The sequence below is a fragment of the Pelophylax lessonae genome (assembly GCF_965119305.1).
Source record: "Pelophylax lessonae genome assembly, chromosome: 12".
Lineage (NCBI taxonomy): Eukaryota > Metazoa > Chordata > Amphibia > Anura > Ranidae > Pelophylax > Pelophylax lessonae.
Window position 1 is genome coordinate 36,635,588 of NC_138779.1, and position 144,179 is coordinate 36,779,766.

Consider the following 144,179-nt stretch of genomic DNA (forward strand, 5'->3'; position numbering starts at 1 on the left):
CTCCTCCTCCTCCTCATCCTGTGCCACATCCTCTTCCATCATCGCCCGAATTGTTTTTTCAAGGAGGCATAGAAGTGGGATAGTTAAGCTGAGAACGGCGTCATTGCCACTGGCCATGTTGGTGGAGTACTCAAAACAGCGCAACAAGGCACACAGGTCTCGCATGGAGGCCCAGTTATTGGTGGTGAAGTGGTGCTGTTCCGCAGAGCGACTCACGCGTGCGTGCTGCAGCTGAAACTCCACTATGGCCTGCTGCTGCTCGCACAGTCTTTCCAGCATGTGCAAGGTGGAGTTCCACCTTGTGGGCACGTCACATATGAGGCGGTGAGCGGGAAGGCCGAAGTTACGCTGCAGCGCTGCCAGGCGAGCAGCAGCAGGGTGAGAACGCCGAAAGTGCGCACAAACGGCCCGCACTTTCTGCAGCAGCTCTGACATATCGGGGTAGTTTTTAAGGAACCTCTGCACCACCAAATTCAGCACATGCGCCAGGCAAGGGATGTGCGTCAAACCGGCTAGGCCCAGAGCTGCTATGAGATTTCGCCCGTTATCGCACACCACCAGGCCGGGCTTGAGGCTCGCTGGCAGCAACCACTCATTTGTCTGCTGTTCCATGCTCCTCCACAACTCCTGCGCGGTGTGTGGTTTGTCCCCCAAACAGGCAAGTTGTAAAACTGCCTGCTGTCGTTTACCCCTGGCCGTGCTGAAGTTGGTGGTGAAGGTGTTACGCTGTCCGGATGAGGAGGCGGTAGAGGATGAGGAAGCGGAGTAGGAGGAGTTAGGAGCAGGAGGCAAACTGAAGCGCCCTGCAATCCTCGGTGGTGGAAGGACATGCGCCAAATTGCTATCCGCCTCAGGCCCATCCGCCACTGCATTTACCCAGTGTGCCGTTAGGGAGATATAACGCCCCTGACCGTGCTTACTGGTCCACGTATCCGTAGTTAGGTGGACCTTGGCACAGATGGCGTTGCGCAGTGCACACCTGATTTTTTCCCCCACTTGGTTGTGCAGGGAAGGGATGGCTTGCCTGGAAAAGTAGTGGCGGCTGGGCACGACGTACTGTGGGACAGCCACCGACATAAGGTTTTTAAAACTGTGCGTCTCCACCAGACGGAATGACAGCATTTCAAAGGCCAATAATTTTGAAATGCTGGCATTCAGGGCCAGGGATCGCGGGTGGGTAGGGGGGTACTTCCTCTTCCTCTCAAGTGTTTGGGAGATGGAAAGCTGAACGCTTCCACGGGACATTGTGGAGATGGTTGTTGGTGACCCAGGTGGTGGTGTTGCTGACAGATCGTCTGTTTGCGGGGTGGCAGGTGCCGGTATCACTACAGATGTGGCTGGAGCGGCCGAGACTGCAGCAGAAGAGGAAGCAGGATGAGCCAGAGACGTTTCTTGGTTTTGAAGGTGTGTACTCCACTGCAGCTCGTGCTTTGCACTTAGATGCCTGATCATGCAGGTTGTGCTCAGGTTGAGAAGGTTCATGCCTCGCTTCAAGCTCTGATTGCACAGGGTGCAAACCACTCGTGTCCTGTCATCAGCACATTTTCTAAAGAACTTCCACGCTAGAGAACTCCTTTGAGCTGACTTTGGTGCGCTCGTTCCCTTGCTGCGTTGGGCAGTAGCGGGCGTAGTGTCTAGGGCACGGCCGCTCCGCTTCTGCACCCTGCTCCCTCTTCTGCTGTGCTGGTGGCTCTGTGCGACCACCGCCTCTTCCTCCAAACTACTCAGTTCACCTGCATGACGTTCATTCCATGTGGGGTCGAGGACCTCATCGTCCTCCACATCATCTTCCACCCAGTCTTCACCCCTGCCCTCCTTGTCGGTCTCCACAATGCTGAACGCCGCAGCAGTTGGCACCTGCGTTTCGTCATCATCGGAGACGTGCTGCGATGATCCTTGCATGTACTCATCTTGAGGAATAAGTGGTTGGGCATCGCTGCACTCAATCTCTTCCACTTCTGGGGCAGGGCTAGGTGGATGGCCCTGGGAAACCCTGCTGACAGAGTCCTCAAAAAGAATAAGAGACTGCTGTATGGCTTGGGGCTCAGACTGCTGGCCTGATTTGCAAGGGGGTGAGGTGAAAGACGGTTGGACATTGGCTGCAGGTGCCAACTCTGACCTTTCTGCAGTAGACTGGGTGGGAGACAATGTGAAGGAACTGGAGGCACTGTCAGCAGCAAACCAATCTACTATCGCCTCAACTTGTTCTGGCCTCATCACTTCTAGGGGCGTTTGATGCCCTACCAAATACTGATGCAGGTTCTGTCGCCTACTCACACTTGAGGAAGGTGTTTCACTTGTGCGTGTAGCTGGCACAGATCGACCATGTCCTCTCCTTGCAACAGGAGCTCTACCAGCAGCACCACGACCCAGGCCACGGCCCTTATTTGACGGTCTCCTCATATTTCTGTAATTTAAGATCTTGCCCTAGAAAGGTTTTTATTGAATAGCGGAATAGAAAATATGATCCAAAAAAAGTGTATGTATATCACACGTACACAACCACACTAGGCCCCAATTACTATTGTTTGTACCCCTAAAAGGCTAGATGAGGAGTAGGGGGAGTATGGAACAGGCAGCACCCTCAAACCTTCAGAAGTATGAGATGAACCCCAACAACTTGGAAAGGTGGATCTCTCTCACACGTACCGACACAGACTATCCCGCAATTCAATTGATCCTCAAAGGTTTTTATTGAATAGCGGAATAGGAAATATGATCAAAAAAAGTGTATGTATCTCGCACGTACACAACCACACTAGGCCCCAATTACTATTGTTTGTACCCCTAAAAGGCTAGATGAGGAGTAGGGGGGGTATGGAACAGGCAGCACCCTCAAACCTTCAGAAGTATGAGATGAACCCCAACAACTTGGAAAGGTGGATCTCTCTCACACGTACCGACACAGACTATCCCGCAATTCAATTGATCCTCAAAGGTTTTTATTGAATAGCGGAATAGGAAATATGATCAAAAAAAGTGTATGTATCTCGCACGTACACAACCACACTAGGCCCCAATTACTATTGTTTGTACCCCTAAAAGGCTAGATGAGGAGTAGGGGGGGTATGGAACAGGCAGCACCCTCAAACCTTCAGAAGTATGAGATGAACCCCAACAACTTGGAAAGGTGGATCTCTCTCACACGTACCGACACAGACTATCCCGCAATTCAATTGATCCCCAAAGGTTTTTATTGAATAGCGGAATAGGAAATATGATCAAAAAAAGTGTATGTATCTCACACGTACAGAAACACAGTAGGCCCCAATTACTATTGTTTGTACACCTAAAAGGATGGATGAGGAGGAGGAGGAGTATGGAACAGGCAGCACCCTCAAAGCTTCAGAAGTATGAGATGAACCCCAAAAACTTGGAAAGGTGGATCTCACACGTACCGACACAGACTATTCCGCAATTTAATTGATCCCCAAAGGTTTTTATTGAATAGCGGAATAGGAAATATGATCAAAAAATGTGTATGTATCTCACACGTACAGAAGCACACTAGGCCCCAATTACTATTGTTTGTACACCTAAAAGGATGGATGAGGAGGAGGAGGAGTATGGAACAGGCAGCACCCTCAAAGCTTCAGAAGTATGAGATGAACCCCAAAAACTTGGAAAGGTGGATCTCACACGTACCGACACAGACTATCCCGCAATTTAATTGATCCCCAAAGGTTTTTATTGAATAGCGGAATAGGAAATATGATCAAAAAATGTGTATGTATCTCACACGTACAGAAGCACACTAGGCCCCAATTACTATTGTTTGTACACCTAAAAGGATGGATGAGGAGGAGGAGGAGTATGGAACAGGCAGCACCCTCAAAGCTTCAGAAGTATGAGATGAACCCCAAAAACTTGGAAAGGTGGATCTCACACGTACCGACACAGACTATCCCGCAATTTAATTGATCCCCAAAGGTTTTTATTGAATAGCGGAATAGGAAATATGATCAAAAAATGTGTATGTATCTCACACGTACAGAAGCACACTAGGCCCCAATTACTATTGTTTGTACACCTAAAAGGATGGATGAGGAGGAGGAGGAGTATGGAACAGGCAGCACCCTCAAAGCTTCAGAAGTATGAGATGAACCCCAAAAACTTGGAAAGGTGGATCTCACACGTACCGACACAGACTATCCCGCAATTTAATTGATCCCCAAAGGTTTTTATTGAATAGCGGAATAGGAAATATGATCAAAAAAAGTGTATGTATCTCGCACGTACAGAAACACACTAGGCCCCAATTACTATTGTTTGTACACCTAAAAGGATGGATGAGGAGGAGGAGGAGTATGGAACAGGCAGCACCCTCAAAGCTTCAGAAGTATGAGATGAACCCCAAAAACTTGGAAAGGTGGATCTCACACGTACCGACACAGACTATTCCGCAATTTAATTGATCCCCAAAGGTTTTTATTGAATAGCGGAATAGGAAATATGATCAAAAAATGTGTATGTATCTCACACGTACAGAAGCACACTAGGCCCCAATTACTATTGTTTGTACACCTAAAAGGATGGATGAGGAGGAGGAGGAGTATGGAACAGGCAGCACCCTCAAAGCTTCAGAAGTATGAGATGAACCCCAAAAACTTGGAAAGGTGGATCTCACACGTACCGACACAGACTATCCCGCAATTTAATTGATCCCCAAAGGTTTTTATTGAATAGCGGAATAGGAAATATGATCAAAAAAAGTGTATGTATCTCGCACGTACACAACCACACTAGGCCCCAATTACTATTGTTTGTACCCCTAAAAGGCTAGATGAGGAGTAGGGGGGGTATGGAACAGGCAGCACCCTCAAACCTTCAGAAGTATGAGATGAACCCCAACAACTTGGAAAGGTGGATCTCTCTCACACGTACCGACACAGACTATCCCGCAATTCAATTGATCCTCAAAGGTTTTTATTGAATAGCGGAATAGGAAATATGATCAAAAAAAGTGTATGTATCTCGCACGTACACAACCACACTAGGCCCCAATTACTATTGTTTGTACCCCTAAAAGGCTAGATGAGGAGTAGGGGGAGTATGGAACAGGCAGCACCCTCAAACCTTCAGAAGTATGAGATGAACCCCAACAACTTGGAAAGGTGGATCTCTCTCACACGTACCGACACAGACTATCCCGCAATTCAATTGATCCTCAAAGGTTTTTATTGAATAGCGGAATAGGAAATATGATCAAAAAAAGTGTATGTATCTCGCACGTACACAACCACACTAGGCCCCAATTACTATTGTTTGTACCCCTAAAAGGCTAGATGAGGAGTAGGGGGGGGTATGGAACAGGCAGCACCCTCAAACCTTCAGAAGTATGAGATGAACCCCAACAACTTGGAAAGGTGGATCTCTCTCACACGTACCGACACAGACTATCCCGCAATTCAATTGATCCCCAAAGGTTTTTATTGAATAGCGGAATAGGAAATATGATCAAAAAATGTGTATGTATCTCACACGTACAGAAGCACACTAGGCCCCAATTACTATTGTTTGTACACCTAAAAGGATGGATGAGGAGGAGGAGGAGTATGGAACAGGCAGCACCCTCAAAGCTTCAGAAGTATGAGATGAACCCCAAAAACTTGGAAAGGTGGATCTCACACGTACCAACACAGACTATCCCCCAATTTAACTGATCCCCAGAGGTTTTTGATTAAATAGCGGAATAGAAAATATGATCCCAAAAAAGTGTATGTATATCACACGTACACAACCACACTAGGCCCCAATTACTATTGTTTGTACCCCTAAAAGGCTAGGAGTAGGGGGAGTATGGAACAGGCAGCACCCTCAAACCTTCAGAAGTATGAGATGAACCCCAACAACTTGGAAAGGTGGATCTCTCTCACACGTACCAACACAGACTATCCCCCAATTTAACTGATCCCCAAAGGTTTTTGATTAAATAGCGGAATAGAAAATATGATCCCAAAAAAGTGTATGTATATCACACGTACACAACCACACTAGGCCCCAATTACTATTGTTTGTACCCCTAAAAGGCTAGGAGTAGGGGGAGTATGGAACAGGCAGCACCCTCAAACCTTCAGAAGTATGAGATGAACCCCAACAACTTGGAAAGGTGGATCTCTCTCACACGTACCAACACAGACTATCCCCCAATTTAACTGATCCCCAGAGGTTTTTGATTAAATAGCGGAATAGAAAATATGATCCCAAAAAAGTGTATGTATATCACACGTACACAACCACACTAGGCCCCAATTACTATTGTTTGTACCCCTAAAAGGCTAGGAGTAGGGGGAGTATGGAACAGGCAGCACCCTCAAACCTTCAGAAGTATGAGATGAACCCCAACAACTTGGAAAGGTGGATCTCTCTCACACGTACCAACACAGACTATCCCCCAATTTAACTGATCCCCAGAGGTTTTTGATTAAATAGCGGAATAGAAAATATGATCCCAAAAAAGTGTATGTATATCACACGTACACAACCACACTAGGCCCCAATTACTATTGTTTGTACCCCTAAAAGGCTAGGAGTAGGGGGAGTATGGAACAGGCAGCACCCTCAAACCTTCAGAAGTATGAGATGAACCCCAACAACTTGGAAAGGTGGATCTCTCTCACACGTACCAACACAGACTATCCCCCAATTTAACTGATCCCCAGAGGTTTTTGATTAAATAGCGGAATAGAAAATATGATCCCAAAAAAGTGTATGTATATCACACGTACACAACCACACTAGGCCCCAATTACTATTGTTTGTACCCCTAAAAGGCTAGGAGTAGGGGGGAGTATGGAACAGGCAGCACCCTCAAACCTTCAGAAGTATGAGATGAACCCCAACAACTTGGAAAGGTGGATCTCTCTCACACGTACCAACACAGACTATCCCCCAATTTAACTGATCCCCAGAGGTTTTTGATTAAATAGCGGAATAGAAAATATGATCCCAAAAAAGTGTATGTATATCACACGTACACAACCACACTAGGCCCCAATTACTATTGTTTGTACCCCTAAAAGGCTAGGAGTAGGGGGGAGTATGGAACAGGCAGCACCCTCAAACCTTCAGAAGTATGAGATGAACCCCAACAACTTGGAAAGGTGGATCTCTCTCACACGTACCAACACAGACTATCCCCCAATTTAACTGATCCCCAGAGGTTTTTGATTAAATAGCGGAATAGAAAATATGATCCCAAAAAAGTGTATGTATATCACACGTACACAACCACACTAGGCCCCAATTACTATTGTTTGTACCCCTAAAAGGCTAGGAGTAGGGGGAGTATGGAACAGGCAGCACCCTCAAACCTTCAGAAGTATGAGATGAACCCCAACAACTTGGAAAGGTGGATCTCTCTCACACGTACCAACACAGACTATCCCCCAATTTAACTGATCCCCAGAGGTTTTTGATTAAATAGCGGAATAGAAAATATGATCCCAAAAAAGTGTATGTATATCACACGTACACAACCACACTAGGCCCCAATTACTATTGTTTGTACCCCTAAAAGGCTAGGAGTAGGGGGAGTATGGAACAGGCAGCACCCTCAAACCTTCAGAAGTATGAGATGAACCCCAACAACTTGGAAAGGTGGATCTCTCTCACACGTACCAACACAGACTATCCCCCAATTTAACTGATCCCCAGAGGTTTTTGATTAAATAGCGGAATAGAAAATATGATCCCAAAAAAGTGTATGTATATCACACGTACACAACCACACTAGGCCCCAATTACTATTGTTTGTACCCCTAAAAGGCTAGGAGTAGGGGGAGTATGGAACAGGCAGCACCCTCAAACCTTCAGAAGTATGAGATGAACCCCAACAACTTGGAAAGGTGGATCTCTCTCACACGTACCAACACAGACTATCCCCCAATTTAACTGATCCCCAGAGGTTTTTGATTAAATAGCGGAATAGAAAATATGATCCCAAAAAAGTGTATGTATATCACACGTACACAACCACACTAGGCCCCAATTACTATTGTTTGTACCCCTAAAAGGCTAGGAGTAGGGGGGAGTATGGAACAGGCAGCACCCTCAAACCTTCAGAAGTATGAGATGAACCCCAACAACTTGGAAAGGTGGATCTCTCTCACACGTACCAACACAGACTATCCCCCAATTTAACTGATCCCCAGAGGTTTTTGATTAAATAGCGGAATAGAAAATATGATCCCAAAAAAGTGTATGTATATCACACGTACACAACCACACTAGGCCCCAATTACTATTGTTTGTACCCCTAAAAGGCTAGGAGTAGGGGGGAGTATGGAACAGGCAGCACCCTCAAACCTTCAGAAGTATGAGATGAACCCCAACAACTTGGAAAGGTGGATCTCTCTCACACGTACCAACACAGACTATCCCCCAATTTAACTGATCCCCAGAGGTTTTTGATTAAATAGCGGAATAGAAAATATGATCCCAAAAAAGTGTATGTATATCACACGTACACAACCACACTAGGCCCCAATTACTATTGTTTGTACCCCTAAAAGGCTAGGAGTAGGGGGAGTATGGAACAGGCAGCACCCTCAAACCTTCAGAAGTATGAGATGAACCCCAACAACTTGGAAAGGTGGATCTCTCTCACACGTACCAACACAGACTATCCCCCAATTTAACTGATCCCCAAAGGTTTTTGATTAAATAGCGGAATAGAAAATATGATCCCAAAAAAGTGTATGTATATCACACGTACACAACCACACTAGGCCCCAATTACTATTGTTTGTACCCCTAAAAGGCTAGGAGTAGGGGGAGTATGGAACAGGCAGCACCCTCAAACCTTCAGAAGTATGAGATGAACCCCAACAACTTGGAAAGGTGGATCTCTCTCACACGTACCAACACAGACTATCCCCCAATTTAACTGATCCCCAGAGGTTTTTGATTAAATAGCGGAATAGAAAATATGATCCCAAAAAAGTGTATGTATATCACACGTACACAACCACACTAGGCCCCAATTACTATTGTTTGTACCCCTAAAAGGCTAGGAGTAGGGGGAGTATGGAACAGGCAGCACCCTCAAACCTTCAGAAGTATGAGATGAACCCCAACAACTTGGAAAGGTGGATCTCTCTCACACGTACCAACACAGACTATCCCCCAATTTAACTGATCCCCAGAGGTTTTTGATTAAATAGCGGAATAGAAAATATGATCCCAAAAAAGTGTATGTATATCACACGTACACAACCACACTAGGCCCCAATTACTATTGTTTGTACCCCTAAAAGGCTAGGAGTAGGGGGAGTATGGAACAGGCAGCACCCTCAAACCTTCAGAAGTATGAGATGAACCCCAACAACTTGGAAAGGTGGATCTCTCTCACACGTACCAACACAGACTATCCCCCAATTTAACTGATCCCCAGAGGTTTTTGATTAAATAGCGGAATAGAAAATATGATCCCAAAAAAGTGTATGTATATCACACGTACACAACCACACTAGGCCCCAATTACTATTGTTTGTACCCCTAAAAGGCTAGGAGTAGGGGGGAGTATGGAACAGGCAGCACCCTCAAACCTTCAGAAGTATGAGATGAACCCCAACAACTTGGAAAGGTGGATCTCTCTCACACGTACCAACACAGACTATCCCCCAATTTAACTGATCCCCAAAGGTTTTTGATTAAATAGCGGAATAGAAAATATGATCCCAAAAAAGTGTATGTATATCACACGTACACAACCACACTAGGCCCCAATTACTATTGTTTGTACCCCTAAAAGGCTAGATGAGGAGTAGGGGGAGTATGGAACAGGCAGCACCCTCAAACCTTCAGTATGAGATTGTGTTCACTGTACCCCACAAAGATTGAGTTCACTGCACCCCACAATGATTGTGTTCACTGCACCCCACAAAGATTGTGTTCACTGCACCTCACAAAGATTGTGTTCACTGTACCCCCCAAAGATTGTGTTCACTGCACCCCACAAAGATTCTGTTCACTGTACCCCACAAAGATTGTGTTCACTGCACCCCAAAAAGATTGTGTTCACTGCACCCCAAAAAGGATGTTGTTCACTGCACCCCAAAAAGGATGTTGTTCACTCCACCCCAAAAAGATTGTGTTCACTGCACCCCACAAAGATTGTGTTCACTGCACCCCAAAAAGATTGTGTTCACTGCACCCCAAAAATGATTTTGTTCACTGCACCCCAAAAAGGATTTTGTTCACTGCACCCCAAAAAGGATGTTGTTCACTCCACCCCAAAAAGATTGTGTTCACTGCACCCCAAAAAGATTGTGTTCACTGCACCCCACAAAGGATTTTGTTCACTGCACCCCAAAAAGATTGTGTTCACTGCACCCCAAAAAGGATGTTGTTCACTGCACCCCAAAAAGGATTTTGTTCACTGCACCCCAAAAAGATTGTGTTCACTGCACCCCACAAAGGATTTTGTTCACTGCACCCCACAAAGATTGTGTTCACTGCACACCAAAAAGGATTGTGTTCACTGCACCCCAAAAAGATTTTGTTCACTGCACCCCAAAAAGATTGTGTTCACTGCAGCCCAAAAAGATTGTGTTCACTGCAGCCCAAAAAGATTGTGTTCACTGCAGCCCAAAAAGATTGTGTTCACTGCAGCCCAAAAAGATTGTGTTCACTGCAGCCCAAAAAGATTGTGTTCACTGCAGCTCACACACAGAAAAATGGATGTGGATCACTGACACCTGCCTATCTCCAATCCCACACCACACAGCAATATCGATTGTAGTTTGTAGAACACAGTTTCCCTAAAATTCAGCAGACTCTGTCCCTAACAGGATTGAGAAGAGATCGTAGATCAGGATTGAGTGCAGATTCACCCCACCCCCCACACAGCAATATCGATTGTAGTTTGTAGAACACAGTTTCCCTAAAATTCAGCAGACTCTGTCCCTAACAGGATTGAGAAGAGATCGTAGATCAGGATTGAGTGCAGATTCACCCCACCCCCCACACAGCAATATCGATTGTAGTTTGTAGAACACAGTTTCCCTAAAATTCAGCAGACTCTGTCCCTAACAGGATTGAGAAGAGATCGTAGATCAGGATTGAGTGCAGATTCACCCCACCCCCCACACAGCAATATCGATTGTAGTTTGTAGAAGACACTGACCCTATATAATTCAGCAGACTCTATCCCTAAAATGCCTACAACTCGCCCTGCCTAAACACTCCGACCTGTCCCTCAATTCTATCCGGACACAAATGTTTTTTTCCTGCCTATCTTTCCCTAATCAGCAGCCAGCACGTTGATGTGTGCTCTGTCCCTGAATCTAAGCAGCATAATGACGCCGCTGCGGCTGCCTCGAACTTATAAAGACTTGGTCACATGCTTCAGACGGCCAATCACAGCTACTGAGACATTTGCAGGCATGGCTGGGATGGCTTAAGGCACACCAGTTAAACGATTGTTGATTGGCTGTTGAAAGCCCGCCATGAAAAGAGCGCCAAAGCATGCAAAACCCGGAAATAAAACGACCGAACACGGATTTTTACCCGAACATACAGTAAAGTGTCCGTGTCCGTGTTCGGGTACAAAAAATCCAATTATTCGGTACGAACACGAATAATACAGTCCGTGTTCGCTCAACACTAGTGCAGACCCCACCCCCCACACAGCAATATCGATTGTAGTTTGTAGAAGACACTGACCCTATAATTCAGCAGACTCTATCCCTAAAATGCCTACAACTCGCCCTGCCTAAACACTCCGACCTGTCCCTCAATTCTATCCGGACACAAATGGTTTTTTCCTGCCTATCTTTCCCTAATCAGCAGCCAGCACGTTGATGTGTGCTCTGTCCCTGAATCTAAGCAGCATAATGACGCCGCTGCGGCTGCCTCGAACTTATAAAGACTTGGTCAAATGCTTCAGACGGCCAATCACAGCTACTGAGACATTTGCAGGCATGGCTGGGATGGCTTAAGGCACACCAGTTAAACGATTGTTGATTGGCTGTTGAAAGCCCGCCATGAAAAGAGCGCCAAAGCATGCAAAACCCGGAAATAAAACGACCGAACACGGATTTTTACCCGAACATACAGTAAAGTGTCCGTGTCCGTGTTCGGGTACAAAAAATCCAATTATTCGGTACGAACACGAATAATACAGTCCGTGTTCGCTCAACACTACTCATGAGGAATAATAAAAAGCCATCCATGGTGAAGTATGTATGTATAAAAGGATTTATTGCTAAGGAAACTTACTTACAAAAATAAAGAGATAACAAGGCAGATAGAGCACGGCTCGGTGGTACGCTGCTCCCGCAGCGTGCGCTTCACCGGCCGGAAGTGACGTCAAGGTACGCTCAGCCAATCGCTATTTATTTATATAATCGCTAGTTATTTTTATTTATTTAATTTTATGAATTCACTGAATAGGTTGTTGTTTTGATTGCAATATTTGCACATGAGTTTATTTTGCACAATTTTGGCTTATTTTGCACTATTTCAGCTTATTATTGCAACAGGTTGCACATTGATATTATTTGCACAATTTAGCGTATTATTGAGAGGAGCGCTACAACACTATGTTCTAATCACTTTAAAGGCACCAGCACTTTAATTTGCAGCAAGCAGCTATTGATTGCACATTTAATTTTAAACTAATTTAATTATTTAATTAATTATTTAATTAATATACGCACATTACTTACCATAAGCGCGAGGTTGCACCTTTACATAAGTTCTTTAAGGACTCTCAGGTGTAATCCACCTGGCCCTGGTGATTTGTTCACATTAGGTTTTTCAAGTATTTTAAGAACACTGGCTTATGTTAGCCACAATGGTACACTCATTGCTTTTTTGCTAACAATATCATCTTGTCTATTATACCCCTTCTTTTCATCAGTGAATACTGAGGAAAAGAATGTATTTATTACATTTGCTTTCTCCCTATCACTTAAAGCAACCTTATTCTGACCATCCTTCATGGAGCTAATATGCTCTTACTTTGCATTTTTATTATTTATATATTTGAAAAACGTTTGGGATTCTTTTCACTCCCTTTAGCTACTATGTGTCTCTCGTGGTCTATTTTTGCTGCCCTGATCTTACATTTCTTGTTGCATACTTTGAAGTGTTGGAACACTGGCAATGTCCTCTCTGCCATATATTTTTTAAAGGACATTTTTTTTCTTTAATGTAACTTTTTACGTTAGAATTAACCACCCAGGTTTTTTTTTTCTTTAATGTGCCTTTTCACACTACAATTTAGCCACCCAGGTTTAACCTTAATTCTTTTATATTTGTTACCCAATGGAGTACACTGGCTAATGGAATTAATTCAAATGTTCTTAAAGCATTCCCATTTTTCCTCCATGTTTTTTTGTTTTTAGAAAATTCTCCCATTTAACGCAATAGAGTGTGGAGCACAGCTTGGTAAAGCTGGCTCTCTTTAAATTTGATGTACATGTCCTACTCTCATGTCTGCTTTTCCTATGATTTACAGTGAACGTAATTGCCTTGTGATCGCTGTTTCCTAAGGTATCCCTTACTTCCACATCCGCTATCAGTAGGTCAAGCAGAGCCTTGTTTTTAGTTGTGTCATCCACCAACTGAAACATAAAATTGTCCCAAAAGACATTTAGAAGAGTGAGCAGTTCCATCTGCCTTGTCAATATCTGGATAATTATATTCCCCTATGATAGTAACATTGCTCTACCATGCCACCATTTCTAACTGTGAAAGGAGATAGGTCTTCATCCTTCAGGATAGGGGCCTCCCTGGTTACACTGCGTCTTCTCCTCCTGTTCAGTATCATGAAGTTCCAGTTGTCCACTCCTCCTGCTCTCGCTTGGGGTGCCTTTATACAACCAGTGCCTCAGTACCAACAGTGCCCCAGTACTCAATGATACCTTCAAAGCCTCAGTTTTCACAGTGCCCCCAGATTACACACACTGCCTGAGTATTCCTAGTGCTTTGAGTACACACAATGCCCCAGTCACAATGCCTCTGTACTTGCAGTGCTCCGGGTACTTACAATTCCTCAGGTACTCACAATACTCCAGTTACTCTCAGTGCCCCAGTTACTCACAATGGCCCAGTTTCACACAGTGCTCCAAATTACTCACAATGGCCCAGTTACACACAGTGCTCCAAGTTACTCACAATTTCCCATTTACACACAGTGCTCCAAGTTACTTGCACCGACTTGTGTGCCCCAAATTGCAGGTCTCAGGTTACAGAGACCCAAGTTAGTCTCAATACTCCAAGTTACTGGCAATGTCCCCACTATATACAGAATACTCTCTATACTTACAATATTGCAGATTACTCCAAATTGCTCACAGTACTCCAAGTACTCACAATTCTCCAAGTTACTCCCCAGTATTATTACCCACAGTACTCAAAGTTACTTGCAATGTTATGTGGAGGTCATAGAGGTTGGGTCTTGGATGGATGTTACATTGCACCAATATTTGGACCGTGGTCCCTGTAAGGGAAGTATGGGATCTCAGAAAGTCAACGGTTAAGCCCTCTCCCAGGGAGAACAGCTCTTAAAGACAGGAAGTTGTGTCAGTGGGGGTGGAGAGTAGGAGCTGGTGATACACCTGGGAGACTGAGCTGTGAGAAACAGGAGTGTGTTTGCATGCTGCATGGTGGCCGGATACAAGCTGCTGCTTGGGACGATATACCTGGGGTAAAACCCCTGCAAAGAGCTGGTATTGTTTTATAATTTCCATTTTATGCTGAAGTTAAGCGGACTTTTAAGTTATACCTATTTTCTGGACTGTTGGCTGCTGGAAGCTTTATTTCTGTTTTGAAGAGAATAAAACACTTCTTGATTACGTTTACCCGGCTTGTGCATGTGATCCCTTGGAGCTATCTCCCCCAAATATCACAACTGGTGTTTCGGATGCGGGCAGTGCATTTAAACCGAAAAAGCCGATTTGCAAAGTGATCTTAAAGAGACAGTGTACCCATTTGCATGTCGTGGGTGAAGTCTTTGCATACAGCAAAAAAAAGACATGGAGGAGGTTATCAAGGCGCTAATGCAAGCCACTGTGTCCCAGCAGCAAGCCTCCATAGAAGCGAACCGTCGCCATGAGGAGGCTATAGCAGCTCAGCAGGAGACTACCCGCTTGCTGGTCACCCATCTTACAGCCCAGCAGGAGGCTACACAAACGCAGGTGGCGGCCTTAAAGGAGGCAGTACAACAGCTAGCTCAAGGACGAGAGCAAGTAGCTGTTGGCCCTGGCAACCAAATAGCCGGGAGAGCCAGCCATGTTTTACAGAAACTGACTCCAAATGATGATGTAGAAGCCTTTCTGTTTACCTTTGAAAGGATAGCGGAGCGAGAGGGATGGCCCTGTGACCAATGGGCTGGCATCATCGCCCCCTTCCTTACTGGTGACCCGCAAAAGGCTTACTTTGATCTTCCAACGGAACACATCAAAGACTATGAGCGGCTGAAGGCTGAGATCCTGGCCCGCCTAGGGGTGACTACAGCCGTTAGGGCCCAAAGGGTGCACCGCTGGAGGTACCAACCTGACCGCCAACCGAGGTCTCAGATGCATGAACTGGTGCAGCTGGTCAAAAAATGGCTGCAGCCAGAAACGTTGTCTGGCCCACAAATGCTGGAACGAGTGGTGATGGACAGGTACCTGCGGTCCCTGCCGGATGACCTGCAACGCTGGGTAAGCCATGGAGACCCCGCAACAGTCGACCGGTTGGTGGAGTTGGTTGAAAGGTATACCGTGGTGGAGGATCTGCTCGGACCTGCCAGTCGACGGGAACCCACATCAAGGGCAGGACGGCCAGCTGCAGCATCCAGGAGGGGAGCCCTACCAGACCCGGGAACCTGCATCCCTACCTCAGTTTCGCTAGATCCGCGGAGATCAGCCCCTGGCAACCGAATGGGAGACCTACAATGTTGGCGTTGTCGATCCTGGGGCCATACCCGGGCGCAGTGCCCGCTTCAGGAGGAGCCCATGGAATGTGGGGTGGGCAGGAGAATCTCCTTCTATGCCCAACTAGCATGTACCACCCATCTCGATTTAACCGCAGGACAATTTGAATGCGAGATTTGGGTGAACCACCTTCCTGCCAAGGCGTTACTGGACTCCGGGAGTATGGTGACACTGGTCCACGCTAGAGTGATCGGGAGACTCGGCCCTGTGAGTAAGACTCTTCGGGTAGTTTGTATCCATGGGGACACCAGGGAGTACCCCTTGGTACCTGTGACTGTTTCTTATGGTTGCACCACAGTGACACAGGAAGTAGGGGTGGTAAACAGCTTAATCCACGATATCATAGTGGGGCGGGATTGTCCACTATTCCTTGAACTATGGAACCAGGTGCAGAGTGGACTACCTGGATGGCCCAGAGAACTAGAGACAGTGGGGCCTGAAGGGCTAAAGTCTCAGGGGTCCGGTCCAGAACTGCCCACAACACACCCCGTTTGCCTTGAAACACCTAAGGGTGGTACTGGTATAATAGAAAATGTTGATATGACTGATGACGTTCATGTTTCAGGTCTCAAACCTGAGTTGACCCCTGAGGGGGGGGAAGACTCTCCGTTACAGGTCATGTTGGGGGGAGATGAGGAGGAACTCTCCCCACTGCAGATTCCCCTTGGGGAGGCTGAAGGGGAGGTTTCCCCTAGACCAGTGCACCCAGACCTGGACATATCCAAGGGGGCATTTAGCTCCGCCCAGTTACAGGATCCCTCTTTAGTCAATGCCCGAGAACAGATTTCAGTGGTGAATGGAGTCCCACAAATACCAGGGGCAGAACAAAAGTTTCCGCACTTTGCGTTCATTGGGGATTTGCTCTATCGAGTGACTGAAAGCCGAGGGGAAATTATTGAACAGTTGCTGGTTCCCCAGTCGTATCGGCGAAAGCTCCTCGATTTAGCTCACAATGACGCATTAGGCGGACACCTGGGGGCGGAGAAAACAGAGGCGAGAATAACTGACCGATTTTACTGGCCAGGCGTGAAGGCAGAGGTAAAGAGGTACTGTGCTTCCTGCCCCACGTGTTAGTTAACAGCACCAGTGTCACACTATAGGAACCCCTTAGTTCCTTTGCCTATAATTGAGGTCCCGTTTGAGCGGATTGCTATGGACCTGGTGGGGCCCTTAGTAAAATCTGCAAGGGGACACCAATATATATTAGTAGTATTAGACTACGCAACCAGGTATCCGGAGGCAGTCCCATTACGGAAAACAACCTCCAAGGCTATTGCCCGAGAGTTGTTCCATATGTTTTCACGCACTGGGCTACCCAAGGAGATCCTGACGGATCAAGGTACCCCGTTTATGTCTAAGGTGATGGCGGACCTCTGCAAACTTTTCCAGATCAAACAGTTGCGAACGTCCGTCTATCACCCACAGACAGATGGCCTTGTTGAGAGGTTTAATAAGACCTTAAAATCCATGCTAAAAAGAGTGGTCCAGAGGGACGGCAAAGATTGGGACATGTTACTCCCGGCCTTGTTATTTGCCATCCGGGAGGTTCCGCAGACCTCCACGGGTTTTTCGCCATTTGAACTAATGTATGGGCGAAGACCCCGCGGATTGCTGGATATGGTGAAGGAAACGTGGGAAAGTGAGTCCTCACCACACAAAACTGTGGTGGAGCATATTTCCCAAATGAGAGAGAGGGTGGCAAAAGTAATGCCGTTGGTAAGGGAACACCTCCAAAAGGCACAGGATGCCCAGAGGAGGGTGTATAACCGGTCCGCCAGGATAAGACAGTTCCAGGTAGGAGACCGGGTAGCTGTGTTAATACCCACAGTAGAAAGCAAATTCTTGGCCAGGTGGCAGGGTCCATTTGAGGTGGTGGAAAAAGTTGGTGATGTGAATTACAGGGTACACCAACCTGGGAAGAGGAAACCCTACCAAATCTACCACGTGAATTTGCTAAAACCCTGGAGTGACCGAGATCAGGTATCCGCTGTGGTAGGGGTCACTGTAGAGGACCCTGCAGGAGTTGAGCTAGTGCAGGTCGCTGCCACCCTGACTAAGTCCCAAAGCCAACAAGTGAGAGAATTTCTGCAGAGAAATAAAGAGAAGTTTTCAGGATTGCCAGGTTTAACCAACATAATTGAGCATGACATTGTTACAGAGCCCAAGGTAAAAATCCGCTTAAAGCCCTATCGCATCCCGGAAGCATATAGGAAAGCGGTGTCTGAAGAGGTAAAGAGAATGTTGGAACTTGACGTCATTGAAGAATCGCAGAGTGAATGGTCAAGTCCTATCGTTCTGGTACCAAAACCCAACGGCACTCTGCGATTCTGCAATGACTTCAGAAAACTTAATGAAGTCTCAAAATTTGACGCATATCCGATGCCCCGGGTAGACAAATTGATTGAGAGGTTGGGTCCCGCCCGGTACATTACCACACTAGACCTTACCAAAGGGTATTGGCAGATTCCCCTTACCAGGGAAGCCAGGGAAAAAACAGCTTTTTCCACGCCAGAAGGCCACTGGCAATATAAAAGAATGCCGTTTGGTTTACACTCCGCCCCAGCCACGTTTCAAAGGTCTATGGACAAAACATTACGGCCCCATGGACGATACGCTTCAGTATATCTGGATGACATCGTCATTTTCAGCACTGATTGGGAGTCCCATCTACCTCGGGTCCAGGCTGTCCTAGACTTTTTGAAAAGAGCAGGGTTTACTGTAAATCCAGAGAAGTCAGCTGTGGGGATGGAGGAAGCGAAGTACCTGGGGTACATTGTGGATAGGGGACTAGTAAAGCCTCAGCTGAATAAGGTAGAAGCCATCCAGAACTGGCCCCGCCCCCTAACAAAAAAACAGGTCAGGGCCTTTCTGGGCATAGTTGGTTACTATCGAAGGTTCGTCCCCAACTTTGCTACTATTGCGGCCCCATTGACGGACTTAACAAAAGGGAGGAAGTCCGTGATGATAACGTGGAATGCAGAGGCCGAGGAAGCTTTTCAGAAACTTAAAACAGCATTGTGAACTTCCGGTTCTGGCGCCGTATGCACTAGCTGTGCCTTCTAGCTGCTCCCGCGGCCGGACTCACAAAGCTGCCTAAAAACTCCTGCCCTGCCTTCCTGGACGGCCGCACTCGGTCCCCACCGGCTCAGTACCATCCCGGTGCCCGGACGAACCGCTTCCTCCCATTCTATATGGAGCGGTTCTTGGAAAAGGCCGCGCCGCGCGTCCCGCCGGGTGCCTCTCAAATCGAGGCCGCGGTCTCGGCCTGCACGCCCGATCCCACGGATGCGGCGGCCATGGACACTTCTCACCAGCAGGCAGCGATCGCCCAGCAGGACCCTGCCAGTGTTCCCTCCATAGATGACCCTTCCACTGAACGGATAGCACTGGCAGTGGTCAAATTATTAAACCCCACAATTTCAGCTTCAGTGGAGAAGGCGGTCGCTGCTGGGATGGCCGGCATAAAGAAAGAATTGGAAGCCCATTCACGCAGATTGGTGGAGGTGGAAAGCCGCCTTTCTAGTGTGGAGGATGAACTGTACCAATCCCAGCATACAGAGCAGTCCAAGGACAAGCTGAACCGTATGATTATGGAAAAGTTAGAAGATTTGGAGAACAGGGCTAGAAGGAGCAACTTGAGATTCATTGGGGTCCCTGAAACCGTAGCTCCCTCCGCCATTCCTGACCTCTGCGCCAGAAAAATTCCCGCTGCCCTGGGTTTGCAGGGAGTGTGCGTGGTGGAGAGGGCTCACAGGATGGGTCTGTATTCGGATGACCGTAAGACCCCTCGTCCCATCATAGCCAAGTTTTTGAACTATGCGGATAAATCCGCTATTCTTCAAAAATTCCGCCAAACCCCTAACTTCCAGATTGAGGGCATAAAAATTTTAATCTTTGCAGATTACTCGATTGAAGTCGCAAAAAAGAGAAAAGCATTTCAAACCGTCTGTTCCCAACTGTTTCAGGAGCACATCAAGTTTACCCTGGCCTATCCGGCGACCTTACGCCTTCGAGCACCTGATGGCACTCAGCGTTCCTTCCAGGATCCAGAGGAAGTAGAGGCCTTTATCCGCTCCCTGCATCCCGGCGAGCAGGGTCCATCATCGACAACAACTAAGGCCCTCCCACTTTCCAGATCCATGGTCCCACGGAGCCCCAGGAAAGAGTCTCCTAAACGGCAGAGATACTCTGATGTGGTGAGCTCTGGTCGCAATGTCCCACCTTGTTGATCCTTCTCCACTTTGAAGGCCTTGGTTTATATTTTGTGCTATAGTTTGTCCCGGGGCTGCTACCCTCTGGACTTTTGGTCCAGGGGATCTCTGGTGGGCGACCTGTTACTACTATGTGCCTTTATGTACTGTTTAGTTGCTTACATGTATGCTGTTCGCTTCACATTTTATTTCCTCCACAGCTGTTGTATAATTGTAATCCTCTTCTTTCATACGTGCGTGTACTGTGGCCGCCATATCTCCTATCTCCTTTTTCAGGCCTGACACCCGTCATCCCTACTTGACGGATATTTCATATGGGTATCACCTGAATTTCCTCTTTTCTTGACGGAGTCCGCGCCTGGGGAGCGGCGTTCCACAGTATACGCATGCGGAAAAAAGTGAAGTTTCTATATTTTGTTGACAGTTCTTATTATTGTGCAGTTTCTCGTTGGTTCCATCCAGTTTTCCCGCCTTCATCCCTCCCCATCCATCCCTCACGGTGGTCGTTTTTACCTCTCAGCTTCCTTCCAACGATCGGTACCTATCGGTCGGCTGTTGAGCTCCATTCTGCTGGGTGCTGTCCCATCGCCTCACCGGTACTGGTAGGCACCATTTTTGTTTCTCCTGCCACATATCATCACCCCCCCTTTCTATGGTAGTCGTTACATGGAATGTAAAGGGTCTCCGATCCCCGAATAAGAGGATGAAAGTCTTGCGCCACCTCAAACGTCTCAGGGCAGACATCGCTCTTATTCAGGAATCACATCTTTCAGCGGACGATATGATACGTATGGAAAAGTTATGGGTAGGGAAAGTCATTGGCTCGGCCACCTCGGGCCGCAAGGCCGGAGTGCTGATTCTTCTCCATAAGCGTCTCCCAGTGGAGGTGTTATCCACTGATGCAGACTCTGATGGCCGGTATGTCTCGGCACACATACGCCTCTATAATAAGGAACTTGTTATATCTAATGTGTATGCCCCTAACGTGATTGATCACTCCTTTTATGCTGCTATTTCGGCACGCATCCTGACCCTTCCACATGTCCCTCGCATTCTTGGCGGTGATTTTAATGCTGTGCTGGATCCTGTTTTGGACAGATCCTCACCCAAATTGTCCCCCTGGTCTAATGCTCTTTCTAATCCCACTCCATTGGCGTCGGTAATTGAATCTCTGGCACTTACTGATGTATGGCGACACTTCCATCCTGCAGACCGAGAATACACCTTCTACTCCCATCCTCATAAACTTTTTACTAGAATAGATTATCTCTTTAGCACGGACTCTCTCTTACCAATACTTAAGGATGCCACCATCCACGATATAGCGATCTCGGACCATGCTCCAGTCGCTGTTTCCCGTGAACTTTCAGAAGCTCCATCCACCCCCCTCATCTGGCGGTTCCCGTCATACCTGAAAAATAATGCGGATTTTGTATCCTACTTAGAACGCGCCTGGGAGGACTATTCCTCGTCCAACTTGGCCCACAAGACCTCCCCGCAACTATTTTGGGAAACGGGTAAAGCCTTTTTGAGGGGCCGTATTATATCTTACGCGGCGGGCTTCAAAAGACATGCCAATAGCGGCTATAAAAAGGCAAGCGAATCATTGCAGGTAGCTCAGTGGACTTTACTGTTGGCAGATACACCTGCGGCTAGGAAAGCCTGGTTGGAGGCCAAGGCAAATTTTGATTCTTGGGCTGAAAAACGAGAACAAATTGATAGGGCTTATCTCTCTGCGACCTTGCACAAGTTCGGTAATAAAGCGGGCAAGCTGTTGGCGAGGTTGTGCAAGGGCCCAGTTTCATCGACGCATATTGGCTCCCTGAGAGATAATACGGGTTCGATTGACTCAACTCCGCAGGGCGTACAACGTATTATGCGGGCCTTCTATTCATCCCTGTATGCGCCTGAACCCGTGGACTCCTCAGTGGGAGATCTTTTTCTGGCGGGTACAGGGCTTCCTACTATATCCCAGGACCAACTTGCTAGGCTTAATGCCCCTATTTCTTCTGAGGAAGTTCTACTGACCATTAAACAGTTGGCTACAAACAAAGCCCCTGGCCCGGACGGACTCTCTGGAGAGTTCTACAAGGCCCTGTCTCCCTGCATAGTCTCTACCCTGGTCGACGTTTATTCCTCCATCTGGGACGGTGGTCCTTACCTTCCGACGGGCAATCAGGCTATTATTAAACTTTTAGCGAAAAAGGGGAAGGACCCCCTTGAGCCGGGGTCGTATCGTCCTATCTCATTATTGAACTTGGACGTGAAAATCCTTTCGAAAATCACTGCCTCCCGCCTCGCCCCTTATCATGCCTTCCCTGATTCACCCGGCTCAATCGGGCTTCACAAAAGGAAGATCGGCCGCAGCCAATATTAGAAAAGTTGTACTAACCCTAGACCAAGCCCGCCTCCATCCTGATCAGGACACTGCCATAGTTACCTTGGATGCCGAGAAGGCATTTGACAATGTCAATTTTGCCTGGCTGACGAAAGTACTATCTGTCATGGGTTTCCAGGGTTCTTTTGTCAACCTTCTCGGATCTATGTATGCTGCCCCTGTAGCTAGGCTCTGCGTAGGTAACTCCCTCACGGATGAATTCCGCCTATACAAGGGCACCCGTCAGGGGTGCCCCCTTTCCCCGCTGCTGTTCAACCTGGCGATTGAGCCCCTTTCCCGTTACCTACTGACCAAAGCTCCCCTTCACGGTATACAGATTGGGTCCCAAGAACTACGTATATCCCTATTTGCCGATGATATTTTGCTATTTACTTCAAATCCCACTGCGGATATACCTGTGATTATCTCCGTTTTCGATAGCTTCAAGCAATGCTCAGGTTTACGCATTAATTTTTCAAAGAGTGAAATTCTTTCATTAGGGGGAAACGGGAAACGAGCATGGGAAACTACATCCCCGTTTATGATAGCTTCTAGCCATATAACCTACTTGGGCATCAAAATAGGCAGAACTCCCTCTACGATATATACGTTGAACTACCCCCCCATGTTCTCCAAACTACAGAGAGAATTGGAAAACTGGATGGAATTGCCGCTGTCGCTTCTGGGTCGATGCCATTTGATCAAGATGGTCAGCTTTGCCCGCCTTTTATATTTGTTGCAGACCCTCCCCTTGCTGGTTAAGCACAAGGATGCTCAGGCCCTTGACCGTGCTTTCTCTCGCTTTCTCTGGAAGGGGAGGAGGCCCCGTATATCACTTCAAAAACTCTGTCTTCCCAGACGCGACACTGGCATCAACTTCCCTAATCTAAGGTTGTATAATCTGTCTTGCTTATGTAGAGTTGCCTTGGATTGGATCTCTCAGACCTCCCATTATTCTAATTTTGCACTGGAGTCTCAGATGTCCAGCCCCTTTTCGTTAACTGCTCTTCTCCATACTAAATGGGCACAAATGCGACCAGAGCTCAGACACAACCTGTTACTTAGGGACACGATCATTGCTTGGAGGGAAGTGCGTAAACTCCTCAAGTTGCCTCTGTACTTTTCTAAATTCCTCCCGATACGGGGGAATCCCAACTTCCCTCCAGGACTTACACATGCAGCATTTCGCTCCTGGGACGGAAAAGGTCTGCTGTGCTTTGCTGACCTATGTGATCTTCAGACTGGACTTCCTTACTCTCTTCAGGCCATCACGGCCAAATCTGCCCTCCAAGATGTGGATCACTTCTACCTGGCCCAATGCCTTCACTTTATCTGCTCTACACCGGGGAGGCCTGGAGACAGATTCAAGTCGTCCCTTATCGACCGTCTGGTGGAGTCCGGAAACTTCAGTATCTCGGGAATTTATAAGCCCCTCCTAGAGACTTGCCCTCCAGCGTTGTTCACCTCTACGGCTTCCAATTGGGTTAAGGACCTCCCAGGAGAAGATGGCTTGCCCAACATCGTCAGCGGTCTTCGCACTACCCTTGGGATCACACCTAACGAGGCCTGGAGGGAGACACAGTTGAAAATATTCCACCGCGCCCACATACCGTTTCTATCCGACAAAGACAATCCCACAGCTACTAAATGTCCTTGGTGTTCTGTCGTGAGACCGTCTCTCTTTCATAAGTTTTGGTCCTGCCCCCGGATTTCCTTGTTTTGGGACGGCATTCTGGCTTTCATCACGGATATCACCCGCTCTATTGCTCCTAAAGACCCTTTACTCCTCCTCTTCGGATATTGGGACAAGCGTCTGCAAAAATGGTCAGGGGCATCCCCCTCACCTCACCACTTGTGGATCCTTACATGCCTCCTAGTGGCGAGGAGGGCTATCCTGGCTCACTGGATCTCTGCTACACCACCCTCATTATCTCGGGTTCACTCGGAGCTTGCCACCCTTCTGTCTCTTGATCGTCTCAACACTGACTTTACGTCACAACCATCCCGGAAGTTCTTTTACCAGAAATGGTCTAGCTTTCTCACTACTACTCTCAAGGACTCGGACTTATCCACGGACACTATCTCCTTTAGCTATGGCAACCCGACCACAGTCACCACCTCGAGGACATCTCCCCTAGGTCACGGGTCGTTGAGTTCCGACTCGGGGACCCCCCTCCCCCTCCTGTGCCCCCTTCCCCCCCCTAGTTTCCCCACTGTATGTTAAATGAATAGTGTTTATTGATTTGTTGTATCACGCATTTCGTTTCCTGTTTGATGCAAAATTTTAAATAAAAAAAAAAAAAACAGCATTGTGTGAGCATCCGGTGCTAGTAGCGCCAGATTTTTCCAGGGAGTTTGTAGTACAGACGGATGCCTCGAATGCTGGACTGGGTGCTGTCTTGTCGCAAGTGGTCAATGGGGAAGAGCACCCCATAGTTTTTCTCAGTAGGAAACTGACAGCGGCAGAGAGAAACTATGCTGTGGTGGAGCGGGAGTGTCTTCCCATCAAGTGGGCACTAGACTCTCTGCGCTACTTCCTACTGGGTAGGAAGTTTCGCCTGGTGTCCGACCATGCCCCGTTGACTTGGATGCGACAAAACAAGCAGACCAATGCCAGGGTGACGAGGTGGTTCCTGTCCCTCCAGGAATTCAACTTTATGTTAGAGCATCGGCCCGGGAGACAGCATCAGAATGCCGATGCGCTCTCCCGAGTCCATTGTATGGTGTCTAATGGTGCCTCCAACACCTCTGCGTTGAGGCAGAGGGGGGGGGGGGGATATGTGGAGGTCATAGAGGTTGGGTCTTGGATGGATGTTACATTGCACCAATATTTGGACTGTGGTCCCTGTAAGGGAAGTATGGGATCTCAGAAAGGCAAGGGTTAAGCCCTCTCCCAGGGAGAACAGCTCTTAAAGACAGGAAGTTGTGTCAGTGGGGGTGGAGAGTAGGAGCTGGTGATACACCTGGGAGACTGAGCTGTGAGAAACAGGAGTGTGTTTGCATGCTGCATGGTGGCCGGATACAAGCTGCTGCTTGGGACGATATACCTGGGGTAAAACCCCTGCAAAGAGCTGGTATTGTTTTATAATTTCCATTTTATGCTGAAGTTAAGCGGACTTTTAAGTTATACCTATTTTCTGGACTGTTGGCTGCTGGAAGCTTTATTTCTGTTTTGAAGAGAATAAAACACTTCTTGATTACGTTTACCCGGCTTGTGCATGTGATCCCTTGGAGCTATCTCCCCCAAATATCACAGTTATAATTGACTAACTGTACTCCAAAGTACTCACAGTTCTCCAAGTTACCTGCAAAGCTTCAAGTTACTCACAATACTCCAAGTTACAGCCATCAGTACTCCAGTTCTCCCAGTTACTCCCAATGCCCTAGATACTCACAGACCTCAGTCCTTTCAATGCAACCAGGTTCAAACAACCCTTAGTACTCGGAATGCTTCCAGCAATTCACAATGCTTCCAGTTACTCACAGCCCTCGTTATGCACAGTGCTCCCAGATACTCACAGTCCACATTATTCACAATGACAGTAGAGCCCCCAACACACTCACAGTCCCAGCTCCAGTGATCCTCTCCCATAGCCACACACAGCCTCCGCTCTAACTCCTTTTGCTCCCATGCACCACCGCTCATCTCCCATTTCCTGTCCTCACACACAGCGCTCCGGCTACCTGGCCTCACACCAAAAGCAAACCAAACGCACCCATCTATAAATGCCTTCATGCTTTATTTTGTTGAGAAATCCTTTTGAAAAACACTCCCCTAGCAATTCTAGTCATGGCCATCTTGAGTAAGGCAGATGATTCGTGTAGCATTTACTTCTTGGATTTCATCTGCTCTTAGCTCAGGCATGCAGGCAGGAGGATGTGCTAAACTGAGAAAGCCCCTCCTTCCCTCCTCCAGATGAAAGACTCCTCCTGTGTCAGATGGGAAACCACATTAGCTCCCCTTCCCACTATATGAAGGGACAGGGCTGGGCAAACACAGAGGACACATCTTCTGAGGACAGTGGTCACACAGTAAAAGGGAACTCCTGCTTACATGGTGCTGCTGATCTCCTGCAGCCCATTTAAAGCCACTTCCTGTCTACACACACTTTGGCAATGGCTGCAAGTAAATATTACCATGAGAGGTGACTTGGATCTCTTGTGTTATTATATACTTATATTTTTTTAATTTTAAAATTCTTTTATAGGTAAAGAGTATGGAAAGCGAAGATTTTTTTTGGATAGAGATGGGTAAAACCCTTATCAAAGTATTTTTACTGTCTGGGTCTAGCTGGAGAGGTTTTTCTTCACTTCCTGATGTAACAAGAAAAGGAAATCTTTTGCGAATCTTAAAGAGTTGTCATAGGACCAGGTTTCCCCTTTTGAAGGATTTTCCTTCATCCATTGGCTGTCTCAGGGACAACGGTCACCAGGACGAATAGCCCCCTATTTATAAATATTCCCAGCAGGGGCACAGACAGCAATAAAAACTTCACAAAGGGCCTAACCCTTCCTTACTCTATCCAAACTTAAAAAAGTTTTTCATATTTTCATATATTTTATTACTGTATAATTAGTTATTACTAACTCTATCTGTAGCGTGATGATAAAGAAGGACACCGGTCTCCATTAAGTTTTTTTATTGCTTTACTGAGGTACTGTCTTTTGTTCTGAAATTTTGAACATGTTGAACAATTTACATAACATAGACTAAATAATAATACAAGTTACCTTCATATAGTCTAGAATAAAATAGATAATAATGAATAGTGAGTTGAATTACAAAGGTTTTTTTATTAAAAAAAAAAAAGGACTTGGTAATCATAGCTCACAGCTCTGTCAGCTGAATTCCCTGTGACCGGCCTGTGAGTTTAATAACAACGTTAAAATGAGTTTACCTAGCTGATCAAAAAATAAATATATACTGAATGATAAGTACTTAGTAAAGTTTAAACAAAAGAAGCGAAGCTCACCCTGTCAACATCACAAGATTGATTCTGTGCCAAAAATTCTACCACATCCATGGATTTGATGTTAAAAGTTCCTTTGAATTCTTCTTCTCTGACAAAAAAATAATGGTCTTTGGAGACAATTGTTTGAAGCTTCAAATATTCATTATACTTTATATCCAGCAGTTGTATGTATGAATTAATTAAAGCGGTAATAAATCCAAAATAAAAAATGTAATATATTGCAGCTTACCAGTCCTTAGATGTTATGGCTGCATTTGTTTTCTTTTTTTTAGGCATTTTCCCTCTGTTTTCACCTAGTGATCTGGCCAATAACACACCTCCTGTATTAAAGTTCCCCCACTCCGGATGAAGGCGCACAGGGGGCTCATTTGAACAGCAGCATTGTCAGTCTTGGGGGAAGGGAGTGTTTCATGTACTAGCAAATTTAGATCCATAACAAATCGAAGCCTAATTTCAGTTCATACTTTATAGTCAGTTACAGCAATTTTTGAACACTGTATTCTGTATGTAGCGCACTCCTGATCCCTACACTCTGTATGCACATACCCCCCAACTGTCCTGGATTTGCCGGGACTGTCTAGGGATTGCAAGTAAATCTGGCTTAAGTCCCGCAGCCAGTGCTGGAATGCACGGCTCCATTATTGCATGCATTTCACAGAGGTATGCTGATCACCAGGGAACCTCAATCGCATCTCCCGTGCCCTAGCCAATCACTAGGGAAGGTCTCCTGCACCTCCCCCTCCTGCAGGGAGCCCAGACATACCACACACTGCTTATGGAACAGAACTCACGAATGTGGGCTCTGGGCTGGCAAACATCAGAACAGATAGGGAAACTCCAAGCCACACCCACCTGCTACTGATTGAAGGTGAAGACTGGAGGTGGAGACTGGCCACTCAACGCAGGCAGCAAAACAAAATCCTGGCCCCGCCTACCTTTTGCTGATCAGAGAACTCTGAATTTCAGCTACTTGCCACTGAGTTTTGGGAGTGTGTGTAAGAGAATGCCTGTGTGTCTTTCTGTATGTGTTGCGCTGCCAAATTATTACTATAAATTCAATAAAACATATAATATAACTACTACCACAACCAAAAAATAAATATAAAGTACAATATTTATATAAAGTTAAGTGTAATATAATAATAAATAAGTGATTTGGAAAGTTCATAAAATATAAATAAATGTAAATACTGTGGGTGATTGAAGAAGTTTATGAGAATTCATAGATGATGAAAGAACAACCAAGTGCAGTACTGCATGAAACAAACATGCTCTAATTGTGCACCTAGCATTCTAGCAACAATCACAGCGATCATGTGCCTCTAACCCTCAATGTTGTGCACAGCACCAAAGGAGGCTATCAAAGGCTCTTACCGGAAGCATAGACCTCTGTAACAGAAGGTCTGACAGAGCTTTAGGGATAAATCCCTTCTGGGATGGATGAATGGATCACCCTTCAAATCAAGTTGTAGTCAGCCAACTAAGGATGGTAAATAACCACTCCTTGAAATCTACACCCACCCCACCTTCTAGCACAAATCCTCTTCCCTCCCAAAGAGCCCTCCTCGCATATCTGCCCACCCCCCACCTTCTAGCACAAGTCTATTTCCCTCAAAAAGCGCCTCCACCCCCCCCTGCCAGCACATATCTGACCCCTTCACCTCACATTCTAGCACAAGTCCTCTTTCCTCTCAAAGCAACCCCCCATTACATTTCCACCCTACCTCCTAGCACAAGTCCACTGCCCTCCCAAAGTGCCCACTCATCACATATTCCCTATCCCCCACCTTCTAGCACAAGTCCACATCCCAGCTAAATGACAACATTTATGCCCTGAAGAAGGGGGAGTCTCTGTTCCCCCGAAATGCGTTGTCGTTAACATGTTCTGCTACCAATAAAACGACGATCTTTTGATCTAAGTGGGATTCTTATTGCTGATTTTGGGCACTCCTTTAACCGACTACCACTAGAAACTTTGGTAACGACCACTAGGCTGTATCTTAAGGTAGCAGCCCAGACCCCTTAACAAAGGTCCACTGCCTTTTTTCATCCAGTCGGGCCAGATTAATTGGGAGTTAATTTCCCCAAGTGGCCCTCTCTCACCTACCATCAACTCACAGACCCTCTATCGAGCAAGTCAGTCCAGCGCAGCCATCCACTTTTCAAAAACACACCCCAGCTAAGGCACCCCCAGAATATATCCGCACAGGCTCTCCCCTTCCAAAATACCCCCACTCCCCACCCCATCTTCTAGCACAAGTCTTCTCTCTTCCCAAAGCTCCCCCCAGCACATATCCAAGCCTGGGGTTGGTTTAACTGTGCCCTTTAAGCCCCTCCCACTGTGAAGTTCAGCCACTCCAACTATTTGCTGCCCTCAAATGTCCCTCATTCTTAGGTATGAAAGTTGGGAGGTATGCATGCAGCTAACTCCTGATCTCTGCACTCTGTACATAGCACACTTCTGAACCCTGCACTTTATACATAGCACACTCATGCACTCTATAAGTAGCGCACTCCGGAGACCTTCACTCTGTACATAGTGCACTTCTGAACTCTGCACACTCCATGCAGCACACTCTTGATCTCTGTACTCTGTATATAGCACACTCCTGAACCTTGAACTCTGCATGCAGCACATTCCTGAACTCTGAGAACACACCTCTTCAGTACAAGTGACTCACTTGCTGATACAGCTACTCCACCAGCCGCACTCCTACAGCGTCATGCCACACTGTATCACCTTGGACCTGCCCCCTTTAACTGGCCCCCCTTTCCTTTTTGCAACATGTAAGCAGGTTTAAAAATAGCCAGTCAGGTGCTGTCCCAGACGAGAGGGTAGGAGTTAATGCCTTTCCTGGTTCTTTGGTCTTTTGTTGGGTTCTTTCTGGGCCCAGCCTACTAATCCCATGATATAAATAAGGCAAAGTGGTCCGGAACTGGGGATGGGTCGTGCGGTTTGGGATTTGGTTCTCCCTAACAGTATGTTCCTGAAAAAACCCTAGTAGAGAGCTAAGACCGATGCCTGTAAGGGAGTGAGACAAAGAATGACACCTTCGAGGAGCAGAAGAATGTCGCCTACTACTACCTGGATGTAAAGTCATTGGAACCCAGGGTTCGTCCCGAAGACCCCAGCCACTGGATGAATGCCTCTGATGGACTCTGTGTTACAGCCTGAATCTAGAGTTGGGGAATTAGGTAAGAATTATGCCTTTGAATTTTGGACTTTGTAATTGCCCTTTTTCACTTTCCTAAGTAAATATTTAAAAAATGTTGTCCTTGCTTGGTCTGAGGGTACTCAAAGAGGTGTAATGCAAGTAACTGGCAAACAAAGTCTACTGAGTGGGTTTTAAACGCATTGGGGTATGAAGACATTGGTGTGGACTGGAGTAGAATAGTGTGAAGACACTAGTGGTTACCTAGGGTAATAGAAGTTTTACAGCAGCCTGTCGGTAGCATTTATCTGTTAAATGTGGAATGACCTCTAGCAGTGAGGGAGATGTTGTCGGCAAATGCCATACTCGTTATCTTCAGATTGAAACCAAAGACAGAGAGGCAATTATTTTTTTTTTCTTTCAGTGACACCACTGACACAGAGACATTTTTTACTTCCAATGACACCACTGACACAGGGACATTTTTCACTTCCAGTGACACCACTGACACAGGGACATTTTTTTACTTCCAGTGACATCGCTGTCACAGGGACATTTTTCACTTGCAGTGACATCATTACAACCGAAACTTTTTTTCCTTCGATTGACATTACTGACACGGGGACATTTTTTCCCTTATGGTCACACTGCCAGGGATGATTTTTCCTTATTGTGACACCAGCAACAAGGAATTGTTTCCTTCCAGTGACACTACTGACATTTTTCCTCATACCAATTCCAGGGAATTGCTTCCTTTTGCCACTGTTATACTCTTTCAGAAAGAGTATTTGCAATTACTAAGTTGAGACAGGAAAGCACAGAAAGCAAAAAATTATAGGCTATAGGTCTTTATTGTTTTTAAAGCATTTTCTTTTTTGAAATTCCTTATTAACACATGTGAGGGGCTATACAAATACAATGTCCTGCCTTTAAATATGTGTTATGAACATAATGTTAACGCAACCTGCTGTTGAGCTGTTTCTATTATGTGTACATATTTATCTAAGTTTTTACTGAATAAAAATTTTATTTTTTAAATAAAATCTAATTTTTTTGAAAGGCCCCTTAGTGAGCCATGAGGATCTTTGCCTGCATTCTTTTATTCATTTATTTATTTATTAATTTAGCCGTTGTTGGGAATTCTGTGTTTGCTATGTTTTTTCCCACCCCTCATGTTGACACTACTTTGGGACATCCCACTGGTCTGAAGACTTGAAACTGTGTCTGTCAGTGAACCTCAGAGAAAAGGATTTTACGGTAGGACAAAAATCCAGTTTTTTTTACAGTATCCTCTTCTTCCAATCTACTGAATCTCTGTGGTACTCAGAGGTGGAGAACTCAGCTTGGAAGGAGAGAATGCCGTAAAGGTGGGATTTGAGGGGGGGCAGGTAAGACAAAGGTATAGAGCCGGGAGGGTGAAAACGAGTGAGCCCGGAAAAGGATCAGCCAGTCACCCAGGGCTCCCAGATTTTGTCAAAATTTTTGGGACATTTTCTAGACATATAGGTAATCTTATAGAGTGGTAGAACTGAGTCAACCAACTTTTTCCAGTGAGATACAGTAGGTGGATCGGCTGTCTTCCAATGGGTAAGTATAACTTTCCAAGCATAAAAGGTAGCATAAAATGTAAGAAGTTTAGCATATTTACCGGAGGGGAGAGCTTCATCGATACCTAGGAGAGGGACTTTAGGGTCTAGAGGGACAACTAGATTCGTAATTGAGGACAACTCTCCTGCAACCGCCCTCCAGAAATCTTGGATCAGAGGGCACGCCCAGACCACATGAATAAAGGAACCTAGGGCAGACTGGCATTTGGGGAACCTATCAGACCTAGTTGGATAAATCCGGGCCAATTTTTGCGGGGTGTAGTAGACCCTGTGGAGGAATCGGAGTTGGGTATATTGATCTCTAGCCGATATGACCAGCAGAATGTAGGACTTCAGGCCTTCCTCCCAGTCCTCCAACGTTAGAGAAGGAACATCCTCCTGCCAGGCGCTGAGGAGTCGGGTCAAGGTTGTTGGATCAGAGGTCGAGATCCTAAGGTAGAGGGGAGAGAGCAATCTATCTGCATTCTTAGAGATGAGAAAGCGTTCTACCGTATCGGGAATTGCTTGGAATAAGCGTGGCGGAGCTGCAGAAAGCGAAAGAACATTGAGGGGGGTAGATCAAAAGCTATTTTGAGTTCATCGAAAGAACTTAGTCTACCGTCAGGTATGATATGGTCAAGCTTCTTGATTCCATACCTGGCCCAAAGAGCCGGATCAGGCATGGAATGGAAGTGGGGCAGACGGGGGTTACCCCAGAGTGGAATGTGGGGAGAGATGTCACCGCGATCAGAGAACGCCTCCGACACCTGTCTCCAAACCATAACCGTGGTGCGCATCGGCGCTGTCATATCAGGGTGGGCCTTCAGCCCTCTAAATACCAGGTTACTCAGTGCTGAGTAGGAGCCCAGTATGGCTGCCTCAAGGGTAACTGCAGGGTTAGAGCGGGTTTGGGCAAACCACCATCTCACCGTCACCAAGACCACCGCCCAGTAGTAGTATCGGAACGATGGCAATGCCAGACCCCCTTGGGATAATGGTAGTTGAAGAGTAATTTTTGCAATACGGGGGATGGAACCCGACAAAATAAAGGACATCACCACTGTGTCAAACTTGCAGAAGAAGGACAAGGGAATGGGGACTGGGGTATTGCGAAAGACGTATAAAAACTTTGGGAGGAAGGTCATTTTAAAAAGAATGATTCTACCCACAGGGGAGATCGGGAGGGTCTTCCAAGCCTGACATCGGAGTGTAAGTTGGTGAAGTATGGGATATAAATTGTCCGTCAGGTAGGAAGAGAGGTCCTGTGACACTTCAATCCCCAGATACCTAAATTTCGGGACCCAGGACAATGGAAGGGAAGGTAAAGAGGGCGGCAGCCTTGAAGACAGCGAGAACAGCAGCAACTTATTCCAGTTAATCCTAACCCCAGAGAATCTACTAAACTGATCTATAGTCTCCACTCTCCAGTGCAGTTTTGAGGGAGTTCTCCGCATCCGGAAGGTAGAGTAGAGTATCGTCTGCATAAAGGAACATTTTTTCAAGGAGGGGACCTACCGGGATTCCCGCAATCAAGGGGAGAGCTCTAATTAGAATGGCAAGGACCTGCCTGGTCCCTCTCCCCAGTGCAAAGAGAGGGGAGAGGACACCATTTGTCCGCACCCTGGCAGTAGGGTTGCTGTAGAGGAGCTGGATCCACTAAATTAATTTGGAGCCCACACCAAAACAGCGTAGTGCCTGCCAGAGAAAGCCCCACTCCACGGAGTCAAAGGCCTTCTCTGTGTCCAGCGAGGCCACCAACCCCCCAGAATCAGAGGCACTAGCATGTGCTAGGTTGGTAAAGAGACAGCGGAGATTAATGTCCGTGCCCTTTGCCGGCATAAATCCAATTTGGTCGCCATGAACCAGAGAGAGAATCACCGAGTTCAGGCGATTAGCTAGGAGTTTGGCAAATATCTTGGCATCCACGTGGATTAAAGAAATCGGTCTGTAGGAGCCACACAATGCAGGGTCCTTACCGGGCTTAGGCACAACCACAATCACTGCCTCGGACATGGACTGGGGAAGAGAGCCCAGATCGGCCACCTCATTCACCAGGCCACGAAAGTGGGAGAGGAGAACGTCCTCGTTGGCTTAAAGAACTCAGATGGGAGTCCATCTGGGCCAGGAGTTTTGGATGTTTGTAGGGAGCCTATCACCTGTTGAATTTCTTTGCGTGTAAAAGGGGTCTCTAAACGTCTCGCAGTTCCGGAGGAAAAGTTCAGGGAAATCAATGAGGGATAGATAGGAGGTTAGATCATCCGAGGTATAGTCCACCCGGGAGGAGTAGAGGCTGGCATAGAATTCGGCAAAGCAGGTATTAATCTGAGCAGGGTCAGAACATAAAGAGCCCCCTAGATCTCTAACATGGGGTATATGCGTGTTCCCTAGACAACCACGCCAAGAGTCTACCCGCCCGCTCGCCTTGTTAGAAGATACGGTGGGACTGCGACAAGACTAATTTTTTACAGGAGATCGTGCGGAGAAGGGTGATTTCTTTATAGGTAGCAGTCAGGGCACTATAAATCCCTTTATCGCCGGTGGCCACATAATCTGCCTCCTGATGTTTCGCTGTAGACTCCAATTCCTCCAGCGCCAGAGAAGACTCCTTCCAGGTCCTCCCTATAGCCAATTGGTACTGACCCCTAGCATAGGCCTTGAAAGCATCCCAGGTCGTAGCCGAGTCTGCCATGCCCTTATTATGGATCCAAAAGTCTAGGAGATCAGATGTCACCCTCGGGGCCACCCTCTCATCCGTCACCCAGAACCGGGACAGCCGCCATAGGCAAGGCCCAAAGGGCGCGTCCGTTCCAAACTTGGATGGAGGCCTCAAGGATGAGTGCTAGAAGGGGATTGCTGACCCATATAAGATCTATGCGGGAGAGGGTGGCATGGGTGGCGGAGTGGCAGGTGAACTGCCTCTCTCGAGGGTGCTTCCACCTCCACACGTCCAAAAGGCCGTACACATCAGCCCAACGAGAGAGGGGGGAGTCCACCGCAGGGTCCATCCCCATCCTGTCTTCACTTCAATCTTCACTTTAAAATCGCCAGCCAGTAGCAGCTGAGCAGCAGGGTATTTGGCCAGGAGTGGGGTCAGCACACGAAGAAGAGTCATACTGGCCGGGGGGGGGGGGGATTGTATACACCAGCAATAACCAATTCAAGCCTATCACACATAGCATGAAGAACAACATATCTAGGTGGAGATCCAGGTGAGTAAACTGCAGGGACTTGTGAATGAGGATACTAACACCTCTCGAGTAGGAGGAGTAAGTGGAGTGGTAATGGGAGCCCACCTAGGGTTTCTTAAGTGCGAGCAATTTACTACCCACGAGGTGGGTTTCCTGTAGGATGCAAATATGCGGGTGGTATTTTTTAAAAAAGTCAAACATGAGAGACCTTTTAAATTTGGAGTTAAGACCCCGGACATTCCAGGAGACAATGGTTAGAGGAGCCATGACAACAAGAATGAAAATAACGAAAGGGCCCGGATCTCCACCCAGGTCCCCAGAGCAACATACAATCGTAGCCAACAGCACCAGAGATCAGTGGCGGCAATAGAGGGCAGCTCGCAGCACACGAGAGCGTCCCAGAAGCCATCTGTTGCCCCAGTGATGCATAATATAGCCAAAAGAACATAATAAACCCCAGCAGAAAAAAACATAGAAAACAAACCCCCCCACCCCACGCAACCCCAGAAACCTGGGTGTGCCTTACATCCCCAAAACAGGTTGGCAACTGCCATACGGAGGAGTGAACAGTGGCACCCCGAAGGGTGATGGAAGGCCAAGTTCTAGAGTCAAGGCCCACATGTGGATCGCCATGTAGGATGGGAAACACTGGGTAAGTGGTCCCTGCAGGAAAGTGTTTACCGAAGTATTCCGGGCGCACAAATCTTGGGTGCAGTTACAAACAGGTAGGAACAATGCTAGGTAAATCCAGATGTAAGAGAGCCGAAGCAGAACCGAAGGGATGCAAAGGAACCATACTGGAAAGTACCATCAGCAGGGCCTGTGGAGCAGGCCTCCGCTCACCAAAAGGAAGAAACCGGCCTGGGGTCCAAGAGCAACAGGCCGGACAATAGATCACAGGAGAAGGCCGCAGTAGAGATGTCAGGTCCTAGGTAGGTTTCAATCCAGTGCGAGGCGTCTTCCGGCGAGGTGAAAAACCGTACAGATTCCCCATCTTGCACCCGCAAGCTGGCAGGGAAGAGCATACTATATTTTATCTTCCTGTTCCTCAGATCCAGTTTAGCATGGTCAAAGGAGCGCCGGAGCAGCTGCGTGTCCACCGAGTAGTCGGGGAAGATCATGATCTTGGCAGCCTCAAAGTGGAGAGCATCCAATTTCTTAGCCTCCCTCAAGACCAGATCCCTGTCCCTGAAGTTGAGAAGCCGGAAAATGAACGTGCGCGGTGGGGAGCCCGGAGGTCCATGGGCTGCAGGCATTCTGTGGGCTCTCTCCACCACGAAAAAAGGTGAAAATTGGGCCTGCGGGAGGAGGGCACGCAGGAAACATTCTGTAAAGGACGTCGGGTCTGGGGCCTCGGCGCCCTTGGGAAGGCCCACGACCTGGAGGTTGTTCCTCCTGTTTCGATTTTCAGCATCTTCCGCCCTCGATTCCAGGCCCTTCACCTTGATCGTAAGGGTGTGGAGGGTGGCAGCGTGGTCATGCAGGATGTCCTCCGACTCCCCAACCCTGCGCTCCACCTCCGACATGCGGGTGCGGAACTTGTCCATGTCCCTCTGCAGGAGGCCAATGTCGGATTGCAGGGAATCGATCTTACCCATCAGGGTAGCTTGGCAGGTGGTAATCGCCAGCATGAGTGCGGCAAAGTTGTCCGTCTCCTGCTGGGCTGGGTGGGGGGAAGGGCCGTGTGCGCGCCAGAAGAGGAGGACTTTTTACCGGGCTTGGAGGAGTGAGAAGAGCGGGAACTGCGGCGCATCACCATCATGACTTCCCCCCGGGGCAGCAGAGCAGGTTAGCAGGGTTAATAAGTGCAGGGACCGGGTAAATAGCGGCGATCCTCACAGAGCTCCCTCACTTAGCAGCCGCTCCAGTGGCCACCTTGGACACGCCCCTAAACTCCAATTTGTAGTGAAGCAAATTCCAAATGGCAAAGATAAAGCTAAAATTGCCAAGCTATGGCTACAGGTGAGTTGGAGAATTTCTCCATATTGACTATTTTTGCCTCATTGCGCATTTTGAATCTTTTTTGCTTTAAATTGGCGTTTAGAGAATAAACCCCTGTTACGTGTTATTAAATAAGTGTTATAAAAAGTGTCTTAAATATTGCCTGACAGGCTGACAGAGTGTGGATTTTCTAAAATATAATTATTACCAAATTCCTCTTTGGTTTGATGCTAATATGAGTATTGGCTGTTGATTACTTTGTGTTAAGTATAATAAACATACAGCTGTGTATGCATATTTTTTTACTTGAGTCTGGCTTTTCTCTTCTGCCAGTGTGTTTTGATGTGTGCACAAAGGGGTGTGTGTGTGTGTGCGCAGATTTATATTCTATCCTGCTCCCTGCATTAGATTACTGCCGTCTTAAATATAGGTTTTAATGGTGGGGCATTGGGCAGGGGTGAGGGGGGGCATTGGGTGGAGCTTGGGCAGTACTTACTTTTAAATGTGGAAGGAGCTTGGGTGGGACTTACTTTAAAATGTGAGAGGGGTTATCAAATTTACCTTCGGGTTGAAGCCCCTGGTCTTTTTTCCCACCTAGCAACACCCCTGGACCAAAGAGTCAATATTTTGTGTGGTCACCATTATTTTCAAGCACTGCCTTAACTCTCTTGGGCATGGAGTTCACCCGTACACTAGAGCTTCACAGGTTGCCACTAGAGTCCTCTTCCATTCCTCCATGACGACATCCCGAAACTGGTGGATGTTAGAGACCTTGCGCTCCTCCACCTTCCACCAAGAAATTCTTTGGCAGTCCATTACCTTTACCCTCAGCTTTTTTAGCAAGGCAGTGGTCGTTTTAGAGGTGTGTTTGGGGTCATTATCCTGTTGGAATACTGCCCTGCTGCCCAGCCGAAGGGAGGATATCATGCTCTACTTCAGTATGTCACAGTACATGTTGGCATTCATGATTCCCTCAACTGTAGCTCCCCAGTGCCAGCAGTACTCATGTAGCCCCAGACCATGACACTCCCACCACCATGCTTGACTGTAGGCAAGATACACTTGTCTTTGTACTCCTCACCTGGTTGCCACCACACGCTTGACACCATCTGAACCAAATAAATTTATCTTGGTCTCTTCAGACCAGAGGACATGGTTCCAGTAATTCATGTCCTTAGTCTGCTTGTCTTTAGCAAACTGTTTGCCGGCTTTCTTGTGCATCATCTTTAGAAGAGGCTTCCTTCTGTAATGATAGCCATGCAGACTAATTTGATGCAGTGTGCGGCGTATGGTCTAAGCACTGACAGGCTGACCCCCCACCCATTCAACCTCTGCAGCAATGCTGGCAGCATTCATACGTCTTTTTCCCAAACACAACCTCTGGATATGAGGCTGATAACGTGCACTCAACCTCTTTGGTCGACCATGGCGAGGTCTGTTCTGAGTGGAACCTGTCCTGTTAAACCGCTGTATGGTCTTGGCCACCATGCTGCAGCTCAGTTTCAGGGTCATGGCAATCTTTTTATAGCCTAGGTCATCTTTATGTAGAGCAACAATTCTTTTTTTCAGATACTTAGAGAGTTCATTGCCATGAGATGCCATGTTGAACTTTCAGTGACCAGTATGAGAGAGTGAGAGCGATAACACCAAATTTAACACACCTGCTCCCCATTTACACCTTAGACCTTGTAGCACTAACGAGTCATGTGACACAGAGGAGGGAAAATGGCTAATTGGGCCCAATTTGAACATTTTTACTTAGGGGTGTACTCACTTGTGTTGCCAGCGGTTTAGACATTAATGGCTGTGTGTTGAGTTATTTCCAGGGGACAGCAAATTAACACTGTTATACAAGCTGTACACTCACTACTTTACATTGTAGCAAAGTGACATTTCTTCAGTGTTGTCACATGGAAAGATATATTAAAACATTTACAAAAATGTGAGGGGTGTACTCACTTTTGTGAGATACTGTATATAAGAAGATAAAAGGAAGAACAGAAGAAAGAAGATTTACCACCAATCCCCACACTCCAGACCACATACCCCCCCCCCCCCCAGATTGAAGGTATCTGATTCAGGGATTCCAGACCTTTTCAAAGAGATGTTGTTGGTCACGAAGGATGCTAGCCAATTTTTCATTTAATAGAATCAAAGAGATTTTGTTTTTCACTATTGCTAGGTTTAACGGAGGAGTTTTCCATACTCTCGCTATGATGATCTTAGCTGCTATGAAGATAAAGAAGATGAGAGTCCTAAGATTTTTTGGTAACTCACTCGATAGATCAAAAAAAACTACTGATGGGGTAATTTTACTTTTGGGCATGTCCACCAAATGTGGAGCATGCTTCCTTCCTGGCCGCAGCCCCTGAAACAGAGAGGTGATGCATCCGGGTAGATTTTTGCTAATCGTGTGGGTAATTCGCCTCCACCAGGGAAGAATTTAAAATTCCCTTGTGCACCACTGGAACCAGATGTCCTCATCTATAGTCTCCCCCAGATCTGCCACCCAAGCTAGTTGGTAAGAGAATTTAGAACTCTGATCCACAAACAGAGTGTACAACTCTGATATACTCCCGCTCTTCCCCGGGCCACTCAAACATTTATTTTCATAAAAAGCCTGTGTGGTAATATCACCCTGATCTCGACACAGTCTAAATGTCTCTGACTGGGGCATTTGTAAAGTCTCCAGAAAATAAGAGTATTTTCTAATTCCTCTATGATCTATAATATGAGCTATCCTGTAAAGGCGGTTGTTGATCCACCAAGTGACCATGTGTTGCAGATGTTGCCCAGGGGGGAATTGTGGAATGTGTACTTACATTTTGATGTTTTCTATTTCCAGGTCTTCAGAGGTATTGGTGAGAAAGCCAGGGCCTCACAGGTATCCCCTGGGAAGACTGTCAGCAGTGCCTTGCAGGGAGATCTTACTTCTAAACATTTAGATCTCGTATGATCTTGGGAAGGTAGGAGATTCCTTTTTTTTATGAGCAGATGAGTGTAATTATGTATAATTATGTATTGCATATATGCAAGATCGGGCAGATGATGTTTAAGCCTCATCTCGCTCATGTAGCGTACACCATTACATCCATTTATTGGGAAAAAATTTTTTTTCTGAGATTTCACAAAATATTGTGGGGGGTGGGGGGTTAGGCCAAACAGCCCCCAGTTTGGTACATACCAGAACCCCCGAACATGTAAATAGCTTGGACCAGAATCGCAAACCGTATTAAAGTCTATGGGACCCGTACTTGAAAAATCCAAGGTTTTGAAGACTTATATGCAAGTTATTGGCCATAAAAAGGAAATGGTGTCCCTGGTACCGCCCTGGAGGACATGTATCAATGCAAAAATGTTTGTTTTTTTTTAAATATAGTTTTTACAGGAGCAAGGATATGAAAAATTCCTTTAAATATAGTGCCGGGGGGGGGGGACCCTTAGTCTGTCTGTAAAGTGGAACATGAAAAATGTTATAATTTCATTTTGTTAAATGGGGCTTCCAGATTCTGATAAGCTCCCTGCCCGCAGATCCCCACAACAACAGCCCAGGTATATGGGGAAGAGGCCCTTGTCTTCATCAACATGGGGACAAGGTTCTTCGGGGTGTGAGGGGCACAGCCCCCCTGCCCCAAAGCACCCCCCATATTGTGAGGGCATGTATCCTGATATGGTTAAGGGGGGCGTTTGCTTGTCCCACCCCTTTCCTGCCTCGCCAGGCTGCATGCTCAGATTAGGGTCTGGTTTGGATTTTGGGGGGCCCCACGCTAATTGTTTTTTTATTTTTGGCGTGGGGATCCCCTTAAGTCCATAACAGATCCAACAGGCCTGGTATGGATTGGGGGGGCTCAACACCATTTTTATAAACATTTTTCTTTTGCCGGCGATGTTTTTTTTTTTTGCTGTCGGTGGGGAAGCCCATTGACAGCTGATCACTCATCAGTTGTTAAGGACGCCACGGCCGGCTTCCTGGCCTGCTCCTTAACAACCAGCTATTCACTGTGCTCTGATTGAGCAAAGCTTTGTCCAGTCAGGGCTTAGAATGCACTGTGCAGCACGCAGCAACTGTAGGGTGCTCGGCAGGTGAACATCCCACCAACCACCCTGCAAAATGGGTTTTCCCTGAACTTTTGCTCAGCTCGACTGTTTGCCCAACTCTATCAGTCAGCCAGCATAGAATAATAAAGAAGAATCTGGCTGTTGATGACATTTTTTCTTAAAGTGGAACTACACTCTCCTTCAGTCCAGTGATGTGACATCCCAGAGCTTCTCGCCGGCTGCTAACATCCTTGGGTGGCCAGGTTTCAGTTATCGATCGCTGGCCATTTTCACTGGCTGGGTGGAACTGGCAAGTAAGTAACTTTAATGCAGAAGAGACAAAGTATGTCTCTTCAGCATTAATAATCCTGACAGTTTGCCCATTTTATATTTTTAACATGAACTTCCACTTTAAATGTCTGCGCAGGTTTCAGACCTGTAGGGAGACAGAGTGCTGAGACTGTATAAACAGTGCAAAGATACAGGTAAGCACCACAAACCTTACCAGGTTTTCTTTTCTTTTCCTTTCTTTTCTTTTCTTTTCTTTTCTTTTCTGAAATAGCTTCTTCCTCCACTTTAAAAGAGAAGTAAGAGTTTTTTATTACCCGAAATAATACTTACCTAGGTGGATGCAGCATTTGTCCCCCGCCAGCTCTAACAGTGAGAACCAAGCGATCAAACACTGCCGATCACTCGGTTCTCAGGGCTCTCAGAGCAGAGAGCGGCTGACTGTTGGTCACCGCTCTCTTCTCTGCTTTTACCTCGCTCAGTGGAGTGCTGGGCTGTGAAGGGGAGGGGACCAGCCAGCTAGGTTTTCAGCAGTTCACTGGGAGGCTAAGCCGGGTGCCTGTCCAGGCATGTACGCAGATCTTGACTTCATTGTCACGATCTTGCCTGAGCCTGGACCGGCTCTATGACGTCAGCCAAAAGCGGGCTTCAGTCTGCTGTCTGCTGAAAGAGGGTCCCAGGAGTGCTGAACGAACTGCACTCCTCCTGTGATCCATAGAAGAAGTACAGCCGAACGAGCTTTGGCTGTAGTTCCTCTTGCCCAGCACATAACTGGGAATGTACGTCATTAATTTGATGTTAAATACCTGCTAGTTGCTCCCATAAGCCCGGTATCATTTTTTCCCTTAGGTGGCTGGCTTTCAGATAAAAGTACTCCTGGCAGTGAATTCGCCACTTGATCACTTTTATAGGTGACGAGAGAGGTGCCCCTTTACCAGAGCCGTCAGTAAGCCCGGAACCAATCTAATGCGGCCCATAGCTAAGCATAGGTATCCCCCCACTCTACTCAATGCCCTTGGAGCGACCTTCCGACGTCACTTCCAGTTCTCAGGCTTAAAGTAGACTTATAGGCAAAACTTTTTTCTTCATTTCGGATAGAACAATGGAGGGTTATAACCCCATCTAATTTATTTATTTTTTTGCTATCTATGTTCCATTGAGGAGATTTCCCTTCACTTCCTGTCCCATAGCCAAACATGAAGTGAGAGGAAATCCCTGCAAATTAAGGGAATTCCTTGGGGAACCCCAGGTCACCAGAACTAGTGTCCCTATTAGAAAATCTCCCCTCTATTACTTGACAACCCAAAATGTGGGTTTTTCTTTTACTTTTACTTTCAATGATAATGGTAAACAGGACAAATAGAGAGGGTAAATCTCTTTAAGGTCGGCACAGACTGCAATAAAAACTGCCAAGCATTGTAATCCCTCTGCGTTTTTTTTTTTAAGTCAAAGTGTCAAAAAAAATTTTTTTTCTTTTGCTTTTAAAGGTAAATGAAAGATCTTGATTCTTTTTGATCCCTGATCTCTTAATAAAGAGGACCTGTCATGCTTTTTTCTATTACAAGGAATGTTTACATTCCCTGTATAGGAATAAAAGTGATAAAAAAATAAAAAATAAATTAAGGGACAGTGCAAAAATCAAAAATAAAAAGTATAATAGGAAAAAAAAAATGTAGGTGCCCCATCCCTCCGTGCTCGTGCGCAGAAGGAAACACATATGTTAGTTGCGCCAGCATATGTAAGCGCTGTTCACACCACACATGTGAGGTATCGCCTCGATTGTTAGAGTGAGAGTAATTATTTTAGCACAGAGCTTCCTTTGTAACTCTTAACAGGTAACCTGTAAAAATTTTGAAAGCATTGCCTATAGAGATTTTCAAGTGCCACAGTTTGTCAGCATTCCACGAGCGTGTGAAATTTTACAGCGTGACATGTTATGTATCTATTTACTCGGCATAACATCATCTTTCACATTATATAAAAAAAAATTGGGATAAATTTACTGTTTTTATTTGTTTTTCTGAACTCATTAAAGATTATTTAAAAAAAAAATTGCATTTGAAAGACCGCAAATACAGTTTGACATAAAATTTTGAAATGACCGCCATTTTATCCTCTGGTGTCTCTGCTAAAAAAAACAATTTTATATATATATATATATATATATATATATATATATATATATATATATATATATATATATGTATATCAAATGTTTGGGGGTTCTGAGTAATTTTCTAGCATTAAACAACATGTGTCAGAAAAAAGGCCCGGTCCTAAAGTGGTTAAACATTTGCAAACTCGGGTGGCAATCAAAGCTCAGTCAGCTCTGTTCCCATGGCTGCTTTGTAAATATATTTACAATTATATTGAATTAAAATGTACCAACCTTCTTTCAACTGAATATAAATAGAACTCCAACATTAAAGTTTAGTTGAAAGCAGAAATCAATAAGGTGAAGTTCAGCATTGCAGGACAATGGATTCCACAACACATGAACTCTATCATGTACATGGAATGGATACCAGAAATTATCTGGATTCATATTTCTCTAATAAGGAGGACATGGTCTTTGCAGACGATTCATTAAAATTTCCAATGACGAATATTTACAATCAGCTCAGCAGCGGTATGTACAGAATATTTTGATATATTTAACAAAAAAGACTTCACAGCTTCCTATTGCTGGTAGCAGGAGAATACTTTATTTCTGGCTCAAAAATCAAGCTTTTTCTATAGAAAAAGTTATTCACGTCACTTTGAACTCTTCCACATTTTGTTGTGTTACAAATTGCAATTTAAATAGATTTTATTGAGATTTTATATATATGATGTATATTAAAATTAATGTATGAATAATTATATAAAATGTAATTCAATTTGTAATTAATTAACAACAATTAACACAAAAAATTGGGCTTCCTCTGGAGCAAACAATCGCCCTCTGATGTTGTATAATTGGTTGAATGAAGTCTACTTTTGGGTAATTAATGTTCCTGGTGTAAGCAAGTCCAGGATAAGGTTTTAGACAAGTACCAATCAAGGTTGGGTTCTAGAAATGATTTTTAAAAACTTCTCCAGTGGGCTTTTCAAAATTTTTAATTGTGAAAAGCTGTCTTGGGAGGCAAACAACAACTTCAAGATTAATCCTCTGTGCCATTTATTCCATCCAATGGCACAATGAAGGAATGGAGAGCTCCAACGTGAGGTGGAGAGGTCAACAGTGGCAGGCTGATCTAAAAAAAAAAATTTTAAAAGAGGATCATAAACTTATGGAAGAGCCCTGGGACCATCATAAAAAAATTTTCAAAGATTTCTGAGTTTAAAAATATATATATATATTTTTTTTTTTTTTACAGAATTCTGAGTTTGAAAGTCAGAATTCTGAGATTACAAGTTTGGACCATGCTAAAATTTATTAAACACAATTCTGAGATTAAAAGTCAGAAAGTCAGAATTCTGAGATTAAAAGTCAGAATTCTGAGTTTAAAAAGTCAGAATTTTAAGTTTAAAGTCAGAATTCTGACTTTTAATCTCAGAATTCTGACTTTCAAACTCAGAATTCTGTAAAAAAAAAATATATATATATACTGTATATATATATATATATATATATATATATATATATATATATATATATATATATATATATATATATATATATCTTGAAACTCAGAAATCTTTGAAATTTTTTGATCATGGCCCAGGGCTCTTCCATATAAACTGGTACCACATCATGATGAGACAATAACAAATAATAATGTATTTCCTATGACAGTTTTTTTTTTTTTACAAATATAAATTTATTGAAACACGGAAAGCGATACAGTAGAAGAGAACAGTAGTTAGGGGGGGAGAAGAGGAGGACAGTAGAAAGTAGAAGGTAGAAGGGGGGGGGGGGGGGTGAGGGGAAAGAAAAGAAGATTGCCGACGATGGAATCCAAATTATATGACTGTTTTTTTTTTTTTTTTTTTTGGTGAATGTGTCACTTCTAGTCATTATATTATCACTTTTTATGTATTTGCTTGCAAAAGGTTAATTTACAAACATTATCATACTTGTTTTTTTAACTTTAAGGCCCAGTTTACACTTGTACGAGTTGTCATGCAACTTTTCACCCCAAAGTCACATGACAAATTGCACCCCATGTTTTTTCAAAGAGTACCGTTCATATTTGTGTGATTTAACCACTTGCCGACCGCCGCACGACTATTTACGTCGGCGGTCAGCCCCTCACAGGCAAAGCGACGTAGGTCTACGTCGCTAGCCTGTGAGGGTCTAGGGAGCTCCCACGAGCCGACGGAGGCGCGCTCCCGCTCCCGCGTGGTCACGGACCCCCCCGCGCTCTGCGATCATCGGGGGAGAGGGAGAAAGTCAGGCGGCTTGTGTAAACAAGCTGCCTGTCATTCTCCCCTGTGTATGAAGGATGATCATACGGTTCTACTATGTAGAACCGTTGATCACTGTTCATACATCTGAAGCCACAGCCAATCACAGTTAGAATCACGCCCCTAGGGACACACATAGCCCCTCCCTTTCAAAAAAAGTTAACCCCTTCACTGCCAGTGTATTTTTACAGTAACAGTGCATATGTATAGCACTGATTACTGTAGAAATGTCACTGGTAACCCCAAAAGTGTCAAAAATGTCAGTCAAGGGTCCGATCTGTCCGCCGCAATGTCGCAGTACCGCAAATAAAATCGCAGATCGCCGCCATTACGCGTTAAAAAAAAAAAACAACAAAAATGACAAAAATCTTTCCCTTTGTTAGTAAACGCGATAACTTTTGCGCAAACCAATCAAAATACGCTTTTTGCAATTTTTTTATACCAAACATAGGTAGCTTAAAACATTTTGGCTGAAAATGTTAAAAAATTTTGATTTTTCAATTTTTTTGGGGGGGAATTTCATATAAAAAAATTTGAAAAATATTGCTATTTTTGCAAAATTTACGCTCTTTTTTTGTTTATTATAGCGCATGATCAAAAAATCGAACAGGTGATCAAATACCACCAAAAGAAAGCTCTGTTTGTGGGAAAAAAAGGACGCCAAATTCGTTTAGATACAGCGTCGCATGACTGCGCAATTGTCCGTTAAAGTCATGCAGTGCCGAATCGCAAAATACCCCCTGGTCAGGAAGGGGGTAAAATCTTCCGGGGCTTAAGTGGTTAAGCCTCGTGCATACAGGGAGTTTTTTCCGGCTGCTTTTAGGAAATAGAAGAGGGCAGAAAAACACTACTAAATGCTAACGTAATTAAATGCGGCAAAATGTGCATTAGCACCAATGCAAAATGCTACTAAAAGCGTGTTTTTACAGCTGCTTTTTCCTGGTGTCAGTACTGGTTTTGCAGCTTGTTTTTTTTTTTAATGTCCTTAAAGTCACAGCGACATTAAAGTAGTTCCTGCACTACTTTGATCTGACTTTCATGCGACATGAGGACTTTAATGTAAACCTTAAAAGTCGCATGAAAGCTGCACCTGAATTATATATATATATATATATATATATATATATATATATATATATATATATATATATATATATATATGTGTGTGACTTTGTAGAGCACACACAGTCACATGGTCAAAGCCAAAGTCGCACTTGCCCAAAGTAGCATGCCCAAAGTGGCATCAAAGTCCCATTAAGTCACACTGTAAAGTCACAATGGAAATTGCACAATTTTGAAATCACACAAGTGTGAATGGAGCATAACAAAAGATCATAACAAATGTAGAGCAAAGTGACTGTGTCCCCTGACCTCTTTATACTCCCCTTACCTGCACTACATCTCAGCACCTTGCTCATCTGGCAAGATAATGTGACATATAACGGAAGATAATGTGACATATAATGGAAGATAATGTGACATATAACGGAAGATAATGTGACATATAACGGAAGATAATGTGACATATAACGGAAGATAATGTGACATATAACGGAAGATAATGTGACATATAATGAAAGATAATGTGACACATATGGAAGATAATGTGACACATATGGAAAATAATGTGACATATAATGGTGGCTGGGCTTAGCAGGGCATGACCATATCAAATATTGGTGGGGAACAAGTTTTTAAAGCGATATTCACCTAGCAGTGTCATTAAATGCCAATTGTTGTGAAATCTCTTTATTGGCAGTAAAATGTTTCGGGAAAATAACATCTGAATCTGTATTATCCCTGCAGGTCATGTTAAGGGTACATTTATGATTGACATCAGCGTTGGTTCCATCATTCACCATCTTTATGCCTGCTCCGGTTTCTTCAAAAAAATAGTTATATTAAAATTCCAAGAGAAATGTATCATGGAACTGACAAGATGGCTACATGACCGTACCGGAGCATATGATTGGTCGCATACATCATCAGCCGCAGCTGAGTTAGAAGGAACGAGGTGACTTGTCCCCTAATCATTCCTCACTTTCTGATTTTTGCATTTTAGGTTGCAGAAGATTGTTTCTTTAAAATACACTTTTATTGGTTTTGAGTATATTTCATTTATTCAGTTGTTTAACCACTTCTGGACTGGAAGAATTTCCCACTTAATAAGCAGGCCATTATTTGCGATTTGGCACTGCGTTACTTTAACTGATAATTGCGCGGTCGTCCGACGCTTTACCCAAATAAAATTGATGTCCTTTTTACCCACAAATAGAGCTTTCTTTTGGTGGTATTTGATCACCTCTGCAATTTTAATTTTTTTGCACTATAAACAAAAAAGAGCGACAATTCTGAAAAAGAAAAAAAACAATATTTTTTACTTTTTGCTATATAACATTCCCAATGAAATAAAAATAAAATGTTTTCATAATTTTAGGCCAATTTGTATTCTGCTACAAATTTTTGGTAAAAAAAAATCGCAATAAGCGTATTTTAAATGGTTTGCGCAAAAGATATATCGCGTCTACAAACTAGGGGAAAGATTTATGTTATTTTTTTTTTTTTTTTTTACTAGTAATGACGGTGATCAGTGATTTTTAGCGAGACTGCGACATTGCGGCAGACAGACCAGACACCTAACTGACATTTTTGACATTGACATTACTACAGTAATCACTGCTAAATATATGCACTGTTACTGTACTAATGACACTGGCAGGGAAGGAGTTAACACCAGGTGTGATCATAGGGTTAAATGTGCTTTCTAACTGTGTGGGGGATGAGCTTGCTGCATGAACACAGAGACCTGTGTTCCTAAATAGGAGGAACACAGGATCCCTGTGTTCATAACTGACAGAACAGCGGTCTGCCAGGTTTACAATGGCAGACCGTCATTCTGTGTCCACGGGGAGCGATCGCGGGTTCCGGACCCACTGATTGGCTCCCTCTGTGGCTAATTGGCGCTCCCCTACTAGCGGTCCCACAAAACAACGTACATGTGCGTCGTTTCACGGGACAGAGCCGACCTGCCGGCGGCTGGTCGGCAAGTGGTTAAATACAATCTTTTTCATGTTTTTAGTCAGCTTTGAAATATTGTATTTGAAAATTTCAAATCTGTTTCCATCCAGCCGATGGAGCTCTCAGCTCTTTATAATTGTTTTTATTCGGGCTCTCCTTATCTACTGTGCTGAAAAAGCCAATTCCCATTGTTTAACCACTTCTGGACTGGAAGGTTTTACCCCCTTAATGACCACGCCATTTTTTTGCGATTCTGCACTGCGTTATTTTAGGCTCGGTTTCCACTAGTGCGACTTGCGGTGCGACTTGACACATGTCAAGTCGCACAGCAAGTCAAAACCCATTGTTTTCAATGGGGCCCGTTTCCACTGCCGCGGCTTCAGTTGCCGCGACCTCAAAAGTAAATCGTGTACTACTTTTGAGCGCGACTTCCCTCTATATATGAGGGACAAGTCTAACTGAAGCCGCGGTTTACTTTTGCTACGAAGTCGTGCTAGAAGTAGCACGACTTCGTAGCCGCACTAGTGGAAACCGAGGCTTAATGGACAATTGCGCGGTTGTGCAACGCTGTGCCTAAATAAATTGATGTCCTTTTTTTCCCCACAATTAGATCTTGCTTTTGGTGGTATTTATTCACCTGTGCAATTTTTTTTTTTGTGCTATAAACAAAAAAAAGAGCGACAATTCTGAAAAAATAAATATATATATATATATATATATATATATATATATATATATATTTTTTTTTTTTCACATTCCGCTATATAACATTCCCAATTAAAAAAAATGTAAAAATCTATTTTTTTTCATCATTTTAGGCCAATTTGTATTTGATTTTGATATTGCAGCGGACAGATCGGACCTCTAACTGACATTTTTTACTTTTTTGGGGGGGACCAGTGACATTACTACAGTAACCAGTGCTAAAAATATGCACTAATAGGAAAAGAGGAGAGGAAGATGAGAGAGCCTCACATAGTAGTGGGGTCTCTTCACCTCTCAAATATGTGGGACTTTGTGGGCATCTAGCATGCGCTGGTCTAGATGGAAATAAATATAGCCATCACTTCATAAAAAGTAACATTTATTTAGCACAAAAAGGTAAAAACATACAAAAGTGAACATACATTTGATAAAACATAGTGAATCATGCATATGAATGGTAGGACATACTCCTATATTACTGGAACCCTATTGCCTCATGCTAGAGAGCGATACATATACATGTATTGTGAATCATAATAAGACATTATACAGTAATAAAATATGGGGTTCACTTGTAATAGATGTGGAATCGCGACGCGTTTCACTTTGTCGCTTCCTCAGGCGATTCCTGAAAAGCTAGGAGATATAATATATTACATATGCAATCTGCCATTTAAAGATGTTGCTCTTACTATACATTTTATTTATTGAAACATAACTTAATGTACACCTTTAAATTTACACATTTGAATTTCATTAGTAGTGATGGTATTCCTTTTGAGTTCTTAGGTTTTATCTTTAAAAATATCTCATAAGAACAAACGTCAACATCAAGATCAGTTGTTCATTACATTAAACTTGTGGCCCAACGAAAAAAAAAAAAAAGGGGGAAGGGGAGGGGGGGAGATAAAAGGGAAGAAGAGGTAGGGGCTACTCAGGGTGCCTCCACCTCTTTCCTAGGCCAAATATAGATGGGGGGAAAGGGGAAATCCAGCCATAGCACGCCGAACCAGAAATGCGAGTTAAAGAACCAGAATATCTACAATAATGCTCATATAATATCTAAAAAAAACAAAAACTAGAATATGATGAATATCATCATTATCGTCCCTCCCTTCACACATTTATATTTATCCATCTACTGAGTTATTTACATATACATTCCTTTGTTTCATATGATAAAAATAAAAATATCTCATTGTATGAGATATACAACATATGATTTTCATACACAGGGTTACGTCCTTAAACAACACGGACAAGCCCACATCTTCGCTTCGGCCAATTTTTTGGTTCGATTCTTTTTGTCACATACCGTAATATATGCGATATATTGTATATGCCTTGGATGTAAAGAACAATGGCCGAGCAGAATGCAGTTAAACTCGCATTTCTGGTTCGGCGTGCTATGGCTGGATTTCCCCTTTCCCCCCATCTATATTTGGCCTAGGCAAGAGGTGGAGGCACCCTGAGTAGCCCCTACCTCTTCTTCCCTTTTATCTCCCCCCCCTCCCCTTCCCCTTTTTTTTTTTTTTTTTGCCCACAAAGTCCCACATATTTGAGAGGTGAAGAGACCCCACTACTATGTGAGGCTCTCTCATCTTCCTCTCCTCTTTTCCTATTTGTGTATCATAGGGATGTGGCAATAGCATGTTTAGAGTGTGTCTCATTCACTGTCTACCTAAAAATATGCACTGTTACTGTAATAATGACACTGGCAGGGAAGGGGTTAACCAAGGGGTGATCAAAGGGTTAAATGTATGCGTAGGAGGTGTTTTCTAACTCTGAGGGGGGTGGGCTTAAGGAATCAACACAGATACCTGTGATCCTAAATAGGAGGATCATAGGCGATCTGTACTGATTCCTGAGAGAACAACGCTCTGCTGTGTTTATAACAGCAGACCACTGTTCTCTGTTTACAACCCCTTTATTCAACCACATTACCTATATATGTAGAAAAAATAAGGTGAATATATATGCAGATAAAAAGAGAAAGATAATGATAATTTTCTATAACGAGATGTATTATATATATATATTAAAACTGAATTCTATGCAGATTAAAAGACTCAGATTAAGGCCTGGTTCACACCTATGTAGGTTGCAGTTTGCATATCCCAGGTGCATTTAGCATTTTTCAGTACACATTTTTGATTCATTGAAGTCTATGGAACCAAAAACCCCCAAAAAAATCCCTGGCCCTTTCCTTAAAATGCACAAATGTGAACGTGACCCATAGAAATCCATGTTAAATGGACTATAGTGTGTTTCTGCAAAACTGAAAATGCACTAAAAAATGCATGGGTGTGAACCAGGCCATATGTAATCATTTTAAATGCAAGCAGTGTAAGTACCCGGAATCTGACCTGTTATCCGCCTCTTGCAGTCTCTGTACTACAGAACTGGAGTGTGAGAGGAAAAACAGTACATGTATCAGTTCATGTGCTGACAGAAGGAGAGAGCAGAGTGACAGAGAGACGAGACCATCATTGTGCTGCTTCTCATATCACTGTCCATTCACAGATGGGGGAGGGTGCAGGACAACCTGGGCTTAGGGGAAATGAGTTGAATGATTCTGGCCATTAGGGATGATCGAACTTTTGAAAAGTTGGTTCGGCCAGAACATCCGAACTACCCGAAAGTTCGGCCCGGATTTCAGAACCCCATTGAAATCAATGGACCGAACTTCGGTAATCAAAAAACACAATTTTAAAGCCCTAAAACCCAATAAATGCCCCTAAAAAGTGCCTAGGGTTCTGGGTCATGCCCCAGGAACTATTAATCACACAAAAAAAGTTCTTAAAAATTGTCATTTTTCATAAAAAAGCCAATTATTCAAAAAATAAAAAAAATAAAAAAAAAAGAGATTTTTTGATTTTGACTTTGGATTTAAAAAGTGTACCTGTGAAGTTTCAGCTCTGTAGCATGTCCAGAACCAGAAACAAAGATAATTTTTCAGTAGAGCAGGGATGGTGGGACCCTACTTTTACACCTATATGATCTTTTTTTGGGGGGTTCTGGACATGCTACAGAGCTGAAACTTCACAGGTACACCTTTTAGACCCCCCCAGACACAAAATCACACAAAACAAAGTTATTAAAAATTTTCATTTTTGATAAAGAGCCAATTATTTAAAAAAATTAAAAAAAAATTAAAAAAAAAAGAAAATTCTTTGTATTTAGTATCCGGGGGGTCTAAAAAGCGTACCTGTGAAGTTTCAGCTCTGTAGCATGTCCAGAACCAGAAAAAAAAGATCATTTTTCAGTAGAGCAGGGATGGTGGGACCCCCCTTTTACACTTATATGATTTTTTTGGGGGGTTCTGGACATGCTACAGAGCTGAAACTTCACAGGTACACCTTTTAGACCCCCCAGACACAAAATCACATAAAAAAGTTCTTAAAAATCGTCATTTTTGATAGATTTTTGATAGAGAGCCAATTATTGAAAAAATTAAAAAAAAATAAAATAAAAAAAATTCTTTGGATTTAGTATCTGGGGGGTCTAAAAAGTGTACCTGTGAAGTTTCAGCTCTGTAGCATGTCCAGAACCATAAAAAAAAGATAGTTTGTATTAGTGCAATTATAGATCTGGAATATGGCTTCTCGCTTTTCACACCTTGCCAGCTTAATAGCAGGCGTTTTTTTGGGCATTTTTTTGTGTTCTGTGGAGTCAGGAAAAACATCTGAACTTGTGTATAGTGGTACTGTACACAAGTTCAGATGTTTTGCCTGCCTCCAAAAACCCCAAAAAAATGCCTGCAACAACACACCTGGGTGTTTTTTTTTTGGCGCTAGCGTTTTTTTGGGTATTTTTTTTGGTTCTTTGGAGGCAGGCAAAACATCTGAACTTGTGTATACGGGTTGTGACAGGAAGTCAGGTAAATCTGGGAATGTAGTCACAGGAAGGAGATACCTTGTCTGACACGATCTGCTGCACATAGCACCTAAGTGTGAGTCACTATTACTTCTTGAAACTCCAATTTATTTTCCACACTAAGAGGTTTCTCTTTCTCCCCTTTCACCCAGATTGGATCTATCGGTCCGTAAGGACCTTTTCTGGGGACAGGTTTGAGAATTATTTACCCTACATAAACATATGAGAAGTATTTTGAAGTGGGGTAAGTGCGACCTCTAGTGGTCATCTTTGGAGTTCTCTCACACAAAACCATCACTATTATCCCATTTATTTATTTATTTATTCATATATTTACACCACATTATATTCAATATTTATTGGGACATCATACCATACCTTGTCACAATTTTAGATATTTATTCACATCTGACCCATTATTTTAATCATTTTTTGGTTATATGTACAACACCCACACAAGACTACATGGGCACCGAGTTTATTGTGTGTAAATTGCACTGAGCACTTTATTTTCCTAAAAATCACACCCAATCTTTGTGTATTCGCATATACACTCTGGGTAGCGCCATTTCCAACCTTTCTCTCCCCCACACTACATTTCCACCTGATTTAGAATGTTCACTGATACTATAGGGTGTTGGCTGAAGAGAGAGCAAGCAGGAAGGTGAAAACCATTCAGCTGTTCAGAATGAGGAGATCAAGGCCTCTATAATTTGTCCAGAGAAAATCTATTGAGTGCTGCCTCCTGTCGCCTGGGAGAGGAAGGCAGACAAACTGCTGCATCCTGATGCCGTGTGGGTAGAGGACAGTCCTGTGTGCCCCCTGAAAGCTGTGAGCATGGGGAAGACCTCCTGAAGCGGTGTGCGCTCAGGAGGGTAAAAACGAGTGAAGACGTCTCAAAGGTGAGAAGATGAAGTGTTTCTGTGTGAAAGAAAACAAAGGGACATGTTCAATGGACAATGTTTGTGCTGTGTGAAAAGAAAACAAATGGACATTTGAGTGTCTGCTGTAGGATCAGCAGTGTCGGCCCAACAGTAGGTTGGGAAGACTTCTTAGGTAGGTTCCAGCTGTGAGAAGGTAGACGCCCACAGTGGCCAGGATTTATTTTGGGTTTTATTTTATTTTGATGTTTTGGCTGCATGCACTTGTTTGAAGAAATTGGAAGAATAAACCATAAACTATTGTTTTCAACCACTCCTCGGCTATCTCCCTGTGTGCCGACCCCCCCCCAAAGGGGTCACCCATACGCCTACCACCGAGCTAATCCCCTACATATGGTGGAGGTATGCAGTGGGCAGAAGATCCCTGCAAGGAAGTGCAAATGTTTGATGAACTTTGTCTGGTGCATGAGATTGCACAATCTATGTGTGCAGGAGAGAAGATCCTGAAAGAAAAAAAAAAAAACGTGTTTTAAAGAGACAGCGGTCTCAAAATTTTTGATGAACTTTGTTGTGTCTGGTGCAAGGGACTGCACAAACTGTGTGCGCAGGAAAAGAGATCCTGCAAGAGAGAGAAAAACTACATGTGTTGAAGAGACAGTGGTCTGAAAATTTTTTGCTGGACTGTGAAAAATTTGATTGTGGAGTTATTGAAGATGGGGCGGTCCAAACGCCTGAAAAATGCAAAGATAGATGAAATGAGAGACCGGATTCTATGGATGGAGGGGATGCTACCGTCTGAACGAGCCCCATCCATGCCTAAAGAGAGTCTACTAAAGAGGAAGGTTGTTGTCCCTAGCAACACTGATGAAACTTCTATGGAGACGCAGTGTGCTCAGATGAAAAGTAAACTCAAAATGGAGGAGATGTTGAAACAACTGATTATATCAAATACAGCTCAACAGCAGGCAAATGCAGCTCAACCGCAGGCAAATGCGGATTTTCAGCGGAGCTTTGCAGCTCAACAAAAGGCTCATCAAGAGAGCATGGCAGGCTGGAAACAGAGACGCCAGCAGCCAATGGAGGCCATCGGTATGGAGGAAACTGAGTATGTGTGCAGGGCTGAGTTGGATGCCTTGCAACGGAAAATGGAAGAAAAGGAACAAGCCTTGGAATTGCTTAAGATGGAGCATAGAAACTTGCAGGAAACGAATGAACTACTCAAGTCTCATGTGTCACAGTGGGAAGAAACCACTGCTCTTCTTTTGGTCGAGTTGCAAAAATGTCAAGACACTATAAAAGAGAAAGATACTATCCTCAAGGAAAAGGAGGTTGAAATTCAGACTTTGCAGGAGCAAAGTATGCATGATATGTTGGAGTTATGAAATCAGCTGGAAAAAAGTCTTCAGTAGTGTTGAGCGAACACGGACTGTATTATTCGTGTTCGTACCGAATAATTTGATTTTTTGTACCCGAACACGGACACGGACACTTTACTGTATGTTCGGGTAAAAATCCGTGTTCGGTCGTTTTATTTCTGGGTTTTGCATGCTTTGGCGCTCTTTTCATGGCGGGCTTTCAACAGCCAATCAACAATCGTTTAACTGGTGTGCCTTAAGCCATCCCAGCCATGCCTGCAAATGTCTCAGTAGCTGTGATTGGCCGTCTGAAGCATGTGACAAAGTCTTTATAAGTTCCAGGCAGCCGCAGCGTCTTCATTCTGCTGCTTAGATCAGGGACAGAGCACACATCAACGTGCTGGCTGCTGATTAGGGAAAGACAGGCAGGAAAAAAACATTTGTGTCCGGATAGAATTGAGGGACAGGTCGGAGTGTTTAGGCAGGGCGAGTTTTATAGGCATTTTAGGGATAGAGTCTGCTGAATTATAGGGTCAGTGTCTTCTACAAAGTACAATCGATATTGCTGTGTGGGGGGTGGGGTGACTCTGCACTCAATCCTGATCTACGATCTCTTCTCAATCCTGTTAGGGAGAGGCTGCTGCTGCTGAATTTTAGGGAAACTGTGTTCTACAAACTACAATCGATATTGCTGTGTGGTGTGGGATAGGAGATAGGCAGGTGTCAGTGATCCACATCCATTTTTCTGTGTGTGAGCTGCAGTGAACACAATCTTTTTGGGCTGCAGTGAACACAATCTTTTTGGGGTGCAGTGAACAACGTCCTTTTTGGGGTGCAGTGAACAACATCCTTTTTGGGGTGCAGTGAACACAATCTTTTTGGGGTGCAGTGAACACAATCTTTTTGGGGTGCAGTGAACAACATCCTTTGTGGGGTGCAGTGAACACAATCTTTGTGGGGTGCAGTGAACACAATCTTTGTGGGGTGCAGTGAACAAAATCCTTTTTGGGGTGCAGTGAACACAATCTTTTTGGGGTGCAGTGAACAAAATCCTTTGTGGGGTGCAGTGAACACAATCATTGTGGGGTACAGGGAACAGAATCTTTGTGGGGTACAGGGAACAGAATCTTTGTGGGGTGCAGTGAACACAATCTTTGGGGGGTACAGTGAACACAATCTTTTTGGGGTGCAGTGAACAAAATCCTTTTTGAGGTGCAGTGAACACAATCTTTGTGGGGTGCAGTGAACACAATCTTTGTGGGGTACAGTGAACACAATCTCATACTTCTGAAGATTTGAGGGTGCTGCCTGTTCCATACTCCTCCTCCTACTGCTCAACCATCCTTTTAGGGGTACAAACAATAGTAATTGGGGCCTAGTGTGGTGGTGTACGTGCGAGATACATACACTTTTTTTGATCATATTTCCTATTCCGCTATTCAATAAAAACCTTTGAGGATCAATTGAATTGCGGGATAGTCTGTGTCGGTACGTGTGAGATCCACCTTTCCAAGTTTTTGAGGTTCATCTCATACTTCTGAAGATTTGAGGGTGCTGTCTGTTCCATACTCCTCCTACTCCTCATCCATCCTTTTAGGGGTAGAAACAATAGTAATTGGGGCCTAGTGTGGTTTTGTACGTGCGAGATACATACACTTTTTTGGATCATATTTCCTATTCCGCTATTCAATAAAAACCTTTCTAGGGCAAGATCTTAAATTACAGAAATATGAGGAGACCGTCAAATAAGGGCCGTGGCCTGGGTCGTGGTGCTGCTGGTAGAGCTCCTGTTGCAAGGAGAGGACGTGGTCGATCTGTGCCAGCTACACGCACAAGTGAAACACCTTCCACAAGTGTGAGTAGGCGACAGAACCTGCATCAGTATTTGGTAGGGCATCATACGCCCCTAGAAGTGATGAGGCCAGAACAAGTGGAGGCGATAGTAGATTGGTTTGCTGCTGACAGTGCCTCCAGTTCCTTCACATTGTCTCCCACACAGTCTACTGCAGAAAGGTCACAGTTGGCACCTGCAGCCGATGTCCAACCGTCTTTCACCTCACCCCCTTGCAAATCAGGCAAGCAGTCTGAGCCCCAAGCCATACAGCAGTCTCTTCTTCTTTTTGATGACTCTGTCAGCAGGGTTTCCCAGGGCCATCCACCTAGCCCTGCCCCAGAAGTGGAAGAGATTGAGTGCAGCGATGCCCAACCACTTATTTCTCAAGATGAGTACATGCAAGGATCATCGCAGCACGTCTCCGATGATGACGAAACGCAGGTGCCAACTGCTGCGGCGTTTAGCATTGTGGAGACCGACAAGGAGGGCAGGGGTGAAGACTGGGTGGAAGATGATGTAGAGGACGATGAGGTCCTCGACCCCACATGGAATGAACGTCATGCAGGTGACCTGAGTAGTTTGGAGGAAGAGGCGGTGGTCGCACAGAGCCACCAGCACAGCAGAAGAGGGAGCAGGGTGCAGAAGCGGAGCGGCCGTGCCCTAGACACTACGCCCGCTACTGCCCAACGCAGCAAGGGAACGAGCGCACCAAAGTCAGCTCAAAGGAGTTCTCTAGCGTGGAAGTTCTTTAGAAAATGTGCTGATGACAGGACACGAGTGGTTTGCACCCTGTGCAATCAGAGCTTGAAGCGAGGCATAAACTTTCTCAACCTGAGCACAACCTGCATGATCAGGCATCTAAGTGCAAAGCACGAGCTGCAGTGGAGTACACACCTTCAAAACCAAGAAACGTCTCTGGCTCATCCTGCTTCCTCTTCTGCTGCAGTCTCGGCCGCTCCAGCCACATCTGTAGTGATACCGGCACCTGCCACCCCGCAAACAGACGATCTGTCAGCAACACCACCACCTGGGTCACCAACAACCATCTCCACAATGTCCCGTGGAAGCGTTCAGCTTTCCATCTCCCAAACACTTGAGAGGAAGAGGAAGTACCCCCCTACCCACCCGCGATCCCTGGCCCTGAATGCCAGCATTTCAAAATTATTGGCCTTTGAAATGCTGTCATTCCGTCTGGTGGAGACGCACAGTTTTAAAAACCTTATGTCGGTGGCTGTCCCACAGTACGTCGTGCCCAGCCGCCACTACTTTTCCAGGCAAGCCATCCCTTCCCTGCACAACCAAGTGGGGGAAAAAATCAGGTGTGCACTGCGCAACGCCATCTGTGCCAAGGTCCACCTAACTACCGATACGTGGACCAGTAAGCACGGTCAGGGGCGTTATATCTCCCTAACGTCACACTGGGTAAATGCAGTGGCGGATGGGCCTGAGGCGGATAGCAATTTGGCGCATGTCCTTCCACCACCGAGGATTGCAGGGCGCTTCAGTTTGCCTCCTGTTCCTAACTCCTCCTACTCCGCTTCCTCATCCTCTACCGCCTCCTCATCCGGACAGCGTAACACCTTCACCACCAACTTCAGCACGGCCAGGGGTAAACGACAGCAGGCAGTTTTACAACTTGCCTGTTTGGGGGACAAACCACACACCGCGCAGGAGTTGTGGAGGAGCATGGAACAGCAGACAAATGAGTGGTTGCTGCCAACGAGCCTCAAGCCCGGCCTGGTGGTGTGCGATAACGGGCGAAATCTCGTAGCAGCTCTGGGCCTAGCCGGTTTGACGCACATCCCTTGCCTGGCGCATGTGCTGAATTTGGTGGTGCAGAGGTTCCTTAAAAACTACCCCGATATGTCAAAGCTGCTGCAGAAAGTGCGGGCCGTTTGTGCGCACTTTCGGCGTTCTCACCCTGCTGCTGCTCGCCTGGCAGCGCTGCAGCGTAACTTCGGCCTTCCCGCTCACCGCCTCATATGTGACGTGCCCACAAGGTGGAACTCCACCTTGCACATGCTGGAAAGACTGTGCGAGCAGCAGCAGGCCATAGTGGAGTTTCAGCTGCAGCACGCACGCGTGAGTCGCTCTGCGGAACAGCACCACTTCACCACCAATAACTGGGCCTCCATGCGAGACCTGTGTGCCTTGTTGCGCTGTTTTGAGTACTCCACCAACATGGCCAGTGGCAATGACGCCGTTCTCAGCTTAACTATCCCACTTCTATGCCTCCTTGAAAAAACAATTCGGGCGATGATGGAAGAGGATGTGGCACAGGATGAGGAGGAGGAGGAGGATGAAGAGGTAACATTTCCAAGGCTTTCAGGGCAGTCATTCGCAAGGGGCTCCGAGGGTGGGTTCCTGCACACACAAACGCCAGGGACACAATTGTCCAGCAGGGGCACAGTTCTGGAGGATGAGGAGGAGGAGGAGCTGGAGGAGGAGATGGAACCATGTTCACAGCAGGGTGGCACCCAGGCCAGCTCATGGCCATCACTGGTGCGTGGCTGGGGGGATACAGAGGACACGGACGATACACCTCCCACAGAGGACAGCCTTTCGTTGCCTCTGGGCAGCCTGGCACACATGAGCGATTACATGCAGCAGTGTCTCCACAACGACCGCCGAGTTGCCCACATTCTAACTTGTGCTGATTACTGGGTGGCCACGCTGCTGGATCCCCGTTACAAGGACAACGTACCGTCCTTAATTCACTCACTGGAGCGCGATCGCAAGATGCGCGAGTACAAGCGCATGCTGGTAGACGCCATGCTGCTGGCATTCCCATCTGACAGCGGGGCCGCAGTGGAAGCACAAGGCAGAGGAGGAGGAGGAGGAGGTCGCCAACGCAACCAGGGCACCGCCAGCACCTCAGAAGCCAGGGTTAGCATGGCCAAAATGTGGAAAAGCTTTGTCAGCACGCCACAACAAACAGCAGCACCAGCAGCTCAGATGGAACGTCTTAGCAGGAGGCAGCATTTTACCAACATGGTGGAGCAGTATGTGTGCACACGCCTACATGTAGTGAATGAGGGGTCTGCCCCCTTCAACTTCTGGGTCTCCAAATTGGGCACATGGCCTGAGCTTGCCCTTTACGCCTTGGAGGTGCTGGCGTGCCCTGCAGCCAGTGTATTATCTGAACGGGTATTTAGCACGGCTGGGGGCGTTATAACAGACAAGCGCAGCCGCCTGTCCAGAGACAATGTGGACAAGCTCACGTTCATTAAAATGAACCAGGCATGGATCCCACGGGACTTTTCCGTACCTTATGCAGAATAGCAATGGATACCGACCTTACCCACCCATTGTTCCATTTTTGCTCTTTCTCACTCTTTTGGGGTGTACCCTCATTTAAAATTTGTGAAAAGAAGCAGTGTTGGCTACCTCGTCCTCCTCCTCAGGGCCAGATTAACGTAGGGGCTATTGGAGCTGCAGCTCCAGGCCCCTACCTTTTTATATAGGCCCCGGGTTGGCCATATTCACTGTTACCGCTCTTCTGTCACTTGTAAACACAGAAGTCTGGCTTCTATGCTCGCTTCCCCAGGCAGCACCCTCAGAACCTCCCCACACAGCGCGAAGGCCGGACAAGGAGGGACAGTTGCCGATGCATGGATGTGTTTATGGGCTTCAGAGACAGCATCCCATGTTGAATTAGGCATGCATGGCTGCACCCTTCCTCCTCTGGGTGCATGGCAAGGCACGGCCCTTAAGGCCCTTCAAAATCCTCAGCACCAAGCCCATGATGCTCTTAATCCGGCCCTGGTCCTCCTCCACCGCCGCTTCCACCTACACCGCCCATAGGTGTGCGCAGCCTATTGCATTAAGGTGTGCACCCCAAAGTTGAAATACACATGCATGTGTTTGCCAGCAGGGAGAGTAATGTATCGGGGCCATGTACCTGTAGGCAAAGAGAAATAGAGCAGAGCAGGTCCGAGGGAGATCTTTCCCATCTCCTCACTGGCAATGCTATGTGCCCTAGGTGATTAGGGTGTGCCCAGGCACACCCGGCACACCCTGTGCGCATGCCTATGTCACCGCCACATCCACCACCACCTCAACCTCCCTCCTACTCCATATGGGCCTCGTCCTTCAGAGATGAAGAAGAACATTGTTTTATTTTTCTGTTTTTTTTTTGTTGTTTTAAGTTATTTCCCTATCCACATTTGTTTGCAGAGCACTTGCCATGCTCTTAATTACGTTTTGCTGCCATTTGCAGCACTCTAGCCCTTTCCTTTGGTGTTTTAGAGCCATTTTAGTGCCTTAAAGTTCGGGTCCCCATTGACTTCAATGGGGTTCGGTGTCCGGGAAAAGTTCGGTAAAAGTCCGGGACACGGACCCGGACTTTTTTTTAAAGTTCGGCCGAACCCGTCGAACACGGACATCTAGGTGTCCGCTCAACCCTAGTCTTCTGTCTTTGGAAGCTACAAAAATAGACCTGCAGGGGGCGCAGGAACAGAATGTTGCTCTGAAAGCGACATTGTCTCTCAGCGACAAAGAGAAAAGTGAAAGAGAGGCTAAATTACTGAGTACTGTGTATGAGCTCACCACTTTGAGCAATGTGGTAGATGAATGGCGTGCGGACTGTGAAAGTTGGAAAGGGGAAGCCCAACGTGTCCAGCAGCAGTTAAAGGAGAAAGAAGCCTGTGTGGCAGAATTACATTCTTATTCCCAGATGCTAGCCAGTGAGGTGAAGGCTCTTATGCAGGGAAAAGGAGATTCTGAACACAAGAGAAAAAAAGTAGAGGCACAGCTGCAGGAATCGCAAGTCAAGGTGGCAGAAGGTGACCGAGTGTGTGCTAAGCTGTCAGAGAAGGCAAACCGACTGCAGGTTGAGCTGGACAATGTTACAAATCAGCTTTCTCAAGCAGACAGCAAATCTAGAGAAATTGCGGAAGATTTTTCTATCTTGGAATCGCAGCTGAAAGACACGCAGGAACTCTTACAGGAAGAGAGGTGTCAAAAGCTGAGTTTTAGCATAAAGCTCAAACAAATGGAAGATGAGAAAAATGGCTTCCTGGAACAATTAAAAGAGGAGGAGGAAGCAAAGAAAAACTATCAGAGCAAGTCGCAACATTGCAAGCTCAGATAGGAGGCATGGAAGAAAGCGTTGCTTCATTAGAGTGTGTTGAAGATGTGAAAAAGAAGCTTGATCAGATGCTTGATGAGGAGAAGACTGTGTCTGCAAAATATGCAGAAGAACGCGACCGCGCAGAAGCGGAGGCGCGTGATAACGAGAGCAAAGCCCTGTTCTTGGCTCGCTCTTTGGAGGAAGCTCTAGAGTGTAAGGTTGAACTAGAAAGAGTTAACCAACAGCTGTGTACAGAAATGGAAGATTTGGTCAGCTCCAAGGATGATGTTGTGAAAAGCGTTCAGGAGCTAGAAAAGTCTAAGCGAGCCTTAGAACAGCAAGTAGAAGATTTGAAGACTCAGTTGAAAGAACTTGAAGAGGAATCACAGGCGACAAAGGATCTTTCCCAAAGAGGGGATAGTGTGCCTGATGCAGTTTTTAAAAGGATCAGAGTTTTGGGGTCTATCCTGAGGGAGCCTCAGAAATGTGATGACATGTGGCTTGAATCACCCCTTTGGAATAAACCGTTCCTTCAAAAACTTCAAGCATTGGAAAATATATCATTAGAACTTCAGCAAACAAAGGAGCTGTGTAAGAAATGTGATGTTTTCTCAGTTCAGGCTGAAAACCTAGTGGAGAAAACTAAAGCAAGTGATATAAATCTGGGAGAAAAAAGCAAACACCACCTAGTGGAGAAAACTAAGGCTGTTGATGAAAACGTGAAGCAAATTAAGTTCAAGTGCCTTTCAGGGAATATTTCCAAAATGGAACTGGTGAAAGACAGGTGGCAAAAGATTGATCGTGACCTTGAGATACATTCCATGTGGAATTCAGATAGAGAAAAGGAACTAGGTGACCTTGAGCGGTCAAATAGTTCAGCAGAAAGTGCATTGAAGAAACCTGACAAAGAATGTGTTGCAGTTTCATGCTTCTTCACTGATGCAGAGAGGAGGTCTATAATGGATACCACCCAGATCGCTGGGTTCAACTGTGTTGTTGCCTTTGACCCCTATGTTGGTGGAAGGAAAGTTGATAATGTTCTGATTGGCTACTTCTGTGAAGAGTTGGGCCAGAAATATAAACTGGATATCAAATCAAATAGTAGGCCTTTACTGCGACTCGCTCAGGAGGGCGAAAAGTTTAAGAAGTTGATGAGTGCAAATGCTTCAGATCTGCCTCTGAATATAACATGTTTGGTGAATGATATTGATGTCTCTGGAAAAAGGAACAGGGGTCACTTTGAAGAAATGGGTGACAGCCTGGTGTCGCAAATGAAAAATCCTCTGCACAGCTTCTTAGAGCAAGCTAAACTCAAGACACAAAGAGTCAATGATTGTGTACAGTTGTATGGAGAAGCAACTCCAGTCACAGAGGGACGTCAAGAGTCCCTACTTGGAACAAAGCTTAGTGAAGCAGAGGTTCTCAAAGTTTTGTGGAAAACCTTTATGGATTGCAGAGAGAGGAGGCTCAAGAATGTTGAAGACATTAAGACTGGCACAATTGAGTTGCCTATGGATCACGGTCCTCCATGGCGGATGGGACAAACTTTTATGCAAGACAAACTTGAGAAGGAGCGAAATGATGCCAAAAATGCAGTTAGGGAATGTGTATATGAGATGAGAGACAAACTATGTGACATTTGTGAGAAATCTGTCAATGAAGATGACAGAAACAGTTTCATCCGGAAGCTTGTGGATACTAGGAGGCTTATCATTGAGTCAGCAGTGCTTGACACATGCGTGCCTGGAAATCTGTGTCCCAACCCTAGGGTTGAAACAAGAGGGGGGTATGTGACAGGAAGTCAGGTAAATCTGGGAATGTAGTCACAGGAAGGAGATACATTTCCACCTGATTTAGAAAGTTCACTGATACTATAGGGTGTTGGCTGAAGAGAGAGCCAGCAGGAAGTTGAAAACCATTCAGCTGTTCAGAATGAGGAGATCAAGGCCTCTATATAATATGTCCAGAGAAAATCTATTGAGTGCTGCCTCCTGTCGCCGTGTGGGCTGGGAGAGGAAGGCAGACAAACTGCTGCATCCTGATGCCGTGTGGGTAGAGGACAGTCCTGTGTGCCCCCTGAAAGCTGTGAGCATGGGGAAGACCTCCTGAAGCGGTGTGCGCTCAGGAGGGTAAAAACGAGTGAAGACGTCTCAAAGGTGAGAAGATGAAGTGTTTCTGTGTGAAAGAAAACAAAGGGACATGTTCAATGGACAATGTTTGTGCTGTGTGAAAAGAAAACAAATGGACATTTGAGTGTCTGCTGTAGGATCAGCAGTGTCGGCCCAACAGTAGGTTGGGAAGACTTCTTAGGTAGGTTCCAGCTGTGAGAAGGTAGACGCCCACAGTGGCCAGGATTTATTTTGGGTTTTATTTTATTTTGATGTTTTGGCTGCATGCACTTGTTTGAAGAAATTGGAAGAATAAACCATAAACTATTGTTTTCAACCACTCCTCGGCTATCTCCCTGTGTGCCGACCCCCCCCAAAGGGGTCACCCATACACCTACCACCGAGCTAATCCCCTATAGGGTATATATACACACATACTTATATGTATATACACACATAGACATGTATAGGTGTGATAGGAGCAGAAATATATGCTTGCGCTAATGAAATCATTTACACTAATATGGTTATGCTCCTATAACACCTATATCTGTCTAAGTATAAAATACATATAAGTATGTGTGTGTGTACACAAGTAGTGTTGAGCGAACACGGACTGTATTATTCGTGTTCGTACCGAATAATTGGATTTTTTGTACCCGAACACGGACACGGACACTTTACTGTATGTTCGGGTAAAAATCCGTGTTCGGTCGTTTTATTTCCGGGTTTTGCATGCTTTGGCGCTCTTTTCATGGCGGGCTTTCAACAGCCAATCAACAATCGTTTAACTGGTGTGCCTTAAGCCATCCCAGCCATGCCTGCAAATGTCTCAGTAGCTGTGATTGGCCGTCTGAAGCATGTGACCAAGTCTTTATAAGTTCGAGGCAGCCGCAGCGGCGTCATTATGCTGCTTAGATTCAGGGACAGAGCACACATCAACGTGCTGGCTGCTGATTAGGGAAAGATAGGCAGGAAAAAACCATTTGTGTCCGGATAGAATTGAGGGACAGGTCGGAGTGTTTAGGCAGGGCGAGTTGTAGGCATTTTAGGGATAGAGTCTGCTGAATTATAGGGTCAGTGTCTTCTACAAACTACAATCGATATTGCTGTGTGGGGGGTGGGGTCTGCACTCAATCCTGATCTACGATCTCTTCTCAATCCTGTTAGGGACAGAGTCTGCTGAATTTTAGGGAAACTGTGTTCTACAAACTACAATCGATATTGCTGTGTGGTGTGGGATTGGAGATAGGCAGGTGTCAGTGATCCACATCCATTTTTCTGTGTGTGAGCTGCAGTGAACACAATCTTTTTGGGCTGCAGTGAACACAATCTTTTTGGGCTGCAGTGAACACAATCTTTTTGGGGTGCAGTGAACAAAATCTTTTTGGGGTGCAGTGAACACAATCCTTTTTGGTGTGCAGTGAACACAATCTTTGTGGGGTGCAGTGAACAAAATCCTTTGTGGGGTGCAGTGAACACAATCTTTTTGGGGTGCAGTGAACAAAATCCTTTTTGGGGTGCAGTGAACAACATCCTTTTTGGGGTGCAGTGAACACAATCTTTTTGGGGTGCAGTGAACAAAATCCTTTGTGGGGTGCAGTGAACACAATCTTTTTGGGGTGCAGTGAACACAATCTTTTTGGGGTGGAGTGAACAACATCCTTTTTGGGGTGCAGTGAACAAAATCCTTTTTGGGGTGCAGTGAACAAAATCATTTTTGGGGTGCAGTGAACACAATCTTTTTGGGGTGCAGTGAACACAATCTTTGTGGGGTGCAGTGAACACAATCTTTTTGGGGTGGAGTGAACAACATCCTTTTTGGGGTGCAGTGAACAACATCCTTTTTGGGGTGCAGTGAACACAATCTTTTTGGGGTGCAGTGAACACAATCTTTGTGGGGTACAGTGAACAGAATCTTTGTGGGGTGCAGTGAACACAATCTTTGGGGGGTACAGTGAACACAATCTTTGTGAGGTGCAGTGAACACAATCTTTGTGGGGTGCAGTGAACACAATCATTATGGGGTGCAGTGAACTCAATCTTTGTGGGGTACAGTGAACACAATCTCATACTTCTGAAGGTTTGAGGGTGCTGCCTGTTCCATACTCCCCCTACTCCTCATCTAGCCTTTTAGGGGTACAAACAATAGTAATTGGGGCCTAGTGTGGTTGTGTACGTGTGATATACATACACTTTTTTGGGATCATATTTTCTATTCCGCTATTTAATCAAAAACCTTTGGGGATCAGTTAAATTGGGGGATAGTCTGTGTTGGTACGTGTGAGAGAGATCCACCTTTCCAAGTTGTTGGGGTTCATCTCATACTTCTGAAGGTTTGAGGGTGCTGCCTGTTCCATACTCCCCCTACTCCTAGCCTTTTAGGGGTACAAACAATAGTAATTGGGGCCTAGTGTGGTTGTGTACGTGTGATATACATACACTTTTTTGGGATCATATTTTCTATTCCGGTATTTAATCAAAAACCTTTGGGGATCAGTTAAATTGGGGGATAGTCTGTGTTGGTACGTGTGAGAGAGATCCACCTTTCCAAGTTGTTGGGGTTCATCTCATACTTCTGAAGGTTTGAGGGTGCTGCCTGTTCCATACTCCCCCTACTCCTAGCCTTTTAGGGGTACAAACAATAGTAATTGGGGCCTAGTGTGGTTGTGTACGTGTGATATACATACACTTTTTTTGGATCATATTTTCTATTCCGCTATTTAATCAAAAACCTTTGGGGATCAGTTAAATTGGGGGATAGTCTGTGTTGGTACGTGTGAGAGAGATCCACCTTTCCAAGTTGTTGGGGTTCATCTCATACTTCTGAAGGTTTGAGGGTGCTGCCTGTTCCATACTCCCCCTACTCCTAGCCTTTTAGGGGTACAAACAATAGTAATTGGGGCCTAGTGTGGTTGTGTACGTGTGATATACATACACTTTTTTGGGATCATATTTTCTATTCCGCTATTTAATCAAAAACCTTTGGGGATCAGTTAAATTGGGGGATAGTCTGTGTTGGTACGTGTGAGAGAGATCCACCTTTCCAAGTTGTTGGGGTTCATCTCATACTTCTGAAGGTTTGAGGGTGCTGCCTGTTCCATACTCCCCCTACTCCTAGCCTTTTAGGGGTACAAACAATAGTAATTGGGGCCTAGTGTGGTTGTGTACGTGTGATATACATACACTTTTTTTGGATCATATTTTCTATTCCGCTATTTAATCAAAAACCTTTGGGGATCAGTTAAATTGGGGGATAGTCTGTGTTGGTACGTGTGAGAGAGATCCACCTTTCCAAGTTGTTGGGGTTCATCTCATACTTCTGAAGGTTTGAGGGTGCTGCCTGTTCCATACTCCCCCTACTCCTAGCCTTTTAGGGGTACAAACAATAGTAATTGGGGCCTAGTGTGGTTGTGTACGTGTGATATACATACACTTTTTTGGGATCATATTTTCTATTCCGCTATTTAATCAAAAACCTTTGGGGATCAGTTAAATTGGGGGATAGTCTGTGTTGGTACGTGTGAGAGAGATCCACCTTTCCAAGTTGTTGGGGTTCATCTCATACTTCTGAAGGTTTGAGGGTGCTGCCTGTTCCATACTCCCCCTACTCCTCATCTAGCCTTTTAGGGGTACAAACAATAGTAATTGGGGCCTAGTGTGGTTGTGTACGTGTGATATACATACACTTTTTTTGGATCATATTTTCTATTCCGCTATTTAATCAAAAACCTTTGGGGATCAGTTAAATTGGGGGATAGTCTGTGTTGGTACGTGTGAGAGAGATCCACCTTTCCAAGTTGTTGGGGTTCATCTCATACTTCTGAAGGTTTGAGGGTGCTGCCTGTTCCATACTCCCCCTACTCCTCATCTAGCCTTTTAGGGGTACAAACAATAGTAATTGGGGCCCAGTGTGGTTGTGTACGTGTGATATACATACACTTTTTTGGGATCATATTTTCTATTCCGCTATTTAATCAAAAACCTTTGGGGATCAGTTAAATTGGGGGATAGTCTGTGTCGGTACGTGTGAGAGAGATCCACCTTTCCAAGTTGTTGGGGTTCATCTCATACTTCTGAAGGTTTGAGGGTGCTGCCTGTTCCATACTCCCCCTACTCCTCATCTAGCCTTTTAGGGGTACAAACAATAGTAATTGGGGCCCAGTGTGGTTGTGTACGTGTGATATACATACACTTTTTTGGGATCATATTTTCTATTCCGCTATTTAATCAAAAACCTTTGGGGATCAGTTAAATTGGGGGATAGTCTGTGTCGGTACGTGTGAGAGAGATCCACCTTTCCAAGTTGTTGGGGTTCATCTCATACTTCTGAAGGTTTGAGGGTGCTGCCTGTTCCATACCCCCCCTACTCCTCATCTAGCCTTTTAGGGGTACAAACAATAGTAATTGGGGCCTAGTGTGGTTGTGTACGTGTGATATACATACACTTTTTTGGGATCATATTTTCTATTCCGCTATTTAATCAAAAACCTTTGGGGATCAGTTAAATTGGGGGATAGTCTGTGTTGGTACGTGTGAGAGAGATCCACCTTTCCAAGTTGTTGGGGTTCATCTCATACTTCTGAAGGTTTGAGGGTGCTGCCTGTTCCATACTCCCCCTACTCCTAGCCTTTTAGGGGTACAAACAATAGTAATTGGGGCCTAGTGTGGTTGTGTACGTGTGATATACATACACTTTTTTGGGATCATATTTTCTATTCCGCTATTTAATCAAAAACCTTTGGGGATCAGTTAAATTGGGGGATAGTCTGTGTTGGTACGTGTGAGAGAGATCCACCTTTCCAAGTTGTTGGGGTTCATCTCATACTTCTGAAGGTTTGAGGGTGCTGCCTGTTCCATACTCCCCCTACTCCTAGCCTTTTAGGGGTACAAACAATAGTAATTGGGGCCTAGTGTGGTTGTGTACGTGTGATATACATACACTTTTTTTGGATCATATTTTCTATTCCGCTATTTAATCAAAAACCTTTGGGGATCAGTTAAATTGGGGGATAGTCTGTGTTGGTACGTGTGAGAGAGATCCACCTTTCCAAGTTGTTGGGGTTCATCTCATACTTCTGAAGGTTTGAGGGTGCTGCCTGTTCCATACTCCCCCTACTCCTAGCCTTTTAGGGGTACAAACAATAGTAATTGGGGCCTAGTGTGGTTGTGTACGTGTGATATACATACACTTTTTTGGGATCATATTTTCTATTCCGCTATTTAATCAAAAACCTTTGGGGATCAGTTAAATTGGGGGATAGTCTGTGTTGGTACGTGTGAGAGAGATCCACCTTTCCAAGTTGTTGGGGTTCATCTCATACTTCTGAAGGTTTGAGGGTGCTGCCTGTTCCATACTCCCCCTACTCCTCATCTAGCCTTTTAGGGGTACAAACAATAGTAATTGGGGCCTAGTGTGGTTGTGTACGTGTGATATACATACACTTTTTTTGGATCATATTTTCTATTCCGCTATTTAATCAAAAACCTTTGGGGATCAGTTAAATTGGGGGATAGTCTGTGTTGGTACGTGTGAGAGAGATCCACCTTTCCAAGTTGTTGGGGTTCATCTCATACTTCTGAAGGTTTGAGGGTGCTGCCTGTTCCATACTCCCCCTACTCCTAGCCTTTTAGGGGTACAAACAATAGTAATTGGGGCCTAGTGTGGTTGTGTACGTGTGATATACATACACTTTTTTTGGATCATATTTTCTATTCCGCTATTTAATCAAAAACCTTTGGGGATCAGTTAAATTGGGGGATAGTCTGTGTTGGTACGTGTGAGAGAGATCCACCTTTCCAAGTTGTTGGGGTTCATCTCATACTTCTGAAGGTTTGAGGGTGCTGCCTGTTCCATACTCCCCCTACTCCTAGCCTTTTAGGGGTACAAACAATAGTAATTGGGGCCTAGTGTGGTTGTGTACGTGTGATATACATACACTTTTTTGGGATCATATTTTCTATTCCGCTATTTAATCAAAAACCTTTGGGGATCAGTTAAATTGGGGGATAGTCTGTGTTGGTACGTGTGAGAGAGATCCACCTTTCCAAGTTGTTGGGGTTCATCTCATACTTCTGAAGGTTTGAGGGTGCTGCCTGTTCCATACCCCCCCTACTCCTCATCTAGCCTTTTAGGGGTACAAACAATAGTAATTGGGGCCTAGTGTGGTTGTGTACGTGCGAGATACATACACTTTTTTTGATCATATTTCCTATTCCGCTATTCAATAAAAACCTTTGAGGATCAATTGAATTGCGGGATAGTCTGTGTCGGTACGTGTGAGAGAGATCCACCTTTCCAAGTTGTTGGGGTTCATCTCATACTTCTGAAGGTTTGAGGGTGCTGCCTGTTCCATACTCCCCCTACTCCTCATCTAGCCTTTTAGGGGTACAAACAATAGTAATTGGGGCCTAGTGTGGTTGTGTACGTGTGATATACATACACTTTTTTTGGATCATATTTTCTATTCCGCTATTTAATCAAAAACCTTTGGGGATCAGTTAAATTGGGGGATAGTCTGTGTTGGTACGTGTGAGAGAGATCCACCTTTCCAAGTTGTTGGGGTTCATCTCATACTTCTGAAGGTTTGAGGGTGCTGCCTGTTCCATACTCCCCCTACTCCTCATCTAGCCTTTTAGGGGTACAAACAATAGTAATTGGGGCCCAGTGTGGTTGTGTACGTGTGATATACATACACTTTTTTGGGATCATATTTTCTATTCCGCTATTTAATCAAAAACCTTTGGGGATCAGTTAAATTGGGGGATAGTCTGTGTCGGTACGTGTGAGAGAGATCCACCTTTCCAAGTTGTTGGGGTTCATCTCATACTTCTGAAGGTTTGAGGGTGCTGCCTGTTCCATACCCCCCCTACTCCTCATCTAGCCTTTTAGGGGTACAAACAATAGTAATTGGGGCCTAGTGTGGTTGTGTACGTGTGATATACATACACTTTTTTTGGATCATATTTTCTATTCCGCTATTTAATCAAAAACCTTTGGGGATCAGTTAAATTGGGGGATAGTCTGTGTCGGTACGTGTGAGAGAGATCCACCTTTCCAAGTTGTTGGGGTTCATCTCATACTTCTGAAGGTTTGAGGGTGCTGCCTGTTCCATACCCCCCCTACTCCTCATCTAGCCTTTTAGGGGTACAAACAATAGTAATTGGGGCCTAGTGTGGTTGTGTACGTGCGAGATACATACACTTTTTTTGATCATATTTCCTATTCCGCTATTCAATAAAAACCTTTGAGGATCAATTGAATTGCGGGATAGTCTGTGTCGGTACGTGTGAGAGAGATCCACCTTTCCAAGTTGTTGGGGTTCATCTCATACTTCTGAAGGTTTGAGGGTGCTGCCTGTTCCATACTCCCCCTACTCCTCATCTAGCCTTTTAGGGGTACAAACAATAGTAATTGGGGCCCAGTGTGGTTGTGTACGTGTGATATACATACACTTTTTTTGGATCATATTTTCTATTCCGCTATTTAATTTAACTGGGCCTCCATGCGAGACCTGTGTGCCTTGTTGCGCTGTTTTGAGTACTCCACCAACATGGCCAGTGGCAATGACGCCGTTCTCAGCTTAACTATCCCACTTCTATGCCTCCTTGAAAAAACAATTCGGGCGATGATGGAAGAGGATGTGGCACAGGATGAGGAGGAGGAGGAGGATGAAGAGGTAACATTTCCAAGGCTTTCAGGGCAGTCATTCGCAAGGGGCTCCGAGGGTGGGTTCCTGCACACGCAAACGCCAGGGACGCAATTGTCCAGCAGGGGCACAGTTCTGGAGGATGAGGAGGATGAGGAGGAGGAGGAGCTGGAGGAGGAGATGGAACCATGTTCACAGCAGGGTGGCACCCAGGCCAGCTCATGGCCATCACTGGTGCGTGGCTGGGGGGATACAGAGGACACGGACGATACACCTCCCACAGAGGACAGCCTTTCGTTGCCTCTGGGCAGCCTGGCACACATGAGCGATTACATGCTGCAGTGTCTCCACAACGACCGCCGAGTTGCCCACATTCTAACTTGTGCTGATTACTGGGTGGCCACGCTGCTGGATCCCCGTTACAAGGACAACGTACCGTCCTTAATTCACTCACTGGAGCGCGATCGCAAGATGCACGAGTACAAGCGCACGCTGGTAGACGCCATGCTGCTGGCATTCCCATCTGACAGCGGGGCCACAGTGGAAGCACAAGGCAGAGGAGGAGGAGGAGGAGGTCGCCAACGCAACCAGGGCACCGCCAGCACCTCAGAAGGCAGGGTTAGCATGGCCGAAATGTGGAAAAGCTTTGTCAGCACGCCACAACAAACAGCAGCACCAGCAGCTCAGATGGAACGTCTTAGCAGGAGGCAGCATTTTACCAACATGGTGGAGCAGTATGTGTGCACACGCCTACATGTAGTGAATGACGGGTCTGCCCCTTTCAACTTCTGGGTCTCCAAATTGGGCACATGGCTTGAGCTTGCCCTTTACGCCTTGGAGGTGCTGGCGTGCCCTGCAGCCAGTGTATTATCTGAACGGGTATTTAGCACGGCTGGGGGCGTTATAACAGACAAGCGCAGCCGCCTGTCCAGAGACAATGTGGACAAGCTCACGTTCATTAAAATGAACCAGGCATGGATCCCACGGGACTTTTCCGTACCTTATGCAGAATAGCAATGGATACCGACCTTACCCACCCATTGTTCCATTTTTGCTCTTTCTCACTCTTTTGGGGTGTACCCTCATTTAAAATTTTTGAAAAGAAGCAGTGTTGGCTACCTCGTCCTCCTCCTCAGGGCCAGATTAATGTAGGGGCTATTGGAGCTGCAGCTCCAGGCCCCTACCTTTTATATAGGCCCCGGGTTGGCCATATTCACTGTTACCGCTCTTCTGTCACTTGTAAACACAGAAGTCTGGCTTCTATGCTCGCTTCCCCAGGCAGCACCCTCAGAACCTCCCCACACAGCGTGAAGGCCGGACAAGGAGGGACAGTTGGCGATGCATGGATGTGTTTATGGGCTTCAGAGACAGCATCCCATGTTGAATTAGGCATGCATGGCTGCACCCTTCCTCCTCTGGGTGCATGGCAAGGCACGGCCCTTAAGGCCCTTCAAAATCCTCAGCACCAAGCCCATGATGCTGTTAATCCGGCCCTGGTCCTCCTCCACCGCCGCTTCCACCTACACCGCCCATAGGTGTGCGCAGCCTATTGCATTAAGGTGTGCACCCCAAAGTTGAAATACACATGCATGTGTTTGCCAGCAGGGAGAGTAATGTATCGGGGCCATGTACCTGTAGGCAAGGAGAAATAGAGCAGAGCAGGTCCCAGGGAGATCTTTCCCATCTCCTCACTGGCAATGCTATGTGCCCTAGGTGATTAGGGTGTGCCCAGGCACACCCAGCACACCCTGTGCGCACGCCTATGTCACCGCCACATCCACCACCACCTCAACCTCCCTCCTACTCCATATGGGCCTCGTCCTTCAGAGATGAAGAAGAACATTGTTTTATTTTTCTGTTTTTTTTTTGTTGTTTTAAGTTATTTCCCTATCCACATTTGTTTGCAGAGCACTTGCCATGCTCTTAATTACGTTTTGCTGCCATTTGCAGCACTCTAGCCCTTTCCTTTGGTGTTTTAGAGCCATTTTAGTGCCTTAAAGTTCGGGTCCCCATTGACTTCAATGGGGTTCGGTGTCCGGGAAAAGTTCGGTAAAAGTCCGGGACACGGACCCGGACTTTTTTTTAAAGTTCGGCAGAACCCGTCGAACACGGACATCTAGGTGTTCGCTCAACCCTATACACAAGTTCAGATGTTTTGCCTGCCTCCAAAAACCCCCAAAAAATGCCTGCAACAACACACCACGGTGTTTTTTTTTTTTTTTTTTTTTGACGCTAGCGTTTTTTTGGGCATTTTTTTGGGTTATTTGGAGGCAGGCAAAACATCTGAACTTGTGTATAGTGGTATATATACCACTATACACAAGTTCAGATGTTTTTCCTGCCTCAAAAGAACCCAAAAAAACGCCTGCTATTAAACCGGCAAGGTGTGAAAAGCGAGAAGCCAACATCCTGTGCTGAAAGTGTTCTAATACAAACAATCTTTTTTTTATGGTTCTGGACAAGCTACAGAGCTGAAACTTCACATGTACACTTTTTAGACCCACCAGACACTAAATCCAAAGAAATTATTATTTTTTTTTTTTCAATAATTGGCTCTCTATCAAAAATGACAAATTTTAAGAACTTTTTTTTGTGTGATTTTGTGTCTGGGGGGTCTAAAAGGTGTACCTGTGGGGAGTGCGCATGCGCGGGAGCTCCGGGATGGCGGCTTAGTCCCAGAGCTCCGCGCCTCTCTGGACAGCATCGGGCCCTACTCCAGCACATCACGCTCGGTCACCCCGCCACTTGCACCACCACCGCAGCTTTCATCAGCGTTCCGGCCCTGCATGTCTGCGGGCCCCCGCAGGGAAGTCTCCCGCCGGCTGCGATTTCAATCTCCTCAGAGGGATCCGGACAAGATGGCGTCCGCCTCCTCTCTTCCCTCAGCCAGCCGAGGTGACCAGGAGGTAGGGGACACTTCCACTGTTCTTTTTGACATTCGTCCAGCCACCCCAGAGCCCTGGCCTTCCCCAGCAACCCCCACTAACCTTCCACAAGCACAGTTCATCTCCCCAGCTTCCACTGCATCTCTGCTGAGCACAGCCATGGAGCAATCCCCTGGTCAGCCGGACAGAGTATCACCTGAGGCCCTGGCTCTACAGCACCAGCTAGGCCTCCCCTCTCAGAGCCATTTCCCTGACATTTCCTTGCTTATGCATAAGTTTTCTGAGATGCTGGCCACTGGACTGGCTCATAATGCCGCACAGATCACAGGATCTATCAAAGCTGATCTGCAAAATTTAGGCTCCAGGATTGAGGCCATAGAGAATACTGTCGACCATACCGTGACAAGAACCAATCAAAATACTGCTTGTATCCAGACTCTTCAGGAACAATTGGACACTGCTTTATCCAAATTGGATGATTTGGAGAACAGGAGTAGCCGCCTAAATTTCAGAATTAGGGGGATCCCTGAGTCAGTCAAAGATATTCCCGATACCGTTAAAACATTTATCAAGGACGTTCTCCCAGATATTCCGGACCACCGCCTGGAGCTCGACAGAGCGCACAGAGCACTCCAATTGCCCCGTAAGGACGGTCTTCCCAGGGATGTGATCGTTAAAACCCACTACTATGGGGTTAAAGAGGAGCTCATGAGGAAGAGCAGGGACAAGGAAAACCTCTCCATCCAGGGTCACAAGATTCAACTTTTTGCAGACCTGTCTCCTATGACCATTCAGCGTCGCAGAGCCCTGAAACCACTGTTATCAATTCTCTCTGCTAAATCTTTGAAATATTGGTGGTCCTTTCCCTTCCGATTGAACTTTCTCTTCCGGAACAAAACCCACGGCTTTTCGTCCCTTCAGGATGGGGAACGCCTGCTTCTACAATTGGGACTCATTTCCAGAGATCCTTCCCCCTCCTCCTCTTACCCGAGATGGGAATCCAGCAAGCGACCTCCGCCGATCAGCCCTGTATCGCCTGTTTGGAACAAGCAACAGCATAAACGTCACCGTGATGTCCAGCCTCCCTGATGTTCCTGATTGATCCAGCATGTTCCTCCAACCAGCCTTACTAGATTTGGCACTTTCCGCTGGAATGGGTTAACCATTAACCCCCTTCTTCCCCCCCTTTTTTTTTTTTTGCTGGACATTGTCTGACTGAACTTTTATCTTGCGCTTGATTTTTCCTTTTTTTGTATTACCATAATGTTTGGGGTACCGGTCCCTGTTTGTTACTCTTTCTCCTATTGACCGGTCCCAAGTTATTGTGTTGTGATCGCCTGTTTTGCCTTCACTTTGCCCTTAGATATAACGCAGTAGCAGAAGCCTCCCCGATCTTTTTCCTTTCCCTGTTTCTCCCTTTCCCCTTCCTCTTCCCTCCCCCCCCCCTTTTTTTTTTCCTCTCCTTCCCTTCTCCCTCCCCTTCCCCCTCTCACCTCCCTCCCCTTTGGCCTCCTCATGCTCTTTTGCTCTGCCTCAAGTCGGGGCGACCACCATATTTGTTTTTTTTTCTTATAATTGTCCGGGTAGGGGCTCCATGCCCGGAGAGGTTTTAGTGCACACACCCCAGTAGGAGCTTGGAGAATTTCTTTTTTTCTCCTGGCACCTACAGGACAGCACCCTATCTGGTATAGGGTGCCTTTACGATTTTGGTTAGGGGGCATGGGACTTATCCCCTGCCTCCATAACACCATGCTAGGCTCTGTCCTGGCATGTTTTTAGCCTTTCTCTCCCATCCTTACTATCCCTTTTCCTTCTTTTCTAATTCTCCTTCTCTTTTTTCAGCATCACATGGTCTGATCCCATCGTTCAATTGAGCTCTCTGTTTTTGTTGCTGTCTTCTAGACTCCAGTTCGATTCCACCGACTACTGTTCCACAGCTGTACACCGCGGCGCTCGAGCCTCGCTTCTCCAATGACGGCAACCGTGAGTACCGATTTCTCTCTACAGGTGGCATCACACAATGTTCAGGGCCTCAATTCTCCAGTGAAAAGGCGAAAGGCATTCCAACATTACCATTCCCAGGGACTTGAGGTCCTCCTGCTTCAGGAAACCCATTTCCCGGAGTCTTATAGGCCTAAATACGTCCACCATAAATATCCAGTCTTTTTCCTGGCTAATGCGCCCTCTAAACAGAAGGGAGTAGCAATTTTTTTTTTCAAAAACTGTGGCTTTTTCACATTCTCATACCATAGCGGACCCCCAGGGGAGGTACATTTTGGTAAAGGGTTACATTGGCGGTGTTTTATACACCTTTGTTTCCTTCTATGCTCCTAACAAGGGTCAGGCGGCCTTTTTTTTCTAGGGTGCTCCCTCTTCTCTCCACCCACTTCGAAGGTAGACTCATTTTGGGAGGTGACTCCAATTTGGCTTTCGACCACGCTCTAGATAAATCTAAACGAGGACCTCAACGCTTGCGCAGACCCCCTAAGCAAAGCCTTCGAGTAGCCAAGCTTCTCCATTCCTTGGGTTTAGTGGACATCTGGCGAGAACTTAAACCCCTCCGCCCAGGACTACACCCACTTCTCAGCTCCTCACAATACACTCGCCAGAATTGATCATATTTTTGTCCCTACTATGGACATCCCCTCTGCACTTTCATCAGTAATTAGAGACATACCCTGGTCTGACCATTCTTTAGTGTTCCTTAAACTCAAAAGCACACCCTTGCGTACTGGCCCGTCCCTATGGCGACTGAACGAATCTTTTCTCCACGAACCGGTGTGGAAATCCACTATAGGAAAAGTGATCCTAGAATATTTCGCCCTTAACGACTCTCAAGACATAACTCCCTCCTCCCTTTGGGGAGCCCACAAGGCTGTCATCAGGGGCCATCTCATTCAATTGGGGGCTAAACTCAAGCGCGAACGACAGTTTGAAATTACTGAGCTGGAACGGGAATTTAAAAGGCTGAGTGGGGAGCATAAACGTGACCCGACCTTGACTTCTCTGGGCAAACTCGATGCGGTTAAGCTTTCCCTTAATTTGGCTCTAACCACCAAGGCAGCTAAGAGTTTACAGTGGCAAAATGCACGCCTGCTGGCCACGCAGGATAAAATAGGACCTAGGCTTGCTTCTAAATTGACACCGAAATATAGGATTATTTCCATGCCCAAAATTAAGGCTAGGTCGGGGGAACTCACGAGGAATCCTGCCTCAATTATGGCTACTTTCCAATCCTTTTATTCTACCCTATATGCTGACCCTAAGCCTTCCCAGGAACATGATATCGAGTCCTTTCTGGGACGGGTCCCTCTTCCACAACTTAGCAAGAAAGCACGCTCCCTTCTAGAAGAACCTTTTTTCCGAACAGGAAATTCTAATCGCCATTAAAGCTCTACGCACCAATTCCGCCCTAGGTCGCAATGGCTTCTCTAACATATATTATAAGACATATGCTGATACACTTGCCCCTTACCTGGCAAGATTCTTTAATTCCCTCAGAGGCATGGAACCTCTGGACCAATCCATGAATGCAGCTTTTATATCGGTCATCCCGAAACCGGGTAAGGATCACACAGACGTTGGTAATTACAGACCCATTTCCCTTATTAATAATGATCTCAAGCTCCTAACAAAAATTTTAGCTACTCGCCTCTCCAGCTTCATTCTTATATTCACAAGGACCAGGTGGGCTTCATCCCAGGCCGACAAGGGACCGACCAAATTAGAAGAGTGATTGATGCGGCTACTCTCTTGCGTTCGGGCTGGGATGGAGCCCCTCCCCAAGAGGGCTTCCTACTATCCTTAGACCTACACAAGGCCTTTGACTCGCTCTCTTGGCCGTTTCTCTTCTCCACATTGGAGAGATGGGGTTTTGGCCCCTCCTTTTTGGCCATTCTCCGGGCCTTGTACTCCCACCCCTCAGCACGAGTCAAGATGCAAGGCCTTTATTCTGAATCCTTTTCCATCCACAGGGGTACACGGCAGGGGTGCCCTCTTTCACCCCTTATTTTTGCCATTGCCTTGGAATCCCTAGCTATTGCCATCCGTCACCATCCTGATATACGTGGTATACACTGCGGCAATACAGTGCATAAATGCGCTTTGTTCGCCGACGACCTTATGCTGTTTGTCACGTCCCCCCTGATCTCGCTCCCCAACATCATATCACTCCTCCATAGCTTTGGGGTGGTCTCGGGACTGAGGGTGAATATGAGCAAATCCCTGGCTCTGAACGTCAACCTTCCACAATCCCTGGTCTCTCGCCTAATAGATCATTTTCCTTTTTCCTGGCGTTCCGACTCAATACCCTACCTGGGGGTACATATCACTGCCTCGATTTCTGATCTGCATTCAGCCAATTTTCCACCACTTATTAATAAACTGAAAAAGGACCTAGAGGACTGGTAAAAATTTAACATTTCTTGGCTGGGAAGAATCAACTCAGTCAAGATGACCCTGCTTCCGCGTCTCTTATATCTATTTCGCGCTCTCCCTATTCCTATTCCACTAGTGAAGTCACAAGTTGCATCCCTTTAATCACACATTTTTAAATTTATTTGGGGCAGGAAGGGTCATAGGATCAACAAATCCACGCTTTTTAGGTCTCGTAAAAATGGGGGTCTCGGGGTACCGGACATTTGGAAATATTACTTAGCGGCCCAACTGGCACAATTTTCTGTTTATATATGTTAAAGGAGAAAAACCTGATTGGTACTACATGGAAAGACAGGCCATCCCTCTCCATACTGTGGACTTCTTACTTTGGAGCCCTCCTGCATCCCGCACCCCAATCCTGGCTCCTACACTCTCACATTCTTTTGCTCTTAGTGACCTTATTCATAAGTCCAAAAAGATTTCCTCCCCCTGGGGTCCTCTCAAACATATTTTTCATAACCCTGACTTCCCTCCTGGAACTAACATTGAAGCTTTCAAATGGTGGACGGATAAAGTCCTTTATAGAATTGGACACTTTTTTGATGCCAGAGGTCCTCTTTCCTACTCGCATTGTTTAGCTAATCTGAAGATGCCGCCTGCGGAGCGATTTCGCTTCTCTCAGATCTCACACTTTTTGTGCACGCTTCAGAGGGGATCTTCGGGCCCCCTCACAGTAACCCCCTACGAACAATGGTGCTCCAAAATTCAAGATATCAAGGGAGAGATTTCCCTCATTTATGCCTCTTTAATTTCTCCCGAAGATAAAACCTCCTACATGCTGAAATGGGAACAGGACCTGAATGTAGACTGGGACCTGGATGCTTGGCATACCTGTGTCGGAAGAGCCTTTCGTGGGATCCACATTGTGGGCCTCATGGAGGCTAATGTTAAAATTTTGATGCGATGGTACATGGTTCCTTCTCGCTTGGCGACCATTTTCCCTAGCTCGTCCCCGGTCTGCTTCAGAGGCTGTGATCTTCTGGGGAGCCTGTTACACGTTTTTGGGAATGCCCTAAAATCCGTTCTTTTTGGAATCGGATGTTCCACACAATACGACGCGTTACGGGGGTTTCCCTTGAGCAATCACCTTTATATGCCCTCCTAGGTCACCATCCTCTCAGGGTCCCCAAGCACACTCGGACTCTCATTTCTTATATATTCCTAGGAGCTAAAATCACAATAGCTAAGCATTGGAAACAGTCTACAGTCCCCTTCCTGGTTGCGAAGCGTAAAATTTCGTGGATGATGACACAAGAAAAGATGTACAGTATCTTGAATGATTCTAGGGCAATATTTGAATCAGTCTGGGAACCCTGGGCGACATTTGTGAATGTAACACTCTAAGATGGGCTCGGTTGGAGGGACGCCTTTTTCCTTGGGGTTTCCCCCTTTTCTCTACGTTTTGATACTCATCTATGGGTTGAGTGGGGTCGGACCATGGGATTATTCTCCTCAACTCTCTTTACTCTCTCCCTTCCATCCCCGACTTTTCTCCTTCTCCCTCTATCTCTCCTCTTTCTACTCTTCTTCTTCCTACCACTTGCTCTGTTCTGTTCCATGTTTAAGTCTGTTTATGAGGCATATGTGGTACCTCGTACCATAATTACACTAGTAGTTATTGGCTAATATATGTTTTCTTATTGGGGTTTGGCGGGTGTTGCTTTTCCTCCCTTAAGGTTTTCAAAGACAAAGGCGGTTTTCTATCAGCTGTCTTTAGCCGCTTCTCTTTGGGGCACAGTATGAGCCCATTAGGGGTCCCCCGGGGCGATCGGCTCTCTATCTATCTTGGAGTTCAGCCATGATGAGATTTTTTTTTTTATTGATCAGCAGTTTTTCCAGCACTCGCTGGCCTTGTTTTCATGCCATGTCTATAAATTCTTGTACTGTTCTGCACAACAGTTCATATGTAAGCAAGTTATTACTATGCCTCGTTTGTTATTGCTCTTCTGTTATCTTTTTAAAAAATTTTCAATAAAAATTATTGAATATAAAAGGTGTACCTGTGAAGTTTCAGCTCTGTAGCATGTCTAGAACCAAAAAAAAAAAGATATAGATGTAAAAGGAGGATCCCACCATCCCTGCTCTACTGAAAAATGTATCTTTTTTTCTGGTTCTGGACATGCTACAGAGCTGAAACTTCACAGGTACACTTTTTAGACCCCCCCCCCCCCCCCCAGACACTAATCCAAAAAAAGTCATGCCTGCCTCCAAAAATGGCCGATAAATGCAAGAAAAAACGCCGTAGAGAAGTTGTATTCCTGTTCTAATAAAAATTATAAGAAAATGCTAATTATTGGGGGGGTTCTGGACATGCTACAGAGCTGAAACTTCACAGGTACACTTTTTAGACCCCCCAGACACTAAATCCAAATACATTTTTTTTTTAATTTTTTTTTTCAATAATTGGCTCTCTATCAAAAATGACAATTTTTAAGAACTTTTTTTTTGTGTGATTTAGTGTCTGGGGGGTCTAAAAGGTGTACCTGTGAAGTTTCAGCTCTGTAGCATGTCCAGAACCATAAAAAAAAGATCATATAGGTGTAAAAATAGGGTCCCACCATCCCTGCTCTACTGAAAAATTATCTTTTTTTCTGGTTCTGGACATGCTACAGAGCTGAAACTTCACAGGTACATTATACACGAGTTCAGATGTTTTGCCTGCCTCCAAAAACCCCCAAAAAATGCCTGCAACAACACACCTGGGCATTTTTTTTTGGATTCTTTAGAGGCAGGCAAAACATCTGAACTTGTGTATAGTGGTGTATATACACACATACTTATATGTATATAGACACCTAGACATATATAGGTGTGATAGGAGCAGAAATATATTGGTGTTAATTATTTCATTAGCGCAAGTAGTTTTTTCTGCTCCTTTCACACCTATATATGTGCAGGTGTATATATACAGACGTGTGTGTGTATATATACCCCCTATACACATGTTCAGATGTCATGTCTGACTCCAAACATGTGCTCAAAAAATCACTAGCAACTCCTGCAGCCAAAAATGCTGGCGGCGGCGAAGCCATATCCCTGCAGCGAAAGTGACACAAGAGAAACTAGCTTTTCTCTATAGCGGTCAACCTGCTATGGAAGGGTTCGGTCACCCTGCCATAGCAGTCACTGTCAGTTCACCCTACACAACATTACGGTCACCCTGATATGGAAGGGTTCGGTCACCCTGCCATAGCAGTCACTTCACCCTACACTACATTACGGTCACCCTGACACTTCACACTTTCCCTACAGAAACTAAATTTTTGAAGCTAACTAAAGGAGTAAAGGAGCACTCTAACTACACTAGATATCCCTTTCCTCACACTAATAAATGCTAAATGACACTTTTAAAGTAAAATTAGCAGAACTGCTTCCACTCTCTTCCATGTCCAGTATAACAATGCTAGGAATTTGGCGGGGGCTATCTTATATACTGGGGGGCGTATTCACTAATGATTGGCCTAGGGACCCCCTAGTCACTCCAATCACATTCTTAGCATTCTTCTGCCCCCTCAATTAGCTTTTGCTAATGGTTCTGGTCCAATCACGGGCTTTTAAAGCCCATTTCCTGAACCATTGCATTTTAGTCGGTTCTGGTTGCCGAATTCTGAACTTTTTGGGCAAAAAGTTCTAAATTCGGTCGAACCTCGAACACCCAATGTTCGGGCCGAACCGATGGTCGACCCGAACCGTTCAATCATCCCTACTGGCCATCTGACGGAGGACATCAAGTGGTAGAAAAAATGGTACTATGGGGTATATCTCTAGACTGAAGATGAATATTGCAGAAAAATCTGGTTGTATTTATCTTTTAGCATGCTATTCCCCTTGTTATTTGTATCTGGAGTTCTGTTTAAAAAAAAAAAAAAAAAAATCCTAAAATTGGTAGATATAGTATATGAGTAGGTATAAAATAAAATCATGTTTATTTGTATTAGATCAGAAACTAGTGAATGTGCTTTCTAGGTCTGTTGGAGTAGCTGGAAGGTATTAAAGTGGTATATTTAGCTGCCCATGGATGAGCTGGCTGAATTAAAAAAAAACTGACTCCCTATCCACACCCAAGGTGGATGAAGGAATCCTCCCTGCTGTGTCGTTGTCTCCCTGCAGCACTGATCGAGCGTGGAGAATTCAACAGGGTGGTTGTACAGAAGTCAATCAGTAGATAGACTTCTGTACAACCATAGTGCCCATACGTAGGTCGAAATTCAGTCAGTCCCTGCCAAATTAGTATAAATTTGATCCAGTGAATAAAAAGACACACACTGACCTAGGTCAGTGAATCAGCGCTCACTGGACCATTTTGGAGGGGACCACATGACCAGTGGAACCACAGATGAATCACCAATATAAAAAAAAAAAAAAAAAATTAAAAATATAGATGGATAAATAATTAAATTAAATTGGGTAACAATGAAAATTGCAGGGCAAACAAGATACAGGAACCTCAAGTGTGTAGAAGTCCTAATCAATCATGCGATGATCCCGGATGGATCCTTGCTGATGAAAGAGTACAAAAAGTCCAAATCAGGGTACTGGGGTGAAGATTGGACAGGCAGCTCCTCAAGAGGTAGGGATACCCTCCAAACATGTAACAGAGAAAAGAAACAAGGGCGCCAAGTCATAAAGGTAGATGAACAGCTGTGTAATTTAATGTAGTAACTTACATGTTAAAAACAGGTATTCCAATGAAACAGCATGCATGGTGTAAAAAGACAGTCCCCATAGTAGATCCGATGGAAGATGCAAATGAAGGACAGTCACATCTGGGTCCTGTGTGGCGCGTCCTGTGTAGTGGTGAAGGAAGTTATCAGAATAGAGGTACTCACCGAGGCCGAGATGCCGAGAGCAGTTCGCTGTTGCGACTAAGCGCACTCCGCCCCTCTGGAGGGGATACAGAGGGTGGATGGCACAAAGAGGCACAAGCTACCAGCAGGCAGGGTAGAGCTTGCGTGGAGGTCCTGTAGAGCTGGAGCAGAGACTGATCAGGATCCAGCAGTAAAAGTCCGGAGCAGGCTGAGGGTCAAACACAGGTAAGCAGACAATCCAGGTCACAGGCTGAGGGTCAAGGCACTGGAGATAGGAGACAAGACTAGGTCACAAGCAGAAGGTCAAGGCACAGGAGACTGAAGGTAAATCCGGGTCGCAGGCAGAGGGTCAAACACAGGTAAGCAAAAGCAAAGTCCGTAAAACAAGCCAAGGTCGGGTCCAGGAGAAGAGCAGAGTAGGTCAGCGTCAATCCGGGTCACAGCAGGTAAACGATCACACAGGAAACAGGAACTCAGGTACAGGAAGCTGAAAGACAAACCAGCAATTCCTCTGAGCACTTGCTCAGCTTTTATAGGCAGCCAGGAAGTCATGTGGAAGTCATGTGGTGCTTGTCATGTGACGACCAGTCTGCAGCTGAAGGTTTCTCTGACAGTGCCCCCCCCCCCGAGGGGCGGCCTCTGGACGCCCAAACTGGACATCAACTCCGGGTGATTCACATGAAAAGCTCGGATCAAGCGAGGGGCGTGTATGTTTCTTGAGGGTTCCCAAGAGTTGTTTTCAGGTGGGTACCCCTTCCACTTGATTAGGTATTGGAGAAGTCTACCCCTCTTCCTGCAGTTCAGTATGGCTTCAACCTCAAATTAATTTTCTCCATCCACCTGGACCGGTGGAGGAGGCGGCTCCTCTCTTCCCGGGAAGGGGCTAGGAATCACTGGTTTCAGTAAGGATGCATGAAAGACAGAATGAATCCTGTAAGAGCTGGGTAAGGCCAATTCAAAGGCCACAGGGTTAACCATCCTCTTGATTTTGAACAGCCCTATGAACTTTGGGCCCAACTTCCGTGAGGGAAAAGGTAATTTGAGGTTAGCTGAAGATAACCAAACTTCCTCACCGACCTTGAAAACCGGGTTCTCCTTCCTTCCCCTGTTGTAGTACTTCTTATAGTCATCCTGGGCCTTTTGCATGGTTTCCTGAATCCTTTGAAAGTTCTGTTGGATGGAGGCTATGCGATCTTGGACAGCAGGAACAGATAATTCAGGGGTAGCGTTTGGAAGGAAGGAAGGGTGAAACCCAAAGTTAGACAAGAAGGGCGTTTGGTTGGTGGCTGAATGAACTGAATTATTATACGCGAACTCCGCGTAGGGTAGCAGAGAGGACCAGTCATCCTGGGAGCCAGAAGAGAAACAGCGGAGATACTGCTCAAGAGTTTGGTTCGTTCTCTCTGTCTGGCCATTGCTTTGAGGGTGATACGCAGAGGAGAGACAGACCTTTATTTGCAGTGCTTTACAAAGTTCTTTCCAAAATTTGGAGGTGAACTGAACCCCTCTGTCAGAAACAACACTGTCGGGTACTCCATGTAGCCTTATTATTTCTTTGATAAAAATGTTAGCTGTCTCCAAAGCAGAGGGGGTGCCCACCATGGGCAAGAAGTGTGCCATTTTGGAAAGGCGGTCGACAACAACCAGAATGGAGGTGAAACCTTCCGAGGGAGGAAGATCAACAATGAAGTCCATAGAAACTTCAGCCCATGGGCGTTCTGGAATGGGTAAAGGTCTAAGTAATCCCCAAGATTTGGTGTTAGCCACTTTACTGCGCTGGCAAGAAATACAAGAGAGGACATACTTTTTACAGTCCTGCCTCCAACCAGGCCACCAAAAAGAACGGGCGACCAATTCCAAAGTCTTTTGAGTCCCAAAGTGACCAGCCAGTTTATGGTCATGAAGCAACTTTAACGTCATGGGTCTAGCCTCCGGTGGGACAAAAATTCTTCCTTGGGACCAGAACAAGTCATCTCGTTTCTCCAAGGAGGATATTTCTGGGTCAGTACAATGGCTGGATGCCCACTTGATGGTGGTCATAAGATCAGTGTCTGTGAGCAGAAGGAAGTTTTGTGGAGATAAGATGGTGCTAGGTTCCGTTGACTGGGGAGATTCAGGGAACATCCGGGAGAGTGCGTCTGCTTTCCCATTCTTAAGGCCAGGTCTATAAGAGATATGAAAGTTGAACCTAGAAAAGAAGAGGGCCCACCGGGCTTGCCTGGGTCTTAAGCGTTTGGCTGTCCTGAGGTATTCTAGGTTTTTATGATCGGTGAAGATCATGATGGAATGGGAAGCACCCTCCAACAGATATCTCCACTCCTCCAGAGCGAACTTGATGGCCAACAGCTCCCGGTCTCCCACATCATAATTCCTTTCCGGGGAACTTAGTTTCCGAGATGCGAAAGCTACAGGATGGAGGAGAGCCTTGGGGCCCTGTCTCTGGGAGAGGATGGCTCCAGTGGCGGTTTCCGAGGCGTCTACCTCCAACACAAATGGCAGGGCTGGATCCGGATGCCGTAGGATTGGTGCAGAGGTGAACAGGGCTTTGAGCTTGGTAAAAGCTTCCTGGGCCTCTTGGGACCACTGAAAACGACTGTGTTGGCGGGTTAGTTGGGTGATGGGTGCAACAATGGATGAGAAGCCAACGATAAACCTCCGGTAAAAATTAGCGAATCCGATAAACCGCTGTACCCCCTTTTTGTCTACTGGAGCCGGCCACTCCTGAATTGCCTTGACCTTCTGTGGATCCATTGCGACCCCGTTGGTAGAAATGATAAAGCCTAGGAATTGCACAACAGATTTTTCAAATTCGCATTTCTCTGCTTTAAGGTACAATTTGTGTCTCCTGAGAATTGCAAGGACTGTCTTTACATGAACCCGGTGTAGCTCAATGGTGGCAGAAAAAATAAGAATGTCGTCCAGGTAAACAACTAGGAAATTGTCCAGATATTCTCGAAAAATGTCGTTTACCAGGTGCTGAAAAGTGGCCGGGGCGTTACACAACCCAAAGGGCATTACCAAATATTCATAATGTCCAAACCTGGACCTGAAGGCAGTCTTCCATTCGTCTCCAGGCCTGATTCGGATGAGGCTATAGGCACCTCGCAGATCCAACTTGGAGAAAATTCGGGCAGACCGGAAACGCTGAAACAACTCTGGGATAAGTGGAAGAGGATAGCGATTTTTTATCGTTATTTTGTTCAGTTCTCTATAGTCTATGCATGGTCTTAGGGAACCATCTTTCTGTTCCACAAAGAAGATGCCGGCTCCGGCCGGTGAAGATGATGGACGAATGAAACCCTTATCCAAGTTCTCATCAATATACGTTTTAAGAGCCGCTAGTTCAGTCTCTGATAGTGGAAAGATGCGGCCAAAGGGTATTTCAGAACCAGGTAGCAAATCAATGGGGCAGTCGTAAGACCGATGAGGTGGTAGGCAATCAGCTTTTTGTTTATCGAAGACATCTCTAAATTCAAGATATACCGGAGGGACATGCTGGAGATTGTCAGGTGTAGGTTCTACGGTTAAACAGGCGGCTGGAGCTGGAGGAAGGCAATGCTGGGAACAGTAGGGAGAGGAGAAGGAGACTTTCTTCTTGTTCCAATTGATGTCAGGTTCATGTGCCTGTAGCCAGGGGAGCCCCAAAATGATGGGGAACATGGGGGAGAAGATGATGTCAAAGCTTAGAAGCTCCTGGTGGCCGGAGTCCGTGGTGACAAGGATGGGCCTTGTCTGTTGTGTGACAAATCCAGAGCGAGGGAGAGACCCATCAGCCAGGTAGACTTGGAGGCCTTGTTCTTTGGTTTGCAGTGGAATGTGTAGTTTTTGGGCCAGTGAAGTGTCTAGAAAACAACTACAGGCTCCGGAATCAATAATTGCTGGTAGATGAACTTCCTTTTCCATTAGCTGTAAGGAGACAGAGAGGGTGACATAAGTCTGGGATAAACCAGGGTTCTGAAAGTTCATGAAAAACTGCGAGCGTGACTTACTGGGTCTCACGGGGCAGGTACGCAGAAAATGTCCAGTTCCCCCACAGTACAGACAGGGATTGGCCTGTCGCCGTCGTTGCTTCTCTTCAGGGGTAAGAGGAGCACGGACCAATCCAAGCTGCATGGGCTCAGCCTCTGGAGCAGAGGTGACAGGAGTCACTGGAAAGGATGGGTGAACGGGAGAAGGTTTAGGGAGCATCCAACTAGGTCGGGGACCCTGGGAGCGCTCAGAGCGCCGCTCGCGCATGCGCCTGTCTAGCTTGGTAGCGGATTGGATTAAATCCTCCAAAGTGGCAGGGGTTTCAATCCTGGCCAACTCATCTTTCAAAGCTTCTGACAGCCCCTGGCGGTACTGGTATTTAAGAGCGGGTTCGTTCCACCCTGTGTCAGCTGACCATTTTCGAAATTCAGCAGTGTAGTCCTCCACTGGTCTCTTTCCTTGAGACAGGGAGTGTAGCACGGCTTCTGCAGTAGCGGTGCGTTGGGGGTCGTCATATAGTTGAGACATACTTTCAAAGAAAAGGTCCAAAGAATTTAGAAGAAAGCTCCTCTGTTCCATCAGGCTGTGGGCCCAGGCCTGCGGCTCTTCGATCAACAGGGAGATGACAAATCCCACCTTAACTACTTCGGATGAAAAAGTCCTGGGCTGAAGGGCTAAGTACAAGGAGCATGCATTTTTGAAGGCCCGGAACTTTTTGCGATATCCTGAAAAACGCTCCGGTGTGGGAACCCTGGGCTCAGGGGTAGCCATGATCACTGTGGGGCTTGATGCAACTTGAGAAGAGGAGGCTCCGCTGGTGGGCGCAGGGGCTGCGGCTGTTGATGCAGGTGACCCTGAAAGTTGCTGGAGACGACCGTCAATCTGGGCATAGCCTTCCTGCAGTTTCTGGACTGCATCAGTGAGGGTTGTGACCTGCTGGCACAGGATCTCAAGAGGAGAACGCGCTCTGTCGGCCTCTGACATGGCTGGTTTGTACTATCAGAATAGAGGTACTCACCGAGGCCGAGGTGCCGAGAGCAGTTCGCTGTTGCGACTAAGCGCACTCCGCCCCTCTGGAGGTGATACAGAGGGTGGATGGCACAAAGAGGCACAAGCTACCAGCAGGCAGGGTAGAGCTTGCGTGGAGGTCCTGTAGAGCTGGAGCAGAGACTGATCAGGATCCAGCAGTAAAAGTCCGGAGCAGGCTGAGGGTCAAACACAGGTAAGCAGACAATCCAGGTCACAGGCTGAGGGTCAAGGCACTGGAGATAGGAGACAAGACTAGGTCACAAGCAGAAGGTCAAGGCACAGGAGACTGAAGGTAAATCCGGGTCGCAGGCAGAGGGTCAAACACAGGTAAGCAAAAGCAAAGTCCGTAAAACAAGCCAAGGTCGGGTCCAGGAGAAGAGCAGAGTAGGTCAGGGTCAATCCGGGTCACAGCAGGTAAACGATCACACAGGAAACAGGAACTCAGGTACAGGAAGCTGAAAGACAAACCAGCAATTCCTCTGAGCACTTGCTCAGCTTTTATAGGCAGCCAGGAAGTCATGTGGAAGTCATGTGGTGCTTGTCATGTGACGACCAGTCTGCAGCTGAAGGTTTCTCTGACAGAAGTCCTGAATACCGGCAATGCCGGGTGATGCTGCAAATGGCGTGGGCTCCCTGGCTGGGCAGCCTCACCGCTGTCTGCCGTACAGCAGGAAGGTAATAACCCGGAACCGGAAATAGAAGGACAAGTCTGTCGGTTCCTCCACGGAAGCCGACAGGAACGTACACTGAACCGAGAGTGGAGGGCGGGCTGCAACGTCGTTTCGGAGGACCTCCTCCATCAGGCAAGCTCACGCCATTTGCAGCATCACCCGGCATTGCCGGTATTCAGGACTTCCTTCACCACTGCACAGGACGCGCCACACAGGACCCAGATGTGACTGTCCTTCATTTGCATCTTCCATCGGATCTACTGTGGAGACTGTCTTTTTATACCATGCATGCTGTTTCATTGGAATACCTGTTTTTAACATGTAAGTAACTACATTAAATTACACAGCTGTTCATCTACCTTTATGACTTGGCGCCCTTGTTTCTTTTCTCTGTTATAAATTTGATCCATGTGTAGCTAGCTTTAGAAAGTACAAAGTAGATACTGAAATATAAAATATTGAAAGACACATACAAATCAGAAAACTGTATACTTACCTTTGGTCATTGTCCTTTCTTAGCACGTACAGTATGTATGGCATCATACTGAAAGGATATAACAATCTAAAAAACAGGGTAAAAATAACCTATATAGTTTAATTATTAATATTGAAAGTAGACGAGAGAACCACAGATCTCCATGTCCAAGCCCATGGTGGTAAGGGCAGCAGGACTGACCCTGTCATGTGTCAAGGTGGTAGCATAAGATGACCATATTGCTGCCTTAAAAATCTCCAATGGAGTGATTCCTCTGCATGTTGGTATAGACCAATGGTCTCCAAACTTTATAAACAAAGGGCCAGTTTATTGTCCTTCAGACTTTAGGAGGGCAGGACTGTGGACATTGGGAGTAGAGATGGTCCCGACATCAGTGGGAAAAACAATGCCCCTATCTTTGATGTCAGTGGGAGGAGTTGTGCCCCATCGTTGCTGTAATCAGGCCCCATCGTTGGTGTCATAAGGCCCCGTTATCGGTGTGATTGGGAGAAATTGTGCCCCACTGTTGGTGTGATTGGGAGAAATTGTGCCCCATCATTGGTGTCCTTTGGGAGCAATCGTGCCCCTTCATTGGTGTCAGTGGGAGGAATTATGCCCCATTCTTGGTATCAGTGGGTGAAAGAGTACCCAAAGCAGGCAAAAGGCTGCATCTGGCTCTCAGGTCGCGGTTTGGAGACCACCAGTTTTTTGGATTATAGTCTATACCAGTATCGAGGAGAGTATCACCTACCTTTTTATACACATTTCATCAGATCAGGAATAAAAACATTTCTAACATTAGCCTTTAATCCTCATTCACACCATGGTGCAGAGATGTCAGGTTTTATGCAACATTTTAATTTTTTTTATTGTTTCACTCATTTATTTTAGTCCCTATTTATTTTTTTAACCTGTGTATGCATGCCTCCAAATTGTCTATCAATTCTCATTATTGCTACATTACACGTGACATTCTTGACTGTGGTTGCATTTCAGGGGCTTAAACTCATATGCTATTCAGTGCACAGGCTAACCACTTGGACTGGGTAAAGTGTGCGGTGACTGGGCTATCTTTTCCTAGATACCTAACATGTCACACTTTAAAATTTGCATACGCCCGTGGAATGGCGCCTAACTACAGCACTTAAAATTCTCCAAAGTTTAGAGTTACACAGGAGGTCTGGAACAAGAATTATTGCTCTTGTGCTGACATTTGCTATGATACATCACAAGTGTGGTGTGATCATCGTTTACATATGCGGCAGGAGCTATGTATGTGCTCATATTTGCATGTAAGCACGAGGGAACGGGGATGTTTTTTTTATTACCTTCATTGCTATCACAAGGGATGAACAACATCCCTTGTGACAGCTTGAGCCGTGACAGGTCCCCTTTATGGAGAGATCTGGGGTCTATTCAGGGCCGGTGCTTCCACTAGGCAAACTAGGCAGCCGCCTAGGGCGCATTGCCACCTAGGGGCGCAGCCAGGAGTCGGCACTCTCTCTCCATCATGAATGATTATTGTGAGCTGAGGGGAGAGGTGGCGGTAGGGGAGGAAGAAGGGACAGAGAAAGATGCCAGGTGTCTTGGGCAGTGGCGGAACTATCAGGCCCTGGCTTTCCACCATTGTTGGAGGGGCCCCAAGAGGCAGGAATGGAGCCCACCAGAGTGCTGCCTGCATGATGATCCTCTTCAGCTGGAGCTGAATGGCCTTAACCCCAGGCAGGAAGTGACTCTCTACACTGAGCTGGTAGGCAGCCGTTCATTTCCCTGGGTTGGTATTAAGCAGGGAGCGGAGGAGAGCTGAACCTAAGCCGGAGCTCGGCACTGGAGGGCGGAACCTTTACTGGGGCAGAAGCGACGAGGCACCGCAATGGTCTGAGGAGGTTGGTGATGAAGGACATGCGGAGCTCTCTGACTGCTGCTTTTCCCTCCACCATGAGCCGGTTGGAGCTGTGGTGAGCACTGTGGTCCAGGAGAGGAGTGTCCTGGGAGAAGGAATAAGCAGGATCGCTGTGAAGGAGGGCAGAGTGGGGGCCACTCTCTTCACTCTCTTCATACCACCCAGTTAGTGTCCCCAGAACAGGGGGTCGGGGTCCCTGGGTGTTACATGGAGCATCCCTGGTATGAAAGGGAATTTGGGTCACCAGGTGTGCCATGGGGAATCAGTCACCAGGTGTGACATAGAGGATAGGGGTCACCGGGTGTAACAGGAGTTCGGGGTCACAAGGTGTGCCATGAGGAATTGGGGTCCCTGGGTGTGCCATGGGGGATTGGGGTCCCCAGGTGTGACATGGAGGAACATCAGGGTCCCCAGCTGTTACATGGAAAAACATCAGGGTCTGACATAGAGGAACATTGGGGTCACTGAGTATGACAGCATGACATGGAGGAACACAGGGGTCCCTGGGTGTGACATGGAGGAACATCAGGGTCAGTGGGTATGACAGCATGACATTGAGGAATATAGGGTGTGACATAGAAAAACATCCCTGGGTGTGACACGGAGGGACATTAGGGTCCCCGAGTGTGACATGGAGGAATATGGGGGGTCACTGGGTATGAAAGCATAACATGGAGGTACCATCGGATCAGGGTAACTGGGTATTACATAGTTACATAGTTACATAGTTGGTGAGGTTGAATAAAGACAATAGTCCATCCAGTTCAACCTGTGTAGGTGTGTGTGGCTGTAATCATCTTGCATACCCCTGAATGTTCTGATCCTTGAGATGTACGTCTAAGAGTCTTTTGAAAGCCACCATACTACCTGCAGAAACCACCTCATGTGGTAGAGAATTCCACAATCTTGTAGCCCTAACAGTAAAGAACCCCCCACGTTGCCTGAGGTTAAAACGCTTCTCCTCTAATCGCATTGTATGACCCCGAGTTCTCATGCAATCCCTTCGACTGAACAGCTTTTTTTCTAAGCCTAGATCCCCATTTAGATATTTAAAAATTGCTATCATGTCCCCCCTCAGGCGTCTCTTCTCCAGGGAGAATAAATCAAGCGATTGCAGACGCTCCTCATAATCAAGGTCCTCCAATCCCCTAATTAGTTTAGTAGCCCTTCTCTGGACTCTCTCCAGCTCCAACACATCCCTTCTGAGGACTGGTGACCAGAACTGGACCGAATACTCCAGATGAGGATCGGACCAGAGTTTTTTGACATAGAGAAGTTTTTAACCCCTTCCTTTTTTTTGGGGGGGCGCAAGTAGCTGGTCTTGCCTAGGGCGTAAAATAGTCTAGCACCGGCCCTGGGTCTATTAGATCTCAAATCTCTCCTCAGGCCTCCAATGCAGCCATTCAGACATAGATCAGCTTGATCGGCTGCGTTCCTGGCCACTAACGGGCAGGCAAACGAAAAGCCAAAACCGGAAGTGATGAAATCCTTCACAGAGAGGAAGGAACAACAGCAGTTCCTCTTTCTCTGTTAAGTGCAGCTTTCTTCGCTGGCTACAGCGACCCATTTCAGCTGCCCGCAGAAGTGATCCAGTGGCCGCTCAGCCACTCAAATCACGTCTGCTTAAGAAAGAATCGCCGGCTGCAAGTTTTTCCAGGTATAACCACTTCAACTCAAGGACATCCATGGATGTCCTAAGTGGTTTTTAAGTGCAATTAAGATGTTAACTCAGGCCTGAAAGAAGCGAGAGATATCATGTCTGTGACCTGCTGTGGCAACTTTTTTGCTGACATTACCTTGCAGACTGAACCATCCAAAAAACAAACTTTGATGTTTTGTTATATATTTGTTCACTAGGGACCTTGTGGATAACTTTTCTGACATCACTCGGTGAGTGTTGCTCCTAGTCACGTCTGATGTCTTCCATGCCCTTGCGAGCAGGCCTTGTTTGATATCTGTTCATCACAGATCCACTGCCTGTAAATTTGCACGAGCAAGGTCCGACAGGGTGCTTTGCTACACAGTGTTTGTTCTTCCCTATCCGTGTTATGGTGTTTGTGGTGTTTGGGGATATGGATAGTTTTATTCTTTTAAAAAAAGTGTAGCGCTTATCATAAATGAATGAGACACAAGTACATAGCAGTATTTAAAAATTGTGATAGAAAAACAGTCCTCAAAAACAGTCCATAAGTAAAAAAAAGTATACAAACAAAAATAATGAACAAGTCCAAAAATGTGCAACAGAGAAGGTGCTTCTAATAGAGAAGACACGCAGACCTAAAGACTCCAAAGATGTCCAGTGAAGTGAATGTAAGGAGTGGCTGCTTACCAGAAATTGTTGGCTTTCGAATGAATGAAAAGCCAAACACGCTGTAGGGGACAATCCCCAAACGAATACTGACTGATTCCTGTACTGTATGACGTATCATAACCATCACTTGTGTGTTATCAGTCTCTCTTTCTCTTGAGACTTTGGACAGACAGCTTGCAAAACAAAGTTGCCTTGAAGAGCCAGGCTGCCGCATGCCCAGCATTGCTTCCCAAACAGCCGACTATATCTGTGAGAACGTTACCTGTGTCTACTGGCACTACGATGAGAGAGTGAGGGATAGTGAGCAGACCTTGCCCTTGATCTTTACCTCTGAATGAGAGGAATTCTTATCGCTAGAGAGATAATGATGAAAAGAGCAGCAACAAAGCAATGTCTAATCAAAATGTTCTTGATGTTCGAGAGTTCTGGCATGAACCGAATCGGGAAGGTGTTCGGTCCAACTCTAGTGAGCAGACCTTGCCCTTGAGCTTTTAACTCTAATAATGTGAATGAGAGGAAATCTTATCCCTAGAGAGATAATGATAATAATAATGATGAAAAGAGCTGCAACAAAATAAAGTTCATGTCTAATCTTTACTGTTTAAAATGCTCTTCTACATATTTTCTTCAATACTTATATATGATGGATCTATTATTGCTTTATCCATTTAGAAAAAGCAATGTTGTAACAGAATATTTGTTAATAGAGATAAAATTGAAATGCTTGAGACTGGATCTCCAGACATGAAGTAAGAACCTACCAATACCAGAAGCAAAAAAGAGCAAATAGTGCAGGATCTACTCAAGACAAAAAGTGACTGCCCTGGCTGCCCTCCATATTTAAAAGCCTTACTTTTAGGATTGAGAAAACCCGAACTGTAAAGTCGTACCGGACTTTAGGGTTTTTGGTACCCGGACCCGAACCCGAACATTTTACTGTATGTTCGGAATCGAGTTGGGTGTTCGGCAATTTAATGGCGCGTTTAAAAAAAGCTGCAGGGCAGCCAATCAACAAGCGTTTAACTCGTTTGCCCTTAGAAGCCATCACAGCCATGCCTACTAATGGCATGGCTGTGATTGGCCAGTGCAGCATGTGACCCAGCCTCTATATAAGCTGGAGTCACGTAGCGCCGCACATCACTCTCCTCTATCTAGTAAAGACTCTAGGGAAAGGCTATGGCTGCTGCTTTGAGGGAAAGAATAGGAGTGGATAGAATTAGGTGAGCGGACACCTGGATGCTTTATTCTTTATTTATTCTTGAATTGAACTCAGCGTGCGATCTACATAGATTTTGCTGTGTGGGTGCAGTGCACAATCTTTTTACCCTGCCCTGAGCCCAGTGACAGAGAAAAATTACTTTTATCCATCTGTTAGTTAGGTGGGCGGTGGGGGGCATTTTATGCAAGCTCAGTGCACCAGCACTGCATATGTACTTTTGTGACATTTTTTGACACACTTTTTTGGCAATACCCTCCATCTGGGGCCTCTGCAGCATTATTCAGTGTGCATTTTAAGATATTAATCTAGCTATAATTTTCTGGGTATTTAAGAACACCCTTTTTGGGCTAAAATCCACAATTGTATAGCCCTTGCTGCATCTGTACATGTAGAATTCAAGCGTTATATACTGCTGTCATATTGTGTTAGTAAAAAAACATACTTTTTGGGCAAAATACACAATTTTACAGCCCTTACTTGTTGCATCTGTGATAAAAACAAGCTTGAAATACTTCAATAATTTTCAGGCCTTTTAAAAAAACACCCATTTAGGGCAAGATCCTAAATTTGAGACATATGAGGAGAATGTCAAATAAGGGACGTGGCCCCGGTCCTGGTGCTGCTGGTGGAGCTCCTGTTGCAAGGAGAGGACCTGGTCGATCTGTGCCAGCTATACGCACAAGTGAAACACCTTCCTCAGGTGCGAGAAGGTGACAGAACCTGCAGCAGTATTTGGTTGGGCCTAATGCGGCTCTACAAATGTTGAGGCCAGAACAAGTACAGGCAATAGTAGATTGGGTTGCTGACAGTGCCTCCAGTTCCGTCACATTGTCTCCCACCCAGTCTCCTGCTGAAAGATCAGAGTTGGCACCTGAAGCCGATGTCCATCAGTCTTTCACCTTCCCCCTTGCAAATCAGCCAAGCAGTCTGAGCCCCAAGTCATGCAACAGTCTCTTCTGCTTTTTGATGACTCTGTTAGCAGGGTTTGCCAGGGCCATCCACCTAGCCCTGCCCCAGAAGTGGAAGAGATTGAGTGCACCGATGCCCAACCACTTATGTTTCAAAATGAGTACATGGGAGGACCATAGCAGCACGTCTCGGATGATGACGAAACACAGGTGCCAACTGCTGCGGCTTTCGGAATTGTGCAGACCAACAAGGAGGGCAGGAGTGAAGACTGGGTGGAAGATGATGTGGAGGACGATGAGGTCCTCGACCCCACATGGAATCAACGTTATGCAGGTGACCTGTGTAGTTTGGAGGATGAGGCGGTGGTCGCACAGAGCCACCAGCACAGCAGAAGAGGGAGCAGGGTGCAAAAGCGGAGCGGGTGTCCCCTAGACAGTATGCCTGCTACTGCCCAACGTAGCAAGGGACGAGCACACCAAAGCCAGCTCCAAGGAGTTGTCTAGCGTGGCATTTCTTCGAACAATGTTCTGATGACAAGACACGAGTGGTTTGCACGCTGTGCAATCAGAGCCTGAAGTGAGGCATAAACGTTCTCAACCTGAGCACAACCTGCATGACCAGGCATCTAAGTGAAAAGTATGAGCTGCAGAAGAAGAGGAAGCAGGCTCCTCCTGCTTCCTCTTCTTCTGCAGTCTCGGCCTCTTCATCAACCTCTGTAGTGACAGTGGCACCTGCGACCCCGCAAACAGAGGATCTGCCAGAAACACCACCACCTGGGTCATCAACCATCTCCACAATGTCCCATGGAATCGTTTATCTCTCTATCTCCCAAACACTGGAGCAGAAGAGGAAGTACCCCCCTATCCATCCGTGATCCCTGGGCCTGAATGCCAGCATTTCAAAATTCCTGGCCTTTGAAATGCTGGCAAGGTCCACCTAACTACGGATATGTGGACCAGTAAGCACGGTCAGGGACATTATATCTCTCTAACAGCACACTGGGTAAATGCAGTGGTGGCTGGGCCTGAGGTGGATAGCAGTTTGGCGCATGTCCTTCCACCACCGGGGGTTGCAGGGCGCTTCAGTTTTCCTCCTGTTGCTAACTCCTCCTACTCCGTTTCCTCATCCTCTACCGCCTCCTCACCCGGTCAGCGTAACACCTTCACCACCAACTTCAGCACAGCCAGGGGTAAACAACAGCAGGCAGTTTTAAAACTTGCCTGTTTGGGGGAAAAACCCCACACCACGCAGGAGTTGTGGAGGGGCATTGAACAACAGACCGATGAGTGGTTGGTGCCAGTGAGCCTCAAGCCCGGCCTGGTGGAGTGCGATAATGGGCGAAATCTCGTAGCAGCTCTGGGCGAAGCCGGTTTGACGCACATCCCTTGCCTGGCGCATGTGCTGAATTTGGTGGTGCAGAGGTTCCTTAAAAATTACCCCGATATGTCAGAGCTGCTGCAGAAAGTGTGGGCCGTCTGTGCGCACTTTCGGTGTTCTCACCCTGCTGCTGCTCGCCTGTCAGCGCTGCAGCGTACCTTCGGCCTTCCCGCTCACTGCCTCAAATGTGACGTGCCCACAAGGGGGAACTCCACCTTGCACATGCTGGCCAGACTGTGCGAGCAGCAGCAGGCGATAGTGGAGTCTCAGCTGCAGCACGCACACGTGAGTCGCTCTGCGGAACAGCACCACTTCACCACCAATAACTGGGCCTCCATGCGAGACCTGTGTGCCTTGTTGCGCTGTTTCGAGTACTCCACCAACATGGCCAGTGCCGATGGCGCTGTTCTCTGTGTTATTAACCCACTTCTATGCCTCCTTGAAAAAACGATTCAGGCGATGATGGAAGAGGATGTGGCACAGGAGGAGGAGGAGGAAGAGGTATCATTTCCAAGGCTTTCAGGGCAGTCATTCACAAGTGGCTCCGAGGGTGGGTTCCTGCACCCACAAATGCCAGGTACACAATTGTCCAGCAAGGGCACAGTTCTGGAGGATGATGAGGTGGAGGATGAGGAGGAGGAGATGGAAGGAGGAGGAACCATGTTCACAGAAGGGTGGCACCCAGACCATCTCATGGCTATCACTGGTGCGTGGCTGGGGGGATACAGAGGACACAGACGATACACCTCCCACAGAGGACAGCTTTTCGTTGCCTCTGGGCAGCCTGGCACACATGAGCGATTACATGCTGCAGTGTCTCCGCAATGACCACCGAGTTTCCCACATTATAACTTGTGCTGATTACTGGGTGGCCACGCTGCTGGATCCATGTTACAAGGACAATGTACCGTCCTTAATTCCCTCACTTGAGCGTGATCGTAAGATGCGCAAGTACAAGCTCATGCTGGTAGGCGTGCTGCTGGTGGCATTCCCACCTGACACAGTGGGGGGGCACAGTGGAAGCACAACGCGAAGGCAGAGGAGGAGGAAGAGGCAGCCAACGCAGCCGGGGCACCGCCAGCACCTCAGAAGGCAGGGTTAGCATGACCGAAATGTGGAAAAGCTTTGTCAACACGCCACAACAACCAGCACCACCAGCTGATATGGAAAGTCTTAGCAGGAGGCAACATTTCACCAACATGGTGGAGCAGTATGTGTGCACACACCTAGACATACTGAATGATGGGTCTCCCCCCTTCAACTTCTGGGTCTCCAAATTGGGCACATGGCCTGAGCTTGCCCTTTACCCCTTGGAGGTGCTGGCATGCCCTGCAGCCAGTGTATTATCTGAACGTATATTTAGCATGGCAGGGGGCGTTATCACAGACAAGCGCAGCTGTCTGTCTAGAGTCAATGTGGACAAGCTCACGTTCATTAAAATGAACCAGGCATGGATCCCACAGGACTTGTCCGTACCTTGTGACGAATAGACATGTATACCGGCCTTACCCAGCCATTGTTGTATTTTTGATCTTTCTCACTCTTTTGAGGTTTACCCTAATGGGATAGTAAACAGGACTCCCTAGATTATTAATAAATAACAGATAATAAATTAACAATAATGAGACACCACACAACATTTGGTTGGAAATTTTTTTTTTTTTTTGTATACAAACTTTTTTATTAGGGTGAAAAAATTGTGGTACAAAAGCGTAATTTTTTAAGGCCGGGGCCATTTATTATTTGCTTATTTAAAAAAAGTGATAAAAGATTTTCAACAATATTATAAAACACTGAAAACAACCCGGTCACTACGACCCAGGTTGTAAGAATAAACAAATTCAACTTAATAAAATTATCCAAAAGAACATTAATACACAGAACAAATTGTATATATATATATGTATATATACATTGTCCCCCTTTGCACAACACAAAGGTGACCCTACAAATAATAATACTGGCCATGACAAAACAAGGGAGGGAGGGAGGGAGGGAGGGAGGGAGGGGAACACCACAGCTCTGTTCCAGTGAGATGGCTGAGCCCTTAGCTGCGGGGGTCCCTCTTAAATAGCCCTAAACCAGGGGTAGGGGTAGAGGGGAAAACTCAACTAATCTCCCCAGATACAAGGGAATTTGAGCGGGAAGAGGGGGAACCGGCCCAATCTCCCCAGATACAGGGACAAATTTGAGCGGGAACAGCGGCTGAATAACCCCAGGTCATGAAGGTCAACTAAACTTTCCCCAGCCACAATTTTACCTCACCCTGTGACTGCTAATAACTAGCCTACACCAAGCTATAATCCCTGTCCCCATCCCTTGAGGAAAAGGGGGCACAAAATGATGCCCCTTTTCCTTTCATTTAAAAAAAATTAAATTAAAAACAAAAGCCAGTGTTGCTACCTCGTCCTCCTCCCCCGCCGCTTCCACCTACACCGCCATCTCCACCGACACCTCAACCTCCCTCCTACTCCATATGGACCTCGTCCTCCTAGATCAAGATTATTATTTTTTATTTTTATGTTATTTTAAGTTATTTCCCTAGCCACATTTGTTTGCAGAGCCCTTGCCATGCTCTTAACAACATGTTGCTGCCATTTGCAGCCCTCTAGCCCTTTCCATGACTTTTTTAGAGCCATTTTAGTGCTCAGAAGTTTGGGTCCCCATTGACTGGGGTTCGGGGTCAAGTTCGGGTTAAGTTCGGGTCCCGAACTTGAACTTTTTTGTGAAGTTCGGCCAAACCCGTCTAACATCCAGGTGTCCGCTCAACTCTACTTACTTTAAAACCCCAACCCCTGTCAGACCATAGCCCACCTCCTCATCTGGCCAAAACAGCAGTGTTAGATGACTGAGCTTAGCCAATCGTGTGGAACAATCGCAACAACACCAACCATTATTGAGGCTTGGGGACAGAGAAGGAGGAAATAAAAGCATGCAACATGTGTCCTGTGCTTCAATGATAGAACACCACAGTACTCTGTTACCCCCAAGACCACCAGAATAGGGTTCCTCAGGAGGGACGCCTTTAGCACCTGTGGTATGAGGAATTCAGGGAGGAGAGTTTCAGAGAACTTGCCTGAAAAAGACCAAAGGAAGCAGTCAGGAAAGGGTAAAAATAGTACAAAAAAATGTATTTCATTAGTAATTCATTTCTTGCTAGGGACAGTAGCTGCATCCTATTGACCGGAGGATAAAAAATAAGAATTCTGGTGCTAGGTAGAGTTTTTTATTTATATAGCAGTCAGTCTTGTAGCCCTGTAAGGTTTGACCCATCAGTATGCTGCCATACCATGCACAGGAAAGTACTATTAGGCATATTAACTTAACAGGTGCTGACCAAAGAAACAAATTGTGTGTGATAAAGAGAGAGCAAGAGCCATTTACTGTGTTTGGCTGTATTGTACTCTAGTGGTAAGAAATATCAAATAACATTAAAGTAAACGCAGATATTGTATCGCTTCTTTGTTTTTTAAGAATGCTAGAGTTAATTTCCTAAAGACAAACAGACATTGCAAGGGAAGTTGTACTTTGCAAGGGAATTTTACCCCACACTTAATGAATAAAGTTAAGGTCTGCTGACTTCCATCATCCAAGTAAAAATGCTTTTTTTTTTTTTTTTAATTTTCTTTGTGTGTGATTGGGTATTCTTTGCAAAGTGAAATATCACCTCATTCACTAAGCCCTGAGAAAAATGCCCTTGCAAAGTACAACTTAATTTGAAAAGCCAACAGACTATTTGCCTTTAGTAAACCAACCCCATTGTCTTACCAGTTCAAGGAGCAACAAGCAAACAAATTTCAGTGACAATAGCTTGTCCAGCAGTCCTCCAGAAGACCTAACTTAAACATAAAATGTAACCTAATTTTCAGTGACAATAGCTTGTCCAGCAGTCCTCCAGAAGACCTAACTTAAACATAAAATGTAACCTAATTTTCAGTGACAATAGCTTGTCCAGCAGCTCTCCAGAGGACCCAATTTAAACATAAAATATGACCTCATATTGACTGCAATGTAATTCAGTTTCAAAATCCTATTGTAGCACCTTCTAATGTGTGCTACTAGAAGTAAGAGTGGGCAAATTATAGTCTGGCCCACCTAAGTCACTGAAACTGGGTTAGGGTTATTAGAGGCCAGGGTTGAATGACTCATCCTGGAAGCTCTCTGATGCCCCCCCCCCCATTTCTAGAATGTTGGAGAATGTGCTGGAAGATATTGGGTGGAAGCTAGGAGACGTTTCCCTGAATATTTAGGGGCCCTTAGCCAATCCTCAAGTTGTGGGCCTGGCAAGGAACTAAGGAGCCCATAAATAGACGTGAGCCATCCCAGTAGGGGAGTCAGTTGGAATATGGAGAAGCAGTGTTGAAGAGAGTTACTGAGTCACTGAATCTGGGTCAGGGTTATTAGAGGCCAGTGCTGGTTGACTCATCCTAGAATCTCTCTGATGCCCCCCCCCCCCACCGTTTCTAGAATGTTGGAGAATGAATGAAGATAGTGGGTGGAAGCTAGGAGAGGTTTCCTTGATTATTTAGGGGCCCTTAGTCAATCCACAGGTTGGGGGCCTGGCAGGGAACTAAGAAGCCTATAAATAAACATGAGCCATGCCAACGGGGGAGTTGGGTGGAAGATGGAGAAGCAGTGTTGAAGAGAGTTTGTCCGTGGCCCTTGAGGGACTGCTTCCAGGGAGGGGCTGGGGAGGCTGGCCTGGAAGGATCCCACCACAGCAGGCATTTGGAGGGACCCTAACCAGAGAGGCAGTGGAGAGAGCAAGGGGAAACAGTGAGTAGTTCCACCCGCTCGGACCGGAAGTGACGTGGTGCGTGAGAGTAACGGCTTGACGCATTTCGCTCTGCCAATCACAGCATTCTCAAAAGGATTCTGATTGCTTTTGAGAATGCTCTGATTGGCAGAGCTAAACGCGTCAAGCCGTTACTCTCACGCACCACATTACTTCCGGTCCGAGCGAGTGGAACGCATAGGAAAGTTTGGTGTCCCCAAGATAGGAGCTGATACCGCATATTTGATTTGTAACGCTGTAAGTGCAATCTTAATTAATCTTTAATAAAGTTAGTAATACTGCACGATGAGGTCTCTCTCCATTTGACTTTTATGGTGGATTTATTCCTGGATAGTACGAATCGGAAACTGCTGCGATCTGAGTGTGAGGAGATATTGATCTGAGGTGCTGCTAACCTGGTGCTTTCCTGGGTTCCTGGCCGTTGTTTATGCTAATAAGGCTTGATTTCTCTTACAGTCCGGTGAGTAGGAGACTGAGAGGGGAGCACCCGGACGCATGAGCACTGAGCACTTTGATCATCCCAATATTTGGTGTAAGACAGCAGACAAGCACTAAGCACTTTTTGTATTAAGAGGAAAATTAATTTATTCATATTTATTGTCACCGAGCACTGGACACTTTAACATTGAAATAACTATATGTTTACACTAATGAGTTTAATAGCATCAATATTTAGCACTTTATAATTTATTATATTCGTGGATATTTTTTGGATATGTTTTGGATTTATGTATCTATGATAATGAGTTTTACATCACTTAGCACTTTATAATACATCTCACATGGTATTTATTTAAAAGATATGTGTAAGATGCTGTTCACTCCACATTGCTACTTTACCAAGGGACTTCAAGTTCCTAGCCTGTAATGGGCTGTTGCTGAACTAACTAGAGACTGTTAGTTCCCCCAGGAGTGAACCAGTAGGAGCTGTATAAGAGAACCAAGTTTGTGTAGATGGAAGGAAGAAGAGGAATCTTTAAATAGTGAGGAAGATGTTCCTGGTTTTGATTGTTGGCCTTTTTAAAGTTGGGTATCCTGTAATCCCTTACCCCACCCAAGTTATCATCCTCTAATAAAACCACAACAAAAAAAAAACAAGCCAAAGTTCTGATCACTGTGTCTGGATACAAGAAGGAAATGCTGTGTGACTGGCTGTGCACACCCTGACATCAGCAACTCCTATGGGGGAAGTGTTACACTAGTATGACAATTTTATTTTAACTTACCAAATTACAGTCTAACCGAATTTTGGCAGCATCGCTCATCATGCCATATCACTGTATATTGAAATCTTTACTGTATTGTGTATATTAAAATGGAGTTCCACCTAAAACAAAAGAAAATACATAAAAATACCCCCGGGACAGTCAGGACTAGTGCATTCCACAATGGATAGCCTCTGAACTGTCTTGGGTTGCACTTACCTTTTAGAAGAAATACTTACCTTGAAAATGTATTGTTCAGCGCTGCCATCTCAGGTGTGGACAGCTGAAGCCAGCGCGATCCTCTTCTGCGTCCTCTTCGGTCCCACGATGCACTGCACCGGCCCCGCCGTCACTTCCGGGGGGCTACAGCGTCATCCCTGCACAGCTTCTGGGCATGCCCAGAAGCTGTTTAGCAAGGTATGACGTGCCTGCACCGGAACTGACGTCGGGGTCGGTGCAGGCGCATTGATTCCTGGGAGCGATGACTTTCAGCTCCCAGGAATCATTGCAAGCCAGGAATGACGACTCGCCGTGGCCGCCGAGGGAGGAAGAGGAAGTAAGGTAAGTATATAATCTTCTAAAACAAGGTAAGTAAAAAAAAAAAAAAAATTGCGATTATCCAATCGTTTTTCAGGTGACCCGGAGCAAGAAGATGGACCGAAGTTAAATTTTACTTTTAAGTTTTTTTTTCTTTTCTTTCAGAGATCAAATTCAGGAAACAGAAATGCGCCTCAGGTCATCCGTCTCGCAGATTTTGAAATGTAATTATGAACAGGAAAACATAACCTCCCCGGTGCTATTACCACTTGCTGACTGCATTATCAGTGCTTGGATACTGGAAATCATCAGTAAAAATAAAGATGAATACATTAAGAATCTGGAGAAGACATTAAAGCTGCTAAAACCCGGAGGCCAGCTGATACTTATTGCAGGATTAGATACAACTTATTTTATTGTTGCAGGAAAACGGCTCCATTGTTTAACATATAATGAGGAGTTTGTGAAAAATGCCTTTGGTAAGGTGGGTTTGGTCGTTGATTTCTGTGCAGTGCAGAAGAGAAGCAATGTCAGCGATCTCATTGATTATAAAGCTATGATGTTCATTGTAGGACGCAAAGGGGAATAGATGATTGGAGCCAATAGCATTAATGTCAGTGTGGAAATCTTACAAGGAATCTACAGGCAACAAATAGAATTAATCATTGACCCAATAATAGCAGTCAGAAATCACAGCAGCTGTGATAAAGTCAGAAAAGTCATTTTGCATTAATCTGTGTTAAATTGTGTTAACAAATGTCGCTATCTTAATAAAGATCATTCAGAATATAAATGTGTGTTGACTTGTCTTGGAACGATATTGTAAACCTTTTATGTATACAACATATCTTTTTATCTATTTATTGATAACCAACGCATTTCAGGACATTTTACGGTGTTGCTCTCATCAGAATATGGATAAAGATTATACAAAAAAACTAATCAGATGCAGTGTATGGATAATATATTAGAAAACAGAAAAAAATAACATTATCAGGTTCAGTACCTAAACATTAATAGTTTATGAGGAGATAAAATATAGAAGAGATTCAATTAATAAGTGTTGTACAGGATGGCAGGGATGGGTCCTGGATGGCAGCTACATTTCCCCACTATTTGGGTTGTTTTCCCTAAACCGCTTGCCTTCTGGGCACTTTTACCCCCTTCCTGCCCAGGCTAACTTTCAGCTTTTAGCGCTGTCACACTTTGAATGACAATTGCGCAGTCATGCAACACTGTACCCACATGAATTTTTTTTAATAATTGTTTTCATACAAATATAGATCATACAAATATAGATTTTCTTTGGTGGTATTTAATCACCACATGTTTTTTTATTTTTTGCTAAACAAAGAAAAAGACCAAAAACGTGGAAAAAAAATCATAGTTTGTTATAAAATTTTGCAAACAGATAACTTTTCTCCTGCACTGATAGGCGCTGATGAGGCTGCACTGATAGACACAGGCTGCATTAATGGGCACTGATGAGGTGGCACTAATGGGCAATGATGAGGCAGCATTGGTGGGCACTAATGAGGAGGCACTGATGGGCACTGATACGTGGCATTGATAGGCAGCACTGATAGGCGTCACTGATGGGCACTGGTAGGAGGCACTGTTGGGCACTGGTATGTGGCACTGATAGGTGGCAGTAATGAGGAGGCACTGATAGGCACTGATTGTCAGCACTGATTGTCAGCACTGGTGGGCAGAGTTGCTGTTAGAAATCATGGGGCCCCATACAGCCTACCTGACAGCCCCCCTTCCTGGCCAAAAGTGACCGGGGGCATAGATTTATCAGTTCCTTTCTCTGCACCCTCAGCAGCACAGATTAATGAATAGGAAAAGTTCTGAGGCTTCCTACTCATTCACAAACTGTTTACTATGCTTCGGTGATGAACGGACACAGGAGTGATTGGTTACTGATCGCTCACTGTATTCATTCATGAAAAGAAGGGGCCAGTAAATTACATATTTACTGACCCCTTCCCTCGCTCTCTATCCTGAAATATCGCAGTAGCTACTGTCTGGAGGGGAGAGGAGGGAAGCCAGAGGTGCTGCAGGGGAAAGGGACAAATGGAGGGCCCGGACAGCAGATGAAAGGGGCACGTGTGTAGGACCAATCCCCATGCAGTGCAGCTGGAGGGAGAAAGAGGAAGAGAAGCTGGCACTGCTGCAAGGGGAGGCAGAAGAGGAACAGTGGCTGCAATAAGTACAGCCGGCCCTCCTGCTTAGCAAGTGCCCTGGCCCCCTTTTGAATTTATGGTGCATGGGTTCAGTATGGGAGGGCTGGCTGTACTGCCTTATCAGCAGGCCTGCTATTGGGCAGGCACTGATTGGCAGCACTGGTGGGCACTGTTCAGACTGCACTTATAATCAGAACACTGATAATCAGTGCCCTGATTATCAGTGTTGATGTCCCCTTACCACAAGCCGGTTATCGGCTCTCTTTTTCTCTCCTCATGCGTTAAAGGGTTCAACCATTTGCATCAGAGTCAAGAAAAAGAGGAGGAAACACTCAGAACCTGTGTGGGAAGTGGAGTAGAGAAGAACACAGCAAAATGAGCAATGTGGGCTTGCGTGTGGCTGAGACAAGGTTGCTGAACCAAAGGGGGTTATGTTGGGACTTTAAATGAGACTCAAGGCCATATTGAGTCTCCATCCCTATATGCAACAAAGCAAAAAAACAAAATTAAAATTTGGGACTTTGTGTGAGGAGTGACCAGTTTGAAAATTGGACATAAACATATTTTATAAACAAAGAAAATAAAAAGATATAATAAAAATTGTATGTGTATTAATACATCTGAAGACTAATGATAGTAAAGCCAATATCTCTAGATAAAAGGGTAAACATGAATAATAACCATGTAGGTATAAATGGTATAGAAGAACCATAACAATATTATAAGGTATTGGAACAATGTCCTGATAGTAGATATTGGCATAAATACATAGATTGAAGAAGGTTGCTGAACCCTAATGACCTTCCCATGGGGACCCGTTAGGCATCCAGGAGTTTTCAAACATTCTATTTAAGGAAAAGCGCGGCTGGCAGTGAGCTGAGCATTTATGTTTTGTACCAACAATTGATTGACTATTTTTGCTTCCAGAGGACAAGCTGTTTTTTTCTGTTGGCCTGTTTTTGACAGTGAAAGGGACTATTTGCTTTTAATAACGTGCTTTGCTGATGATCTCTGGCTCCAATATTATAGTGTATATGTATAATAAACTACTTTTTGTAGTTCAAATAACAAATAAATTACTTTAAATATTAGTTAGATATACACATTATCTTGTCCTGGGTGGAGTAACTGCCAACTTTATTATCAAACTCACTCTTTCACTTACCAACGTTTCTGGCTCTCTTATTTTCCAAGGGGTTTAGCGCAATATCCTGTTTAGGATTGCTTTTTCCCATATCCTCTCCCCCCCCCCCCCAAAAAAAAGTGGGCTACACTCTTTAAGTCAGGTAAATATAAAATATTCAGGCAAAAAATTTGGGGGAGCATACCCATGTATTTCCAAAGCTGCTGCAGCTATGAACCAAAAGACATGTATATTAAAAAAGAATAGCGCGCAAATGCAAAAGAAATTACTACCAAATCTGAAGAGAGTCCATAAATAAAAATGGGGGTTTGGTCCCACCATATGGCCATATCGTGCTCAAGCCCACTACTGCGTCAAAGTACCCCATTATCAGTGGGTCCTACACTATCCATGAAAAAGAGATGAATCCAGCCTTTCTAACCCTTGGAGATAATACTCCTTGCTGGGAGAGATGTGCAAATGCACTACAGGGGACTCCTCCTATATCCACTTGATGGTGGACACTGATTGAGTACAGGTGTGTGTGGGGGGTGGGGAGGGCTGCTCAACCTCGATAGTCTGGTCAGACCGAATACATAATAAACAGGCAAAAAATTTGGGGGAGCATACCCATGTATTTCCAAAGCTGCTGCAGTTATGAACCAAAAGACATGTATATTAAAAAAGAATAGCGCGCAAATGCAAAAGAAATTACTACCAAATCTGAAGAGAGTCCATAAATAAAAATGGGGGTTTGGTCCCACCATATGGCCATATCGTGCTCAAGCCCACTACTGCGTCAAAGTACCCCATTATCAGTGGGTCCTACACTATCCATGAAAAAGAGATGAATCCAGCCTTTCTAACCCTTGGAGATAATACTCCTTGCTGGGAGAGATGTGCAAATGCACTACAGGGGACTCCTCCTATATCCACTTGATGGTGGACACTGATTGAGTACAGGTGTGTGTGGGGGGTGGGGAGGGCTGCTCAACCTCGATAGTCTGGTCAGACCGAATACATAATAAACAGGCAAAAAATTTGGGGGAGCATACCCATGTATTTCCAAAGCTGCTGCAGCTATGAACCAAAAGACATGTATATTAAAAAAAAATAGCGTGCAAATGCAAAAGAAATTACTACCAAATCTGAAGAGAGTCCATAAATAAAAATGGGGGTTTGGTTCCACCATATGGCCATATCGTGCTCAAGCCCACTACTGCGTCAAAGTACCCCATTATCAGTGGGTCCTACACTATCCATGAAAAAGAGATGAATCCAGCCTTTCTAACCCTTGGAGATAATACTCCTTGCTGGGAGAGATGTGCAAATGCACTACAGGGGACTACTCCTATATCCACTTGATGGTGGACACTGATTGAGTACAGGTGTGTGTGGGGGGTGGGGAGGGCTGCTCAACCTCGATAGTCTGGTCAGACCGAATACATAATAAACAGGCAAAAAATTTGGGGGAGCATACTCATGTATTTCCAAAGCTGCTGCAGCTATGAACCAAATGACATGTATATTAAAAAAGAATAGCGTGCAAATGCAAAAGAAATTACTACCAAATCTGAAGAGAGTCCATAAATAAAAATGGGGGTTTGGTCCCACCATATGGCCATATCGTGCTCAAGCCCACTACTGCGTCAAAGTACCCCATTATCAGTGGGTCCTACACTATCCATGAGAAAGAGATGAATCCAGCCTTTCTAACCCTTGGAGATAATACTCCTTGCTGGGAGAGATGTGCAAATGCACTACAGGGGACTCCTCCTATATCCACTTGATGGTGGACACTGATTGAGTACAGGTGTGTGTGGGGGGTGGGGAGGGCTGCTCAACCTCGATAGTCTGGTCAGACCGAATACATAATAAACAGGCAAAAAATTTGGGGGAGCATACCCATGTATTTCCAAAGCTGCTGCAGCTATGAACCAAAAGACATGTATATTAAAAAAGAATAGCGCGCAAATGCAAAAGAAATTACTACCAAATCTGAAGAGAGTCCATAAATAAAAATGGGGGTTTGGTCCCACCATATGGCCATATCGTGCTCAAGCCCACTACTGCATCAAAGTACCCCATTATCAGTGGGTCCTACACTATCCATGAAAAAGAGATGAATCCAGCCTTTCTAACCCTTGGAGATAATACTCCTTGCTGGGAGAGATGTGCAAATGCACTACAGGGGACTCCTCCTATATACACTTGATGGTGGACACTGATTGAGTACAGGTGTGTGTGGGGGGTGGGGAGGGCTGCTCAACCTCGATAGTCTGGTCAGACCGAATACATAATAAACAGGCAAAAAATTTGGGGGAGCATACCCATGTATTTCCAAAGCTGCTGCAGCTATGAACCAAAAGACATGTATATTAAAAAAGAATAGCGCGCAAATGCAAAAGAAATTACTACCAAATCTGAAGAGAGTCCATAAATAAAAATGGGGGTTTGGTCCCACCATATGGCCATATCGTGCTCAAGCCCACTACTGCGTCAAAGTACCCCATTAACAGTGGGTCCTACACTATCCATGAAAAAGAGATGAATCCAGCCTTTCTAACCCTTGGAGATAATACTCCTTGCTGGGAGAGATGTGCAAATGCACTACAGGGGACTCTTCCTATATCCACTTGATGGTGGACACTGATTGAGTACAGGTGTGTGTGGGGGGTGGGGAGGGCTGCTCAACCTCGATAGTCTGGTCAGACCGAATACATAATAAACAGGCAAAAAATTTGGGGGAGCATACCCATGTATTTCCAAAGCTGCTGCAGCTATGAACCAAAAGACATGTATATTAAAAAAGAATAGCGCGCAAATGCAAAAGAAATTACTACCAAATCTGAATAGAGTCCATAAATAAAAATGGGGGTTTGGTCCCACCATATGGCCATATCGTGCTCAAGCCCACTACTGCGTCAAAGTACCCCATTATCAGTGGGTCCTACACTATCCATGAAAAAGAGATGAATCCAGCCTTTCTAACCCTTGGAGATAATACTCCTTGCTGGGAGAGATGTGCAAATGCACTACAGGGGACTCCTCCTATATCCACTTGATGGTGGACACTGATTGAGTACAGGTGTGTGTGGGGGGTGGGGAGGGCTGCTCAACCTCGATAGTCTGGTCAGACCGAATACATAATAAACAGGCAAAAAATTTGGGGGAGCATACCCATGTATTTCCAAAGCTGCTGCAGCTATGAACCAAAAGACATGTATATTAAAAAAGAATAGCGCGCAAATGCAAAAGAAATTACTACCAAATCTGAAGAGAGTCCATAAATAAAAATGGGGGTTTGGTCCCACCATATGGCCATATCGTGCTCAAGCCCACTACTGCGTCAAAGTACCCCATTAACAGTGGGTCCTACACTATCCATGAAAAAGAGATGAATCCAGCCTTTCTAACCCTTGGAGATAATACTCCTTGCTGGGAGAGATGTGCAAATGCACTACAGGGGACTCCTCCTATATCCACTTGATGGTGGACACTGATTGAGTACAGGTGTGTGTGGGGGGTGGGGAGGGCTGCTCAACCTCGATAGTCTGGTCAGACCGAATACATAATAAACAGGCAAAAAATTTGGGGGAGCATACCCATGTATTTCCAAAGCTGCTGCAGCTATGAACCAAAAGACATGTATATTAAAAAAGAATAGCGCGCAAATGCAAAAGAAATTACTACCAAATCTGAAGAGAGTCCATAAATAAAAATGGGGGTTTGGTCCCACCATATGGCCATATCGTGCTCAAGCCCACTACTGCGTCAAAGTACCCCATTATCAGTGGGTCCTACACTATCCATGAAAAAGAGATGAATCCAGCCTTTCTAACCCTTGGAGATAATACTCCTTGCTGGGAGAGATGTGCAAATGCACTACAGGGGACTCCTCCTATATCCACTTGATGGTGGACACTGATTGAGTACAGGTGTGTGTGGGGGATGGGGAGGGCTGCTCAACCTCGATAGTCTGGTCAGACCGAATACATAATAAACAGGCAAAAAATTTGGGGGAGCATACCCATGTATTTCCAAAGCTGCTGCAGCTATGAACCAAAAGACATGTATATTAAAAAAGAATAGCGCGCAAATGCAAAAGAAATTACTACCAAATCTGAAGAGAGTCCATAAATAAAAATGGGGGTTTGGTCCCACCATATGGCCATATCGTGCTCAAGCCCACTACTGCGTCAAAGTACCCCATTATCAGTGGGTCCTACACTATCCATGAAAAAGAGATGAATCCAGCCTTTCTAACCCTTGGAGATAATACTCCTTGCTGGGAGAGATGTGCAAATGCACTACAGGGGACTCCTCCTATATCCACTTGATGGTGGACACTGATTGAGTACAGGTGTGTGTGGGGGGTGGGGAGGGCTGCTCAACCTCGATAGTCTGGTCAGACCGAATACATAATAAACAGGCAAAAAATTTGGGGGAGCATACCCATGTATTTCCAAAGCTGCTGCAGCTATGAACCAAAAGACATGTATATTAAAAAAGAATAGCGCGCAAATGCAAAAGAAATTACTACCAAATCTGAAGAGAGTCCATAAATAAAAATGGGGGTTTGGTCCCACCATATGGCCATATCGTGCTCAAGCCCACTACTGCGTCAAAGTACCCCATTATCAGTGGGTCCTACACTATCCATGAAAAAGAGATGAATCCAGCCTTTCTAACCCTTGGAGATAATACTCCTTGCTGGGAGAGATGTGCAAATGCACTACAGGGGACTCCTCCTATATCCACTTGATGGTGGACACTGATTGAGTACAGGTGTGTGTGGGGGGTGGGGAGGGCTGCTCAACCTCGATAGTCTGGTCAGACCGAATACATAATAAACAGGCAAAAAATTTTGGGGGGAGCATACTCATGTATTTCCAAAGCTGCTGCAGCTATGAACCAAAAGACATGTATATTAAAAAAGAATAGCGCGCAAATGCAAAAGAAATTACTACCAAATCTGAAGAGAGTCCATAAATAAAAATGGGGGTTTGGTCCCACCATATGGCCATATCGTGCTCAAGCCCACTACTGCGTCAAAGTACCCCATTATCAGTGGGTCCTACACTATCCATGAAAAAGAGATGAATCCAGCCTTTCTAACCCTTGGAGATAATACTCCTTGCTGGGAGAGATGTGCAAATGCACTACAGGGGACTCCTCCTATATCCACTTGATGGTGGACACTGATTGAGTACAGGTGTGTGTGGGGGATGGGGAGGGCTGCTCAACCTCGATAGTCTGGTCAGACCGAATACATAATAAACAGGCAAAAAATTTGGGGGAGCATACCCATGTATTTCCAAAGCTGCTGCAGCTATGAACCAAAAGACATGTATATTAAAAAAGAATAGCGCGCAAATGCAAAAGAAATTACTACCAAATCTGAAGAGAGTCCATAAATAAAAATGGGGGTTTGGTCCCACCATATGGCCATATCGTGCTCAAGCCCACTACTGCGTCAAAGTACCCCATTATCAGTGGGTCCTACACTATCCATGAAAAAGAGATGAATCCAGCCTTTCTAACCCTTGGAGATAATACTCCTTGCTGGGAGAGATGTGCAAATGCACTACAGGGGACTCCTCCTATATCCACTTGATGGTGGACACTGATTGAGTACAGGTGTGTGTGGGGGGTGGGGAGGGCTGCTCAACCTCGATAGTCTGGTCAGACCGAATACATAATAAACAGGCAAAAAATTTGGGGGAGCATACCCATGTATTTCCAAAGCTGCTGCAGCTATGAACCAAAAGACACGTATATTAAAAAAGAATAGCGCGCAAATGCAAAAGAAATTACTACCAAATCTGAAGAGAGTCCATAAATAAAAATGGGGGTTTGGTCCCACCATATGGCCATATCGTGCTCAAGCCCACTACTGCGTCAAAGTACCCCATTATCAGTGGGTCCTACACTATCCATGAAAAAGAGATGAATCCAGCCTTTCTAACCCTTGGAGATAATACTCCTTGCTGGGAGAGATGTGCAAATGCACTACAGGGGACTCCTCCTATATCCACTTGATGGTGGACACTGATTGAGTACAGGTGTGTGTGGGGGGTGGGGAGGGCTGCTCAACCTCGATAGTCTGGTCAGACCGAATACATAATAAACAGGCAAAAAATTTGGGGGAGCATACCCATGTATTTCCAAAGCTGCTGCAGCTATGAACCAAAAGACATGTATATTAAAAAAGAATAGCGTGCAAATGCAAAAGAAATTACTACCAAATCTGAAGAGAGTCCATAAATAAAAATGGGGGTTTGGTCCCACCATATGGCCATATCGTGCTCAAGCCCACTACTGCGTCAAAGTACCCCATTATCAGTGGGTCCTACACTATCCATGAAAAAGAGAGGAATCCAGCCTTTCTAACCCTTGGAGATAATACTCCTTGCTGGGAGAGATGTGCAAATGCACTACAGGGGACTCATCCTATATCCACTTGATGGTGGACACTGATTGAGTACAGGTGTGTGTGGGGGGTGGGGAGGGCTGCTCAACCTCGATAGTCTGGTCAGACCGAATACATAATAAACAGGCAAAAAATTTGGGGGAGCATACCCATGTATTTCCAAAGCTGCTGCAGCTATGAACCAAAAGACATGTATATTAAAAAAGAATAGCGCGCAAATGCAAAAGAAATTACTACCAAATCTGAAGAGAGTCCATAAATAAAAATGGGGGTTTGGTCCCACCATATGGCCATATCGTGCTCAAGCCCACTACTGCGTCAAAGTACCCCATTATCAGTGGGTCCTACACTATCCATGAAAAAGAGATGAATCCAGCCTTTCTAACCCTTGGAGATAATACTCCTTGCTGGGAAGGATGTGCAAATGCACTACAGGGGACTCCTCCTATATCCACTTGACGGTGGACACTGATTGAGTACAGGTGTGTGTGGGGGGGGTGGGGAGGGTTGCTCAACCTCGATAGTCTGGTCAGACCGAATACATAATAAACAGGCAAAAAATTTGGGGGAGCATACCCATGTATTTCTAAAGCTGCTGCAGCTTTGAACCAAAAGACATGTATATTAAAAAAGAATAGCGCGCAAATGCAAAAGAAATAACTACCAAATCTGAAGACAATCCATAAATAAAAATGGGGGTTTGGTCCCACCATATGGCCATATCGTGCTCAAGCCCACTACTGCGTCAAAGTACCCCATTATCAGTGGGTCCTACACTATCCATGAAAAAGAGATGAATCCAGCCTTTCTAACCCTTGGAGATAATACTCCTTGCTGGGAAGGATGTGCAAATGCACTACAGGGGACTCCTCCTATATCCACTTGACGGTGGACACTGATAATGGGGTTTATAGCGCAATATCCTGTTTAGGATTGCTTTTTCCCATATCCCCCCCCCCCCAAAAAAAAAAGTGGGCTACACTCTTTAAGTCAGGTAAATATAAAATATTGCATACACATACTTAATATTTACTAATAATATTTCTAGCCACATATAGAACTCTCAGCTCTTTTATACAGCTCAGTAGCTCAAGCAAAAATGTATTGCAGAACGAAATGAGTCAGAAGACAAGCATTTCCAACTTTCCTTTCATTTTTCTGTATATTAAGCCTGGTACACACTAACAGGTTTTTTTTTTTTTCCTTCAACCCAGCGGGCTGAACAAAAAAAATTGAAGAGCTTGGGAGGAGCCGCTGTACTAACTATTCGACGCTGATACAGCCAACTTCCCCCGCTGAGATATTGTAATCTGACAGGGGATCACCCCACCCCACCCCCCCGGCCAGAAGACACTGGTTAGGGCTCTCAGTCAATGGCGAGTGCTGATTGTGCCAATTGATGAGTGGGGATACGGACAGTGGCGGCTGGTACATAGGGGGCGCAGGGGCGCCGCCCCCCCCCCCCCCGCAAGGCAGAAAAAAAAGTGTTCCTTTAATTGCAGCGGGGCGCCGGCCGATGCTGCTGCTATGGAGGGGGTGGGGTTTTTGTCCTCATGTGCTTTTTTTCTGATGCTTATTGGCGGCCCTTTAGAATGTGCTCGGGGCGCATAGCGATGCGCCCTGAACACTCCCACCTCTTGCTTGCTGTCCTATGATTGGTGCGGTGGCGGTGGGCGGTGCTTGAGCATCACCGTCTCCTTCCCACCTGAGCCGGCCCAGACGACGGTCTTTTGTCTCAGCTAGCTTGCTGAAGGAGGACGCCGTCGCTGTGTGAGAGGAGGAGAGAGGATCTAGAGGCTAAGCGTCCCGACTCCAGACCCCTGCTGCCTGCTGTGAGCCTCAGCCTGACTGTCATGTCTTCAGTACTGTAAGTGACTACTTCGTTCGTGCTTCAGCCAGAAAATAGCCTCTTGTCTGATCCCATTTTTTTTAGAATACATGACGCCCCCCACTCCCCCTGGATGGTTTTATGCTTGCAGCTAAGTAAGAGTAGTAAAGGGGCTCTTGTATTATATTTGGGGGGACAATCAGCATTTTATTAGGGCCCCTCATACAATGCTGCCCCCCCCTCACACACACACACACACACACACACAGTTGTGTCCTCTGCTCTCCCCCTCCTCCCCTCACACACACAGTAGTGTCCTCTCCCCCTCCCCCCCACCACACAGGTAGGTCTTTCTCCTCCCCTGGCTCCCCATATTATGTAGTGACCTAACCTGGCAGTGGCTGTATTGATTAGAGAGCACACAGCATGTGCTAATATCTTCCACACACACAGTGCTATTTCACTGCTTGATAGGCTTATTTTAGGTCTGGTTCACATGTATGCGAGTTTGCACAGGCACAGAAGCTTATTCATTTGAATGGGCTGCCATGCCTGCGTTTCCTGCAGAAAAAAGATGCATGCATCATTTTAAAAATGCAGTGGCCTTGAAATCGCTGCATTTGGACTATGCGATTTCCCTACAGTTCCTGCACCAGCAAACATGCTGCATTTTTAGATGCGTGGGCCACACATTAAAAAACAGTGCATTTGCGTATGCAGGAACCACAGGTAAGTCGCATGGCGCAAAAGCAGTGATTTCATGGCCACAACATTTTATAAATGAATGATGTATGTGTGGGAGATGGGGAGGTATCAATTTTATTTGCCCTCCATTTTGTATGTTCCCACTCCATTTTCTATGTATCTTAGTTATACAAGCTTTGCAAATGTGTACGTGTTACAGTTATGGCAAGTTTCTGTTTGTGGTTTTTGATGAAATCATGTCAGGCGTTTCTAGCAATAAGCTATATGCCCTATATGGTATTAAGTGTACTCGCTTTTTTCCCGAAATGACGCTTGGTTTCCTTAAACTGTTTAACCAATAAGAACGTAACAAGTATCCTATACTTATGCTATATGCCCTTACTCTTTTACTATATAAACCACAACGAGCCTATAATAAACTGAGAGCTTGGTTTCACTATACATCTGTCTCCGTCTGTGTAACTTCCAGAAACCACTCTCCCAGGCCTGTCAGACACAAAGCGAGCAAAAGAAGTTAATGATGGTCCGGGACTATCATTGGGATCAGGGATCCCAGACACTAACAGCTGGGGGCTCGTATGCCGGGATATGAAAGTCATCCCTCGCGGACAACCACGCTCATTCGGTAAGTAGAAAAATCCTTTTCTATACAGCCGATTGTAGTGTGGCTCCGGGGCGGGACACTGACTAAAATCATATCAAAGTGAACCAAGGGGGTTGGTGTGTTCCGGGAACACACGCAACAGACCCATAATTGAAATATTTCAGGGAAATATTTTTAGTCTCAGGGAGACTTAAGAAGTGTTAGAGAAATTGCTCGTTTTGTGTCTGAAAAATCTTTAAGCTTTCCTTCTCTGTCGCATAGAAGTGTAAGATAATTTGTTTGTGTGGCCCAAAAGGTTTAGTTATAGTTATAGTTATAATTATATATGACTTGTAAAAAATTGCGCCTGCGGACTGTTAATATAACACACTGTTCCTGATAGCGACAGTCTCATTATTACTGTAAAAATTGACTGACCGATCGTAAGACAAATTAAGATAAATGTTTATTATGTGCATTGTTTGTTTGTCTATAATGGTAGGAAAACCTTCTTGATAGCCACTATACCTGGGAGTATCAGTCAAGACTCGGAAAAGTTTTTTTTGGTTGTTCCAAGAGGGGACATTCAGAGTCAAAAAAAAAAAAAAGTATAAGGTTTAATATACATACACCAAGTGGCTTTTCAGGAGGGTTTTTAACCATAAAAAGGGTCTAAGGACCCAGATACATTTAAGTGATTTTGTGAATGTGTAAATCTTAGAGACATGTTTTGTTAAGTGAGAGAATATTGGATTTTGTTTATGGTTTTGTGAAATTATACTGAAGGTTTAGGTCTGATGCTGGCCATACATGATACAATTTTCTTACAATTTTCAGTGCAGTTTTCTTGAAATTTACCTTCAACTATGTAGTACAAACGTTTGCCTAATTAAAGACAAGTAAATTACAGAAAAAAGAGTTCTGTCCGTCCGCATTCTCTTTCAGTAAATGTTTAGTTGTAATATCTTTAGAATGAGGAAGTATCAAACCAAACAAAACCCATCCCCCCTGATCGAGGCGAGATATGTCGCCTGGGTCTCTGGTGGATGCACATTTATTAACCCTTGGATAGATAACCAAGCAAGATGGTCAGGAAAAAATAGGGAGTTGTAATATAAAGTACATGGAAAAAGCGGGGAAAATTGGAGATGCTAATATAAGTGAAAGTTCTTTACCCACAGCAATTGCCTGTAGACCGGTAGACGGGTGAAACTGTTTGGTGGTTTTGGACTCTAGGGCTCCATTTCCACTTTTGCGACTTGTTGTGCGACTTGACACATGTCAAGTCGCATGATAGGTCAAAACCCATTATTTACAAATAGGACCGCTCAAACTGCTGCGACTTGAGTCGCAGCAACTTGAAAAAAAGGTTTTTGCACTACTTTTGGGCGACTTCAGGGCAACTTGTCCCTCACAGAAGGAGGTCGCGCTGGGGTCCCCAGAAGTAGCTGCAAACAAATTGCACTACAAACTTGCGCTTGAAGTCGTGTGACTTTGTAGCCGCAATAGTGGAAACATAGCCTTAAAGCTGTGGTTAAGTGTCACAGTCTTAGGATTCAAACATTTGTCGGTAATTTAAAGTCACAGTACATGTTAATTATAAAACAGCACGTTTCTGATTGGGCTACTAAAACCATGGAAGGTTTTTAAAAAAAAAGCCATAACAGAGAGAGATGATCTGTCTAAAGAAAAACAGCCTGTCAGCGCACATTTCAAAGGGCCTTATCAGAAGAGGCAAAGCAAAGAGTAGGACATTTTCAACCTAGGCCCCCCTACAATGAAAATATTACCTTACAAATGCCCCTGACCACACCTGCACCCCACGGTTTCGTTTTCCAAGGATGTCGTTTTCTTTGCAGCCATTATATTATCTCAAACAAGCAGAAAATGTTTGTGTGTCAGATTCATTTAAAACTAGTAAATTTCCTTCCGTGTGAGAGGAAGTAATGGTCACTTCTGCAATTGCAGCTAGCAGAAGTTTCTAAAAAAAAAAAAAAAAAAAAAAAAAAAAAAAAAAAATATAATAAAGTTTTTTTTGAAAATTGGCACTAAGCCAAAAAGTTTTTAGTTCTTTATCTGATCATAGCATGCAAGTGGTATCTGATATGCCATCTCTACTGACAGCCATACCATCCGATGTTACCCACTTTACAGTGATTGGTTTAAGTAGTGTGTTTTTTTTAAGCGTCCTATTGGACGAGGAGACACAGCCATCTTTGTTTCTTATTTTTCAGTCCAGGTAACTTACCTGGTGTAGAAATGCCTTAGGGCTATAAGTAGACAATTCAATTGTCCGCTCTATAGTTCTCCAGACCATGCAAGAGGGGATGGACACCTGCTCATGGTTCAGTCCCGCTACAATATGTATATGACATATGTAGTCACTCTGTGGAGGCCAGTCAGAGCGAGTGAGTTTATTGAAATGTACATGTATGTGGACACAAAGTGTCACAGGAATTATGACAGCGGTGTCAGGAAAGTGTTGTTCACCTTGGTTTTGTTCTCACAGAGAGTGATAGTAGAGTCAGTCACATAAGAGCTGCTGCTCTAGTGGGTCTTGCCAGCCCACAGTGGGTCTTGCCCGCCCACAGGATCATTGATTGTTATGGATCCGGACTACTCCTATCTATAATAACATTTTGAGACAAACCACAGGTCCAGAAATGTCACCAGAAATGTTAAATGCGTTTATATATCTGAAAACTGCTATGGTTGTAGCGCCTGCACTGGGCCTCCCAAATCATGGAAAAATGTTTTGTGTTTATGCAAGGGACAATTGTAAGACCATGACAGGTGTACTTGCCCAGGAGTATGGTGGTAAACTTTGCCCTATAAGTTTTTATCCAAAGATGGTCGCAGTCCAGGCCTAAAGGCATGCCTGAAGTGACTCTGAACATAGCACATAGCATCTTGTGAGATGGTAATAGGGATGGCCACATCATTTGCCCTAGGTAGGCCCCAGTTTTAAATGGGCTACTGGTAATAAACGTTATGTTACACCACAACATGCTACAGAACAGGTTTTAAGGACTTGGGTGATGTTTTAGAAAAAGTTGAGAACGGCCTTTTTTTAAAAGAGGGGAGCTCTGGTATGTATCCCCGCAGCTAGTGCCCCACTATTTATTGCCTAGTATTATGGAATAGGACACAGGGAGTGGGAAAGAACATATACAGTATTACTGGCAGTTTTTTTTATTTGCAAGCCCATCTAAATTCATGAAAGCATATGTTGCTAGATGCATCACCTGTATTAGGTACAAACAATCCAAACATATAAGGCCAAACATGAGCATCTCCAATACCCATCAACCCCATTCACACATCTACAAATAGGTTTTCACATATAGGCCCAAAGCAGGGGAGAAATAAGAGTTCCTTTTAGTCAATAGTAGATGGGTTCAGCAGATGATATGGGCCAAGAACCACATGACTGCCTGGAAACTATTGAAAGTGTCACTTCACCCCGTGCAGACATGATGAAAGAGCTCATCACCAACCTTCTTCAGGCTATGTTGTTACCCTCAGAGTTAGCTATCATTCACTGTAGGGCACATACCAGAGGTACTGATGACATCTCCAAGGGCAACGCACTAGCAGACAAAATAGCAAAGGCAGCTGCACAACAGTTACCTTTAGGAGCCCTAAAACAAATGCCTGTCCTAACCCACATCCTCCCCGATGATGCCCAGTTGATCACAGATCTACAAGCCTCAGCCACTGCTGAGGAATTGGAGGACTGGGGTTATCCTGTCTTGCAAAAGAATCCTATAACAGGATTAATTTGCAAAGAGGGGAAACCGTGTATACCCCGTAATAGTGCTCCTATTTGCATTGCCCACTACCATGGAATAGGACACATAGGATGGAAGGCCACTTTAAAACAGATTCAGAAAGATTTTTACATCACGGGCACAGCTCGATTAGTTGAAAATAATGTAAAAAAAAAAAAAAAAAAAAAATGCCTTACCTGCATTAGGAGTAATCCGCACATGAACACTTGCCCTATCCCACAACACAATTCACGCATCTGCAGATTGATTTTATACACATCCCTCTCCCAAGAGGGGGAACACAACCAGCATGTGTCATCACTGACATGTTTTCTCGATGGCCGGAAATGTTCCCCACTAAAAGAGAAGGTGCCAGAAACTAGTCAAAATCCTGAAAATAGAGCTCAGGAATAGTGGAAAGGATGAAAAGGACGAGTTGAGAAAAAGTAAATTGGAATTTTGAATCAAGTGGAACGAAAAAGTTGCTCGCACCTTTCTTTTCTTTTCACAGGTATCAACCCATCACTTGAGGGAAGGAGATGAAGTAGCATCACAAGACCAAGGCTGGATTTCGTTTTGGACCAAAAGACAAAGGTAGTCGCAGTGACCAGAATCGCTGTCCTTGTGGAGAACCAACAAGCCTGGATCCATGCTACTCGAGTGAAATTGGTAAAGGAGGCTCCACCCCCAGAAGCAAGTCCAGATCCAGACCCAAGAGAGGTACTAACGGGGGCGGACGGCCCTGACCTTGAACAGGAAGGTCCAGAAGCAAGAGAGGTACTAACGGGAGTGGACGACTCTGACCTCGAACAGGATAGTCAAGAAAAGGGGGATTCAGAGGCAGGCGGCCCTGACCCTGTAGAAGAATGACATTCCTGATAGCACCAGACTCTGGAAAACTGTGGTTACTTATAGGACTTGTATCACTTTCAGTCTTCTCTGTAGTATGGGTTACCACTAACTGTATTTATCATCCAGAAGACCTGGTAGGGCTACAGGCCATTTGCGGAGCTTCCAACACCCCAACACAGAGTAATGCACATAACAGACAAAAGAGAGATGAAAGCTAAAAAAGTCTTACAGATAAAATGTCATTGTTGCAATTTAAATATGCCTATGCCCAGAAGTCCGGATATGAAAAATGTTGGATATGTAGTAAACTCTATCCTAGCACCGCTAGAATCCCCCTAATAGCGATACCTTTAAACTTCACCCCTTTTCTAAATGGTACACCTCCTGTTGTCCTCACCAATGTCACGAGAACACTCTCAAATGATACCCTCACTTTCCAAATTATTGGTAGAAGTCATTCCCCAGACTGGTGTTTTAGGTTGGGAAACTCCACCAAGGGAGCTGAAGTGTGCCGGCAAACTAAGATTAATTTCTCAATGACCTCGATGGACAGCTCCTTCTGGCACACCTCAGAACCAGCCCTAAACGCCACTCTGATGAACTTTCTTAACTCCAGTTCCACTTCCTCTTCCCCAGTAGGACGGTTGTTGTCAAATTTAGCTTGGTCTAGTTATTCTGACCAAATAATGGCAATATTTCACAAACGTCCCCTAGCCTTGGGAAACAGTACTTATATTTGTTGTGGAAAGATTTGTCACCCTTGGATCCCTATTGCACCCCAAGGGTGGTGTTACCTCGCATCCCTAGTTCCCATCATGGGTGTAGTGGGAGACAACAAAGGAGGACATCTCCTCGAAGCTAGTATGTATCCTAGGTACCCCCTCAAACACCGCAATAAAAGAGAATTATTCCTTGAAAAGGATATGGTATGGGCCTGGTTCCCCTCATGGACCGGATGGGGAATAGACATGATGAAAAGGTTGAATAATTACTCTAAAATTCTCGATGACATCCTAGATAAGAACTCAGGAGACATTACCAAATTAAATATAGAAGTGAGGGCAATTAAGAAACAACTTGAGCTCCATGACCTAGCCATAGAAAGTATGAGTGCTGCTCTTACTGGGTTATGTGAAGTTACGGAGGGTTATGAATGCTGCACATGGATACACAACACTTCTGTTGAGATCCCTGATTATTATGATATTATTGCACAACACAGGAAGGAAGTAGATAAGCTGCAACAGGAAGCCAGGAATATTGCTAAGACATGGAGTCCTTTTAGTAATGTAGAGTTTGGAGTCGGAGGAATATTTTCCTGGTTGAAAAATATTGCTATAACCGTTATCATGGTCCTGCTCTTTTTGCTTTTTCTATTTGCATGCTTCAAGCTGGTAATGTGTATTATTGCTAGAGCTTCCAGGCCAAAGGTGAAGAATATTTCAATGCTATCCCACCAAATTGCAGGCTGCAAGAGACCCCCAACAAATAGCCCCAATGAATATACTAAGTATGTCAAGAGTCACAAACAAAAGGGAAAGAGTAACCTTACTATCTAGGGAGTGACACAGGGTTTTTTTTCTGGGAAAATCAATTGGGAAGATTATTGATTTTAAGAGGGGATTGTGGGAGATGGGGAGGTATCAATTTTATTTGCCCTCCATTTTGTATGTTCCCACTCCATTTTCTATGTATCTTAGTTATACAAGCTTTGCAAATGTGTACGTGTTACAGTTATGGCAAGTTTCTGTTTGTGGTTTTTGATGAAATCATGTCAGGCGTTTCTAGCAATAAGCTATATGCCCTATATGGTATTAAGTGTACTCGCTTTTTTCCCGAAATGACGCTTGGTTTCCTTAAACTGTTTAACCAATAAGAACGTAACAAGTATCCTATACTTATGCTATATGCCCTTACTCTTTTACTATATAAACCACAACGAGCCTATAATAAACTGAGAGCTTGGTTTCACTATACATCTGTCTCCGTCTGTGTAACTTCCAGAAACCACTCTCCCAGGCCTGTCAGACACAAAGCGAGCAAAAGAAGTTAATGATGGTCCGGGACTATCATTGGGATCAGGGATCCCAGACACTAACAGTATGCACCTTTTTTCTGCAGGAAAAAGCAGGTATGACAGCCCATTTAAATGAATAGGTTGCCGTGCCTGAACCAGGCCTAAAGCAGTAGTAAAGTCATTTTACAAAATAAAAACTCTGATCCCCGCTGCCAGTTTGTCATAATGTGCTAGTATGCAATGCATACTAGCATATTATGACAAACGTACCTGCAAACTGAGTCTTTCATTCCACCCCTTGGTCCTTGGCACATCTCTCTTCTCCCAGTCTTCTTTCTGGGTTCTCAACCTTTGACCGCTTGAATGGACAGGATGCAGTGACGTCACTCCTGCACATGTGCACGGGGGTAACATAGCCGCAACACACAGAGCATTCTCTAAATGTTATGTGAGCTGCGCATGCGTGATTCAAATCCTCAAATCACATTATCGCTGACAGGTAGGGGGGACATTTATAACACAAGAGACCACTAGGGTCTATTCTGTTATAACCACATCAGTACCAGGCACTTTTACCCCCCTCCTGCCCAGGCCAATTTTCAGCGCTGTCACACTTTGAATAACAATTTCTATCAGTTTGGTGCACTTTAATAAGGGGCACTGTAATGTATAAAGGGGCTTTGTGATAAGGGGTACTGTAATGTATAAAGGGGCTTGTGATAAGGGGTACTGTAATGTATAAAGGGGCTTTGTGATAAGGGGTACTGTAATGTATAAAGGGGCTTTGTGATAAGGGGTACTCTAATCTGTAAGGCTCCTTTCACAGCTAGGCGTCCCGAATCACAAGCGTAATTCGCCGCCATTCTGCCTGCAATCCCAAATCGCTGGATGCCGTTGTGATCCCCATCACTTTTAAGTGCACCCCGATTGTGGCGAAATTTTGCCAGGATTGTCCCCCGACGAATTACAGTAAAATCACGCAAACAGAATTGTGGTACGCCTGTCGCCCAAAAGAAGTTATTTTTGGCACTAGGCATACTGTGAAACTGTTTGCGCGATTTTACAGTGATTAAAAGTCACGTAATTTTTTTACCGCATTTTTTGCCGCGAAGCAATGCCTATTACATTTTTCTGTTTGCGCCCCCCAAAAATTTAGAGCACCAGCCTCCACTGGATATGGACCACTCGGTCCGCATTCATCTACCTGAGTTTTATTGTAAGTTATCTATTGTCCTTTAATAAAATGAATCTTATATACAAACACTATGGAGTCTTTATCTATTTCTCATGAGTGAACTGCCAAGGGCATATATACCTCCAATTCGTGTGGCTATCTATCCAAAACTCCCTATAAACTGAGCCAATACCACCATTGGAGTTCCACAGAGGATTATTATACCTATGAAAAACACCTTATTTATCCATCATTGAGGTGAGCGGCCACTGCACTCAATGTTGCATTCTGTGTTGGGATCTACTCACATCGGTGACACTGTTTGAATTGATTGTTCACATTACATTTTGGATCCCCATTTTTTTTTTGCTTTATAAACATTTCGTTTCTGCACATTCACATTGCCTTGTTTTTATTGATATTTTATATTAATTGTCACTTTATGAATATTTCGATTAAGTGCAGTTTACCCTTTACACAGGCATTTATGCTTTGGATTCCGTTGATATAAATTATTGTTTTAAGAGTGTTATACTGTTTGATATTGTTTGTGATTGCATTTTTCACATTTATTATTGGAATTAGCGCCTATTTTTACACAAATTTTGATTTTTTTATCGGTATGTGGTGACACTACAGAAATTGGCAGCTTTTTTATTGTTGTTTCATAGATTTTATCACTTACATATTTCACCTTATTATTATTCTTATTTACTTCACTGGTAGCACATTGGTCACTTGCCTATTTTTCAGTTGGGTATATTTTCCCCTTTCTCCATTGCCTTTTGCCTTTCTTTTTTGTTCAGCTATTTGTGTGGCCATTTTGCTTTCCTGCATTTCTTTTTCTTTGGGGTGGTTTTCATTGCTGCGCCTTGTACGATTTTACACACTTCCTTCCAAGGGATCTGATTTAGATCATATCTGAAATGTCTAGTGGTGTTTCCCACTTTCTTCAATTTAAGCCTGAATTTTGCCATAAAAAGCTCATGGCCTGAGCCACAGTCCCCTCCAGGTCTTGTTTTGACTGACTGTATAGAGCTTCTCCATCTTTGGCTGCAGAGAATATAATCAATCTGGTTTCTTTATTGGGTATTCTTTGCAAAGTGAAATATCACCTCATTCACTAAGCACTGAGAAAATGCCCTTGTAAAGTGCAACTTTACTCAACAGCCTATTTGTCTTTAGTAAATCAACCCAATTGTCTTACCAGTTCAAAAAACAACAAGCAAACACAAGGATGTCATTTCATTGACAAAAGCGTGTCTAGAAGTCCTCCACAGGACCTAAGTTAAATATAAAATATGATCTCATATTGACTTTATTGCAATTCAATTTCAAAATCCTAGTTCGACAACTTTTTTAATTTGCCAAATTACAGTCTACCTGAATTTTGGCGGAATTGATCATCACACTTCAGATGTAAACTCTCAGGCCCCTTTCACACAGGGAGTCCAACAGGCGGACTCCGTTTTTCTTAGCGGGCGATCGGCAGATCGAGCAGGAGGATGACAGCTGTTCTCCGCGCTGTGTGCGGAGACAGAGCTGTCAGGTCCCCATGCATCTCTATGGGGGAATCGGATGAGAACGGACTGTCTGTCCGTTCTCATCTGATCCACCAGACGGATAGAAAATAGGGTTTCCATCCGTCCGGTTTTGACGGATCGGATCAGATCGAATATCAGCAGACATGTCTCCACTGACATCCGATGCCCCATAGAGATGCATGGGGCATCCATTCAGATTTGCCTGAAAAATGGACAGGCGGATCTGAACGGACTCCCTGTGTGAAAGGGGCCTTACTTATAGTGGAAACTTTCCTGTAATGTCCATATTATGTTTTTTTTTTTTTTTACAGCGATCAGGAGAAAGAAATGCATCTAAAATCATTAATCAAACAGATTTTGAAATGTGATTTTGAACAGGAAAACATAACCTTCCCGGTGTTATTACCACTTGCTGATTGCATTATGAGTAGGGTTGAGCGGACACCTAGATGTCCGTGTTCGACGGGTTCGGCCGAACTTTAAAAAAAAGTCCGGGTCCGTGTCCCGGACTTTTACCGAACTTTTCCCGGACACCGAACCCCATTGAAGTCAATGGGGACCCAAACTTTAAGGCACTAAAATGGCTCTAAAACACCAAAGGAAAGGGCTAGAGTGCTGCAAATGGCAGCAAAACGTAATTAAGAGCATGGCAAGTGCTCTGCAAACAAATGTGGATAGGGAAATAACTTAAAACAACAAAAAAAAACAGAAAAATAAAACAATGTTCTTCTTCATCTCTGAAGGACGAGGCCCATATGGAGTAGGAGGGAGGTTGAGGTGGTGGTGGATGTGGCGGTGACATAGGCGTGCGCACAGGGTGTGCTGGGTGTGCCTGGGCACACCCTAATCACCTAGGGCACATAGCATTGCCAGTGAGGAGATGGGAAAGATCTCCCTGGGACCTGCTCTGCTCTATTTCTCCTTGCCTACAGGTACATGGCCCCGATACATTACTCTCCCTGCTGGCAAACACATGCATGTGTATTTCAACTTTGGGGTGCACACCTTAATGCAATAGGCTGCGCACACCTATGGGCGGTGTAGGTGGAAGCGGCGGTGGAGGAGGACCAGGGCCGGATTAACAGCATCATGGGCTTGGTGCTGAGGATTTTGAAGGGCCTTAGGGCCGTGCCTTGCCATGCACCCAGAGGAGGAAGGGTGCAGCCATGCATGCCTAATTCAACATGGGATGCTGTCTCTGAAGCCCATAAACACATCCATGCATCGCCAACTGTCCCTCCTTGTCCGGCCTTCACGCTGTGTGGGGAGGTTCTGAGGGTGCTGCCTGGGGAAGCGAGCATAGAAGCCAGACTTCTGTGTTTACAAGTGACAGAAGAGCGGTAACAGTGAATATGGCCAACCCGGGGCCTATATAAAAGGTAGGGGCCTGGAGCTGCAGCTCCAATAGACCCTACATTAATCTGGCCCTGAGGAGGAGGACGAGGTAGCCAACACTGCTTCTTTTCACAAATTTTAAATGAGGGTACACCCCAAAAGAGTGAGAAAGAGCAAAAATGGAACAATGGGTGGGTAAGGTCGGTATCCATTGCTATTCTGCATAAGGTACGGAAAAGTCCCGTGGGATCCATGCCTGGTTCATTTTAATGAACGTGAGCTTGTCCACATTGTCTCTGGACAGGCGGCTGCGCTTGTCTGTTATAACGCCCCCAGCCGTGCTAAATACCCGTTCAGATAATACACTGGCTGCAGGGCACGCCAGCACCTCCAAGGCGTAAAGGGCAAGCTCAGGCCATGTGCCCAATTTGGAGACCCAGAAGTTGAAGGGGGCAGACCCGTCATTCACTACATGTAGGCGTGTGCACACATACTGCTCCACCATGTTGGTAAAATGCTGCCTCCTGCTAAGACGTTCCATCTGAGCTGCTGGTGCTGCTGTTTGTTGTGGCGTGCTGACAAAGCTTTTCCACATTTCGGCCATGCTAACCCTGCCTTCTGAGGTGCTGGCGGTGCCCTGGTTGCGTTGGCGACCTCCTCCTCCTCCTCCTCTGCCTTGTGCTTCCACTGTGGCCCCGCTGTCAGATGGGAATGCCAGCAGCATGGCGTCTACCAGCGTGCGCTTGTACTCGCGCATCTTGCGATCGCGCTCCAGTGAGTGAATTAAGGACGGTACGTTGTCCTTGTAACGGGGATCCAGCAGCGTGGCCACCCAGTAATCAGCACAAGTTAGAATGTGGGCAACTCGGCGGTCGTTGTGGAGACACTGCAGCATGTAATCGCTCATGTGTGCCAGGCTGCCCAGAGGCAACGAAAGGCTGTCCTCTGTGGGAGGTGTATGGTCCGTGTCCTCTGTATCCCCCCAGCCACGCACCAGTGATGGCCATGAGCTGGCCTGGGTGCCACCCTGCTGTGAACATGGTTCCATCTCCTCCTCCAGCTCCTCCTCCTCCTCATCCTCCTCATCCTCCAGAACTGTGCCCCTGCTGGACAATTGCGTCCCTGGCGTTTGCGTGTGCAGGAACCCACCCTCGGAGCCCCTTGCGAATGACTGCCCTGAAAGCCTTGGAAATGTTACCTCTTCATCCTCCTCCTCCTCCTCATCCTGTGCCACATCCTCTTCCATCATCGCCCGAATTGTTTTTTCAAGGAGGCATAGAAGTGGGATAGTTAAGCTGAGAACGGCGTCATTGCCACTGGCCATGTTGGTGGAGTACTCAAAACAGCGCAACAAGGCACACAGGTCTCGCATGGAGGCCCAGTTATTGGTGGTGAAGTGGTGCTGTTCCGCAGAGCGACTCACGCGTGCGTGCTGCAGCTGAAACTCCACTATGGCCTGCTGCTGCTCGCACAGTCTTTCCAGCATGTGCAAGGTGGAGTTCCACCTTGTGGGCACGTCACATATGAGGCGGTGAGCGGGAAGGCCGAAGTTACGCTGCAGCGCTGCCAGGCGAGCAGCAGCAGGGTGAGAACGCCGAAAGTGCGCACAAACGGCCCGCACTTTCTGCAGCAGCTCTGACATATCGGGGTAGTTTTTAAGGAACCTCTGCACCACCAAATTCAGCACATGCGCCAGGCAAGGGATGTGCGTCAAACCGGCTAGGCCCAGAGCTGCTATGAGATTTCGCCCGTTATCGCACACCACCAGGCCGGGCTTGAGGCTCGCTGGCAGCAACCACTCATTTGTCTGCTGTTCCATGCTCCTCCACAACTCCTGCGCGGTGTGTGGTTTGTCCCCCAAACAGGCAAGTTGTAAAACTGCCTGCTGTCGTTTACCCCTGGCCGTGCTGAAGTTGGTGGTGAAGGTGTTACGCTGTCCGGATGAGGAGGCGGTAGAGGATGAGGAAGCGGAGTAGGAGGAGTTAGGAACAGGAGGCAAACTGAAGCGCCCTGCAATCCTCGGTGGTGGAAGGACATGCGCCAAATTGCTATCCGCCTCAGGCCCATCCGCCACTGCATTTACCCAGTGTGCCGTTAGGGAGATATAACGCCCCTGACCGTGCTTACTGGTCCACGTATCCGTAGTTAGGTGGACCTTGGCACAGATGGCGTTGCGCAGTGCACACCTGATTTTTTCCCCCACTTGGTTGTGCAGGGAAGGGATGGCTTGCCTGGAAAAGTAGTGGCGGCTGGGCACGACGTACTGTGGGACAGCCACCGACATAAGGTTTTTAAAACTGTGCGTCTCCACCAGACGGAATGACAGCATTTCAAAGGCCAATAATTTTGAAATGCTGGCATTCAGGGCCAGGGATCGCGGGTGGGTAGGGGGGTACTTCCTCTTCCTCTCAAGTGTTTGGGAGATGGAAAGCTGAACGCTTCCACGGGACATTGTGGAGATGGTTGTTGGTGACCCAGGTGGTGGTGTTGCTGACAGATCGTCTGTTTGCGGGGTGGCAGGTGCCGGTATCACTACAGATGTGGCTGGAGCGGCCGAGACTGCAGCAGAAGAGGAAGCAGGATGAGCCAGAGACGTTTCTTGGTTTTGAAGGTGTGTACTCCACTGCAGCTCGTGCTTTGCACTTAGATGCCTGATCATGCAGGTTGTGCTCAGGTTGAGAAGGTTCATGCCTCGCTTCAAGCTCTGATTGCACAGGGTGCAAACCACTCGTGTCCTGTCATCAGCACATTTTCTAAAGAACTTCCACGCTAGAGAACTCCTTTGAGCTGACTTTGGTGCGCTCGTTCCCTTGCTGCGTTGGGCAGTAGCGGGCGTAGTGTCTAGGGCACGGCCGCTCCGCTTCTGCACCCTGCTTTCTCTTCTGCTGTGCTGGTGGCTCTGTGCGACCACCGCCTCTTCCTCCAAACTACTCAGTTCACCTGCATGACGTTCATTCCATGTGGGGTCGAGGACCTCATCGTCCTCCACATCATCTTCCACCCAGTCTTCACCCCTGCCCTCCTTGTCGGTCTCCACAATGCTGAACGCCGCAGCAGTTGGCACCTGCGTTTCGTCATCATCGGAGACGTTCTGCGATGATCCTTGCATGTACTCATCTTGAGGAATAAGTGGTTGGGCATCGCTGCACTCAATCTCTTCCACTTCTGGGGCAGGGCTAGGTGGATGGCCCTGGGAAACCCTGCTGACAGAGTCCTCAAAAAGAATAAGAGACTGCTGTATGGCTTGGGGCTCAGACTGCTGGCCTGATTTGCAAGGGGGTGAGGTGAAAGACGGTTGGACATTGGCTGCAGGTGCCAACTCTGACCTTTCTGCAGTAGACTGGGTGGGAGACAATGTGAAGGAACTGGAGGCACTGTCAGCAGCAAACCAATCTACTATCGCCTCAACTTGTTCTGGCCTCATCACTTCTAGGGGCGTTTGATGCCCTACCAAATACTGATGCAGGTTCTGTCGCCTACTCACACTTGAGGAAGGTGTTTCACTTGTGCGTGTAGCTGGCACAGATCGACCATGTCCTCTCCTTGCAACAGGAGCTCTACCAGCAGCACCACGACCCAGGCCACGGCCCTTATTTGACGGTCTCCTCATATTTCTGTAATTTAAGATCTTGCCCTAGAAAGGTTTTTATTGAATAGCGGAATAGAAAATATGATCCAAAAAAAGTGTATGTATATCACACGTACACAACCACACTAGGCCCCAATTACTATTGTTTGTACCCCTAAAAGGCTAGATGAGGAGTAGGGGGAGTATGGAACAGGCAGCACCCTCAAACCTTCAGAAGTATGAGATGAACCCCAACAACTTGGAAAGGTGGATCTCTCTCACACGTACCGACACAGACTATCCCGCAATTCAATTGATCCTCAAAGGTTTTTATTGAATAGCGGAATAGGAAATATGATCAAAAAAAGTGTATGTATCTCGCACGTACACAACCACACTAGGCCCCAATTACTATTGTTTGTACCCCTAAAAGGCTAGATGAGGAGTAGGGGGGGTATGGAACAGGCAGCACCCTCAAACCTTCAGAAGTATGAGATGAACCCCAACAACTTGGAAAGGTGGATCTCTCTCACACGTACCGACACAGACTATCCCGCAATTCAATTGATCCCCAAAGGTTTTTATTGAATAGCGGAATAGGAAATATGATCAAAAAAAGTGTATGTATCTCACACGTACAGAAACACACTAGGCCCCAATTACTATTGTTTGTACACCTAAAAGGATGGATGAGGAGGAGGAGGAGTATGGAACAGGCAGCACCCTCAAAGCTTCAGAAGTATGAGATGAACCCCAAAAACTTGGAAAGGTGGATCTCACACGTACCGACACAGACTATCCCGCAATTTAATTGATCCCCAAAGGTTTTTATTGAATAGCGGAATAGGAAATATGATCAAAAAATGTGTATGTATCTCACACGTACAGAAGCACACTAGGCCCCAATTACTATTGTTTGTACACCTAAAAGGATGGATGAGGAGGAGGAGGAGTATGGAACAGGCAGCACCCTCAAAGCTTCAGAAGTATGAGATGAACCCCAAAAACTTGGAAAGGTGGATCTCACACGTACCGACACAGACTATCCCCCAATTTAACTGATCCCCAGAGGTTTTTGATTAAATAGCGGAATAGAAAATATGATCCCAAAAAAGTGTATGTATATCACACGTACACAACCACACTAGGCCCCAATTACTATTGTTTGTACCCCTAAAAGGCTAGGAGTAGGGGGAGTATGGAACAGGCAGCACCCTCAAACCTTCAGAAGTATGAGATGAACCCCAACAACTTGGAAAGGTGGATCTCTCTCACACGTACCAACACAGACTATCCCCCAATTTAACTGATCCCCAAAGGTTTTTGATTAAATAGCGGAATAGAAAATATGATCCCAAAAAAGTGTATGTATATCACACGTACACAACCACACTAGGCCCCAATTACTATTGTTTGTACCCCTAAAAGGCTAGGAGTAGGGGGAGTATGGAACAGGCAGCACCCTCAAACCTTCAGAAGTATGAGATGAACCCCAACAACTTGGAAAGGTGGATCTCTCTCACACGTACCAACACAGACTATCCCCCAATTTAACTGATCCCCAGAGGTTTTTGATTAAATAGCGGAATAGAAAATATGATCCCAAAAAAGTGTATGTATATCACACGTACACAACCACACTAGGCCCCAATTACTATTGTTTGTACCCCTAAAAGGCTAGGAGTAGGGGGGAGTATGGAACAGGCAGCACCCTCAAACCTTCAGAAGTATGAGATGAACCCCAACAACTTGGAAAGGTGGATCTCTCTCACACGTACCAACACAGACTATCCCCCAATTTAACTGATCCCCAGAGGTTTTTGATTAAATAGCGGAATAGAAAATATGATCCCAAAAAAGTGTATGTATATCACACGTACACAACCACACTAGGCCCCAATTACTATTGTTTGTACCCCTAAAAGGCTAGGAGTAGGGGGAGTATGGAACAGGCAGCACCCTCAAACCTTCAGAAGTATGAGATGAACCCCAACAACTTGGAAAGGTGGATCTCTCTCACACGTACCAACACAGACTATCCCCCAATTTAACTGATCCCCAGAGGTTTTTGATTAAATAGCGGAATAGAAAATATGATCCCAAAAAAGTGTATGTATATCACACGTACACAACCACACTAGGCCCCAATTACTATTGTTTGTACCCCTAAAAGGCTAGGAGTAGGGGGAGTATGGAACAGGCAGCACCCTCAAACCTTCAGAAGTATGAGATGAACCCCAACAACTTGGAAAGGTGGATCTCTCTCACACGTACCAACACAGACTATCCCCCAATTTAACTGATCCCCAGAGGTTTTTGATTAAATAGCGGAATAGAAAATATGATCCCAAAAAAGTGTATGTATATCACACGTACACAACCACACTAGGCCCCAATTACTATTGTTTGTACCCCTAAAAGGCTAGGAGTAGGGGGGAGTATGGAACAGGCAGCACCCTCAAACCTTCAGAAGTATGAGATGAACCCCAACAACTTGGAAAGGTGGATCTCTCTCACACGTACCAACACAGACTATCCCCCAATTTAACTGATCCCCAGAGGTTTTTGATTAAATAGCGGAATAGAAAATATGATCCCAAAAAAGTGTATGTATATCACACGTACACAACCACACTAGGCCCCAATTACTATTGTTTGTACCCCTAAAAGGCTAGGAGTAGGGGGGAGTATGGAACAGGCAGCACCCTCAAACCTTCAGAAGTATGAGATGAACCCCAACAACTTGGAAAGGTGGATCTCTCTCACACGTACCAACACAGACTATCCCCCAATTTAACTGATCCCCAGAGGTTTTTGATTAAATAGCGGAATAGAAAATATGATCCCAAAAAAGTGTATGTATATCACACGTACACAACCACACTAGGCCCCAATTACTATTGTTTGTACCCCTAAAAGGCTAGGAGTAGGGGGAGTATGGAACAGGCAGCACCCTCAAACCTTCAGAAGTATGAGATGAACCCCAACAACTTGGAAAGGTGGATCTCTCTCACACGTACCAACACAGACTATCCCCCAATTTAACTGATCCCCAGAGGTTTTTGATTAAATAGCGGAATAGAAAATATGATCCCAAAAAAGTGTATGTATATCACACGTACACAACCACACTAGGCCCCAATTACTATTGTTTGTACCCCTAAAAGGCTAGGAGTAGGGGGAGTATGGAACAGGCAGCACCCTCAAACCTTCAGAAGTATGAGATGAACCCCAACAACTTGGAAAGGTGGATCTCTCTCACACGTACCAACACAGACTATCCCCCAATTTAACTGATCCCCAGAGGTTTTTGATTAAATAGCGGAATAGAAAATATGATCCCAAAAAAGTGTATGTATATCACACGTACACAACCACACTAGGCCCCAATTACTATTGTTTGTACCCCTAAAAGGCTAGGAGTAGGGGGAGTATGGAACAGGCAGCACCCTCAAACCTTCAGAAGTATGAGATGAACCCCAACAACTTGGAAAGGTGGATCTCTCTCACACGTACCAACACAGACTATCCCCCAATTTAACTGATCCCCAGAGGTTTTTGATTAAATAGCGGAATAGAAAATATGATCCCAAAAAAGTGTATGTATATCACACGTACACAACCACACTAGGCCCCAATTACTATTGTTTGTACCCCTAAAAGGCTAGGAGTAGGGGGGAGTATGGAACAGGCAGCACCCTCAAACCTTCAGAAGTATGAGATGAACCCCAACAACTTGGAAAGGTGGATCTCTCTCACACGTACCAACACAGACTATCCCCCAATTTAACTGATCCCCAGAGGTTTTTGATTAAATAGCGGAATAGAAAATATGATCCCAAAAAAGTGTATGTATATCACACGTACACAACCACACTAGGCCCCAATTACTATTGTTTGTACCCCTAAAAGGCTAGGAGTAGGGGGGAGTATGGAACAGGCAGCACCCTCAAACCTTCAGAAGTATGAGATGAACCCCAACAACTTGGAAAGGTGGATCTCTCTCACACGTACCAACACAGACTATCCCCCAATTTAACTGATCCCCAGAGGTTTTTGATTAAATAGCGGAATAGAAAATATGATCCCAAAAAAGTGTATGTATATCACACGTACACAACCACACTAGGCCCCAATTACTATTGTTTGTACCCCTAAAAGGCTAGGAGTAGGGGGAGTATGGAACAGGCAGCACCCTCAAACCTTCAGAAGTATGAGATGAACCCCAACAACTTGGAAAGGTGGATCTCTCTCACACGTACCAACACAGACTATCCCCCAATTTAACTGATCCCCAAAGGTTTTTGATTAAATAGCGGAATAGAAAATATGATCCCAAAAAAGTGTATGTATATCACACGTACACAACCACACTAGGCCCCAATTACTATTGTTTGTACCCCTAAAAGGCTAGGAGTAGGGGGAGTATGGAACAGGCAGCACCCTCAAACCTTCAGAAGTATGAGATGAACCCCAACAACTTGGAAAGGTGGATCTCTCTCACACGTACCAACACAGACTATCCCCCAATTTAACTGATCCCCAGAGGTTTTTGATTAAATAGCGGAATAGAAAATATGATCCCAAAAAAGTGTATGTATATCACACGTACACAACCACACTAGGCCCCAATTACTATTGTTTGTACCCCTAAAAGGCTAGGAGTAGGGGGAGTATGGAACAGGCAGCACCCTCAAACCTTCAGAAGTATGAGATGAACCCCAACAACTTGGAAAGGTGGATCTCTCTCACACGTACCAACACAGACTATCCCCCAATTTAACTGATCCCCAGAGGTTTTTGATTAAATAGCGGAATAGAAAATATGATCCCAAAAAAGTGTATGTATATCACACGTACACAACCACACTAGGCCCCAATTACTATTGTTTGTACCCCTAAAAGGCTAGGAGTAGGGGGAGTATGGAACAGGCAGCACCCTCAAACCTTCAGAAGTATGAGATGAACCCCAACAACTTGGAAAGGTGGATCTCTCTCACACGTACCAACACAGACTATCCCCCAATTTAACTGATCCCCAGAGGTTTTTGATTAAATAGCGGAATAGAAAATATGATCCCAAAAAAGTGTATGTATATCACACGTACACAACCACACTAGGCCCCAATTACTATTGTTTGTACCCCTAAAAGGCTAGGAGTAGGGGGGAGTATGGAACAGGCAGCACCCTCAAACCTTCAGAAGTATGAGATGAACCCCAACAACTTGGAAAGGTGGATCTCTCTCACACGTACCAACACAGACTATCCCCCAATTTAACTGATCCCCAAAGGTTTTTGATTAAATAGCGGAATAGAAAATATGATCCCAAAAAAGTGTATGTATATCACACGTACACAACCACACTAGGCCCCAATTACTATTGTTTGTACCCCTAAAAGGCTAGATGAGGAGTAGGGGGAGTATGGAACAGGCAGCACCCTCAAACCTTCAGTATGAGATTGTGTTCACTGTACCCCACAAAGATTGAGTTCACTGCACCCCACAATGATTGTGTTCACTGCACCCCACAAAGATTGTGTTCACTGCACCTCACAAAGATAGTGTTCACTGTACCCCCCAAAGATTGTGTTCACTGCACCCCACAAAGATTCTGTTCACTGTACCCCACAAAGATTGTGTTCACTGCACCCCAAAAAGATTGTGTTCACTGCACCCCAAAAAGGATGTTGTTCACTGCACCCCAAAAAGGATGTTGTTCACTCCACCCCAAAAAGATTGTGTTCACTGCACCCCACAAAGATTGTGTTCACTGCACCCCAAAAAGATTGTGTTCACTGCACCCCAAAAATGATTTTGTTCACTGCACCCCAAAAAGGATTTTGTTCACTGCACCCCAAAAAGGATGTTGTTCACTCCACCCCAAAAAGATTGTGTTCACTGCACCCCAAAAAGATTGTGTTCACTGCACCCCACAAAGGATTTTGTTCACTGCACCCCAAAAAGATTGTGTTCACTGCACCCCAAAAAGGATGTTGTTCACTGCACCCCAAAAAGGATTTTGTTCACTGCACCCCAAAAAGATTGTGTTCACTGCACCCCACAAAGGATTTTGTTCACTGCACCCCACAAAGATTGTGTTCACTGCACACCAAAAAGGATTGTGTTCACTGCACCCCAAAAAGATTTTGTTCACTGCACCCCAAAAAGATTGTGTTCACTGCAGCCCAAAAAGATTGTGTTCACTGCAGCCCAAAAAGATTGTGTTCACTGCAGCCCAAAAAGATTGTGTTCACTGCAGCCCAAAAAGATTGTGTTCACTGCAGCTCACACACAGAAAAATGGATGTGGATCACTGACACCTGCCTATCTCCAATCCCACACCACACAGCAATATCGATTGTAGTTTGTAGAACACAGTTTCCCTAAAATTCAGCAGACTCTGTCCCTAACAGGATTGAGAAGAGATCGTAGATCAGGATTGAGTGCAGATTCACCCCACCCCCCACACAGCAATATCGATTGTAGTTTGTAGAACACAGTTTCCCTAAAATTCAGCAGACTCTGTCCCTAACAGGATTGAGAAGAGATCGTAGATCAGGATTGAGTGCAGATTCACCCCACCCCCCACACAGCAATATCGATTGTAGTTTGTAGAACACAGTTTCCCTAAAATTCAGCAGACTCTGTCCCTAACAGGATTGAGAAGAGATCGTAGATCAGGATTGAGTGCAGATTCACCCCACCCCCCACACAGCAATATCGATTGTAGTTTGTAGAAGACACTGACCCTATATAATTCAGCAGACTCTATCCCTAAAATGCCTACAACTCGCCCTGCCTAAACACTCCGACCTGTCCCTCAATTCTATCCGGACACAAATGGTTTTTTCCTGCCTATCTTTCCCTAATCAGCAGCCAGCACGTTGATGTGTGCTCTGTCCCTGAATCTAAGCAGCATAATGACGCCGCTGCGGCTGCCTCGAACTTATAAAGACTTGGTCACATGCTTCAGACGGCCAATCACAGCTACTGAGACATTTGCAGGCATGGCTGGGATGGCTTAAGGCACACCAGTTAAACGATTGTTGATTGGCTGTTGAAAGCCCGCCATGAAAAGAGCGCCAAAGCATGCAAAACCCGGAAATAAAACGACCGAACACGGATTTTTACCCGAACATACAGTAAAGTGTCCGTGTCCGTGTCCGTGTTCGGGTACAAAAAATCCAATTATTCGGTACGAACACGAATAATACAGTCCGTGTTCGCTCAACACTAATTATGAGTGCATGGTTACTGGAAGCTATCAGTAAAAATGAAGATGAATACACGAGGAACCTGGAAAAGATCCTAAAGCTGAGTGATAAAACCAGGAGGCCAGCTGATAATCATTGGGATGTTAGATACAACCTTTGGGATTGTTGAAGAGGATCAATTTTTTTAAATATAATGAGGACTTTGTGAAAAACATCCTCGATATGCTGGGTTTAGGCATTGATTACTTTGCAGTGCAGAGGAGATGCAATGACAGCGATCTCACTGATTATAGCGCTATTATATTCGTTGTAGCACGCAAAGGGGAGTAGATGATCGGAGCCAATGGAATTCATCTCAGTGTGTAAATGTTACACACAATCTACAGGCAGCAAATAGAATTATTTAAGGACCTACTAATGGCAGTCAGAAATCACAGCAGCTGTGCTAAAATCAACAATGTTAGTTTTCATTATTCTTTGTTTAATTATGTTAACAAATGTTGCTATCTTAATAAAGATCATTCAGAATATACTGTAAATGTGGATTTACTGGTCTTGAAACAATATTGTAAACCTTTTATGTATACAAAATATCTTTTTATCTTGACAAGCAATGCATTTCAGGACATTTACATTGTCCCTTTCACCAGAATATGGATTAAGATTTGATAAAAGTACAATATCAGATATAATGTATGGATAATATATTAGAAAACATAAAATAATTAACATTATCTGGATCAATAACTAAACGTTATTAAAGAGGAGCTCCACCCTAAAAACTATCTTTGCACCTCCGCTAGCTTAGATGATCCTGAAAAACAATTGGATAATTCATTTTTGTTTCACTTACCTTGTTTTTAATGAAAATATACTTACCTTCCTTCCTCTTCCTCCCTCTGCAGCCGCGGCCCACGATGTCACTTCCTCCTTGCATTGCCTCCTGGGAGATGAGCGTCATCGATCCTAGGAGTCAATGCGCCTGCACTGGAGTCACTCGTCACTTCCGGTGCAGGCGCGTCATTCCCTGCTGAACAGCTTCTGGGCATGCCCAGAAGCTGTTCAGGGATGACATGCCTGCCCCGGAAGTGATGAGCAGGGCATTCTGGGACTCCGATGTCACCGAAGAGGACACGAAGAGGGACGCTCCGGCTTCAGCTGCCCACACCTGAGATGGCAGCGCTGGACAAGGCATTTTCAAGGTAAGCATTTCTTCTTACAGGTAAGTGAAACAGGGGACAGTTCAGAGGCTATCGTTGCTTAAATGCACAAGCCCTGACTGTCCCGGGGGTATTTTTAGGTAAAAAAAACATTTCTGCCCGGAACTTCACTTTAATTGTGTATAAGGAGATAAAATTTGGGGAGAATAAATTAATAAGTGTTGTATAGGATGGCAGGGATGGGTCCTGTATGGCAGGTATATCTCCCCGCTATTTGGGTTGAGGTTCCTTAAAGGGAGAGCTCAAGAGACATTTTTCAGTTCTCACCCATGCCGGGTAAAGAGTTTCTGGGTAGTCTGATAAGAAAGGAGAGGACTGACATACGGTTCCCTTGTGATTGGCGAAATTGTGAGATTCAGGAGAGATATTTGGGTGGGAAAGAACCTCCAACCCTGATCAAAAGGATTTTTTTCCCTGAAAGTATTAACCCAAGTTCAGAAAAGGAGGAGAAAATGCTTAGTACCTGTCTGTGAAATGGAGTAGAGGAGAACACCGCGACATGAGCAATGTGGGCTACTGTGTGGTTGAGTGGTCCGAGAGCTTTCAAAAACCCTGCAAGGGGACAAGTGGGACTGGAGGTGAACCAGCCAAGTATTTATGTTTTGCACCAACAATTTATAGACTATTCAGGAGACAAGGTGCTTTTTCTGTTGGCCTGTTTTTGACAATAAAAAGGACTGCTTTCTTTTACCAATAAGGTAGGCTGATGATCTTGGGCTCCAATATCACAGTGTATATATAATAGACAAACTACTTTTTTTTACACCAATAGCATGACAAATAAATTACTTTAAAAATAGTAATTAGATATACACATTATATAAACTAAAACATATTTTTTTTTTACATTACCACAAAAGGTGACTTTTTTTAGTTATGTTTTTTCAATTCTATAATGTGTTTATATGTGTTTATATACTGTACGTAGTAATAACCAATAATTTGTTACTACTATATTTAGCTAACTGTCGGTTCACACTAAGGCGATCCGACTTTGGGGGCGACCTGTGAAGTCGCGTGCACCGCGACTTGCACGGACTTCACATAATTGAAGTCAATGCAAGTCGCTCCGATGTCGCCCCGAAGTAGTACAGGAACTATTTTCTAAGTCGGAGCGACTTGAGTCGCTCCTATTAGAACGGTTCCCATAGCACTGAATGGACCGCCACTTGTCAGGCGGCCAAGTCGCCTGACAAGTCGCGGTAGTGTGAACCGGGACTAAAGCTTTAACTTTGTTTTTCTTTTAAATCAGCACCAGGGACAGTAGTAACAAATTACTTTTTCAAGGTACCTGCAGTAGGTGCGGACAGAAATTGCATGGGGGCAAATTACAAGATTTGCTGACCAGGGTATTTGTGGCCACATAGACAGTGCCTTGAAAAAGTATTCATACCTTTGATCATTTCCACATTTTGTCATGTTACAAACAAAAAATGTAAATGTATTTTATTGGGATTTTATGTGATAGACCAACACAAAGTGGCACATAATTGTGAAGTGGAAGGAAAATGATAAATGGTTTCCAATTCTTTTTACAAATAAATATCTGAAAAGTGTGGCATGCATTTGTATTCAGTCAATACTTTGCACAACCACATTTCACTGCAATTACAGCTGCAAGTCTTTTTAGGGATGTCTCTACCAGCTTTGCAGATCTAGAGAGTGACATTTTTGCCCATTCTTCTTTGCAAAATAGCTCAAGCTCTGTCAGATTGGATGGAGAGCATCCGTGTACAGCAATTTTAACCTGCTCACATCCGCGCTACAGCCTATATACGGCTGCAGCGCGGACTTGAATTTTCGGGAGGCCGTTTTTAAACGGCCTCCCATAAACACGCCCGCCGCGCGCTCCCGCGAGCGCGCATCGGGCAGAAGCTGTGTTGGCCGTGTCCCTTGGACACAGCCAATCACAGATCGAGACGAATGGCCAATCACAGCGGCCATTCGTCACGATCGAGGCATCCAATGAGAGATGATCTCATATGTAAACATATGAGATCATCTGTCATTGCCTCGGTAGTAACAGACTCCCCGCGCGCTCCCGCGAGCGCGCACCGGGGATAATCTGTGTTGGCCGTGTCCCTTGGACACAGCCAATCACAGATCGTGACGAATGGCCAATCACAGCGGCCATTCGTCACGATCGAGGCATCCAATGAGAGATGATCTCAAATGTAAACATTTGAGATCATCACTCATTGCCAGCTCTCCCTCCTCACACACAGACTGCAGTGTGAGGAGAGGAGAGATCGTAAGTGTAAAAAAAGTGCCCACCATTGCCCACCAGTGATCACCAGTGCCCACCAGTGCCCACCAGTGTGCCCACCAGTGTGCCCACCAGTGTTCCATCAGTGTGCCATCAGTGTGCCCAGTCTCATCAGTGCCCACCAGTGTGCCCACCAGTGCCCACCAGTGTGCCCACCTGTGCCCATCAGTGCCTGCCCAGTGCTCATCACTGCCGCCCAGTGCTCATCAGTGCCGCCCAGTGCCCACCAGTGTGCCCATCAGTGCCCGCCCAGTGCTCATCAGTGCCGCCCAGTGCTCATCAGTGCCGTCCAGTGCTCATCAGTGCCGCCCAGTGCTCATAAGTGTGCCTAGTGCCCACCAGTGTGCCCATCAGTGCCGCCCAGTGCTCATCAGTGCCGCCCAGTGCTCATCAGTGCCGCCCAGTGCTCATCAGTGCCGTCCAGTGCTCATCAGTGCCGCCCAGTGCTCATCAGTGCCGCCCAGTGCTCATAAGTGTGCCCAGTGCCCACCAGTGTGCCCATCAGTGCCGCCCAGTGCTCATCAGTGCCGTCCAGTGCCCATCAGTGCCCGCCCAGTGCTCATCAGTGCCGCCCAGTGCTCATCAGTGCCGTCCAGTGCTCATCAGTGCCGTCCAGTGCTCATCAGTGCCGCCCAGTGCTCATAAGTGTGCCCAGTGCCCACCAGTGTGCCCATCAGTGCCGCCCAGTGCTCATCAGTGCCGCCCAGTGCTCATCAGTGCCGCCCAGTGCTCATCAGTGCCGTCCAGTGCTCATCAGTGCCGCCCAGTGCTCATAAGTGTGCCCAGTGCCCACCAGTGTGCCCATCAGTGCCGCCCAGTGCTCATCAGTGTCACCGTGCCCATCAGTGTCACCAACGATGGCAAAAAAAATTTTCTCAGCCGAGGAGGCCTTCAATATAATCAGTGAGGACATGGACAGGGAGCTTTCTGCTTCGGAATCTTCGGAGTCAGAGTCTGACTCCGAAGTAAATTACGAGCCGGTCATTAGCAGCGGGACGCAGACCGACTCCGACGAGGAGGAATACTGCCCGCCTGCCAAACGAAGGCGTTCTGGTGAGGAGGAGGCAGTGCCATCCACCAGCTCCGCGGTGCCATCCACCAGCTTCGCAGTGCCATCCACCAGCTCCGCAGTGCCATCCACCAGCTCCGCAGTGCCATCCACCAGCACCACAGTGCCTCGGCAAGAAAGGCCAAGCTCAAGTGGGGTGTCACCTCGCCCCCAAAGGGTTAGGACCAACGCCAGCCTTCCCTATGCCCTTCTG

The 144,179-nt window shown here is 45.5% G+C and overlaps 1 protein-coding gene across 1 annotated transcript; it reads left to right on the forward strand.

The window, feature by feature from the left end:
* Positions 1–44,158: 44,158 nt before the first annotated feature.
* LOC309568073 (indolethylamine N-methyltransferase-like) lies at positions 44,159–105,703 on the forward strand (the record flags this gene model as incomplete). Its single annotated transcript, XM_082273643.1, has 3 exons — positions 44,159–44,309; positions 47,876–48,083; positions 105,262–105,703. 3 exons carry the CDS (start codon positions 44,159–44,161, stop codon positions 105,683–105,685), a joined length of 783 nt encoding a protein of 260 aa, XP_082129769.1. The 3' UTR covers positions 105,686–105,703.
* Positions 105,704–144,179: the final 38,476 nt, after the last annotated feature.